Source organism: Mytilus edulis, chromosome 13 (assembly GCF_963676685.1).
Source record: "Mytilus edulis chromosome 13, xbMytEdul2.2, whole genome shotgun sequence".
NCBI lineage: Eukaryota > Metazoa > Mollusca > Bivalvia > Mytilida > Mytilidae > Mytilus > Mytilus edulis.
The window spans coordinates 31077306-31221484 of record NC_092356.1 but is presented as its reverse complement, the minus strand read 5'-3'; the positions used below and the strand labels follow the sequence as shown (position 1 = coordinate 31221484).

Here is a 144179-nt window from a genome sequence, read left to right as displayed (position 1 = left end):
TATAAGCCAAAATCTACATTTTACCCCTATGTTCTATTTTTAGTCATGGCAGCCATCTTGGTTAGTTGGCAGGGTCACCGCACACATTTTTTAAACTAGATACCCAAATGATAATTATGGCCAAGTATGGTTGAATTTGGACCAGTAGTTTTAGAGGAGATGATTTTTGTAAAAGATAAGAAAAAATTACGAAAAATTGGTAAAAAATGACTATAAAGGGCAACAACTCCTTAAGGGGTCAACTGACCATTTTTAGTCAAATTACCTTATTTGTAGATCTTACTTTGCTGAACATTATTGCTGTTTACAGTGTAAATCTATCTATAATAATATTCAAGATAATAGCCAAAAAACGGTATAATTTCCTTAAAATTGCCAATTCAGGGGCAGCAACCCAACAACCGGTTATTCGATTCGTCTGCAAATTTTAGGGCAAATAGTTTTTTACCTGATAAACAATTTCACCTCCTGTCAGATCTGCTCTAAATGCTTTGGTTTCAGAGTTATAAGCCAAAATCTACATTTTACCCCTATGTTCTATTTTTAGCCATGGCGGCCATCTTGGTTGGATTGCCGGATCACGCCACACATTTTTTAAACTAGATACCCAAATGATGATTTTGTCCAAGTTTGGTTGAATTTGTCCCAGTAGTTTCAGAGGAGAAGATTTTTGTAAAAGCTAACGACGGACGATGACGACGACGGACGCCGGACGCCGGGCGCCGGACGCCGGGCGCCGGACGCAAAGTAATGAGTACAGCTCACTTGGACCTTCGGGCCAGGTGAGCTAATAATGCATATAACAAAACGCAAAGTGCGTGGACGGGAATTTATACATCCCAACATCAAAAAGACACTAATAAGCCATATTTAGCTTTACACCAGGAGCTAAACATCACCAGACACAGAAGAAAGGTCAGTACGATAGATTGTAAATTACGATAAAGTATAATCAAAATAAAAAACATTTAATCAAAAAACCATACTTAAAATCCATTACTACAGAATATACAAACAAGGGCAATACTCGTTATTGTTGCTTACAGTCACCGCCAAGCTTAGATTCAGCAGACGTTTCTCTTGTAATTTCTAAAGTTCCGAATAAGTTTTGAATAGTCAAATTAATCCAATTTTCATCAGTGGTTTCCTCATAATATTTGATTCTTGAAATATTTGGTTTCTCTGGTATGTTACGACCGATGGCTTCGTGATCGTTTTGGAAAGTTTGTGAAAACATAAGCAAAGCTACACTGTCTTTCTCTTTCACAATCTGATCAAACTTTAGACATATGTCTTTCATCGAGTCATCCATACTTTTGATTTTATCAATATACATATTTCCTTTTATTTGTTCCTTACTGAACACGTTGCCAATTTCATTTATCATTGAATCTCTGACCTTGTCTATTTTGGAATGAAGCATACTACATCGGTTAATGATGCCGTCTGCAATTCTATCGCTTTCCGCTTTAAGACTTGTTAATTTTTCTTTAACAGTATCTCCGACCCTTTGTTGATTCTTAATATTCTCTAAATAAAAGGCGATTGTATCAGCAATTTCACGTTTCTTTTCAAGATAGGCTTCGGAAATTGTTGACATTTCGTGACCCTTATGCTTCTTAACAATGCATGTATTGCACGCTAATGTATTGCAATTCTCACAAAAGTAAATATATTCCAAATTATGTGAATCACACACGTTTTGTATGCCATGTCTTGGTCCTTTTTCGTTAAATGTATGGTCACGAGATTGTTTCATCCTTAGATGCATCGATTTACAGTTATGACAAAATGTTTGTTCACATTCAACACATATCCAGCTTCCCGGAGCTTGTGTACAAATCTCACAAATTGTAATTGCATTCTGTGCCATTTTGTACACAAACATAATTACGAATTGTCCATTAACAATAGGATGCGTTAAAAATAGATACACAAAATGATAAACAGAGTCATAATACTTGTTGATAGACATGATAATTATCTTTACATATAATTATCCGTCATAGCATATTACCAATCATTGAAACGCACAATGCATGCACTGAATGATTATTTGTATTAGTAAACTAATATATCATATTTTATTTGATCTATTGTTATGAAAAGAGCACTTACTTTTGATAACCCTGGTCTGATAAAATTTCTGCTCGAATTTCTGTAGAAATGCATCTTATTAAAAAGTTGGCGAAAAACAATTTGTTTTATAGGAAGCCAGACAACTACATAAACAAACCCAAAAGTGATGTTTGAAACTACAAACTAATGAAACATATGAATAAAACTCACTCATAACTTACTTTCAATACAAGTGTGGACACAGATCAATGTGGATAGTAATTGTTGGATTATAGTGTTTAACTAAGTGTTAACATAGCAGGCGTGTTATGATTGTAAATGAGACACCTATTCACAGGAAACCAAATGTCGTGAATGTAAACAATTTCAGTCGCCGTACACCTTAGAACATTAACAATGGGTATGCTTAAGTCATTATGAAACATTGTGCATAGAGATAGCATACTGCTTGCATAAAGTATCTATTATAAATTAATTTTGTAGACCAACATTTTTTAGCCGGTATATCTCCGATTATACGTAGAAAAATAGTCAGTTTATGCAATGTTCTATATATCTTCATATAGATATTGCTTTAATTACCGGGTCAAACGAACAAAGGGGGATGTTAGCAAAACGTCTCGAATTTCCTCATTTGGCTAATGGTCGCTTAACGTCCAGTGACAAATATTTACTGCATTTTCAGGACGGGAACAAATTAATCATTAATACAATAGGTACATGTAGGTCCTATCATAGAGGCCACCTGGGGTGGAACTAGGGGAACTGCTACCGGGTTTACTGTATAGGGACATACTTTTTTTTTTGCAACAGGACATCTACGGACCACTCAGAGAGTGGTAGCAAGGCATGTTTATGGGCTGTCAGTTTGGCGCTTTCTCAAAACGAGGCGTCGGACTTTAAGTCCCCATCCTGACCGAACTTGTCTTTGACGGTACTCTATAAAACACACAGCCAAATGAATGCTCAACTTTGGCAAGGGTGTTTATACCGATTGAAAAAAGAGCAAGTGAGATCATGTTTTTATTCCCCGGTCATCGTTAGGGTTATATCATAAAAGATCGATTGATTGTCAGTGTCTCTGTTAGAATAGTGTGTATGGATTGTGCTCTTTGCCCTGTTTACCTACATGTTATACAATCTAATAAAAACAAATCCAGTGGAATACACTCTAACTGTTAAACCACAATGAGTTGCATCGGATTTTCCTATTTCAGCGGTCCCAGGTTCCACATCGAAAAGATGTCTCTTTGAAAACCTCTTGACATGCAAAGGGGAAGAAGGGAATGTACATCTATTTGCTGTTCCTGTTTAATTGTGCGTAGTCTGCAGTATAAAGTTTTGTGCTGTAAACGTAGCCATATTTGTCAAATTGTTGATGCGGTTTTGATAAACCATGGTCGTGTTCAGTATCGTTGCAGCTACGTAGCTGCTATCAATATCTATGTAGAAACTATAGGCTAGCTACACGTTCAATAGTCACAAATCTTTGTAGCCCTGTGTAGCTGATACGATATTGAACGCAACCCTGAATGTCGTCTTGTAAGCAAAATATAAGTAAACACAAGAAAAAACATTGACGTTAGAATACAGGACTGTTTTTAAATTTTTATTTACTTGCTGAATTTATTTTTCTTTCATTTATGCGTCAAATATAAACCTGAAACCATTTTTTTTTTCATAGTATAGTATAGAGATATTTCTTTTTCTAATGCATACTAACATTTTGTGTACTAAGTAAGATAACTCAAAGTGTTTATTACAGTTTATGTATTGAAATACACTATATTTGGTACTATGTTCGTCGTGTTGCTCTTATAAAAAGTAAAATCACAAAAATACTGTACTCAGAGGAAAATCCAAACGGAAAGTCCATAATCACATGGCAAAATCAAATGACAAAACACATAAAAAACGAATGGACAAGAACTGTAATTTTTCTGACTTGGTACAGGCATTTTCAAAAGTATAAAATGGTGGATTAAACCTGGTTTTAAAGCGCTAAACCTCTAACTTTGATGACAGTCTCATCAAATTCCGTTATATTTACAATGATGCGTGAACTAAACAGACATAATGTAAGTACAAACTCTGTAATCAGTCACATTCGGTAAAAAAACAAATTGAGCATTATAGACTAGCCAAGTTATCGTTAATGCTTTCATTGTGTTCCCATTTATAAAATGTTTCGGTTTTTAAAATATGTATATTAATTGAGATGTACATATGCAAATCATTATAGATCTAGTACAACTAGATAGTAATGGAACTAACTTGTAGATTCTAATTAGTTCCTTAACTTATCAAGGCCAGCTGTTTGTATAGTAACTTTTATAAATAAGTCATATGGTTTGGTACTGACCCCAACGAATTTATAAATGTTTAGGAAAATGTATAAGGGTAGAGGCCGTATGGAGTTTACCGACCCTCTATATATTCGCAGGTGTCAAGAGCGAACCATTTAACGAATTTCTCACACATGACACTTTTCCTGCTTATTTTTGTATAGAATGTAAAATTAAACAATACAAAATAGCTTTGAAGTGACGACTCCATATAGGGTCATTACGCGAGAGTGATAAGCCAATCACATCATTATTTTTGTACACGAGTTGAGATAATTTCTTGTATTGTTATTTTCCATAGTTTATCATCTCTATTATGTGAAAATTCATAAACTTCCCGTTTGAATTGTATTACATTGTCTTATCGGGGCCTTTTATAGCTGACTATGCGATATGGGCTTTGCTCATTGTTGAAGGCCGTACGGTGACCTATAGTTGTTAATGTCTGAGTCATTTTGGTCTTTTGTGGATAGTTGTCTCATTGGCAATCATACCACATCTTCTTTTTTATATCTTTAAAAGTGCTTATAATAACAAGATTGTGTGAGTTAGACGAAATTGACATTTGAACGATCGTATTGCATTTTTATGTTCGAAAATAGGCAATAGAAAATAACTAATTGTAATTATATCATTATAATTGGACTGGAGAATGTATTATTTTAAGTTAACATAACCAATAAGTTAACCTGGCGTAGACGTGCGTAAAATGTAGTACACACTTTACTGATGTAATCTCATTGCAATTTATACCATAAATCTCACTATAATACATAATATTAATACAATAACCAAATATATATTTGCCGACTGCCCAACGTAATCTAGAGGACACCGAATTTATTACAAATAAATAAATAAACATGACATGTGAAATATAACAGCATGTGTGATATAACCATACAGCATAACATACTGAGTTGTAATTAATAATTATAAATCATCAAAATTTCTCCATCCTTAACGATCCCGCCGGCCAGGAAAAACCAACCATGTCGATAGACGGCGTTGGAAACCTGTGTCCAAACCCTAAATTAGTCGAAAGCTAATATGCTCGAAAGACCGTTTCCGGAGTCATACTTGGACAGTATACTTTAAGATATGACATATAACAAAAGCAAAAAAATGATATAAAGTGGAACATGAAACTTTAAAATAACCCTACGTGCATCAGTACATTCAGCAAAAAACGTAATAATACATTGCCCAAACATTATAAAAACCCAATTAAGATCTAGATATGAAATATTAATGAGAAACGATATATACAAATATCGTTAAGAAACTTAATTGACTGTATCAGTGTTGGGTAGAGAGTGATTACTCCACGGGATTATTTCCCGCTCATTTATTACATGTACATGTAAACATGTGATAATCACATGATTAATCAGACGGAACGTTAGTACAATAATTTTCCTCTATACTGCGAAACGCGGAAAATTATAAGTACACACTTTACTGATGTAATCTCATTGCAATTTATACCATAAATCTCACTATAATACATAATATTAATACAATAACCAAATATATATTTGCCGACTGCCCAACGTAATCTAGAGATCACAAAGAAAGGGATGAAAAGAGCCCAAATTATAAACCAAGTTTTCTAGATACTGATAATCTCATATCTAAGGAATCAGCAATGTAACCATCTTTGCTAATATCTGATTTCCATCTTCCATGACGTTTAATACATCTCTCATTTACTTCTGACCTGGCTGCTGCAGAAGCACCACCAGAACGTAAAGAATGCAAACCTAGGTTCAAGTCAGGAGCTACAGTCTTTAATCTACGTACAATATTCTCTTTTGTGGCTGTATAGCTTAACTTCTTATTCTTATATATCAACTTAGCTAACCCCTTAGACCTAAAAATCGGTCGAAATATAAAATAATCAGAATTAACATCCAAACTAGCAAGTGAAATGTATCGCTTATACATAACAACTGGACATGCCAAAGTGTTACCACTAGAAATAAGTATCTCGTTACCTTGTCTGTATTGATCGGTCTTGGACCGGGGCAGAAAAATAGAAATATGATCATCAAAAATCTTAACATCCCTACATGTAATAGAACTTAATTCGTCATAGCGCAAAAATCCAGCATAGCCTATCAAAATCATAGTCAATTCTCTAACAATAAGCAAGTCATTTTCAAATTCATTAATTTTACAGAGTTCAAGTATTATATCCGAGGTAACAGGGTCCTTCTTTACGACTGGTTTTCCATTTAATCTTTTACATGATTGAGCTAACGAATGAATGTAAGCGTTATTTGTAGGATCAACGTAACCATAAAGCTCATGTACCCACTTTAAAGCATAAATTATCGAATCTAAAGTACAAGGTGATGACTTCTTGTCAATCAATAAAGTTAAAAACAATGAAACATGAATCGGATCTGCTGGTAATTCGTTAAAACCATATCCTTGAGCAAAAGATCTCCAACGATTGTAACTAGCAAAGTACTTTTTTGTAGTATTGTCACTTTTAGACTGGATAAGATATACCGACATCTTTTCTGCTAATTTTCCAAGTTCACCCGAACATCCTACAGTACTCTTCTCTACAATCTCCACAACATGTTGCCTCAGTCCTAAGCCTGAAAATCGCAAATATGGATCATTAGAACATAATATTTAAAGCTATCAACCTAAATTTAAGTGGCCATTTCCCGAAAATGCCGTTTTTACCGGCACCCTTCACTATAACTTTGTCATTTGTAAGATAAATAGCGTCTGAAACAAAACTCTTAAAAATTTCTTGTGCACAAAGTAAAGGCCAAAATGCCGCCGATTTCCATTCTGGTATAACCAAAATACCATTAGCACGCTCATTGCACATTTTGTTTACTGTTTTTGCAATCAAAGAAGGTGGGGGTACCAACCAATTGTTGTCATTTCCCCAATATTGACTAAAACTGTCAACTGCTTCAGTTCCTGGGCACCATATAACTGAATTGAAACGCGAACAATGTGTATTGTAATGAGTGGCAAATCGGTCTATGCTACACGGACCCCAAATATTGTTTAAGAAACTGAATGTTTCATCGTTTAAAGACCAGTCATCGTGATCTGTATAACGACTAAGTTGATCTGCATACACATTCTGAGCCCGAGGGACCCAGCGAGTCTGAATATTAATGTTTTTCTGTTCACAAGATTCTAAAATATTAATCGCAGTTTTTTGTAGTGACAAATTTCTGCTCCCCACCGTCAAAATACGTGCGACATTTTGATTGTCACTGTTGACTCGAACTAATTTGTTCTCCAACAACGAATCTTGAGTATACAAAACTCTCTTGACGCATTCAAGTTCACGCCAAGTTGAACTCTCAAAAGGTTCATTACCTACCCAGTTACCGAATACTTCGGTACGATCATAAGTGGAACAAAAACCACCAAAGCCTACATCTGAGGCATCACAAAACAAATCGACGTCAAAATTGTCGTGAAAATTAACTGTGCTTATATTCACACCTTTACTATTCCTTGCTCTGCAAGAAACTCTCCAAAATTCTAACTCATCAATAGCTTCTGATGTAATTTTTACAGATGCCTCCCAGCTTGCTCTACCGTTAACACAAGCATATAAAAATCTTGTTCTCAATCTCACGAGATCACCAAATACTATTTGCATTGATATGAGTTGACCGACTATGCCCGCTAAAATTCGAGCCTTTAACAAAACTTTACCTCTCCCAATCTCGGAAAGTATATAGTTTACAGTTTGCTCTGCTTTATCTATTCTCTCAGGACTGACGAATATTCTACCAGTTTCAGTATTCCAAATGAAACCTAACCATTTCAATTTTTGGCGTGGATCCCAAACACATTTTTCATGTGCAATTAGAAAACCTAGCTTTTGAAGTTGAAATTTTACAAACTGACTACTTTTTTGACAAGATTCAAAATCTTTACCACCTCCCAAACCATCATCTAAAAACATAATAATTTGTGTGCCTTTAGATCTGAAATACTTTACAACTTCTCTGAGAACTTTGGTAAATATGTAACCAGCAGTAGCCAATCCAAATGGCAAGACATTAAAAACGAAATATCTGTTTGCACCATCTATCTCCCATGCAAAACCTAAATATTCTCTGTGCAATTCAACAATCTCAATATGGTGATAAGCACTTTTTAAATCATAGCCATATAGAAAATCATGTTGGTGAAAAATTTCCCTTGCTAACTTTGTGTCTTCATATTTAAATCTAAATTTAAATAAATGAGGATTGATGTGTCTACAATCCAATACCAACCTGGGTTTGCTCGATTTATTAAAAGCAACGGTCAAAGGATTAACTACACAAGGTACATGTATCTCATTCACTTCTGATATACAACCTTTTGACAGCAAAGTTTCAATTTCTGACTTAACAAAACTTGCGTTATCAAGAGATGATCTGTTATTTCTAATAATTTTATGATCTGGTTCTGTTTTGAAAGGTATCTTATACCCGTTTTGTATAACATCAATTATATGTGTATTACCTGCGATTAATCTCCATTCATCGATAGCATTTTTCAATCTACCTACTGGACTAACCGGTTTTTCCACATAAGTAACAAGATCAACTTTTTGTAAACAATCAATTGTTATTGAAACCTTCTCATTGGCGTTTCTTATTTTGGAATTATTGCAATAAAAATTATCATCTGAGCTATAAAATAAGCTTGAACTATCTAAGTTTGATAAATATAAAGAATTACTTCTCTTTTGTTTTCTATCAGGACAATTATCTGCCCAGTTCTTGGTTTTCTCTGCTTTACTCTTGCGCTCTGCTCTAGACTGAGCTCTTAACAGTTTTCTCTCATCTTCGGAGTCTTCTGCTATTGGGTTGGCAACATACTCATTAACCACTTTCCAAGCGAGTTGAGAAGAATCTGCAAGTTTAATTAACTTTTGTCTCTCTTGCACAATGGCAATACCTTCTGAAATCCTGGATTTAGCGTTCTGTACGGTCGCTCTGGTCAAATCATGAACTTCTAAGCTTGACTTCGCCTCTTTCAGCTTTGTTAGAACCTTCACACCATACTTGAATTGGTTTTCGTTGCCCTTCCTCTTAAAAGTATAGTTATCGGTCAGAGTTTCCTCCATCTTGGCCATTTGAGTCTGCGAAATTTCTTGTTGACTTTCTTGTAAGGTGGTCTGCAAATTTGTCAGTTTACTGTCCATTATACCGTTTATACTGTTCAATAAATCCTTTTGAGATGTTGATATGGCATTGGAAACTTCTCTCGAAATGGCATTTCTTAAAGAGCTGCTCAACATATCGGTGTCCATCTTGACTGTATCAGTGTTGGGTAGAGAGTGATTACTCCACGGGATTATTTCCCGCTCATTTATTACATGTACATGTAAACATGTGATAATCACATGATTAATCAGACGGAACGTTAGTACAATAATTTTCCTCTATACTGCGAAACGCGGAAAATTATAATTCATTTGTCTTCGAAAAATAACTTGTGTGATGGAATAACACGCCTAATTTGTAAACTTTCATTTTTTTCCGGAATAGCTATTGAAAAAAACTTATCTACTCTACATGTGGAAAATTTTGTAATATGTGAAAAAAAACAATACTAGCTCGTGAAACATTGGAATCATAAATGAAGGTCAACATTATTGTACCGGTGTTAAGTCATAAAACGATTGAGAAAAATTCGACCTGGGTTACAAATCAAAACCGAGTGAAACACATCAACTATAAGAGGAAAACAAAAGAACAATAAGAACACCAAAGTGCAACAAAAACAAACGTCAATGCAAATAAAAACCAGAATTAATGCATACAAAACCTCCCGTTTTATGACAAGGTTAAAAAAAAAACATCGATGAAACATAAGCAAAAACATCCATTTATTTCATTTTGGATTTATACAGTGGTAGTCAGAGTGGTGGTTGAAGTTGTACTAGCTGATGCTGATGGTGGTGGTTGAAGTTGTACTAGCTGATGTTGGTGATACAGTGCTAAGAGAAACAGTGCTTGGGATCAGTGCTTAGACGATCTGTGCAACAGTGGCAACAGTTGTAGTGGTTGTAAGCATTTCCCTCATCATCATTACATAAGATATCACCATAACCAATGCCATCACTACAGGTAAACCGATTGGAAATGCTAAAATCAATTAAAAATGCCTTTATTATTGAAATTGGAATTAGTACTGATATGACTTATACCTGTAAGATACCTGTAAGATCGTTGTGGGGCTCATATGGAAGGATCCTATCCTTTTTAGCCCACCCTATTTTGGTACACTTTCAAAACTGATACAATCATCAATCCTGCATGATTTGGTGCAATATTTCACACAATTAAAAAGTTATATAGAAAACTATTTGTGTCCTCATCAATTTCTTAACTGATACATGACTGACTCCCAATGACGGTCTATACTAATTTTAAAGGCTTCCACAGTTTTTGATGAAATAACTTCAACTGGTAGGTTATTCCAATCATTAATAATTCGTTGTGAGAAATGTCTTAATCGAAAAGAAGTGTTACATGTAGGTTTTGCTAATTTCCAATTATGCCCACGGGTATTTGTACTGATGACAGTAAAAAATCTTTCGTAAAGATATATCTTCGAATCCTTTTAATATTTTGAAAGCTTGTATCATATCACCTCTTCGCCTTCTGTGAGTTAGGGAAGGTAGTTTAAGTACTTTTAATCTGTCTTCATAGCTTAAATGTCGTATATCAGGAATTAATTTAGTTGCTCTCATCTGCACTTTTTCTACAGCATTAATATCTTTCTTTAAATGCGGATACCATATTGTATTTCCATATTCCACGTGTGGTCGTACCAACGCAACGTATAGTCTTAAAATGTATATTGATCTTTAAAGATAAAAGTTCGGTTAATTAGCCCAAGTATACTATTGGCTTTATTTATTTTACTTGATATATGTTGAGAAAATTTAAGATCATTTTGAAAAATAATTCCAAGATCCTTTTCTTGTTCATCTTTAATGATATCAATATTGTTCATGGTATAAACATTTTCAGGATTATTTCTTCCATAATGGATTTGTTTACATTTGTTCACATTAAATTTCATGTCCCATAACTTGGACCAATCGTAGAGGGCATCTAGATCATTCTGTAAGACATCAGATTTAGAAGTAGGTGCATAAATTTTAGTATCGTCTGCGAAAATTTTTACTATAGACTCCACAACATCTGGTAAATCATTTATGAATATAATGAAAAGAACAGGTCCAAGTACACTGCCTTGGGGCACTCCACTAATTACATTTTGCCATTCAGATTTTTCCCCTTTCACCGCAACTTGTTGTCGACGTCCAGTTAAAAAGTCAGTTATCCATTCTAATATAGATCCACGAATACCGTATGAATACAGTTTCTTTAGTAATCTTTTATGTGGCACTTTATCGAAAGCTTTGGCAAAATCGAGATATAATGTGTCCCAGGATATATTATTATCCATATATAATGACCAGTCTTCCATGACATCAAGTAATTGTAATATACATGATCTTCCAGAGCGAAAACCAAACTGTGAGTCTGATAACAAATTATTGGTTATTAAATGATCAATCATTTCCTTCCGTATAACCTTTTCCAAAGTTTTACAAACAATTGAAGTTAGACTGACCGGTCTGTAATTTCCCGCATCCAGTTTACTACCTTTATTCTTAAAAAGTGGGGTAACTCTAGCATCTTTCCATTCTTTTGGAATTTTTCCAGTGTCAATGGACTTTTGAAATATCAAAGTCAAAGGTTTTGAAAATGTATTTGCCATACTCTTTACTATTAACGGATGAATATTATCTGGACCCATAGACTTGCTTCCATTTAATAAAAGTAGATATTTTTCAACTGTATCTTGATTGATCACAAAGTGGTCTAAAGATGATTCAAAATTTCTCTCTTCAATATTAGGTATATTATTTGGATTTTCAGCAGTAAATACACTGGTAAAAAAGTCATTTAATACAGTCGCTTTTTCCTTGTCGGAAGTAGTTAAGTTCCCATTTGGTTTCATGAGGTTTGATACTGCTGATTTTGATTTCACTTTACTTTTGACATATGTCCAAAAATGTTTTGGCTCAGTTTTAGCTTTTGATGCCACTAACTTCTCATATTCCTTTTTTGCTTTTCTAACGTTCTCATTTGCCCTGTTTCTAGCAACTTTATAAAAATCAAAATCTACTGCTCGTCTAGTAGCCAAGTATCTTGACCAGGCCTTTTGTTTGCGTTTTATATTGCTCAGACAATCAAATGTTAGCCATAATGGTTTAGGTTGACAACCCGGTTGAGGATTAGTTTTCGGTATATACGTTTCGACACATTTTTTATATTTTTCATAAAATATTTTCCACATCTCGCTTATGTCTTTATCTTCAAAAGAACTATCCCAATCAAAATTGCTAAAGTCATAACCTACGTTAATAAATTAAAACATTGTTGAAACACTATGGTTTAATTCCTCCAGTAAATTTCGCCTTTTCAGAATCTAATGCATTCTGGGTAATATTTTCAAAAGCGTACACCAAAGCATCGTGATTGGTTAAACACGTCCTAAACAATGGAAATTCAACCAATGACGTGATTTTTATTTTTATTTTGGGGTACAAACAATTGAATTACCCATAGTCCTTTAGTTTCTGAAACGGCCAATTGGCATTCTATGGTTTTGGCTTTTCTTTTGAGATTGATTTCAATCGTCTAGTACTTCCCTTGTTTAAACACTTATGCACTATTGTCTTTCGATTACTTTAGTATGGACGTTTCTGATGAAATTCAATCCAGACAATCCACCAAAAGTTTTATGGTAGTAATTAAGTAAATGAATGTTAGTTCTTTTGATCTTCACATCATCTGAAAAATCTAAAACGAACACAGTTAAATATTGTTTAACTTTTTTCAGTTTTTGTGTTGTAAATTCAGAACATTTCAGATATTTCCCAGCTGTCAATTCAAAGACTTTCATATAATTTAGCATAATTACATCCCAACTACTTTGTTCTACCAGGGGTGATCTGAGCCGGATCACCCCTACCAGGTCATCCCAGTTTGAGTTTTTTTTTTTGTTTTGCATGCTTTCCTTCGTTCTGTAACATGTTGGCGGGAATGTCAAATCCACTATAAAACGAGTGACAATTTTCAAAAAGACGTCTAGTTTACTACTTTAATGCACCCACCTAACATAAGGCTACATTATATAAAATTCGAAAGCTTATTACCTGTACTTCATTTTTCCTCGGTCGTCAATAATTCGTACGATGCAATTTTCGTGAAATCAATGTCAAAGGTCAAAATTGAAAGTTCCAAAAATTTGCCAGAATTACAAAAAATGCCGTTTTCTGGTACTTTTATGGCATTTTTACCCGGCCTAAAAATGATCTAAACCTTATAAAACAAATTATCATGATTTAAAATCATGTGCGAACTGAAATGTTGATTGCGTTTTATTAACATAAAATTGCATTTCCTGAAAAAACTTCCAAAAATAATAAAATTGCAATAAAATCTAAATGTTTCCTGAAATTTGAATATGTGAATGTCAAAAATAGAATAGATTTATTGTTTATAGACCGAATTATTTTTTTCATCATTTTAAACACGATTAATATGATGTAGGTCCACATACATCCTACTAATGAAACTTTTGTAGTTGCCCAAAAAAACGCCATCTGTAAATGGGGATCATTCTGCTTTCTTTTTGGCAGATACTATTGCTAATATCGGCAGATAATGATCAACCATATCTAAAACAAAAACGGTTATGGAAAAACTTTAAGGAACAAAAGAAGTATTATATTTGGAAAACATTAGTTTTCCGATGTGGAAAGACATGTTACGAAGATTATTGTCGTTCAATATTCGAATGAAAACTGACTGTTCCTGTTCCATACGCTTTTCAATTTCTAATCCGGTGAATTCCTTTTAACGTACACAGTAGCCCATTAGTATATACTGTAAACCAACTTATTTTCACGAGCAATTTATTTTTCGCGACTTTTGCGAGGAGAAAAATAACGCGAACTAAAATCGTCGTTAAATATGTAATACTTGGATCCTTCCTTTTTTTTTTTTAACTATATCAAGTTAATTAGAAAATCGCGAAATTAAATTGCCGCGAAATGGACTCGGAAAGGGCTAAACGCGAAATAAAGTATCCGCGAAAATAAGTTGGTTTAGAGTACTTTGTTACTTGTTTTATTAGATATGACTATAAATTTATAATTCAGATTAATTGAGATTGAATAACCTTCATGAACAACTGTACTCACCATACTGGCATGGTTTATGTAGTGTTCTAACAATTCGGTAAAGTTTTTTAAGAAGATTGGTTTGTCTGTCCTATTTTTTTTTACCATGGTCATGCTGTCGTCTGTTTTTATTCGACTATGGTTTGAGACTGCTTCCTTATCATTTATCCCTTATTTTCAATCAAAGAAAGAAAAACAATAAATTACAAAGCTAAGCAAAAAAAGACAACAGAAATTAAAACTCAGATATTGATGCAAAAAATAAATTAGTAAAACAACATAAATTACCGAACTCAAAGTGAAAATTCAAAATGGTAAGTCTCTCTTCAAATGACAAAACCATCCACTGAAACACATCAAACGATTGGAAATCAGTTGTGATAGATCTCGTTGTTCTCTCTCCATCTCTATCTATCTTTATATGATATATCTGAATTGTAGGAATCATCTTGTTTCTTTGTCCTTTTTTCTTTTGTTCTGTCCATTCACATATTCATATGTTAGTGTAAAAAAATTGTAATGAGCAATATTCCTCAGACATTGCTTTGTAGAATTATTGAAAATCAAAGTACCCATATGGAGGTTATACGTGGAGAGATTTATGTCATCAAAGACACATTCAAATAGCGCTTAAAACAGTAATTGCTCTAAATTTACCAGAACATACCTGCTTTTAAGCTATCTCAGTCAGTAAACCCTCTTCTTATTAAAATGTAGTCCTCTGATTGCGTTGTGAGAATATGAGCAGACGTGATTGATCTGAATTTAAGTCACATTGTTTGAACCCATATTTTTAACACTTTATACACAACATTTTGTACAGTTTATTTGTTTTATGTCAACTTACATCACTTATTATTGTTAAGAGCTCTTCGAACCATTAGAAACTTGAACCGAAAAATATGAAAATAAAGAGATAAAATCGCCAAAAGTCGATGTTATATCAACAACAGAGGACTCAGTGCACAATAAATATCCACAAACATAATTTAAGATCAGATGACATATAACAAATTAAAAAACTGGATAAATTTAACCACATTTTTTTCATTTCTCACAAAAGTATAGATATTTTAGAATAAAATAACTTCATTTTAACCGTATGTATTCTTAATACAAATAACTATCTTTAAAATGCAAATGTTCAACCAATGCTGCTTTAGATAATGTACTAAAATAGTAGGTTTTTCTTTAAATGCCTAAAATGAAAAATATTATGTGGCACTTCTAAATTGAAATTTTAATGCAAAATCATAGCCAATTAAATCTAAAATCAAAGTGGTTAATGCATTTATATCTCTGTTTTCTATTAATCAACTTTACTTATGAATTAGCTGAAATAAACATAAACATTAAAACTGCTGTGTTTGGTTAGAGGTTGCCTACTTTTACAAAAGTTGATCAATGATTACTCTGTTTTAAAAATTGAAGCCAAATAGTATCATGACTAACTTTCAACGGAGATCGTTATGTTATCCATCCCCAACGTCATTTTTCACCAAATTTAGGAAGTTTTTGAAGTCTTTTCGAATAATTCTCTGGTAAATATTTCAATGATTGTCCGAATTTATGTTGTAAATATACACACTGCAGTTATTCATACATGTACAAAAAATATATATCAAACCCTTACAGCCAATCACAGCGCTCCTAAGTTGACTTACTTCACCTGCCTTGGGTACACAAAAGGCTAACTAATGCTTGGAAAATGTAATAGTACTGTTTTCCCTATAAACAGTTTACACAGTTTCAGTCTTGTTATTTGTAATATGCTTCAATAAGGCAAACGGAAGCGAATCTTTGCTTTCTTGATCTACGGTTATTAATGTACCTTGACAAGAACTATATTAATTAAGATATACATTCAAGTAGTCAGTGCTTCGGTACTGACATGATTAAACAAATTTTACTAAAATTGTCCGTTTATAAATTTTGAAATTATTATGAAACTAAGGTTTCAACTCCCTCAGGCAAAGTTGGCTTTAGATGAATTTGGCTATTTATTTTAGGTATTTTTAACATATAGCTCTTCAACGATTTTCGGTACTTATACATCTTCGGATTTCAAATGTTTGGCTTTGAGCGTTCCTGATGAAGGTAAATCCAGAAAAGCGCTTCGGACGCAATAAATTATTAAACGTGTTGTTTTATATTTCAACATTCCGGAATATCCTTCGGTGTCATGTATGGTCCTACATGTCACGAACTCTCCATAGTTAGAAATATACAAAAGTACAAAAGTTCTTTCTATAAACATATCATGAACTTTCCATAAATAACAGACAAAAGTACACAAGTTATATCGATCAAAGTCAACTCAATGCTATTGAGCTGTGTATAAACAAGCTGTATTATGTGCTGAGTGTATGACGAACAAGATTAGAATAATACTAGTATTATTGAGCATTCACTACCAGAAGAAACAAGATATAGTACTGTATACAAATAAAAAAAACAGCTGAATAATGCGGACTCTAACAGCTTTTACTCTTACTCTTCCATAGCATGGTTAGTTTATCTTCGACTAATAATAAATAAACTCATCATAGATACCAGGACTAAATTTAGTATATACGCCAGACGCGCGTTTCGTCTACAAAAGACTCATCAGTGACGCTCGAATCCAAAAAAGTTAAAAAGGCCAAAAAAAGTATGAAGTTGAAGAGCATTGAGGACTAAAATTCCTAAAAGTTTTGCCAAATTCAGCTAAGATAATCTATGCCTGAGGTAGAAAAGCCTTAGTATTTCAAAAATTCAATATTTTGTAAACAGTTAATTTTGACATCCTTTGCTTTTCTAAAATGTTCTTTTTCGAGGCATATTTACTTGTACCTTGCTTCTTTTTGCAATCTTTAACTTAGACCAATAGAAAAAGATGGAATATCTGTTTCACATATGACGACAGATATTTCAATTGTGTCGTAACAACAATCCTTTTCTTAAAACGTAAACTACCGAATATTAAAAAGACCTATCATCTGTTTCTTTTCTATCATGAGTAACACAGAGTGTGCCAGTTGTAGAGCTGAATTTGCTGACCTTTCTCATGAAGCACCCAGTATAATCCCTATTAATATTCAAAAGGAGTTCGCGTTACTTTTGCTTCATTTGTAAATGTTGTCTTTCTTTTTTAAATGCATGCATATGTACCAAGGAAACAGTCCTTTCTATCTTTTGTCATGGAATCTTGTTTCAATATAAACTTTTGAAATTCGGTCAAATTTCAAGAAAATTTGCATAACCGATGGCCTTTTGTATATGGTGACGTCATAGGGTTAGATATAATCATATACTAATCTCACAGTGCAAGACTTATCAACATATTTTATAGAGAGAACAGATGTCACATATGGATCAGGATCATCATCTGCTCACTCTTCTGTAATACCTGAGGTCACTCCTGGTTTTTATATGGTTCATATCGCTCTATGTTGTGTTTTCTGTACTCTTTAGAATAACTATTGAAATACAAAGTATATTCTAAATATAAGATACATTAAGTTTTATAGTCGATTAAAAAATGTTTCCTTCTCTATATGCCTCTTTACGTTTCTTTGTTACATTTGACGTGGCGCTGTACTTATACATCCTGACATTGTGTTCTATGATAATTTTTGTATGCTTGTCCTTTATTATTGCTTATATGCTTTGTTTATTTGCCCTTTTGTCTTTCTTTGTTACATATGAATTGGCTCTGTACTAATACATCCTGCCATTGTGTCATTGCTCTTTTATTATTTTCGTATTCTTATTTTTCATTTTTGTTCTCTATATACCTTTATAAAATATTTCCTTATCCATATGTCTTTTAACGTTTCTTTGTTACATTTGACGTGGTCTTGTACTTAAACATCCTGACATTGTGTTATTGTTCTATGATAATTTTTGTATGCTTGTTCTTCATTTTTGCTTACTAGTATACACTTAGTTTATATGCATTTTTTGTTTTTCTTTGTTACATATGAATTGGCTCTGTACTAATACATCCTGTTATTGTGTCATTGTTCTATTATGATTTTTGTATTCTTATCTTTCATTTTTGGTTTTCTAATATGCTTTGTCTATATGTCTTTAAAAGATATTTCCTTATCTATATGCCTTTTAACGTTTCTTTGTTACATGTCACGTAGCTTTGTTCTTATACATCCTGTCATTGTGTTATTGTTCTATGATAATTTTTGTATTCTCATCTTTCATTTTTTGTTTTCTCATTTGCTTTTTCTAAATCCTTTTTTATTTCCTTGTTAATATGACGTAGCAAGACTACGAAACACAATGACGGGATGTTTACGCACTTAACCACGTCAAAAAAAAGTAAGATCACAAAAATACTGAACTCCTAGGAAAATTCAATCGGAAAGTCCCTAATCACATGGCAAAATCAAATGACAAAACACATAAAAAATCAAATGGACAACAACTGCCATATTCCTGACTTAGCACAGGCATTTTCAAATGTAGAACATGGTGGATTTAACCTGATTTTATAGCGCTAAACCTCTCACTTGTACGACAGCAGCATCAAATTTAATAGTATTGATAATAGATACCACCAAATCGGACTTCAGAGTGAAAGTAATATTCATAAAGACAAAAAAAGAACACTACAAATCGTTATTTAGTACCCAGAATTCGTACTTCAAGACCATCGTATATTGTTTGTGTTACAACAATTCGGATATAATTATAAATATTAATTTTAACCTAGCCACATGTTGGTATATTGCGACTAAGGTAGGGGAAATTGATAATTTCAAAATTAAAATCGTCTCGTTTGTCATAGATTCTGGTACTGAGATGATGACAAATTCGAAACAAACGTCTAAAAATGAGGCGGAGGAGAAACTGATCTTGCTTTGTACAAAACACACTAAATACCATATTCATTGTTTTTAGTTTTCAACAAAAGATCCAGTATTCTATAACTGTATAAATTTCTGAATCGTTACGTTCATGCCTTTCAGACTTTTAGTGTTAGCCTTTTGAAACTGTCACTTGGACATAATTATAAACAAGAAAGTGTCCAAAGTACATGAATGCCTGACTCGCACTTTAATTTTATATGTTCAGTTGACCGTAAAATATGGGTAAAAACTCTAAATTGGCATTAAAATTTGAAAGATCATATCATTAGAAACATGTGTAGTAAATTTCAAGTTGATTGGACTTCAATTTCATCAAAAACTACCATGACCAAAAACTTTAACCTGAAGCGGAACAGACGGACGGAAGAACGAACGAACGGACAAATGGACACACAGACCAGAAATCATAATGATCCTCTATTAGGTGGGGCATAAAAATAGTTTGCCACATATTCCACGAGTTTGTGCCAACAATAACATCCTCAATGTTGTTAACGTAAGTAAGCCAATTTTATTTTTTATCTGAAACGGTAATTTTTGTCTAAAAGAACTCTTTAGGATGTGAAAGATTATTGGGGTTTTTTATGGCAACTAGACCCGTTTATGAAGCAGGAGATGTTTATCATCGTTTTTAACTGTATAGAATGTTTTTTCGTGGATCGAATCAGTCAATAAAATTATTAACCTTTGTTTCACTTTCAATGTTGACATTCTTTTCCTTCAAGGTTCATGTGGAACCATCGTCTAAAATAGTAAAAATGAATTCGTTTTATCCAGTGTCCACAATAACCATACCTTTACACGGACAATCCATGCGTTATTCGTGTCTAGCTAAGGAGTTAAATTGAAATTCACATTACAATTAATTAACACGTGATATTGGAATATTTAAATTAAATCTAAAATATATGCTGTACAAATTGTTATATCTATATTGATTTAAACATGTCACAAACAATAAATAATTTACTTACTTACTTACTTTCTATACAGTCCTATATACCCTATAATCATCATCACTAGGGAAACAGAACATTTTCAAATAAATCGGTCAAAACTGAAAATTGAACTCTTGAATTGAAATTAATTTTTACTTCGAAAATCCGATTAAAAATATGAAACATTCATCTAATTTAAAACGATATAAAGTCTAAAATTAACAATGTACAGGACATGGGATCAATAATATGTAGCTTCATTTCGTTAAAATGAAGATCACATGTACATGATGTATATGGATTCAATGAGGTCGACTTTTCATTTGCAATAGAAATATTTCATCATCATTGTCCTAGGCATAGTTTGACAAAATTAGACCATACTGGCTGCTAAAATCGAATTATGATTTTACTATTTCACTTAAATTAATGTTTGAACACTTTTATTTTATATATATATTTCATAGCTAGTGCCTCTTTTGTTGAATGACACATTAAAAAATGACAATAACACTTTATTTGAACAACTAGAAACCAGATGTCAATAGAAGCTATATATTGTTTTTAGAGGTTTTGATGGGTCAACTTTATAGACTAAGTATACCGCTGTTCGAAATTAATAAATCGATTGAGAAAAAAAACAATCCGGGTTACAAACTAAAACTGAGGGAAACGCATCAAATATAAGAGTTGAACACAACAGAAACAAATACAAAATTGAAATGTAACACTCACAGAAACGAACTTTGCGAGTGCGGGAATTTCTCGTTGCATTGAAGACCTGTTGGTGATCTTCTGCTGTTGTTCGTTCTATGGTTGGGTTGTTGTCTCTTTGGCACATTTCTCATTTCCATTCTTAATTTTATATAATATAAAAATGGCCAGGACTAAGTCTTTAATTATACTGTACAGTTTAAAAGTTAAAATAAAAAAGAAAACAGTTGTTGATCGATTTCCTTTCATATCCATCCATCATAGTTGTTGTTGGCATAGCGGTAGTGATAGCAGTGGTTGAGGTACCTGCTGGTTCTGAGATGCTTGTCACAGGAACTGACGTTATGGTGGTCGTTACTGTAGCTGTCATCATCATCGACATCATCATAGACGCGACTACAAGAGGCGCGATTACATCTGCCATCATTGCAGGTCCGTTGAATCCAAATGCTGGAATGTATGGAAATAAAATGCCACATTAGGATACTGATGAATTACGCTTTATCAATAAAAGATTGTTTATTGAATTATGCATCAATAATGTCTCGGAAAATGTATTGCATTAATTCATTTACATATAAACTTTGTTCCGGATGCCAATTTATTTTCAATTTTTTCATGAAGGTAACAAATGATAAAATGAACAAATACAACAAAACTAAAGGACAGCATAAGCTTATAATATGTGTCAACGAACACGTGATCCACGCCTGTTGGTTATTAGTCCTTAGTTTTCTATGTTGTGTTTTTGTGAACTATTGTTTGTCTGTTTGTCTTTTTATTTTTTACCCATGGCTTTTTCAGTTAATTTGTGATTTGTGAGTTTGAATGTCACTCTGATATCTTTAGTCCCTCTTTTATCAGCCTACTAACGGAACTTTTCTGATGTTGTCTGTTTGTCTAGTCTTTTTTAGCGATGACGTTTTCGGTTATTTTCGATTTGTGAGTTTGAATGTCCCTCTTAATATCTTTAGTTCTTTTTTTATCAGCCTATCAACGGAACTTTTCTGAAGTTGTCTGTTTGTCTTTTTCTTTTTTAGCTGTGATATTTTGGGTTTATTTTCGATTTGTTAGTTTAAATGTCCCTCTGATATCTTTAACCACTCTTTTATCGGCCTATTAACGGAACTTTTCTGAAGTTGTCTGTTTGTCTTTTTCTTTTTAGCTGTGACGTTTTCGGTTTATTATCGATTTGTTAGTTCGAATGTCCCTCTCAATATCTTTAGTCCCTTTTTTATCAGCCTATCAACGGAACTTTTCTGATGTTGTCTGTTTGTATTTTTCTTTTTTAGCTGTGACGTTTTCGGTTTATTTTCGATTTGTTAGTTCGAATGTCCCTCTGATATCTTCAGCCACTCTTTTATTAGCCTATCAACGGAACTTTTCTGAAGTTTTTGATATACATTATAACAATGGCAATCACGGACTACCTTGATTATGATACAATCGGGAAGCTACTGTTCACCTTCTGTGGTTTAAGCAGTGCTTAACACTTCGGTGTTGACATGAATATCAATCATGTGGTCATTTTTATGAATTTTCTGTATACAAAACTTAGAACTTTTTGAAAAACTAAGGATTTTCTTATCCCAGGTATAGATTACCTTAGCCGTATTTGGCACAACTCTTTGGAATTTTGGATCCTCAATGCTCTTCAACTTTGTACTTGTTTGGGTTTATAAATATTTTTGATTTGAGCGCAACTGATGAGTCTTATGTAGACGAAACGCGCGTCCTGACGTACTAAATTATAATCCTGGTACCTTTGATAACTATTTACACATACTTACACCGAAATTTGCATATTTAATTTGATCTAGACCGATTGTTATAAGACTCACCAGTGACGCTCATATCAAAATATTTATAAAGCCAAACAAGTACAAAGTTGAAGAGCATTGAGAATCCAAAATTCCAAAAAGTTATGCCATTGAGCACGATAGAGTTTTTCAAATATTTAAATTTACGATTTTTATAAAACATTATTGCTTATTTCTTTGCCAGTTCAGTCGCATTAGAAGACGAAAGTTATTTCAAATGTAAAATTAAATACATAATCATGAGATGAAATTGTTATGATAAAACGGAAATAATGAACACTTTATCATCTTTACGTGTTTGAGGCATCAAATATGCGCTCATTTGACAATTACAATATGCCTCGTATTTTAGTATTTAATTGATAAAAGGTTATTCATATATGAGGGGGAGGACAGGGGTAAGGGAGACAGGGAGAAAGGGGGTAGGAGAAAGGAGAAAGGGGTGGGAGAAAGGAGAAAGGGGGTAGGAGAAAGGAGAGGAAGGCTGGGAGAAAGGAGAAAAAATAAAATATCTCTCCTTTTAAAAAAAATTCTAATATTTCAAGAAAAAATATCTCAAAAGGAGATGTTTTATTCTAATGGGAGAAAGGAGAACGGGGTAGGAGAAAGGAGAAGAGGGTGGGAGAAGGGAGAAGGGTACCCCCTGTCCTCCCCCTCATATATATAGACGTTAGGTCTATATAGAATTGAGAATAGAACATGTCAATTATACAACAACTCAACAAATGGGTCTTCAGCACAGTGGGCTTGAGCTTGATCCCTGAAAAGGTATACAAGTTTAACAAAATGGACGTCACAATGAATACTGGAACAAATAAATTAACCAAATATTTAAAAAAAAAAAAAACAGTCAAGACCAACAAAGGCAGGATATTCCTGCCTTGAGACAGGCGCATATACTAGTTAATTAAATTTATGAAAATATATATGCAAACCTTGAATACAAATAAATATATTTAAGTACTTACCTTGGAGAAGAGGAAAAGAACTGTGGCCTGAGATATTTGACATAACACTCTCATTTTGCCGTAGAAACTTGCAGCCAATCACATCAATCAAATGTTTGTAAGCTGGAAGCTCCTTGCAAAAAATCATCGTTTACACATATGATGTCTGTGCATGACCTAGTACATTTAGTTGTTATTAATTTGCTTTTAGTGTACCGGAAAAGGTATATTTATGAGGTCATATAATTCTTAACTTACTGGTAACACAAAATTCATATCGTAATGCCTGGCAACAAAGCGTTCTAACTTATGATGCTTTATTTTCAACACTACAATTTTAGACACAACATGTCATTCTTATGGCTATATCACATTATGTTAATCATTTGATCTTGACCAAACAAATCTACATATATATCAATAACGAAAACAAAACCTAGAAGATTTCTCCTTTATGTATATTCATGTATACCAAAAGAAAACATCTGACATTACCCAAACGTTACAACCTCAAACGTATTTTTTAAAATGTTAATTTTGCATAACTATACTTATTCTCTAGTCATTATTGCCACCAATAATGCACTTGGATAATGATTCTTATACTGGTTTGGTTTTCATAAGTTTAATACTTATGCGTCTGTACGTCCTGTGCGTCTGCCAATGTATATCACTTATGCAAAGCAAACTTTAGGGAAGTATTTCAGACGGGATAGCAGATCCTCATTTTACGGAAATGTTGTTAACCGTGCCCGGAAATTTAGAAATAATCCATGTAAACTTGTCGCTCCTTTTAATAAACTTATTCTAAAAGGTTATCTATTCAACACTGTAATAAGATCATTGAATATTGTTTTTATTGGTATAAATATTGATTTTGTTATCAGTAAATTAAAAGCCAACTAAATATTACTAGTATGTTGTATACATATACATATTCATGGATCTACAATCTGTCGATACTTGTAACTTGGCATTGCACAAGGTCATGCTTTTCTCTGGCTGTTTATGACGTCTTTACACTAAATCCATTGGATGTTGGATGTGTACGGATTGATAGTTTAGTCTTAGATGCATGATTTATTTTTATTAGTTGTTACATGTTGTTAGTGGCTTTGAACTAGCTGTCAGATAACTACGAGTACTCTCAGATCTGTTCATTGTGTCTTTTTGTGTCGGGATGTATAAGTACCCGGCCACGTCCACTTGTTTTTTTTTTGTTTGTTTTTTTTGTCCATCTGATGAGTTAAGCCTTTTTTCAACTGATTTTTATAGTTCGTTCTTATGTTGTACTGTTATACCACTGTCCCAGGTTATGGGGAGGATTGGATCCCGCTAACATGTTTAACCCCGCCACATTATTTATGTATGTGCCTGTCCCAAGTCAGGAGCCTGTAATTCAGTGGTTGTCGTTTGTGTATGTGTTACATATTTGTTTTTCGTTCATTTTTTTTACATAAATAAGGCCGTTAGTTTTCTCGTTTGCATTGTTTCACATTGTCTTATCGTGGCCTTTTATAGCTGACTATGCGGTATGGGCTTTGCTCATTGTTGAAGGCCGTACGGTGACCTATAGCTATAGTTTTTAATGTCTGTGTCATTTTGGTCTTTTGTGGATAGTTATCTCATTGGCAATCATACCACATCTTCTTTTTTATACTTACTGAAAAGCTATACATATACATATAAAGTTACTCTGGGCGATTTTCCTAAATTACAGTATCGCAAAATGTAGTACCAAGACAATAACAATCAAAACCAAGGAGTGAACAAAGACATTTACATCAACAGTTACAAATAATAAATAAGAAACAACACGAACTCCACTAAAACCGGGAGTGAAATCAGGTTCTCCGGAAGGGTAAGCATTTCCTGCACCCAATGTTCCACCAACCTTCTTGATAATGTGTTAAATTCCTGCAGCTCTGCTGTCTGTCGTTAGGACGCAATTCTTTTCACAATCTTATTCCTGTCTCGTCTGATTGTTACTAAAGAGTAAGAAATTCAGAACTATTTATGGGAACGTAAACTTTAAGCAGAAATTGTGGAAGGTAATGTTGATTTGTTTTATTTTTTTCTCAACGAACATGATCTACATACAGTATAAATAAACAAAACCCTTTCGGGACTTGAGATTTTGTTCGGTTTTGGCAGGTATTCGGTTTTATCGTGTTCACAATGCATAAAATGTGATATGATTGGTCTTCAGAAAAAGTTTGGATTATACAGGTTTTCGGTTTATTCAGGGTTCGGTTTAATCAGGTTTCACTGTATATGCATGCTAACGTTGATTGGGAAAAAACGACTAGGAAGGTTTTAGGCGAATATTTGATATTTTCTTATTTCATGTAGAAATAGACATTAAGTATACTTTTGAATATATACTTGTAGTCAAATCCTTGTTAATCCTATTAACTATCAATGCTGAATAATAGAGTTTATTAGAAAACTTATACAAAGCCATGGCGAAAAACTTTTTACAATTTCATGTTTTCACAAAAAACAGAACCACACAAAATAATGAATTTAAAGGTAAATATAAAGTAACACTTTAAACAAACAATAACTCGCGATCGTATAAATGTTATCATAATGAAACAGTTTAAGACATTTTCTTCTGAACTTCTTTCACTCACATGGACACATATTCTAATACCATTAATAACTTTTACTGAGTATAATAAAAGGAAAATTAGCTACGAGATATAGAGAAATCTTAAGTATGTTTTTTTTTTCAATCATTAATGGAAGTGAAATAGTGAAATAATAAGTCCCTTTTAGCTGCCAGTATCAATTTTGTAAAATAAAGATAAGAAACATTGATGACGAATATTTTTCTTGCAAGTGAATAATTCGATCTCATTGATTTCGTATTTATATGAATTTCAATTTAACTCCTGACATAGAGATAGATAATGCATGCATTTTGCGTGTTCGGTTATTGAAAGGAAAAAAGGTCAACATTGAAAGTGAAACATAGGTAAATCATTTAATTGACTAATTCGATATACAAATTATCATTCTTATACAGGTTAAATCGATGATGAACATATATTTTTAATCTAAAATATGAAATTGAACAGAAAAAGAAAATTTCAATTGCACGAGTTTGCTTTCTATTTATATCTGTAGATATATTTATATCGGTTATATTACCATCGAAGGTCTTCTGAGGTCAACTCATTAGTTAATTAGATGGCGTCAAGACTATAATACAAACGAAATGACGCTACATATTATCGAGACCTTGCCCTGTAACTTGTTATATTTAGACTTTTTATTATTTGGATAAAAATTTTACACGGTCTTAAATCAAATGGTGAGAATTTCAGTAAAATCGATAAGCACGAATTTGACAGCTTAAAGTAAAATCATAAAAATATCGAACTTCGAGTAAAATTTCAAACGGAAAGTCCTTAATCAAATGTCAAAATCAAAAGCTCATACACATCAAACACATCAAACGAATGGACAACAACTGTCATATTCCTGACTTGGTACAGGCAGTTTCTTATGTTGAAAATGGTGGATTGAACCTGGTTTTATAGCTAGCTAAACCTCTCACTTGTATGACACTCGCATCAAATTCCATTATATTGTCAACGAGCAAGTGACACTTTAAGGCATTTTTTTGTGTTTATCTATCTTTAAAAATTAGCTGAATTTTTTGTCTTTTCATCATGTCATTTCTTTTCAGAGTGATTTCCGTTTTTTTATTTGCTGATGATATTTTATTTCCCAATTGAAAATCTTTTCCTTTATAACAGATATCCGAAAACCTAAAAAAACGATATTAAGAAAACTTTAAAACAAAATGTTGATTGAAATTAAATTACCTTTGAAAGATAAGTGCTACATACATATATTATTTTTCAATACCGTTTATTTATTTTTTTGAGTGTAGTTTTATTTCAGTTTATTTGGTGCCTCCAATAAAAGTGCCAAAATTAAACACACGAAAATGAGGTAAACAATAAAAATTGATAAGACAATATCGTAATGGTAATTGTTGGGGAAAATACTTGATGTAATTATAACTTCCGTATATTTCCTACAATTTTATACATAGCCACATCTGCAAATTAATACCTGGTATAATTTGACTACAACACTATGTCCTATTACTTAATTGTCAATTTCCAAAAATTGTTAAGAAAACACAGAATGAAATTTTATTTACAATTCAATTCAATTCAATATTTTATTTACGTCTCACCTTATGTATAAAATTACACAATACATTTATAACAGATACATTTTTTATACATAAGCCAATCTGTACAGATTTATGAGAGACGATAGTCACTTAAAAGAATATGTATATGTACATAATAAATATTAAACCTAAATGGTAAAATTATACAACAAAAGTATTTAATTGTTATTTACAATATAAAACTTCTCGGCGTCGTATAAGAATAAAATTACAGGTTTGCACATAATCTTATAATATTTTGATTCGAAAATAAAAATACATGTACCATTTTCTGACAATCTGTAAAACTATTAAAATTTTCATCAATTTTAAGAGACTCAGTAAAAAGAACTTGTCTAAGATCATTATAAACAGGACAATGTAAAATAACATGATATTTATCTTCGACAGTATTAAAACAATTAATACAACATCTCTCTTCCAGCGGTAAATTTTCATACCTCCCAGTTTCCAGTCTAATAGGAGCCACCCCACATCTAAATTTTGCAAAGGCGCTTCTTTCACAAAAAGGCATTAACAGTTTGCAGTAGTTTTCTACAACATACTCCTGCTTAAAAATATTATAGGTTCTCAATTTATTACGCCCATTTCCCCATCTGGAAGAGGATCAACTAACAATACTTTTCCATTCTTCAATATAAATATCAAACATTCTTGACATGACTGTATCAATAAACATATTTTTATTAATATTAGTGTTTGTACAAAAGTCAACCAATTCAAGTTCCGTGAAATGTTTTTTAACAATGAAATTCCAATTTTTCACAATTCTATGTTTCAGACTGACCTCATCTGCCCATATGAATATTTTCCTATTAATACGATCTGGCTCCATATTTACTAATCTGTGCCAGTGTCTTGCAATTACTTTCCATTGAGTATGGTAAATTGGAATCCACCCCATGTCTCCCATAACACATTACACATGTTATAAATATGCCATGCTACTGGTGATTAGACACCGTTATTCGTAATTAGAATATCAAAACTCCTTGTAATCTTTTATCTATAAATTATGAACATGTACTGCCCAGATGCAAAAGGATTAAAATTTAAATCCTTGATCGTCAATAGATTAACATGTTCTGCAATAGAGTAACCCGATTAATCAGTTGCAATTATTTATGCTGACAATGTCATTACAAACAGACTTTACCCCCAAGGTATTTCAACCAGGGTGAGTCAATAAATACAGGCAATTGTTATAATTTGTTTTGCTTTTAGAACTCAATAGTTTCATAGATAAAGGATATAGCAAACAACACTTATTAAATTTCGATTTCGTGCATAAGAAGCATTAATCTGAATTTACTATCATCATGAAAGATGAACCAAAAACACTCGAATCCCAAAATTCAGAAATACGTAAATAAAGGCAACAAAAGTATTACGCTGTTCAAAAGTCATAAATCGATTAAGAGAAAAAACAAATCTGGGTTACAATTTAAAACTGAGGTAAAAACATCAACTATAAGAGGAACACAACGAAACAACAGAAACACTGAAGTGCAACAAAAAACAAAAAGGATAATGCAACAAACACAGAGACTATAAGATAACAACTGCCATTTTCCTGACTTGGTACAGGACATTTTAATAAAACAAAGTTGTGTTTTGAACCTGGTTTTGCGGCTAGCCAAAACCTCCAGCTTTTATGGCACATTAGTAAACAATTATAAAAACACGTGACATAATTTCATGCGTCAGACGCACTTTTCTGGATTTTCCTTAAACCGGAACGCTCAAAGCTGGATAGAAAGATAATCAAAAATACACACCGATTACACTGAAATAACTATTGAAATGCAACGTGTATTCAAATAGATGATATGTTTAGTTTTAAAGTTAGTCAATATATCCTAGTTATCAAAGATGGCCAAAGTGTGTATATATTCAAATTATAAAAAAAACTATATATGCAAATCTTCAAAATGGGAATAATGACAGACTACCGAGAAGATAAAGAATATTGTCAAAAGTCATTGACATTTGGCATAACACTTTTGATCTTTACAACTGGTGGTAGCCAATCAATTCATCATAAGTTTGTAAGCTGGGTTGTGTTCAATATCGTAGCAGCTGCATAGGGCTATGTATATTTTTGTTTTACTGCTAAACAGGCAATTAGCCTAGTTTCTATCTATATTTTTTTAGCAGTAAAAAATATATGTAGCCCTATGTAGCTGCTACAATATTGAACGCACCCCTAGGAGATCCGTACAAAAACGTCATCTTTAACCAATATGATATCTGATCCAATCCATGTACATGTATTTGTCAATATTTTTTAGTATCTAAAGAACCATGTTGACTTACTTGACTTAATCCCCTTCGTCCCAAGGGGGACTTATGGCGACTAGAACCACGTTAACCGGTAGTTATTAACTTATTACTCTCTTAGGATGCATCAAGTTATGTCGTAAAACAAAACTTTTCGTCGTATAATCTTATTTGCTTCAAAACATTTTAGAAATAAATGCCTCATTCTTCAGGCTATACCCCATCCTGTATATCTGATCTAATGGTAAAGTTGAAATCATTCCTTCTTAAATGTCTTGGACGCTATCAAGAATTTGTTAACCAATGTGAAATATATGTTTTACAGATGACGTGTTTAACAGATAACGTCATAACAACAATACAGCCCCTTTTCCGCGAAATTGACCAATCAATAAACTCATCATACATCAAATTACTTTTATCACCGGTTTTGTACTTGAGTATCACGTTGGATACCACATGTGGAACAGGATCTGCTAGCCCTTCATGATAACATCAGGTCACCCTAAAGTTCTTGCACTACATCAAACTTCATGTCGTTACAAGATACTACGACGTCAAAATATTTCAGCACGGGTCAACAGACGGTTCGATACAATTTCCGAACCAAAACAATTTGACACAAACTTTGTTTCTAAAACCTATACAATAATGTTGCTTTTGATTTATCTCCACTATGATAATAAAAAAAAACGTTTGCAATAAAATATTCTTAACCAAACTTTATCATATTGGAAGGTAAACATATGTTATTAAAACTTGATAAATTATAAATTAAGTTATGCATATATGAATATGTTAAGTAGTACAAAATGAAATTATTAGTGTTTTCCGACGAAGATCTAAAGTGCACAGCTTGTGTTTATAGATAGTAATCATCTGATTTCCAAGATTTTAAATAGAAATCCTGTTACAATAAAATTGAGAATGGAAATGGGGAATGTGTCAAAGAGACAACAACCCGACCAAATAAAAAACAACAGCAGAGGGTCACCAACAGGTCTTCAATTTAGCGAGAAATTCCCGCACCCGGAGGCGTCCCTCAGCTGGTCCCTAAACAAATATATACTAGTCCAGTGATAATGAATGCCATACTAATTTCCAAATTGTACACAAGAAACTAAAATTAAAATAATACAAGACTAACAAAGGCCAGAGGCTCCTGACTTGGGACAGGCGCAAAAATGCGGCGGGGTTAAACATGTTTGTGAGATCTCAACCCTCCCCCTATACCTCTAACCAATGTAGAAAAGTAAACGCATAACAATACGCACATTAAAATTCAGTTCAAGAGAAGTCCGAGTCTGATGTCAGAAGATGTAACCAAAGAAAATAAACAAAATGACAATAATACATAAATAACAACAGACTACTAGCAGTTAACTGACATACCAGCTCCAGACTTCAATTAAACTGATCTAAATGACGATCTTAAATGTACAGGTTGTGTTTGTACATAGAAATCTTTTCATCTCTTATATTCGTCATACATCTATAAATTTGAACTTAAATGAAAAATGTCAGGCATGTCACATGCTCTTATTACCTTGAACATTATCTTATATCTACTATAGACAATGTTTACCTGATATTCCAGTTGTGTGGATCGTCATATATAAAATGAAAACTTTAAACTGGGCGGATATACTGATTATTTTGCTGTACTTGATTGCAGTGTTAGCAGTTGGAATATGGGTAAGAATTGTATTTGCTAATGAGTTATGTTTTTTTATATATTAATTAAAGGGACACTAGCTACGAGATATATAAAAAATCTAAAGTTTGACTTTTTTCTGTTCAATCAATAATGAAAGTGAAATAGTGAAATAACAATTCGCTTTTTGCAGCCAAAAAGGTTCAATTTTGTCAAATTACGCTAAGAAACATTGATAATTAGTAATTCACTTGCTAGTGAATGAGTCGACCTCTTTAAATCCGTATTCATGTGAACTTCAATTTAACCCCTAGCTAGAGATTGACAACGCATGCATTGTACGTGTGTTACACTCAGAAACGTGTCCTTCCCCCCAAACGTGTCCGACTCCCCCAAACGTGTCCGATTCCCCCAAAACGTGTCCACATCGACGTCACTGAACTGCAAAAACATGTCTAGTTGTCAAAGGGCGCCATGCAAAGCGTGTCATTTGTATAATTATGGCTCAAACGTGTCCATTTTTTTAATAAACCCCCAATTTCGTCCAATCCCCCAAACGTGTCCATACCAAGCTTTTTATTTTACTGGAACTATCATTCGTGTTCATATTATAAAAACGTAGGTTATTTGTGTGGTTTTTTTTTATATTATTATCTTGTATACTCATTTTACGATCTTTTACTATTTCATTAAAAGATCAAAATAAATTACTTAATTTCTTTTTCTATGCGCATTAAAAGGTTTGTACCATTTCACTCTTTATAATGTGCCATACGTTGTATTTTGGAAGGCAACATTTTTTTTTAATTTCTGCAACTTTTATTTGAAACGGCTTCTATATTACATAACAGACATTGAAGTAGTTCCTTACTGAAGTCATAAACAAATCGGTCTTTACTCGCATTTATTTTTCTTTAGATTAAAATCCAAACTAGTGGTCATCCCAAATAACCGTAAAAATGAATGCCCAATTTTAAATTCCCGGTTTGATAATATAACCTATCTACAGTATATATCGTTAATATGACATCGTTCAAATAACGAATGAAATATTTGGCACTGGACGTTATTTCTCTTGTTTGTATGTCTTTAGTGATGCTCGTTACCTAAAATTTATTAAAAATTAGAACTGTTAAAAAAAGATGGGAGGTCAATTCGACTGAAAGCCCACCGTGCAATATTCTGATTAATATAAAAGGCATCATTGGAGTTTATTAGTATAAAATAATTTACATAGTAAATGATTAATTCAACTGTACTAGAATTATTTGTATGTGCGCTTTAAATGAGCATGAAATACTTGCAACTGGACAATAAACAAATTAAGTCAAAAGTTAATGCATATGTTACATATTAAATTTTCAGTAATGATAAATAACCGTCATTGAACAAGTTAATGCTAATAAATTACCACTTCATCCATTTTTAATCTATAAAATAAAATCAAACATACCTATAAAATTCAAATTGCACGTGTTGGTTTAATCTATTCATATCTTTATTTATGTTTACATCGCTTATATGGTCGTCTAAGATCAAATCGATAGGTAATTAGATGGCGGCTGGACTAAAAAAAACACACGAAACGAACCTATATATTATCTACCCCATGCTCTGTAAACTGTTTATTTTAGACTTTTGATAGTTTGGATAAATGTTTTACATTGCTATAAATCAAATATAAGAGTCAAATCGGTGGCGATGAATTTGACAGCTAGTGCCCCTTTAACACTTTGGCTAATGGTTCCCAATTATTATAACGTTGACGTTATGTCAAAATAACGAACTATTAAAAAATCTTCCATGCAAGTTGGAGATTAAATTAGCTTTAAAACTAGGTTTAACCCTCCATTCACTGAGGTAAAATATCTCAAGCAGTCAGGAAAATGACATATTTTTTCACTTATTCCGTTGTTTGAATTTATCATGGAGATCGGAATTGTGTTATACTCTTTTTTGTGTAAAAATCTTTGATGTGGTTTTTATACAAGCTGAATGAATTACTGTGACTAGGTATCTCTAAGTATGCTGGTAGATTATTAAGATTATGGTTAAACAATGTTATACAAATAAAATTAGTCTGTTTGTCCTCATAATGTATCGGTCATATCAAGAATAAATATTTACAAAAATTAAGCGAAATGTCCCTCTTGCCGTCTTTAATAAAATGATCATTACTATAGATATGACCACCTGGTTTTATAGTAAGTAATCTCTCTCTTTTAAGACGGTTGCATAGAGCAGCAACTTATACAGTGATTTGATTAAATATGATAAATGATATACTTTACAGCGGATTCCATTGAGTGTGTAGTGAAAGGTAATATCTTTGGTTAGCTTGCTTGTTAGCTGAACCGTGAAGTCATGATTAGGTCAGGTATACTACCCTCCTTTCGAAGTAGAATAGTCCAACAGACAGATCAATTGGTTTTTTGTCGGACTAGTCTATTCTTAAAGTAGGGTAGTTTACATAACCTAACAATGACTTCACGGTCCAGCTAACAAGCAAGCTAACCAAAGATATTGCCCTTGGCTACACACTCAATGGAATCTGCTGTAAGGAAACAATTTGACATTTTATTACTTAAATCTATATCCTTGCAGACATTGTTTCGACCGAACAGAGGAAATATCAAGAGCTACTTTTTAGCTGGACGTTCTATGCCATGGTTTGCGGTAAATAATAGTATTGATAATAGCCTTCTATCCATGAAAATACTTTTATAACTACACATGTATAACTATACTCATATCTACCATGTATTGTGTTTTGTTGAATTAAAAGTCATTATGCCAGGGATTTCGACACACATTAGTCATGTTAGTCAAATTTTAATATTGAATTAAAAGTAAGTTTAATTTTATAGCGATCTTTAACGCGTCAACTGTTTTCTTTAATTGATACAGACGCATATCATATGGTCCAAGACCACAATTATTTCGTAGTGCATTTCTTTTGGAAGATAAATGAAAATTTTAAAAAAAAACCACCTGCGCTTTCTCAATGAAATTTTTACAGTGTGTTGTCCGACTTTTGGGACAAATTATATCAAAATTATAGAAAACTGCATCTGCTCAAACTCAAAATATGGACAATTTTATGTTTAGGGCGTCTTGAAATCTTTTGACAGCTTCTTTCAACCTTTTTCAGCTGGACCAAATCACTACTTTCCTATAAAATTCTGAACCAAAATGTTTTTACAGTATAATTTCACCCCCTTCTTGCAATTTGAGGCATTAAACATGGAGCGATAAATTTGGAAGAGGTATACAAATTAATGGCAAGTAACCCACTGTCAACACTAGGGACTATATTTGTGAACAACGAAAATAATCAAGGAACGACAATTGTGGTCTCGGACCATATAGTCTAATAAACACGACTTCAATTATTTACCGAAAATGTTACAGCTGCACTTAATGTGGTACCCAACACTTTCACTAAAATTAATTTGACTCGTTTAATTTTCATAAAGTTTTGACTAAGTATTTACTTTGACCCTTTGACGAAAATATAAAAATTTCAAAAAATTTGAACCAACCATTTTGTCAAAAATATTACACTGGTTATATAGCAATTTGACAAACACTAATTTTGATCATTGAGAAGCTTAATATTCCCTTAACAACACAACGTAATTAAAACGTTAAGCAGATTTTACAGAGTTATGTCCCTGTAGTGTTAGGTACCACCTTAATTTTGGTTTATTTGACTTCGAATATATATGATAATATAAAATTGGCTCTGGTTTTGTTTATATGGCATATAAGAAAATGTGGTTTGATTGCCAATGAAACAACCATCTATTAAGTTGTATATACAGCTGGATGATGAATAGATAAATATGAAATACACAAATAGTATATAAATTCTAATAAATTATACAAGCATATATTAACATTATTCCAAATAAATGACGTTTATTTCTAGGTTGGGGCGTCTTTGTTTGGGAGTAACATAGGAAGTGAACATTTCCTAGGTTTGGCTGGAGCTGGAGCAGCATCAGGAATAGCACTTGTACTTTTTGAATGGCTTGTAAGTAGCGCATAACTTTTTTTCAGTGAGATGTAGAATTGAAAATGAAAGTAAAACAAATGCAACACTACATTGGTTATGGTGGCTTTGGCGTCTTAACTAAAATGCATAGATTTTTTTTAATAATGTGTCAAAATGAAGTTTTCGTCATGTTTTTTTTCAAAAATGTAATAAAAAGTATGGGTCACCGGAATACTTTATACGCTACAGGATATGAACATTGTCAGATTTTGTATAGATTATGCCTGGAAAATCCAATTGTGTGTGATTAAAAGAAAACTACATTATAGAATTTTAAGATAAAATGTGAGAAGATACTTCTTATAATATGCTTGCTGAAAGAAAAAGAAAAATTGGGTCACCGAAATTGTTTTCTTGCTACATATTAAAATAGGTAAAATTAAAACACTTTCTATTAGAAAATAACTGTATCTGAGTTATCTCCCTACAATCAGAATTATTTCCCCTTATTTGACAAAGTTGAAAAAAACGATTAAACACAAATATGGTGTCTTTTAGAAATTACAGCCGTAAATATGATGCAACACATTATTTTCTAGATTCACATCAAACAAAAGTCTTATACACGAATTGCATACTGCTCTCAAAATTTCATTAAAGATCTTAACCAACTGTTTTCTGCTACTTAATAAATTTGGTGCGACCGAATAGCTTTTTTGAATTAAACTTTATCATGAAATCTAGATCTTAACCTGAAACATTTCATAGCAAATTATTTGAATAAATAAGTTTAATTCTTCTTAATGTCAACTATGTCTGTGTGAGTTGGAGCCTTACTTATCTTTAGCATTACATTTAAAAAAAAATTATAATAAAACACGCCCTATATAAAGTACCCAAGTAACGAAAACTGACCGGAAAACATCATCCGAGACATACAGTCCACCAACAGTAGTATCCACCAAGTGTTATCAAAATAAAAAAACACTTCAAAAATTGCGTACGTCCTAAGGACGGCCTTTTCTGGATTGAACTTTATCAGTAATGCTCAAACTTAAATTTGAAACCTTAGGATGTTCAAATATTCAAAAACCAGACACTGATGATTCTTTTGTACACGAAACGCGCGTCTGACGTGAATATAGAATTTTATCCTGATATCTATGATGAGTTTATTTGTTCCCTGAAAGCGTAAACTCGACGATAAGTGATATCTAGGGATTACGTATGCACAGACAAAGAAGGGAGAAGCACATACTGTGGACTCATTTATTTTCGTGGGTACCAATTTTCGTAGATTGAGGAAAAAATGTATATTCGTTGATATTTAATTTCGTGGTTTTGGGAAAGCCAGCATTGTTTCCTTTGAAAAATTTGTATTTCGTTGAACATTTAAATTCTAAATTCGCCTCTACCACGAAATTCACAAAAATTGATATCGAACGAATTTAAATGAATCCACGGTATTTACTTACGATAATCCAATTTATGCTGATTTTTTATGTTGTCCTTCGACAATAATTTAAAACCAATATCATAAAAGCTAGACATATTTTTCAGGTTACTTTCCAGATAGTAGCGTTAGGGTGGATATTTGTTCCAGTTTATATATCAGCTGGTGTAAGTATTAATATGTTTCTGTTGTTGCTTTGTCCCCGTTATGATTTATGAAATCGTTTTACTGTATTTATGCTCAAGCTCTTCTAGCTCTAAAGATACTGATATGATCATCTTACATGGATATTTTTCAAAATCTCGGTCCATGCAAAAGTTTGTAAACCGACTTTGTTTTCTCTCAATCGATATATAACTTTTGAACAGCGGTATACTACTGTTACCTTTATTCGTGACATTCTATTTGTTCTTAAACATTTTTCAATCAATGTTATTGCATTTGGTATACAGCATTGGATTCATAATAAGTTATCAAAGGTACCAGGATTATAATTTAGTACGCCAGACGCGCGTTTCGTCTACATAAGACTCATCAGTGACACTCATATCAAAATATATATAGCCAAAGCCAAACAAGTACAAAGTTGAAGAGCATTGAGGATCCAAAATTCTCAAAAAGTGTGCTAAATACGACTAAGGTAATCTATGCCTGGAATAAGAAAATCCTTAGTTTTTCGAAAAATTCAAAGTTTTGTAAACAGGAAATTTATAAAAATGACCACATTATTGATATTCATGTCAACACCCAAGTGTTTCGGCGTTGAATACTGGGCTGGTGATACCCTCGGGGACGAAACGTCCACCAGCAGGCATATGTTCCTTTCAAAAAAGTAATATTTGTTATCGACATATAGCGTCAAGAATCTTAAAAAAATCATCGTAAACGCCAAATAGTGACCGGAAAAAAAATTAATGTCAAAATATCTATAAAAAGTTAAAGCACAAAAATGAAGGCAGTTTCGCACAAATTATCTGCAATAATGCATCCATATTTCTAAATTTAATTGTATCATATTTTTTATGTCGATGCCATTTATAACAAACTATACAATTTTTACAAAATAAATATTATTGCACTCAATTGCTTTAATCTACTATATTTGAACTTTGGTTGATCGTACCACATCATCTTGTCTTTATATGATAGGACAGGCTTTCCATTTTAACACACTCGCACTTCATTAATTTTTATTCGAGATAACATTTTACAATTTCTTATGAGTTTATCTTTTTGCTATTTCAAGGTTTTTACTGTACCGCAGTTCATACAAAAACGCCACGGAGGGAAAAGACTGAATACTTATCTCAGTTGTATGTCCTTGGTTATGTATATTCTTACAAAATTGTCAGTAAGTTCAGATGTGACATTTACTAAAAAATTGTCAGTAAGTTCAGAAGTGCCGAAAACCAAAATATTGTGGTAAGTTCAGAGAAGATGATTACCAATTTTCATTAAGCAACTATAGGTAAGTTCAGATGTTATGTTAACCAAACAATGTCGTTCAGGGGTGCCGAAAACCAAAAGAAAATGTCGGTAAGTTCAGGGGTACCGAAAACCAAAAGAAAAGTTCAGGGGTTGAAATCATAAAACTTTGATCAGTGTTCGGAGCACAAAAATCATGCTAGAAACATGAATTCCAGTATTTTGATTGGTTTATTTTGGAGCATGAGTACAAACAACTGACTCGAAAGTTTTATGATTTCAAGGCCAGATGTGACGTCAGCAAATTTTCACCACAAAATTGTCGAAAATTCAGATGTGACGTTAACCAAACAACGTCGGAAAGTTCAGAGGTGACAAATACCAAAAAAATGCCGGTAAGTTCAGAGGTCAACAACACTCAGTCAATCAATCATAGCTGATTACTCACTAGTGTTTGTTTGCCATGTTACGTTACGTTATGTTATGTTATCTTTTATTTTATTTTATTTGTTAGTTCTCATTATGGCTTGAATGAAAAAAAAGGGAATTAAAAGGTGCAACCAGTATATCTTTCCTGTTGTTTTAACCATCGATATATGTATACGATTAATATTGTAATCAAAATCAAACAGGTGCTTTCGAAGGGCAAATTATTCACCGCTAAACCAGTTGCATTAATAAAAATCAACATTACTGTATAAATAAAGGCAATAGTAGTATACCGCTGTTCATAATTCATAAACCGATAGAGAAAAAAACAATCCCAGGTTACAAACTAAAACTGAGGGAATTGTATCAAATATAAGAGAACTACGACACAACAGAGACTCAACACCGAAATGTAACACACACACACATAAACGAACTATAATGTAACAATGGTCATTTTCCTGACTTGGTACAGGACATTTTATGAAAAAAATGGTAGGTTGAACCTGGTTTTGTGGCATGATAAACCTCCCGCTTAAATGGCAGTGGGAATTATAACATTAAAGTGACAACATTACACGACAGGGTTACAATAAATAAACAGATAAATGGCAGAAAATATAGGACAGATATTTAGTTTGGAACCATTTACAAAAAGTTGCTTGTCACATATACTGTAACAATATGTAATTTTACGCATGTGGCTATGAATATGTTAGGTTTTATTACAAAACTTTCGGCCTAATCAAAATAGTAAGATGATATATGTTTACCATTGAGACAATTCTTCAAATGACATAGAACGTTAGCAACTTAAATTCCCCATTCGGACTTCAACAATGAGAAAAATCTAACCCTAGTGGCAATCTTTAAAAAGGCTTTGAAATGAAAATATTGAACTAGCAAAAAGCAACTATTAGGTGTGAAATTTCAATAAAAGGTATAAAAAAATACAAAATTGATCTTTATAACCTAACTATAATATTTCAAGTTATTTTGATGCACTAGGTTGTGTAAAAGAATACAAATGACATCAAATATAGAACATGTAGTCTTTTTTTTCGTGAAATATTAATCAAATAAATTACTTTTCTAGGTCAGTATATTTGCCGGATCTGTTTTTATAGAACTTTCCTTAGGATGGAATACCTATGTATCAATCATTGCATTGTTAGTCATCACTGGATTTTATACAATTTTAGGTAACATCCTATAATCTTTACGTAATGAATAAAGCGGTATGCAATTAAATTAGGTAGGCGTGGTAAAGTTTAATAATTGGAAATAAAAAATATGTCATAGAGAAAACAACCCGGTCAAGGAGTAAATAACGGAGGCCACCAATTGGTCTTCAACGCAGCGAGAAAAAAACCCGCAAAAGGAGGTAGGCCCCAGCTGTAATGTATGTTAGTTCAGTGAAAAAGGACGTCATACAAAACTCCAAAACATATAACTGAACTAGGATTAAAAAAAAACATCCAAGACTTACAAAGGCCAGAGGCTCCTCACTTGGGACAGGCGCAAAATTGCAGCTCGGTTAAGCAAGTTTTGTGAGGTCTCACCTCTCTCCTTATACATCCAGCAAATGTAGAATAAAGAAACACACATCTTTAATACGCACAGTAACAGTTCAATTTAAAAGAAGGTCCGATGTCAAAATAGGTAACAAAAGAAACTATGCAAAATGACAATGAAACATAAATTAACAAAGGATTTTATTTTTTTTTTATTTTTTGTGTTTTAAAGCCTTTTTAAAGCACCGATTTTAGGCTATTTCCTGGGGACAGTTTTGTTGTTTTGGTTTTTTGTTTGGTGGGGGAAGCCGAAGTGCACGGGGAAAACCGTAGACCTTAAATAGGAAATCTTACAATTCTAGTCAATTAAGATTGGAGTCGAGTGCACCACCGCGAGCGGGTTTTGGACTCACAACCTCAGTGTTGACTGGCTAGTAGTAACTACTTCGACCATTCGTTAACTGAGGCCCCTTATTATCTAAGTCCTACTAGCAGTTACTGACACGCCAGCTCCTGACCACATACAAACTGATTGAAAGATTATGTCTTCATCATATGAAAATAAAACATATGTCGTTATTTCCGATGCAAAGACCCTATGAGTAAAATTGAGAATGGAAATGGGGAATGTGTCAAAGAGACAACAACCCGACCAAATAAAAAACAACAGCAGAGGGTCACCATCAGGTCTTCAATGTAGCGAGAAATTCCCGCACCCGGAGGCGTCCTTCAGCTGGCCCCTAAACAAATATATACTAGTCCAGTGATAATGAACGCCATACTAATTTCCAAATTGTACACAAGAAACTAAAATTAAAATAATACAAGACTAACAAAGGCCAGAGGCTCCTGACTTGGGACAGGCGCAAAAATGCGGCGGGGTTAAACATGTTTGTGAGATCTCAACCCTCCCCCTATACCTCTAACCAATGTAGTAAAGTAAAGGCATAACAATACGCACATTAAAATTCAGTTCAAGAGAAATCTGAGTCTGATGTCAGAAAATGTAACTAAAGAAAATAAACAAAATGACAATAATACATAAATAACAACAGACTACTAGCAGTTAACTGACATGCCAGCTCCAGACTTCAATTAAACTGACTGAGTGAATTAATATTAATACCAAAATATGCCATCCTACAGACCTGTAAACAGTATCGTAACTATGTCTCTTCTTCATAAGTCTGACAAAATGTATAACAATAAAGTATATATTTTAACTAGTTATGGTACGTTTTAGGTGGTTTGACAGCAGTGATGTTTACAGACACACTACAATCATTAATAATGAACATTGGAGCTTTTATAGTTACTGGAATCGGTAAATTATATACAAATAGTTGTTCCCTGGTTATCTATAATCAATCCTCCTAATTATAACCCGTGCAAACAATTTTATTTTTGTATGATTCAAAAGTTAGCTGGCATTTTTTCCGTATTCCTGAAAGTAGATTTTTAAGTCACCTGAATAATGATTTAATCGAATTTGACTGATTGAACCATTATCCTGTACGAAGTCGACTTCTTTAATAGTAAAAACCTTAACAGAAACGACACAAAAGAATCTTTTGTCATCTTTGGTCACTAATAACAATCAGTCTATATTGTTATCAAAATTGAAAATCAATTGAAAACATAAATTATATTTGGAACTTTCAATTCAATGAAAACTTTATAAGATTTATCTTATATATGTAGGACTCAAATCTATGGCGGGTTCCAAATCTATGGCAGATTCCTAATCTATGGTAAACGTGACGTTACAAACGCCAAACAGCTCAAATCTATGGCAGATTTTTGTTTTCTCCAAATCTATGGCAGAGCTGCAGAGAGTAACATATAACGTCACAATTGAATAACGCCATATTACATCTTCGCCGCCGCTAACGATGGTGGAACCCATAGACTTGAATACCATTCAAGATGAAGTTATTTTCCTGACAAAAATTTGCTGCTGGTTTAAAGGAAGATGTGACCTACTATTCCAAAGAGGGACAAGATGTGCTGTACCGGTCAATGCCCGTGATTAGGTCACCGCTATTTTCAGTATCGCATATTTTTGAAAAAGATTTTGCTAGTAGTCGTCTACGGTTTACGGCTGGAAAAGTTTATAAATTGAAAAATCAAATTACCGGATACAAATTTGATTTAAATCCACATCAAATAAAAAAGATGAATTAACGATATCGCTGAAAGAAATATTATTTCAAAATTCAAACTGTACTTTATTTTTATTTGTTACTTTTTTATTATTTTTTTTATACAAAAAGCGGTCTTCTTGTTTGTTAAACGACTTATTAGTTGGTTTAATGAATGGATTAAACAGATACCAAGCACAGATTAAAAAAAAATGTTTATTTTTTACAGAGCACATAATTCCATCTTGAAGTCTGTATTAAGGTTTATGAATTTATAATTTATGACTTTTTTTTTTTGGTTGACCATTATGGAATGTTTATTTCACAAATGTTTATAGACATGTTCCCGTTGTCGTATATTTCCTCTTTCTGAAGACAAGGCATTGGTCGAAAATGTACTGCATTAATTGTTTTCCATTTGCAAAAAATTGCCATAGATTTTGAAACAATAAAAATCTGCCATAAATTAGGAAACTTCAAAACTTGCCATAGATTAGAATTGTAAAAAATCTGCCATAGATTTGGGATGGCATGACGTCACATTTACCATAGATTAGGAATCTGCCATAGATTTGGAACCCACCATAGATTTGAGTCCTACATATATAGTAATAATTTTTTCAACTTCGAAATTTGTTGATCGAGCCAATATCCTGCAAAATATCTTAACAGGGAAATAGTGAGATCATAGCTTGCGTATAACTTTGATATATGGATATTTAAATGCATTGTCGACGTCTCAGATGAGTTGGGCAAACGCGTCCGTTGTCGTCCGAATCCACCGATTAACCCCGAAAAAAATGGTATCATGACAACATAGGAATGGTAATGATCCCTCAGTAAAATAGTCAGAAGTCTTTGTCAATCAATGATCAAAATAAAAAGCTGTACATGTCATAAAGAGAATAAAAGACATATTCGATACTGAAGACAGAAAACCATATAAAAATATATTACCTCAGTATGGAAAATTACGTCATTGGTTTCTTAATTGACACATATTATTGTGTATAATGTTGTAAGATGTATTAAATATTAGAGTTCATTGAATTATGGTCCTTTGGTTTTGTGTTTCTAAAACTCTTTAGCTTACAAAGTTGTTGTATTATTCTAACATTCTGGGTATATTTATGAAATATGAAACTTGCATAAAAACATTTTGTTCGTTGATTCTCAGAAATGAATCGTTCTAACAGGTTTTTACAAAGTTGGTGGATACAACGCAATGACGGAAAAATATATGATGGCTATTCCGAGTGAAAGAAATGATAATTCAACATGTGGTTTACCTCGTAGTGACGCCTTTCATTTGTTTCTTGATGCTGATGGGGCAATATTTCCATGGCCAGGACTTGTAATGCAAGCAACCATTGGATGCATATGGTATTGGTGCTTTGATCAGGTAAAGCTGGTATAAAGTCATGAACGTTCGGCCTGAATAAATACCGAGTGTTTTATAAATATATGTATCAATATGTTTTTACGTAAAGCGTATTCCATAGAATTATTGGAATATTAAAATAAATTTACTTTGCATGATCGTCGCTGGAGATCGTTCAAAATTGACTTTTTAGTAGAATGGAAATTAAAGTTCCAGAATATTATTTTAAGAAATGTTTGGCAGTTTTTGATTTCATAGTTGAAATATATCTGAAAGTTAGATAAGCAACCAGTAAGAGGTTATATCTCATTTTTAGCAAATCAATGCATCTTAAAGAAAGGTGAGTTGAAAGTTGATGTATTAAGTTTCAAAATATGCAGTTTTAATATTATATCAATTTAGGTTGAAATATTTAGTATTTGAATGTTAGTAAGAAAAGGACAACAGAACCAAACGGACAATTAAAATTTACGAGCCGTAAAGTAACCGACATAATTACGCAATAGACGAAAAACGATAAAAAAAAAATCAAAGACAATAGTCTACAAAACACTTCATCGAAAACTAAATCATTATTGTTCCAATGGTATGCCTCCAGTCTGGAGACAAGAAAAAAAATGTCCATGTTTCATAAAAAAAAAAAGATATAGTAGTTTGCAAATAAGACAAGTTTACAGTAATTTAATGTTAAATGATTTATTAAGTTATTTCTTTGTTTCAAAAGTTTTCTTTATTATTGAGTTAGCTTGAGATACATAATATTTCTGTAAAATCCGCTGTCTGGTTTTTTCGAACAGACGTTTAGAAACCATAAAACGAATATTTTTCACTCCAGCAAATACATATTTTGGCGACTGTTCTTGTTGTTGAACGGTCAATGTATTAACAAACCGTTCGCCAAGTCTCCAGAGATTGCTTTGTAAACCTTCTTTTGAACTGAGTATATGAGTAGGGTTGAGATCTTAAAACACACGTTGAACACCACCGCATTTGCGCCTGTCCCAAGTCAGGAGCCTCTGGCTTTTGTAAATCTTGTATCATTTTTAATTTTAGTCTCTTGTGTAGATTCCGGAGTTTAGTATGACGTCCATTTTCACTGAACTCGTATACATTTTTTTAGGGGCCATATGAAAAACTCCACCGGGTGCGGGAGTTTCTCGCTGCATTCAAGACCCATTGGTGGCATTCGGCTTTTGTCTGTTCTTTTGTCGGGTTGTTGTCTCTTTGACACATTCCCCATTTCCTTTCTCAATTTTATTTCATTGCAGGTGATGGTTCAAAGAACGATAGCAGCTAAGAATATATCTCATGCCAAAGGTGGTGTGCTGATGACTTGTTTCTTGAAGGTGTTGCCACTCTTTACCATGGTATTTCCTGGAATGATTAGTCGAATCCTATTTACAGGTATATTGTTTTGAACAACTATGGATTACATTTTTGTAGTTAAAATATAATAACGGAAACGTATTGTTGAACTAAACTTGACATTGAAAAGAAGTATGGAATGAAGCTGTACTTTATGAGAACATTGGTTTCCCTTCTCTAATATAAGACCCTACTAGAACGTATATGATTCTATGATATTCATGAGACGGATGTCGTCTAAATGACTATATGTAATTTTTGTCGGTTTTTTTTTCTTTCTCGTTAACATATACCATTATTATATTTCTGAATTCTTCTTTAATTGATTAAGTAAATTATATATTCTTTTATTAGATGAGGTTGGTTGTGCAGACACAGAAGTGTGTAAAAAGGTGTGTGATAATGAAGTTGGATGCTCAAACATCGCTTATGCTAAGCTTGTTATGGAAATTTTACCAAATGGTAAGTTTCTTATTATACATGTACATGCTTTTCGATAACAATGTGACAAGACATCAACATTTTGATAGATTTGCGTGTGCCCCTAGTTTTAGATACGATCAAATAAAATTATTTTCCAAATTAGGCCTCAAAATAGGGGAGCATATACATATAACAAATACAATTGTTAGAACATACAGTATTTTACATGAAATTCATATAATAAACCTAAACTATTTATATAAAGTCATACAGGCTATTATATGTTAGATATAAAAAGTATTTAAGAGTTTCAACTCCAGAGATGTAACAAACGTTGTTTCTAGCTTGACTTAATAATATTTGTAAAAATATAACTGATTGTTTACCTGCAACAGGTACCAAGGGATAATATGCTCTAGGATTTTAAAATGTGGTTCGGTCAGAAAAAGAACAACAAAAGATATCGGTACCATTAAGGAATAGAATTGTTAATTCATGGGGGGGGGAGATTTGGTGGTCATCAAAACCTTTATCTCACGTAGTCATCAAGACATCTTATTATTACTCAGTTATTAAGTGTTAGTTACTCTTAATCTAAAACGTATCAATATTATAAAACTAGTGCAAGCATGAAACTGGACTTTGACAATTATTATACTTACATTGGAAATATGGCTTCCAAAGGTGACTGATAACTAGATATATAATCACTTTTGGCATTCTTCCTATCGGCAGTTAAATCCCTTGCCGATGTAGGACGTCTGTTTGACTGTGCCGGATGTATACATACCCACCCTTGTCCGGTCAGATTTCAGACCCAATGGCTCATACATAGAGCGTTATTTGATACACATTATATATTGTCAACGAAAACTGCAGAGTTACCTGCTTAAACGATGGGGTTCATGTTGTTAGTCGGTTAAATCTGAATTTTATTTTAGAAATTGTGTTTTAAACATAACCATAATATTGCTTGTTTTGAGGGATGTAAGATAATAGCAGTTTATGACATGGGGGTAAATTGGAACAGCTAAAACAAATTATGAAGTTGTCGCTCAGCTGACATAAACTTTATTTGCATCTTACCTTTAACCATTGTGCGTCATGCAAGAACGTTTTTAAATGTAAATATAACAACAGATTAACCTGATATAACTTGAATGTTTCAGGTCTACGTGGCTTTATGATTGCTGTGATGCTATCAGCTATTATGAGTTCCCTTACTTCAATATTCAACAGCGCAAGCACAATCTTTACTATAGATGTATGGCAGAAAATACGAAAATCTGCAGGAGAAAAAGAGTTACTTATAGTAGGAAGGTATGATTTATTGAAAAACTAAGGATTTTCTACTCAGGAATAGCTTGCATAGCTGTATATAGCAAAACCTTTCGAAATTTGCTCTTCAATTTCGTTTTTTTTTTGGTCTTTTTACCTCATTTTGTATTGAGCATCAATTATGAGTCTTTTGTATACGAAACGATCATTTGGTAGGTTTGATGAGCTTATATACATAACTTGTTCTAAATTCAAATGCACCCGATATTGTAATTAATAAATTTGAATAATAATGTGGGTATTAAAACAAAATATAAAGTCAATTTCCCTTGTAGATGTTTCACTACCGACAGTTTAACATTTTAAATAATTTTTACTTATAAATAAAGGCAACAGCAAATTTAGAGCAAAACCAAGGAATCAATTTTTTTATTAAATTATACGGCTGATTAATTTTTTCTGTTAACTTGCTTCAACCAATAATTCTCAACTTTCGAAATAACACTATTCAGTGACAGTTGAATCAAGTTAGGTAAAAAAAAAAAGAGGCCAGATTAAGTACAAAATCAAAGAGCTTTAATGACCTAAAACTAAAAGCAGTTTTACCAAACACAGCTAAGATAATCTTTTCCTGGAGAAGATTATTCTTGTAACATGTAATTATTTTACAGGGGTGCGTTAACTGAATGATTTTTAATTATTTCACTCTCCAATCCCGCCGTTGAAGACTTCTCGTTTGAAATGCATAGAATGGGAGGAGCTTAAACCGGTACATTAACTTCCATCTCAAAAGTTGTTAATGCACAGTCTGGCTCCGCCTCCTTGGGGTAGTAATAAGGGAGCGACCATTTAACTCAAGGGGGGTATGTTGGGTTTTTTTTTTTTTGTGTGAGTCGGGAATTTTGCGCATAACGCGATCGCTTTTTTTTATGTTTTTCAACGCTATCAATCAAATTATTTTTTTCAATATTTAACACTATAAGGTAAGGAGGGGGAATCTGGATTTAAAATATTTTTTTGTCATCTGCTTGACCAGAATATTTTTTTTATCAAATTGGGGATCATTCCCTTAATGAAAGATTAAAACAAAATGAAACAGAAATGACTTTATATTTCCCGACAGTTTTTTTTTCTTGGATACCTGTTTTATCGTGTTGAAATTAATAATAATCTAAAAAAAATATATAGCACTTGATATTTAGTAATTTTCTTTATTTCATAAAGGTCTCTTTCCGTGTATTGATCATGCTTCAAACATTTGACCTTGAACCTTACACGCATTCAACACGCAACCATTGCAATCAATTAACCGGTCTTTTCTCAGATATTAGGAATGAAAGAAGATTATTTCAAATTACCTTCATCAGGAAATGTTTCCTTTTTATCACAACGTCCTTTAAAGCTACACGTCTTTTTTTCTGATTTGAGGGCAAATAAACATTGAATAAAATTTCAATTCCAATCAGAAGTATACATCAATGTCATAGTGCAGAAATATACATGGTCTTGAACAATGTCAAAAATGAAATTGTGTTTCTAAGTTCAATACAGATATAACTTAATAATCAAGCAAAAGTTGTTAATATTTCTTCAAAGAAAGTAATCATTGGATAATTTTGAGAGGGTACACGAGGTTTTATTTTTTCAGAAACAACGATCTTTTGTTAAAAAGGTTTTAAATAACAGTAGTATACTGCTGTTAAAAACTCGTAAATCTATGGACAAAAAACAAAAGCAGGGTAACAAACTAAAACTGAGGGAAACGCATTAAATATACGAGGAGAACAACGACACAACATTAAAATGTAACACATACAGAAACGGACTAAGCATTAGATAAAATCCGATGAGAATAACAAATATAACATCAAAACTAAATACATGAATTTGGGATAGAAAAGTACCGTGACACGGCTTATAGTAATGTGAATTCACACTCAAATATAAGAGAAAACAAACGACACAACGAAACACAACGTAAAAATGTTACACTCACAGAAACGAACTATTATATAACAATGGCCATTTTCCTGACTTGGTACAGGACATTTTAATGAAAACAGTGGTGGGTTGAACCTGGTTTTGTGGCATGCCAAACCTCGCACTTTAATGGCAATGTTAAATATAACATTAACATGAATATATAATATTACAGGACTGCAATACAAATAAATAGGAGAACGTATTAGGCAAAGAAACACATGAATTTTAGAATCAACATAGTAAAAGAGGAAATCAACAGACATGAATATGCTCGAGATTGGCCGGGTTTTTTTTATTTATAAACCATGCATATTTCTTTTATTTTGATCATAACAAATTCAATTATATATTTATCAGGCTGTTTGTTACACTTATGTGTGGTATCAGTATTTTATTTTTACCTCTTGTAAAAGCTGCTGAAGGCGGAATGATTTTTGCCTACATCAATGCAGTTGATAGTATTTTGGCATATCCTATTGGCATGATGTTTCTTTTATCTATATTTTGGAAAGGCGCAACTGAACAGGTATAGCTTAATATAACAGTGTTAATTTTAGGAATAAACGTACATTTTTTCCCTTATTGCATATATTTCATGCACATTGTATAGTTGTATACATTTGACAAAACATGTTAGAAATGGGATTATTTCATGTTATCAGACATTGTTTTGAACAATGTTAATCAGAGTAACTTTGCCTATATATATATACTTACCATCGAGACTCACCATAGACACAAGGATTAAAACTGCTTAGGCCAGTCGAGTGTTTCACACCTTCAAAATATTCATTAGTGACGCTCAAATAAACAAAAGTTAAAGAGACCAAATAAAGTCAGAATTGAAGAGCATGGATGACCCAAAATTTCGAAATGTTTTGCCAAATACAGCGAACGAAACCTTGTTCTGAGGTAAAAAAAAAACCAAAAAAAAGGCTCAGTATTCGAAATATTTAAAGTTTTGTTAACAGTTAATTTATAATTTTGAAGATATATAAATGATAATTCATATCAGCACAGAAGTGCTCTTCAACTATTGTGTATGTACAGTCAGTTTACTGACTGAGTGTAAAATATTTTAACGGAACAAGTACAATAGTTATCAAAGGTACCAGGCTTATAATTTAATACGCCAGACATGCAATTCGTCTACATCAGTGACGCTCAGATCAAAATAATAAGGTTGACCAATTAAAGAGAGTGAAAATGCAGCTATATCTCTAAATTGTGAATCAAAAATGAAAATCAGGTGCCACCTATCTTGAAATTATTTTTTCCGTTTGATCTTTTTTTTAAAAGATCATATAAAAGATAACAAAATACATAATATACCACAATCTCCAACAGCGAATCAGGCATTCAAATATTTTTTTAATGAACTGGCAATCAAACCTCATCTTTTTTTAAATATTTTTACAAACTTTTATCTCGATTAATATTCATATGGTTACGAACGATCACCAACAACAGTAAAAAGACGAATATGAACGTTACAAAAGAATTTTCACTATGACAAGCCAGAGACCAACTAACAATGCCAGTGCTAAAAATGAGAAGTAACAAATTAATACATAGTCTTACATAACACAACGTAGAACAAGCTAAGAAATGATTAAACATATAAAGATATTTGTTATATTGTAGGGTTGTTTCAATTGTATTCGTCTGTTGTATTATAGGGTTGTTTCTATGGTTTGCTTCTAGCAAATTGTGTTGGGCTTGCTCGTCTTATATTAATGTTTGTATATCCTGAGCCTGCTTGTGGAGAACCGGACACAAGACCAGCTCTGCTGTCCAAAGTGCATTTTTTGTACTTTGGTGTTATCATCAACAGTATCACTATTATATTAATTATCAGCATTAGTTTCATTACAAAAAGTAACAGACGGACAGACAAAGAGGTATGAAACAATAACCAGAAGAAACAACCTTTTAACTGTAGAAAAATATATACAAATGATTATTTCCTATGTTCATTTTTTTGTGTAGTAAATGTGGGTTGTTGTGATGATATTCGGTTATTCAATCGGTCTTATTCCCGTAAAATGTTTATTTTTTAACATTATCGTTCTATGAAGTCTCGTAGCTAATTCATAAAAAAGCATATGCCGGTGGAATGATCGAAACAGCTCAAACATACATTCATAATTAACCATATGTGTGTTCTCAAAGAACGTCTTATTCTATTGATGACTATTTTACATTTGATTGAATACGTGATTGCTAAATAGATCGAAATGTAAATTTGGATTTTCTTTCCAATTTACAAACAGCATATGGAAGAAATTACAATTGTTATTTTTTTTATTATATTTTTAATATATTTTCAAATCCTCATTTAGAGTTAAAAAGAGGCGAACGATACCAACAAGATATTCAAATTCATAAGACGAAAATACAAACAGCAATACTAAAAACACAAAATAGAAAACTAACGACTGAACAACACAAAGCCAATCAAAAACCGGTAGTTATCTCATATGTTTTGGCAGGGTTTGCAGATCATGCGCTACATGTGACATCCGTTATGTTACTCTTATAAACTGTGTTTATAAGTTATATAAAGGGATTAGTCATCATATATAAATAAGTAAATATGTTTTCCATTCAGCTGCATGGATGCACGTGGTGGACAAGAATACGACCAAACCAGTACGATGATAAGCGATCAGATCAAACAGTCACGACGGTTTTTTCTACTCAAATGGATATAGTTAATTCAGATATGTCAGATGGCGAGAACAAATCTGCAGATAATGCTTTAAGACCAAAAGGTTTGTACAATATAATGCCTTTCGTCCTCAAACTTTGATATTATTGCCAAAAGGAAAACATCTATATTAATAGTCGTCACCTTTTTCTAGATCAAAATTCAAAATTGCCTTTCTGAAAAATATACAAAACACGGTCAGTGACTTTTTGTGGTTAAATAGGAATCTATACCTCAGGAATAGATTACCTTAGCTGTATTTGGTCAAAGTATTGGAATTTTGGTCTCTAATGCTCTTCAACTTCGTACTTTATTTTGCCTTTTTAACTTATTGGATTCGAGCGTCACTTATGATACTGTTGTAGACGAAACGCGCATCTGGCGTATTAAGAAAAAAATAATCCTGGTATATATGATGAGTTTATTTACAAAATAATAATTAAAAATATCATTTATGTAATTTATTTTATCCTCAACAAACAAAAAACAGGATACTAAGAGATTTTTTAACGTTAAAGGTATTGTTTACAACTCGCGACAAATGCAGAAAGTTAACCGTTTCTTTCGTAAAAAAGGATAAAAGATACTAGACATTCAAACTCATGGCTAAAAAAGAAAAAGACAAACAGATAAATAATAGGACATAAATAGAAAACTAAAGACAAAGCCCAACCAAAAACAGGGGTCTCAGGTGGGTAAGCAGATCATGTTCCACATGTGGCAACTTTACTTGATGCCTTCACTTTATGTATTTATTGATCACGAGTAGAATGAAGATTTACCTATTACTTACAATTATCATTATTAGAATAATTATTATCATTAATAATATTTCTTATAATTTAGAAGTAAGCGAAGAGATCAGACTCCCAGTTCTTCGACGAATAACGAATTTCCTGTTTGGGAACATGTCTTCCAGTAAATCGTCAGAATTCGGTATGACCCAGAGAAAAGAATTTCTCACTGAAATCAATTTTACAAAAAATATATTAAATGTGCTAGTGGTACTACTATTTTGTATAATAGCGCTCTTAATTGGAATATATCGGTAACATTTCTATACTGAGTTTATTTATTCAAGACGTCAAATACTTAATTTTAAGGAAAACATTAGCGCAGAGACGTAAGAATTGTTACTGGCCTGCCTAACTATGACATCAGAGAAAGCTTTTATTTTTGGAACCTTTGTCTGTTATTATCAGTTTATCCCGCGTTTTTGGCGGAGTTTGTGTTCCTTAATCTTTAGTTTTTGTATGCTGTGTCTCTTGTTCTATTATTTGTGTATATGTCTTTTTTCTTTTTTTGGCCATGGAGGTGTCAGTTTATTTTCGATCTATGAGTTTGTGTGTCACTCTGGTAACTTTGGCCCTCTTTTATCATAGACACGCTCCTAATTATTTATGAACAATAATACCACTTCATGTAACAACTACTAGTATTTATGTATACAATCTAGGAAACTACACTGACTGCAGAGTACCATTATGATATTAAAAAGCACCCAACAAAATATATTTTCACTTCTATAGGATAATAGCATAAAATCGATAACACAATTAAACATCAGGTAAGGATTCAATCTCCAAATTTAAGTATTTCGCAGGAATGAAATGACAACAATTAAAATTTTATGGTAATATTAAGAACGTAAGGAATACACCATATTAACTAGAATTCGACATAAGTATTTAACTCTATGACAGCCTAAGGGTGAATTACAAAAGCTGTTGGTGCGGACGACCGACTAAGATACATTTTATATTTCTTTGAATGTCCATGTATGCAAAGAGTTCACCTTCTAGATGACAAATAGATTTTGTTCCGTCTTTAGATCTCGTTAATTTATTCGATTAAACGAAAAATTTATCAAAATTCGTCTTTTATTTAAAGAATAACTACTTGCATAAGTCAACGTTTATGAAGAATACATATAGTAAATTATGTCAATGAATAAGTATTTTGACGAAGCTCTGTTGTTTATCTTTTTGGAAAATTGTGAACTATTGTTACAGTACCAAAAAAAAATGTAAAATCACAAAAAATACTGAATTCCGAGAAAAATTCAAAAGTGAAAGTCCGTAATCAAATGGCAAAATCAAAAGCTCAAACACATCAAACGAATTGAAAACAACTGTCATATTTCTGACTTGGTAAAGGCATTTTCTCATTTAAAAAATGTCGGGTTGAATCTGGTTTTATAGCTTGCTAGACCTCTCACTCGTACTGCGAATTCGGTTTTAAAATGGCTTTACACTATATATAAATTATAACTCATTACATTTTTGAGAGGACTGTCTAAGTTGTGATATTTTTTATTGATTAAGCAAATATAATATGTCTGAATGAGAAAAAAACGTATGTTGTATTTTATACACTAATGTATTACATATTCTTAAATTTCTTATCTTTATAAATTCTCTGTAACATTGTTTATGAGAATAAAGAATCCTTTTCTTCTAATTGTTAAACTGTTTTCGCAAAATCACCGTATTGATAGTCTTTGAAAATAAGCTAGTCAAGAACTATTGAGACAAGCCCATATAACAATTCGTATACATAGGTTCTTTGTAAATTTTACTGCCAAAAGGCTTGAAAAATTGGAATAAAAATATCAAACAAATCAATAACAGCAAGTGCACATTTCTATATTCTGTGCAGTTACTGTTTGAAGATGAGTTTTTTGCCTTCTGGTGTTGTAGTTACCCCTTAATTTAATATTCGAGGTAGACGAAATTGACATTTTCGATTTAAAAACCCATAAACCTATTTTGAAAGCGGTTAACAAGAGAAAACCTCTAAAGAATCCAAACGGAGCAAGCCCAGGGGATTTCAGACGATAATCAGCATGTATTGCTATTCGTGTCTTAACACTCATGGTCCTACATTCTGTCGATATCAATATTTTTACATCCCATGATTACATGTTTATTGGTGTGTTTATAACGTCTTTTTTTAATTTTCAAAGGTGATCTTATGAATGTTTTCTGAAAATAAATTATTTATACATGTATGTAGAAATTGGGCTTTAAACTTACATAGGAATTTTGAGTATTTCGAGATCGATAAATTGTGTTAAGCATCAATTTATATGTCAAATTACTAGAAACTAGTATATTTTTAAGGGGTCACCTGAAGGACGCCTCCCGATGCGTGAGTTTCTCGCTACATTGAAGACCCATTGGTGGCCTTCGGCTGTTGTCTGCTCTATGGTCGGGTTGTTGTCGCTTTGACACATTCCCCATTTCCTTTCCCCAATTGTATTTCCTACTTTGTTTTTATGTCACGTTGTTACATCACTATCCGAGGTTTAGAGAGCCGGCACAAAAATGCATAATCCAGCATTTGATTTGTTTATATATCCTTATTTAGTTAGGAGTGGAAAATTTGCCGTTATCTTCAGTTGATGTCTGTCATCATTTTGTTTGGTTATTCTTTAGAATAACTTGAAATGATGGACGAGTAACTCTTTAAATTGTTTCCCATTTTTTGTCATTCCTGTCCTATTTTGTATGCCCCACCTACTATAGTAGAGAGGCATTATGTTTTCTAGTCTGTTCGTCCGTCCGTCCGTCCGTTTGTCTATTTGTTGTTTGTCCGTCCGTCTATCCTGCCTAATGTTAAAATTTTTGGTTAAGGTAGTTTTGGATGAAGTTGAAGTCCAATCAACTTGAAACTTAGTACACATGTTTCCTATGCTATGATCTTTCTAATTTAAATGCCAAATTAGAATAATGACCCAGATTTTACGGTCCACTAAACATAGAAAATGAAAGTGCGAGTTTCAGATTAAAGTTTTTGGTTAAGGTAGTTCTTAATGAAGTTGGAGTCCAATCATCTTGAAACTTAGAATACATGTTCCCTATGATATGATCTTTCTAATTTAAATGTCAAATAACACTTGAATTCGTAATATTGTTTAGAAAAAAGTTTGAACACATTTAAACATGTTTAACTCGCATTCCTCTTTGTATATATATATATATAAAGGTCCTAACCAAGGAACCTGTGTTGATGTAGTTGATGTAACTTCAACCCCGTTCTTTTTTTCCGAATGTGACCTACCGAATTAGACTATTTACCGGGTTTTTAATAACATGAGCAACACGATGGGTACCCAATGTTGAGCAGGATATGCTTATCCTTCCGGAGCAGATAAGATCAGCCCCAGTTTTTGACGGGGTTCGTGTTACTTAATCTTTAGTTTTCTTTGTTGTTTAGCCATGGTTTTGTCAGTTTATTTTCAATCTATGCGTCTGAATGTCCCTGGTAACTTTAATTTTGCTCCTTTTTTCTGTCTTCTATGCTAGCTTTTTAATTATTGGATTTTAAAATCAATCGTTTTTTTTTTCTTTTGATGCGTTTCATATTTGTCATCCTCCCATAGCCTTTTATATCTAACTATATGGTATACATTTTTATGAGAGAGGGGGTTGAATATTATTCATAATGTCTCAATTCTTTAAGAACAAAAAGAACAACGTTTAGGACTGCAATGCATGGTTAAAAACATTGTCAGTCGACAAAAGGTAACTGAATAGATTTGAAATATCCTGATATTGAGCTCTTGCAATACATTGCTAAACTCTTTCTGAATAATAATAAAACAATAATAAGTAAAATTTCTTTTAATTTCTTTAAAGCATTTAGGTGTGTGAAAATTTCAATTATCAGTCGGATTTACATCTTATAATAAATAGCAATATTTACATAAAATATTAACATAAAACAGAAATTATAATAAGACAAGCAATCATAATTCAGGTAAGCAATTTTTGTTCAGTTATTATATGAGAATTAAATTAAATATAAGGAGAAAGAACAGATGCGTAGCAAAATGTTAACTGAAGCGACCGCATTTAAAAAGGCTAAATACCTCGTTTACTATCTTTACATGAAATGTTGGTTGTTCAGGCCCAAACAAATAAAATGTAACAACAAATGATTCGTAAGCGTGTCTATCAAAAACAAGGAAATCAAACTCATTCAAGTATGTTGTTCTTGTAGCCTTAAAATGTTATTATTAAGGTGGTACCAAACAGGTTGATCAAAAATAATTTGGCTCTTTTAATTTTCATAATATTTTGACAACATATTTACCTTGACACTTTGACATAAATATAAAAATTTTGAAAAAAAACATTTAACCACACACTTTATCGATTATATTTCATTGGATATTTAGCGGTTTGGCACTATTCCTTATCATTGAGAAGCTTACTATTTCCTTAACAATGGAAGGTGATTAAAACGTTCAGATGATATTACAGAGTTATCTTGCTGTAGTGTTGCGTACCAACTTATTCAGAACACAAACAATCAACTTCCCTGTAAATATTATTCCATGCTAAACAATATCAGACCTGAACAAAAATATTTGAATATTTCATTGATAGCACAATTATTGAATGAAATGTTCGAGTTATAATATTTAATAGCAAAATATGAGAAAAATGCACACACTTCAATCATAATTCCATTGTATACTAAACAAAAATACCCTCAGTGTCTTGATTCAAACACAATTAACAAATAAACGTTTTCAAGTGATAAGTGTCTTACACAAATCCAGCAATCATGGAACATACAAAAATATCACATTCTTTTATGATAACATATTTATACATAATGATACAAGCACTCAAACATATATGTAAAAATATTAACATGAGTAAAAATGGAATGTAAAAATAAATAGATAACAAATAATGAAAGGTATTTTTATCTGCTGCTTTTACTTCTACCTCGACTTTTCCTGTGAGAACCTGAAAAAAAAATCATTTTAAGTTTCAATCACGTGGTTGACCTTTTATTATTTAAATAAACTCATCATAGATACCAGGACTAAATTTTGTATATACACCAGACCCGCGTTTCGTCTACAAAAGACTCATCAGTGACGCTCGAATCCAAAAAAGTGAAAAAGGGCCAAATAAAGTACGAAGTTGAAGAGGATTGAGGACAAAAATGTATTTAAAATGGAAAAAACACAAAGGAGGTGTTTTTCTAAACAAAATAAATTGGAGTGAGCTACGTTTTGAAAATCTGCAATTTAAACTTTGATGTCGATGAAAGAATGCGTTTACCCGATGACATATTTGACAGTGAGATCTGTCTATTTGCATAAAATTCAGAAAAAATCAATCTGGTGTATAGTAACATTCCTTATTAGTAATTCATTGGATCATGATCTGATGATCTAGTGGACAGGACCTGAAAATGGTCAACAAACTGAGATTTACATACAGTAACATGAGTAATGCTACTTTATGGAAAGTCTCGTAGTGTATTGTAAGTAGTTCCCATCAATATAACTTAAGCAGAAAAACGTAGCATTGAAACTTGCTAGTTTATTCCAAGTCACTAGACCATTTCTTAAGTGATAGGGCCTAAACATAGTCGTCATACTAGAATGTACAGATAGCAGGGCAACTTCGTACAAAATATCATTTGTTACCCCGGTTTTGTTTTTTGTCCATGGATTTATGAGTTTGAACATCGGTATACCACTGTTGCCTTTATGTATCTATCACAAGTAGTGTCTATCAGCATCACTTAAGCACAAAAACTAACATTAAAAGTTGCTTATTAATTCAAAGTCACAGGACCAGCTCCTAGGGGCAGGTACATATGTGATATGTAATGTGTGATAATCTATTCGCATCTTGTACTATTTCAATTACAGAGATGCAACGAAATTCCTTTCACTGGAGTAGATGTCATTTTATTTCATAAATGATGTGTTATACATTCACTAATTATATCGCTTTTCTTTTTTTTCACCTTGAGAAAATAATTTATCTGCAATCAGTAAAACAATAGTTAAATAACTTTACCTACCTGGACATTGGCAACATTTCTCCACATTTTTGTTTTTCGTTCTTCTACAATCATCAGGTGTACACTTCTTCCGTCTGCATTTTACTTTCCCATTCTGTAAATCAACAAAACAAAAAAAAATAAAACATGTATCCTTTTATTCTTAAAAAATTTTTGTAAAGTGTTTGACTCGTTTAATAAATCTCTTTTGATCTAATGCATTGGAAAAGGTCATAGCACACTGCTGGCAGATAATAAAAGTTTCATTCTATTTAAATACGAAACTGCATAATGAATATTTTTTAACAAAAGTCTCAATTGTACTAACCTTACATCTGCATTTTACACAGGCTACTTCTTCATTATCAGACAGTTTAGGGTGCCATTTTGCTCTATGCGGGAAAACTTCGTCTCCAAATTTACAAGCTATAATACAATATAGATATGATTAAAGAAATCGTCTAAACAAAAACTTGTATTAAGCAATTCTTTTTAATATTTTACATAATTTAGAACTTTGTATGTTCGTTTGAATTATTTAATTAAGTTGCATGTCTGCGATGTAAGTTTTCACAATAATGGCTGATCGATTCCAATTATTGTCATGTTAAGCCGTCAGTCATGTCAGTTAAAAAAGGTTATACAAATTTAGAATTGAAAATTATTACTTTTTGTCCTTTATTTACGTTAAAATGTCTTCATCTATGGATTTTACAAACGTACATTTTTCTTTTGATGCAACAGCGTGGTCAGCTTGGCTTTCACTATTTGCTATCACAAGTGTTTGTTTATCTGAAATAGAAAGATGACGGTATTTTATAGTCATGAAAAACTTAACGTTTTTGTAAAGGACCTACAATGTATAGAAATACTAAAAAAAATCTTATCACATTGATATCGCCTACTAAGTATTAACATAAGGTTTAGTAGATTTTACGCTTTAGTTTAACTGCTTGTATGTTTAAAAAATGAAAAACTCATCTCATTTAATTTTACTTATTTTTTACGCTTTTGTATTTCAAATGAAAAACCCTAATCTCAATCTATTAAATAAACTCATCATAGATACCACGACTAAATTTTGTATATACGCCAGACACGCGTTATTAAACTATTCAACAATCGAAACGACATTTAAATACACGGTTTCATATAAGAATATAAATATTATAGGAATAGTGAAAGTTACATTTATCACATGCTCTAGCCAAATAAGTAACAAAAAAATAAAGATTTTTGAAAAACCTTCAGAAAGACCATTCATGATGCTATATATTTATTTACCTGGACAAACCTGACAACAATCATTTGCTTTGATACGAACTGCCTCAGATTTAGAACAATTCAATGCCGGACATGGAGATCTTTTACAATCATAACTACCATCTGTCTAAGTAAAAAAAAATAGTTTTCAATCAACTTATTTATTGTGACACAAAGGACTGTTTAATGTTGGTGGTTTTGTACATGTTTCTCAAACTTTTTGTATTTTATGTTGTGTTCTGCATATTGATTTTGTGTTTAGGTCTTTTTCGACTTGTTAATTGTCATAGCTTTGTCGATTTATGAGTTTACATGTCCTTTTGATATCATTCGTCTCTCTCTATCTCTAAAATTCAGTGTCTCATGTATGCACACGTTTTTGATAATAAAAGGTTTGTTTGGTTAGTTCGTTCGTTTGTTCGTTCGTTTGTTAGTCCGTTCGTTCGTTCGTTCGTTCAGTCATTCATTCATTCGTTCAGTCATTCATTCAAGTCAGTCATTTATGTAGTAATTAATGTATAACTACTTTTGAAAAAAAAAGCAATGGCTGTCTTCAACATTATGTTAAATTTTCAGACGAAATAACAGCAAGTAACCAGATCTTTAGTTACTAAGAACTACTGTATTATTTGAAGCGTAACTTGGATACTCATGCTTTCGTTTTAAAAAAACAACAAGATTGAAAATCTCTTATATCTATCGATTTCGAATATATCAGGTCAGCATCGGAGACCACCTAGGGGCGTGCGCATATTTCTTTTTTAAACTTATAAATGTCTTACCATACAGCTACAAACAGCACATGTGACATAGCCAAATGGTGGCACATAGGGATGCCACTTGGTTCCAGCGGCATGCCATCGTTTATCACCATCGTAATAACAGGATCCTTCAGTGTGTGTATTGTTTTGTGAAGTAAATGGTAAACGTGATTTGTCTGGTTTTTCTGTAATTATAATGTCATGTAATTCATGTATTATCAGTTTCCCATATAATGTTTGCTGAATGCCAGCCGTGATAAATCATATATCAATTTTCACCGAAGTTAATATCAAGTGATCGTATTCAAAACAGTGTGAACTCTTCTTAAAACGGACGTTACAATAATTATTAATATTACGGTAATAACATTCATAACCTTCTAAAAGATTTTTTTCATATAAAGATCTGCCACATACAAACTACAAATGATTTATTAGATACCTTGAATGACTTTCTAAAATTCCTAAATAGATGCCATGTCGATTCGTGAGTTAATTTTTTTTATACAATTGTTTAAAAAAAACATTTTTAGACTAATTGCAAGATAAGCAACTTGGCATTGCAATAGTTTTGATTCGATTTCACTGTCAGTGATTCTTTAAATTGTAGACGAAACGAGCGTACCAAATTTTAACCTGGTATCTTTGAAGAGTTTCCATCCAATTTTAGTAATATTTTAACAATGCAAGATAGTTTTTACACTATTTTGTTTTCATGCAAGTTATTTAAGTTGAAAGGTTCAAGAATGAATACGGTATATTGATTACACCCTTATTTTAATGTTTGCCTAAAAAAACAATTCTATTGATTATCTCTTATTTCACAACAAGTCAATCAATAATAGAAATAAAAACAAACCTGCACATTTTGGACAACAAAGTCCTGGAACTTTGACTTTATATTCACATTTGAGTCCAGGACACACAACAACATCACACAGTATTTTCTGTTGCTATAGAAGACAGATTTTTTTAGACGTCAATATAAATAAGAACTTAAATAGTGTTATGGTATATTTTATAAGTAAAGGCAATGCAAAAGGAAAAACGTGCAGTCAATTCGTTTATAATGTAAATGCATTAATATTCTTTGGATACCAATTTTCGTGGATGACGAGGGTATATGAGAACCACGAATTCAAATGTTAATCTAATATCATTTTTTCTTAACAACGAAATTATACGTCAACAAATATGCAACTTTTTCTCAATCCACGAAAATTGGTACGCACGAAAATAAATGACTCCACAGTATATCGCAAAACAAACATATAGATATGATATGAAGGCGACAATAGTTTAACCAATGTTCAAGTCTCGTAAATCGATCGGAGAAAAACAAAGCTTTAAAGATAAAATATTCATGTTAATAAAACAATACAGAAACTATTTGCGTTCAAAAGAAAGTTGTTATATAGTATTTAAAAAAACGATAGTCAAAACATATGAAGACGAAACATCAAAAGGTAAATTATCGTGATCTGTTAGAAAACGAAGTATTTTCACAGAATTCAAAGTCAGAAATATGAGATGCAGTACATTTTGGCATCTTAAGAGATGTGCACATAAAAGGATGGTAACATCGCACAGAAGCTGATAGAACAAGGGACACAACTACTTCATAATTTAATCGAAGGCTCATACTGAAACATATGTAAAAGGGCAATAAAAAATGATAGTTGAGCCATTAATTATAAGTCATACTTAAACACATGTAAACCGAAAAAACAAATCCAGTATTGCATTTAAGTAAGGAATGCATTTTTCAACATTTCCTTTAGATACTGATTAAAGAGCTATTGATTTGAATATGTGCAGATAATAAACAATTAATATTGACTTTATGTTATGCCTCTTTCAATAGAAAACTGATGGCTATAGATCTTCAATTCATAAAACAAAATTAGTTCACGTTTCTAACAAACCAAAAGCAAAGCCATAGGCCTTTTATTGCTTTGAAGATGTTTTTATATATTGACCTACAAACCGAAAGACAAATGAACACACAAAAGTAACGTAATGAAAGTATCTGATTGGCAATTGACCCAATCTTATTTTTGCTTTGTTTAAGTAGATACATAATTTTTTACACATGATGAAACCAACCTAAAAAAACACCTCGATAAAGATATGCGTTAAATGTACCTTTATTGTTTAATAGGTTTATGTTTTTAATTTTCATCACAATCTATATAAAAACAATTAATAAGAAGTGCTTTAATGGTAAAGTTTTGATTGAATAACTTTAAGTCATGAATATGACAGTTGTTATCCATTCGTTTGATGCGTTTGAGGTTTTGAATTTGCCATTAGGTTAGGGACTTTTCGTTTTGAATTCGGAGTTCGGTATTTTTTTTATTTTACTTTTCATTTGAAATGTCTATTGAACATTAACTTAGCATTATCAGTGCAATCATCTATAAATTTCTCTGTTCTGAAATAATTAGATTTAATGTATATTTTAACTCTCATGTCTGGTTTTATAAATAATACAATACAGAATAAATCAAGAGTGTATTGATATAATCGACGATTGATGTTAAATTTGAAGTTTCAATCTTATAATTGTACTTCGTGTTCTTCAATAAAACATTTTTTAAAACACATCGCTTAAGTCAGGCAGATATCGTTTGTATTTCTAATATATTCATTCAATCACACTTAAAATAACTATGCTTAATTGATTCTTCTTTGATATAAAACAAACAAACAAAGAGTCATTACCCTGAAATGTAGTGGTTGTCATTTGCTGCTGTATATCATATTTGTTTTTCGTTTGTTTCTTCTTAACATAAATCAGATAGTCAGTTATTTCTTTTGAATTGTATTACATTTGTCATTTCATGGCCTTTAATAACTTGCTATCCGGTATTGGTTTTGCATTATGGACGGCCTTTCGTTGACCTTTGACACATATAGTTGCTAACCTTCTACACAGTGTAATCTCTGGTGGAAAGTTGTCTGAATGACAATCATACCACAAATTCCTATTTGCACAAAAGGACAATGTCAGAATAACAATATTCTAGACAGGAACACTCACCTGGCACGTGCATGTGTAACACGAATCATTTCCCACAGGAATCCATGTTGATCCGTCATTGTAAATTCGACCTTCATAATTACAGGACGTGATAGGATTTCCCACCGGAACTTTGTAGCCCTCATCTAATAACATGTTATAATTATTTCCACTCGTCTTCTGCCAGCAATCATTCACAATGCTTAACTTAAAAACGAAAATATATAAACATCTTCATCGATTGCCAATACAAAAAACAATAACAAACAATTGTGAAAATGTATAATACACAATTTGTCTGCAAAGTGACGTAACAAATTACACATTAATCTATACAATTGAAATTTCTGTCACAATTGTTGAAATTAAACTCAACAACTGTCATATCAATAAGGACATTTGACTCTTACAAACGTTCATTAGTTGAACGCTTAGAATAATATAACGTAAGAAAATATAAGAATCTTACTAAATTATCAAGAGACATCTACCTTCATTGTTTGAAGTATGATAGTATATCAATAGATTAAAACAGTTAATGGGTTTTAATTCGATGGGACAATAAAGATGACATTTCATACTTGTATCAATTGAGTTTATGCCCTAATGTAATTAACATGATCAAAGTGGCATGAAAAACTGAAGATCTTATATTTGCAACCAATTCAAATTCGGTTACACCAAATACAGTTTGTGCTGATAGGAATACTACATAAAACATATCTTAATGAATAAAATAAATTACAGTCGAAGTTTCTAACAAATGAGTAGACGTGATATTATCGACATAGAGACTAAAATCCACTCTAAGGAAAAGAATTTAAAAAACAAAAGGTCGTGTTACGGCCACAGACAAAAAAGATACAATATAGTAAACTACCAAAGGCCCATCATTCGAAATGTAAATCAATTCCAAAGATATCCAATGACCAGATTAAAGATAATGTCACTAAACATAGAAAAAAATATATTAGACAGCGATCACAGATAATCATTGAAATACAGGCTTCGTAATGAACGGTATTATACATAATTAATTATGTATGATTTCCAATGATCAAATATCAAATAGATAACAACTATAGGTCATCGTACGACCTTATGCAATAAGTTAAAGCTATAACGTATAGAAAGCTATTATAGGTCTAGGCAAGAAAGTGTGAAACAATTCAAAAGAGAAAACAATCTGACTGATTTAATTGAGAAAATAAAATTACTCAACTTGACCAAGAACGTGGCAGGCTGTACACTAATTAAAAAAAAGTGCCGTTTCAACTTCATTTTTGGGACCTTTTATAGCTTACTACTCGGTGTGCGCCAAGACTCCGTGTTAAAGACCGTACTTTGACCTATAATGGATTTCTTTTCCAAATTGTGACTTGGATGGAGAGTTGAATCATTGGCACTCATACCACATCATCTAACATATATTTACAAATGTACTGAGAGAGACATTTTACTATTTTTTGGAATTTTTAGAATATAACTCAAGTTACCACAAACATTGTTATTGTACAAATCAGTGATTCTTATTATTCTTAATTTGCACTTACATTTGAATATATACTCCCTTTTGTCACACCCACAACGTCTATTTGCATGAAGGAAGTCCCTCTGTCAAGACTGTGGAATACTTCTCTAGAGATGTCAGAAATTCGCCCGCTAGCCTAAATTAAAATTCATATAACTATTAATCTAAAAAAGCAAATGAAAAGGTATGTACTGCATCTATGAATTCTAAAAATTGGCTCAAGGAACTATTCGTCAACAAATAATATACTTATCGTTCACATATATCAGTTGATGAAGCAGGAGCTGATAAATTATAAAGACTATATCACAAGATCTTGAAATATATTTTGAAAGCTAATAATAAGTACAAAAAAGTGAACAACAAAAATATAGAGATCGGAGGAAAATTCAAAACGAAAATTCCGTATTCAAATAGAAAAATCATAAGCTTAAACACATTAAACGAATACATAACAAGTGTGATATTCCTGACTTAGTACAGGCAATTTCTTATGGAGAAAATGGTGGGATAAACCTGGTTTTATAGCTTGCTTAACCTCTCACTTGAATGATAGTCACATCAAATTATATTATGTTGACAACGATTTGTAAACAAAACAAACAGACATAATAGGTAAAAAAATCAAAAATAGAGGTACAGCAGTCAACATTGTATTATAATCTTAATCACTATTAAAAAAACTAATATGTTACAAAGAAACACAAAAAGGCATAAAGATAAAGCATTTTTTTCTTTTGGTTGATAACCTTTTATCTTTTCATACCTAATTTTATTCAGCAAAATAATGAACACCTTAAAAAACGGTCACAACGTGCATAGTATAGTTTTCGTACAGAATATAATTCTATAATGATCATAGTTCCTAATTTCTAAAGGTAAATTAAATTAAATTTGAACGTCTCTAAAATTCGTTACCTCTACTGTTTCATAACTGTTTCTTTGTTTTTCATGAATAAAAAGAAAAATCACAAATATACTGAACTCCGAGAAAATTCCAAAGGGAAAGACCCTAAAATTCGTTACCTCTTCTGTTTCTTAACCGTTTCTTTGTATTTCGTGAATAAAAAGTAGAATCACAAAAGTTCTGAACTCCGAAAAATTAAAAACGGAAAGTCCCTAATCAAATGGCAAAATCAAAAGCTCATACACATCAAAGGAATGAATAATAACTGTCATATTCCTGAATTGGTACAGGAAAATAAACAAATACTCACTATTCCATTTTTAAAATCCGTAATGATTATTGTGTAGATTGCGTTTCCACTGTATGATGGAGCTGAATCATATTTTCCTGTGATGAGAGCTGTAATTGTAGTATGGTCTCTTAATCCCGACAGTAAAATCTGATAATGCAATACACATTTATCAGTAACAGCTAACCATGCATGACCAGCAACGCCTGTTGATTGAGTCTGTGGTTGTGCCATTAGAATAAAAGGCGCATCTAAAAAAGGAACAATCATTTATATAAGTATAAATCATTAAATCGGGTCAAGGTGTATTAAGGAACTTGTTGGATCTACATTCTTACAAAAATTTGAACTTTTGTTCGAAGATTCCAAGATATGGTATAGTATTCGACCAAAGACGACACAAAATGTGCAACTGTGATGTTGTGGTAATGTTCAAGTTTAATTCAATATGTTCACGAAATTTAGTTTTAAGTAATTCAAAGTAATTTATGTACGGTATCACTATTAAATCTACATTGATGTTGTTAGTTGCATTTGAGTTCTTTCATTATTGACAAAGATTTTCCGTTTGACAACCGAAATTCGGTGGTTCTCTCGTGCTTCCACAAACAAGAAAAATATATGTCCTTATGTTTTCACATTTATTTGACATGAATGAAATGTATTTTTTCTTTTTCATATCAAGTAATCATACAATAACATACTTCTTAATATATCAATTGTACTGTCATGCTCAGTTCGTTCTATCTTTCCACGAAGAGCACTTATTTGTCTGTAAGAGGTTCCCACGTTAATGTACAACTTTCCGGTCAAAAACATTGTTAGGTCTTTTGCTGTTGGTTTCTTGAAAATTCCAACGGCCTTTGAAACAAAAAAATATAAATTGCATGTAATGTTAAAAAGATTAAACGTATATGAGTATTTGAGGGACCATACAAAATTCTATGTAATTTTTATTGTTTCATATGCAATTAAATGATATAATTATCATCATAACTTATTTCATGCTGGTGTTATCATTTGCAACTTAAAGAATTTGCATTTTTTGCTTGGTATAAAACAGTTTTAACAATTTATGGTAAGTAATGTTTGATATTATTTGCAGAGGTAAACAAGTTTTTTTTATTTTATCCGTCATCTTTTGATTTCATTTTGTAATGATAAAGATTATGTCATCTAACATTAGCTTGGTACCTTCGATGATTTTTTTTTTTGTGAAATGAAGTAAATTAAATATGACATTATGACATTCGTTAAAAATAACCTACAAAACCATTATCCGAGGATGTATTATATCTGAACGTCTTTGTCAGATCTTGTATAACCCTTCTCCTTCGCCGGCGTGTTGGTGTTGATTCTAATGTTAACGATACCAAATTCTGTTTCATACTATACAGCCGTATCTTTAAAAAAAAATACATAGTTATAAAAAGTAACTTCGTAAATACATTTGTTCTATTGTAAACATTGAACAAACAGATCATTTATCTTGAGTGGAAAACAAGTCACTTTTTCCAGTTCATGAGGGAATAGTGGTGAACCCATAACAACCTGTTCAGTTACTCATGCAGGACATATCAGACATATACACTATAGTATACGAGTTCAACGATTTGTCTGCAGTTCTCAGTTACATAATTTCTATGTAAAAGCTTCGAAGAACAATTTACTAAGTTTTTTCTACCTCAGGCATAGATTACCTTAGCTGTGTTTGGCAACACTTTTAGGAGTTTTGGATCTCACTGCTCTTCAACTCGTACTTTATTTAGCTTTTTATAACTTTTTTGGATTCGAGCGTCACTGATGAGTCTTTTGTAGACGAAACGCGCGTCTGGCGTGTATATAAAATTTAGTCCTGGTATCTATGATCAGTTTATTTACGATATTAAATTCGAAACTTATTATATAAATACCATCATATTCCTTCCTTATTATCGATATCTCGTTGTTTCCACTTCGGAGAAAAGCGCGAATTTGTGACATTTTGACTACGTATGTTTTCAAGTCAGGAATATGACAGTTGTTATCCATTCGTTTGGTGTGTTGAGGCTTTTGATTTGCAATTTGGTTATAGACTTTCCGTTTTGAATTTTCCTGTGAGTACTTTTGTGATTTTACTTTTTTTGCACGGTGGGTGATGCAGGCACATATCAGAAACTCTAATGACGTCGTCGTATCTAGACTGACAAATTTTGCGATTCGCACTATCCATCGATGTTTTGTGGTTTACATTGAACTTCTTCCTATTAGAATTATGAGATTTGATCATCGTTTAACAACTGTTGTATTAAGTTAAAATGACTACTTTGTTGTATGCGATTTTCAAAGGTCTGTCTTAAATAACAAAAATGATGCCCTCGTATTGTATTTACGTGAAATCTGGGCAACTGATCAGAGAGAACTGTCGTACATACCATGTATGCTATTTGCCCATTATCATGAAGCTGGAATACAGCTGATCCAACACTGGTCAAAGGGTGGACTGAGTCTGTCAATGCTTCACTGCTAGACAACACTGCCTGAAAAACTATTTTAATTAAAATTAATGACAATTAATGTGACTAAAATATATTCGACGAACTATTCGACAAGTATAATTCTTAAACGTATTTTTTTTTTATATATATAATTTGGGGATTTTTTTGTTATTTTGCTTTGGTCTGTTTTGTTTTGATAAATTTTAATAACTCTTTTTCATAAACTAATAACAACTACATTTTTGCACAATCTTTGATTTTTATACAATTCCCTACGCATGTGTATTACATGATAAATTCTAGTTTAATCACTCCACAAATTTATATGAAAGGTATGTGTGGGGTTTACAGAACATAATTACTAACATAAAAAGAATGGAGAATAAGAGCAAAAAAAGAAAGTAATAGAGAAAATAAATAATGAAGGACAACCTCTTTAATCACGACACGAATATATATATAAATCCGAAACAAGCACCTACTTTGACATGTGAGTACTGGTGTTATGTCCCCAATCATTGTTGTCCCTCCTTTAGAAGTTAACCTTAGACGAAGTTTTCGTCTCGTCATCAATCGCCTTTCTCTTTTATTTGGTCGCTTCCAAGATCCATTTAAATTGGCTTTCTAAAACGAAAAGGTAACATAAGGTAAAAACGTTATTTTCAAACGAACTCAAATACGTTTCTGTAATCTCCAGTTAGTAAATTAAATATGTAATTTCTATTAACACATAAATTTATGATTTTTTTCATAGTGCCTATTTCTATGTCAAATAATTAGGAGTCATGGTATTGTGTCTCAAGAACTTGCAACAATCGTTTTACCTTGTTTGATTTGTACCGTATTCGTCGTGTATCTTGGTGGATAATTTTCGTATTTTTCTCGATGGTCACAAAATATTCAAGTTTTCTTCCTATAAAAATAAAAATAATAACGACATAGGTTTGTTTATATTCGTTTAACAAAACTCAGACATGCAGTAACACTGAGTCTAGTATAATTTTAGAAAAAAGCAAAATATTCGGACATTATACTTTAAGATTAATATTTCAAAAGAAAGCAAAATATCAATGTACATATCCCTTTGAAGAACTGCATCTTCTAATCATTACTACTATCAAAGATTGTGGAATGTTCGTGCATATAATCATTCAAGTCTTTTAAGATAGAGAAATATGTCAATACTGCCTGTGACACATTTGTGCATCTAAATTATATGTGTTTAATGTTCTACAACTCTATATTGAGTTTTGCCCTCAACGTATTATGAACTGAGCGCCACCCTTTTTTTGCCCTCAACGTATTATGAACTGAGCGCCACTTTTTGCATTAGTTGAAACGCTCGTCTAGCGTACTTTTCATAAGCAATGGCGTGTATCTTTGACAATAATGACGTAGCTCCTTCCTTAAGTTTGCTTACGGGACAAATGTAACATAATGTAATTATCAAACTTACTTTTATTATCCAGAAATCCATCCTGATAGATGAGATAGTCAATAACCTTTCGTCTGCTGGAATAGGAATATCTAAACTCAACATAAGCTCCTATACCACGTGGTATTGGTGATATAAGTAATGCTCCAAATGTTCCTAAAACCATTGAAAATAATATTAAAATATGAAAGCTTAAATATTGAGTGATCAAATGTATTAATTATTGAAATAAATGCTGTATAAGTCGTTAACTCTACATAAGATTCTTAACCACGTGGTATTGTGGAAATAAGTAATGTTCCAAATGTCCCTAAAGACATTGAAAATAATATTAAAATATGAAAGTATATATATATTGAGTGATCAAATTTATGAATTATTGAAAAAATGCTGATGAACTCGTACATTGTAAGTGCATGATCAAAAACATAACCTTTCTATCAATTTACTACAAAAAATAATAGAAAAAAATCTGTCAACATTGCAGGACATGCAAAAGGCAAGAAGAATACTTGTATAGTTTTAAATGATTTTCTCAATAGTTCAAACCAAAGGAAATTATAATTCCATCAATGTGTATTAATCTTTAATAAGTATTGCATGAATATCGGTAAATATGACCCCGGTTGGATGCATTGCAAGACGCAGTTATATATAAAATAAATCGCAAGACTTAGTTATATATAAAATAAATCGCAAGACTTAGTTGTATATGAAATAATTTGCAAGACTTAGTTATATATGAAATAAAATGCAAGACGCAGTTATATATAAAATAAATCGCAAGACTCAGTTATATATGAAATAATTTGCAAGACTTAGTTATATATGAAATAATTTGCAAGACTTAGTTATATATGAAATAATTTGCAAGACGCAGTTGTATATAAAATAAATCGCAAGACTCAGTTATATATGAAATAATTTGCAAGACTTAGTTATATATGAAATAAAATGCAATACGCAGTTATATATGAAATAAATTGCAAGACGCAGTTATATATGAAATAAATTGCAAGACGCAGTTATATATGAAATAAATTGCAAGACGCAGTTATATGTGAAATTAATTACAAGACGCAGTTATATATGAAATAGATACCATGATCAAATGACGTGTCATGTTCCGGAATACCAGCTACCTCTCCACGAGGGTATCTTTTGGTAGTTATCGTCAGGTGAAGTTGCTTTTTAGCTATATAGTTTAGGTAATAAGATGGGACATTATACCATTCTCCACAGAACTTTCTGTCTCGTGATTGTTTGAAGTCATGTGACAGCAGTATGTTTCCGTTGCTATCGACAACATTTATTTGTTTCGGATTCTGTAATCTGTTTCAAAACAATATGAGTAAATTGAGAATGGAAATGGGAAATGTGTCAAACAAAGAGACAACAACCCGATCAAAGAACAAAAAATAGATGTCTAATGAAAATCGCTTATCAAAACAGCTGTACTTAAATCAAACACAGTTTGTAATACTATCATTTTCACTGTGCTTTTAACATACAAAAAGTAAGACTTGTTTGAGCACATTTAAAAGTATAGCATTGTCTCAAATAGTTCTCAATCACAGTTTTTCATGTATAAATTTTGTTGTTTTTGAAACAAATGTTAGAACAAGAATGCAGATGATTTGCGTATGTGTTTTAAACCAAATATCACATCGAGACCACCATTAATATCAACAAACGGTTCTTCAACAACAGACATGAAAACTACAAAAAATCAGGCTTCAGAACAAATTCCTAATTGACAAAAAAACAAACATTAGCTAATATTGAATTTTTCATTCAAGGATGTTTTGTTTCTGTTTGCGTTTCTTTTCAAAATAGTTCATATTTTATCAATATTTTAAATTTTCTTACTCTGCATATCTTACGGAGAACTGAAGTGTAGCATCTTTCTTAACCAATACATATACCATTGCAACTGCTTTTGTCATAAGTGGTGGGGAACCAACTACATTCTTACCGACCAACAGAGCTGTGTATCCTGAAGAAAGAAAAATAGTTTATACGAATCATACAACGGGAAGGTTTATATTGGAGAATAGCCAATAACAGTTTGATTCAAATTCCAGCATTGTTTTTTTTTTCATCGATTGTCAGATGTTTAACGTCCAGTGGAAAATATTTCAGGCATGTTCAGAACTTAAACAATATAACAATACATACAATAGTAAGGTAATGTAATAGAGTCCGTCCGAGCTAGGTGAATGACAGGAATGCCAACGGAATATTGGACAGGGACCTACGAACCCCTCAAATTGATGATTTAAGGGTTCTTAACGTACAGAGAGCGTGGAACTCTCTTTACACAAGGGATTGGATTAACGTCCTCATTCTAACCAGATGGAGCTATGTACTTTTACATCCAGAACATTTAAACGGAAGCCTATCGTTGACAAAGGTATTACGGAAGATGTAATACATGAAATTCATTTAATCCGACAGGTATAAAAGAGGGCAATCTTAATTGTCCCATGTAATATTTTCAGGTAGAAGATATTGCGTTAACATTATTTTCATAAACTGTTGAAGCTAAAATTATTGCTCCCGGTTTGTTGGAAAGGTTTGGAATCTAATTTGAATTAATCAATTTATTTGATGTATTTGGTAAAACTTTTAGAAATCTTTTCAACTTCGTACTTTATTTGGCCATCTTAACCTTTTTTTATTCGAGCGTCACTGATGAGTCTTTTGTAGACAAAACGCGCGTTCGGCGCAAATATAAAATTTCAATCCTGGTATCTCTGATGAGTGAACTTGCAAGGGTGAATCATTCCTAAAAAGTGCTGCAATTAGTTTCCAAGAATTGAAATCCACAGTGTAGTTTTTACTAATGATTATAAATAAGTTAATTAATGACTACATACTTTGCTCTTTGTATTCCTCTCTTGCTTCTTTATCGGAATTCACAGAGCTCTCATAATGGTCATTAATGTCTTGTGGCAGCAAAACATACTGGTTCTCAAATGGTACTGAAAACATTAAATAAGATAGTACACGCGATGTCGTGCAAAGAAAACCTCAACTCGGTTATTAGATACCGACAACAGATTCCATGCTTAGTGTGTTCTGTGTAAATAATTAAACTTCAAAGTGTCGTCAAACAATTAGTGATAGCTCTTGAGATCATAAATTCGCTAACATGGTAAATGGTACTACGAAATATTATAAAGCTGCAAAATATTTATATAAGCGTTCCTTAATACAGAATCTGAATAATATGTTTAGTAATGTCTCATGTTCATTGAAAACAAATCAAACATCGCCAAATAGGAGGTCTCTTTTACACATTTCTCATTTCCATTTTCAATTTCAGCAGATGTGTTAATTGCTAATATTTTTCCATAAGATCTGGCACGGATCGACAGTAATTGGTGAACTACAGTTGTACCAATACTTATCTACCCAGCCCATTTGCACTTTTTTAATCAATAAAAAGAAAAGAGATTGTTTTACCATAATTTTATATTAATAACGTGTGTATGCAATTAATCTCATAAATAAGTATATTGAATCAATAAAGCAGAATAATCAGTGGCGTAGCTTCCATGTATGCTCAGATGCTCCAGCATCCACATCATTTTGACAAAAAAAAATGTTTTTAAAATAATTATATATAAATTACATGTGACAGTGTTTGTAGCAGATACACATGGTGGTATCTAAAAGTAACATGGGCAGGGATATGAGAAAAGTGTCCAATCATTTCCGAAACAGTATGCGTAGTCTTTCCTGTAGAATTATTTAGTTTATGTAAACATGATGGATAAATCGCAGAAAATCATTAAAAGTCTATGTCGTAGCGTCGTCAGCTACAGCAAGCGCAGACGATAATGATACGTAGACCTGCGGACATGTTTGATCTGAAATGGAGCCCAGCAGAGCGATGACATATCAATGTTAACAAATTCACCATCATACCCTGATGTTGTTTCCCGTGATCATGGAGTTCGGGAAAGGAGGGTCAATTCGGTTCTATATTCTGAAGTATCATATACACATGTTACGCTGTAATTGGTCTGATTTTGAGTTGTCGAATATATAGGATTGGGTGTTGGAAATAAAATATCTATTGGTTGGTATTTTGAAATTTAACAAAAAATTAGTCAGTGTCAGATTCTAGGGGAGGACACCTGCATACGGGAAAAATGTCAGAAAAAAAATATGCAAAAATGGTCCCAAAATTTTTTAGCATCCACATCATTTTAACCCTGCCTACGCCACTGGAATTCCAAGGATATCAACTTTTATGTCTAATTCGTATCATAAACTAATTGTGGGTATTTTGATTGACAATGAAATAGATGTTTTTTTTTATTAAGTACACGTACTTCCTTTTGTTAAGCACTAGTCATTATAATGTAACCGTGTATGTTATGCAACGTTATATAATCAAATAAATAAGTTATAAATATTTTAAATGAAATATGTCTAAAGTTTCAAAACATTTTCTAAATATTTTCGCTTCCGAATATTTTTAAATTACTTTTCATGCAATGCTTTATTAAGATCAACTACCCTTTCCTTTATTCTTTGTATCTTCTTTTTTTATTTACAAATATTTATGAATAACCATTGAACTATGTTATTAATGTAGACTATTTAATTATAACTACTCTCATCCAAAATTGTATATTTACTTTTTGACAAAAATTTAAAGAATATCACGTATCGTTTTAATAAATAAATATTTGATCAATATAGAACTATTTGCCCCTAGTCTGGACTATTATATTCTAAGTCCACCCAGTATACGTTGACAATGATGTTATATCACCATCTAAGTATCTAAGTACCGTATTTACCTAGTCACTAGCCGCAGTGGTAAGAATTGCTACTTTTAACAACTTTAATATCCATCGAAGGGGTGAAGTATTACTTTGACACGGTATTTAAAAACAAACACTTAAGTATGTGATTTATTCATCTAATATTTACAAATTTGTAACAAAATATACTGTTAAAATAATACCATTAGGGTTTTTGTTTTGTTTTCAGTACTTCTAGAATTGTTAGTATTTGCTATCGTCACATTTAACAATGTCAAAAATGTAGAAATAATTAGTCATAAATGTAATTTAGAAAAAAATTCTAAAAGCTAGAAAGTTTCTCACGTTCTTTGTTTGTTTTGTGAGTGCCTTTTGGAAATATTAAAACTGAAGAAACATAATTATGGTGTCTGAGTGTGCTTCAGTACGAAAAATAGTTCCATATTATAAAGGTTCTATTTTTATCATAGTACATTATTTGTCTGGCCAATTATTTACTTTTTTAGTTCTATTTCAAATTATAGCCAGGTTCTTCAACCCACCATTTTTTTCTTAAAATGTCCTGTACCAAGTCAGTCAAATGGCAGTTGTTATCTTATAGTGCGTTTCTGTGTGTGTTACATTGTCGTTGGATTTTTTGTTGCACCTTGGTGTTTCTGTTGTTTCGTTGTTTTCCTCTAAAAGTTGATGCGTTTCTTTCGGTTTCAGTTTGAAACCCGGATTGGCTTTCTCTCAATCGATTTATGACTTTAGAACTTTAGAACAGCGGCATACTACTGTTGCCTTTATATATAGTCCCACAGCTTACAGAAATGAGAAAAGTTTGCTTTACAATGTATGAATTAAAAAATATGCATGAAACGTGTTTATATCTGGAAAAAATATGCGGCCTACGTAATTCCGTTAAAACCATAATGCCGAGATACACCAAGACCGTTTTGTCACGTCGTGGAAAGTCGTTAATGTGCTTAACTCTTGGCAACAATGAATCACTCAATGTTTGAATACGTTTGTATCTGAATCGAATATGCGGTCTATGTAATCTTTCAAATTATAATTGCGTTGATACACCAACACCTGCAATTTGATCGTATAGACGGTCGTTAATATGCTTAACTTAAAGCAAAAAAAGAAAAGCCAATTACAATACGGCAAAACATGGATATCATCAAAAAACAGCTCTAACGATTCAATTTAAACTAACGGAATACTAACCTTGACCTTGGCAAGATTTGCAGCATTTTCCGGGAAGCAGTATTGGATTGTGACAGTTCGGTAAAGGACATTTATCCTTGATATTGACACATTTTGCTTTTCCATAATGTTGAATGATTCCTTTCCTCGTCACCTATAAATAAAATATTACAATATAGCTCAATTACTTGCTTGCTTATACATGTACTTACTTACTACCCTTGTAAGCCATTGGCATGTAGGGCAGTAACGACGATGGTGTTTACGGAATAGATCTAATAATGAGCAAACGTAAAGAACAAAGGACAGAATTTGTGTCAATTTTTTTTAAATTCTAAACTCTCCTGCCTTACAAAAACTATTAAAAAGCCTTTCAGAAATACCTAATAGTTATAAGTCATGTACATTAAGTATATGGTACAACCAATTTCAATTTCAATTCTTTTATTTTTAAACTCGGACACAAAATATGAGCATATACCTCAGAAACCTCGGTAAATTGCGCATTTGTTTTTCTCAAAATACACATTTAAACACTGTCTTTTTGTCTAATGGATTGTTCTTACCTTATTAACTATATAAATTTACGAGTGTATTGTAATTTATTCTTGGACGGTAAACATGATGCACGTAAAAAAACACTTTTAGAAAAGACCAAATGGATGTTAAAAGATTATTCAAATTTCAAATCAACGTACATGTAAGTATTTTGATCGTGTCAATTGTGTGCACTACGTCAATTTATTGCTATTATAAATCAGGTGTATACCCAGACGGCTAGTTTAATATAGGTATTGTTTGTATAGCTGAACTTTTTAAAGCAAAGCCAAACTGAAATTGTTTTGCATAATGTTATGTAGTATAATTGCGAATAAAGAGGATTATTTGAAATGAGATATTCTAATAAGCAAGGAAATATCAGAGAAAAAGAACAGTGCTAGTATTGCCGTTCTTCATATTGAAAATCAGCATTAAAATCTAAGATTACGGTTTAGAGACACTTTAACGTCAAATCAAGCTAATTGATACTAAGTTGTATATAAGAAAAGAGCACAAATATGTGTTAATGAAGGGTTTTCATTTTCTTCTTTTAAAAAATGCACAAAAAAGATTAACTGGAAACAGGAAAACAGTGAACTGCAAATCTAAAATGGCCAAATTAATCTATTATAGATTGTCTTTTTTCCCCCTCTGTTTTATGCTCTTTTTTAAAAGTCTCGCCAGTGTTTATCAATTGATTCTTTTATTTATAGGAATTCAGTAGGTTATAGTCAGTACAGCAGCAATTAACGCCGCATTTGATGTTTCTGTCCCATAAACTGTTCGTCCCTTTGAAGTTCGTTAAAAGTAAACAGAACGTTTCGAAATCTATAACAACAGATGATGTAAAAACAATTTATTGTAATGGTTGAAACTGATACTTTTCAAGTAATAAATTAAAATCTAACGACCTAAACGTGCTTAATCAGATGCATAGAACATCCTTATAAACGTTTAATCTACGACTCAGCAATGACAACTTGATTTCAATCAGAGTGATATAGTCAAATCATATACTCGCACCAATAAAAGAAAGAATCTATACCACTATTCTCAAAAGGTAATCATTCTTTTATCCATAACCTTTTAACCTGAATCTTACGGGAGTTTTAAATTCTTCGATGTTTATTTATTCATTTTAACACCTCCCGTCTAATTTTCTATTTTCAATTGCTCTTGAACAATGGTAAGTGTTAAGCCCCGACGATCGATTTAATCCGGTCGTCTTAAAGCGAAGTCATACACATGGTCGTTTATGCGGTATCCAATTGAATAAAAAGGTACAAACTATTGCTTGCAGGAAATCCGTTTCTTTAGTATACCTATGTACAAATTTAATCCTGCATTATAAATTATTTAAATTGCTAACTTTATTTGGACAGACGACAAGCCGTAGGAAACGAATTTTAACCATTTTCTAGTACACGTTGCTTTGAAAATTTCAAGTGGTATAATTAAAAACTATTTTACAATCGTGTTTCGCTTTAAAATTGGAATAATTTGTCATTGTAATAAATCACCGACTTATTTTTGTCTGGTATGAGTACCAGTCTAGAAACTTTTTAAATTCCCCTTTTTGCAAAAAATAATGTACGTGACAGAAAAATAAATCATACAATATTATATCAATATAAGTAATACATCAAGGCACCAAAATAAGAATCTGTTTTGCACTAGGAAGCAAATGTTGCATGTATACAAATCAATCGACAGGATAAAAAATGCAGGGTTAACGTTATGTAGAATGCAACAAAACGACAAAAAATCTATGCCAAAAGGCGGCCTTAAACAATAAGAACATATTTAAACAAACACTGACCAAAAAAAGATTGCTGTAAACTGAAAATAATTGTTTAGCAATTGTATGCGTCCGAAACGCTTTTCTGCTTTCACTTTCATCAGTAACGCTCATAGTCAAATATTTGAAAGCAAAAGATTTACATATGTACCGAAACACACGAGAGCTATATGACCGAAACGGACATTAAATGATAACCAGATGTATCTTCAAACTCTCTCTTGAGTAACCTATAAATTTATAAACGGACAATGTAATCTATCTATGGTCGACTTTGCCCCGGGGGTTTGGAACCTTAGGTCCTTTATCATTTCTCATTTTAAAAACGGACAATGCACATTGTTAAAAGGTATTTTCAAAATCATGAATGTTTGACATGCATAAGTATATTTTTTTTGTGCACTAAGTGCAAGAAAGATAAATCAATGTGGTTTTCTAGTAGAGACTCAGTGATCAAAATCCATATATAAAATCAAGTTTGTATTTAGGTTTTTACAGCAGACGGCGTATACAAGTACATTGGTCCATATTCATTTGTCTTAAATTATACCCAAAAGACAAATTTACCTTAATTTTTATATTTTTTTTAAATCATCACCTGTGAATTAATAAATAAAATAAAATATGTATAATTCAATAATAATTTACATGACGATGTAGTGTGTCCAGGTGTTGATGAAATGCTTGGCCTATTGTGAACTAAAATCAAACTGTGATATAATGTAAGATTCGGGTATTGACATTTTTTTTATAAAAGTTTCAAAACGTTTTGTCCCATTGATAACATGACTTTAAATCAGTTTTCGTCAATGTGAAGCTTCCTGTAGAGTACTGTGGTTTTTATTTCTTTCCATCTTGATTTAAATCTTTAGGAGTTTTTTTTCTGCATTCCTTTAATCCAAGATTTGGAAGCATCAGATTATAAAATAAAAAATTGAGAATTGAAATGGGGAATGTGTCAAAGAGACAACAACCCGACCAAAGAGCAGAAAACAGCCGAATGCCACAATGGGTCTTCAATACAGCATGAAAATCCATTATGCATTGCAAGTGAATAATCAATGATAATTGATAACTGAGCGGATTTAAGACTTTGAGACATACTATAATTGAGAATGAAAACTACCCGTTTGTAGATTAATCAAAGAAAAACATGAGAGGAATGAACACAAAAAAATGCGGAGAAAAATACGCAAATTTTTCATACAGCGATACCTTTTTTTTTTTTGCAAAACAGGTCTTTTACATGTAGAAGGAAAGTTTGCTCATTGTTAAAGCCCGCATACGATGATGATCATTTGGTCTCTGCTGGAGAGAGAGGGATTTCATTGGCAATCATACAGCATATTTTTATTTTATATTATGAGAAATTTGAATGATGTTAATTATGATTGAAAGTGGCTTTCGTTTATATGTTATAATATAGTTATCTCCGATATTTTGAAGTTATAACTTTTATTTTATCTATCAAACATTTAATGCATTGATGTGTATCAAAGACTATTTGCATGTAATTTGTAGAAGAAAAGACGTAACTATTGTATAGCAAAAAATGTGAAGGTAAGTAAGCATGGTAAGCGAATCAATAAAGCACAGACTAAACAAATTAGCGGGAAGAATAAAATTGTTGATTACAAACCAGCAGGCGATAAGTTAACGCGCGTGCCATGCTATCGGATGAGAGATGTGTATTGCCCTCGTTAGCAGGAACTTTGACAGGTTTTATCATTATGACAGGTATAATTAGCTGTAAACAGCAGATATGATTTCATTTTGTAATGGTTACTCCCAATGAAAACAAGGATCTACAAAGATGAATTTGAATTCCTTACGAGAAAAAATGGTAAAGCCATTCTGATCGAAATGAATACCTTTACATGTGTAATGACTTTCATTGAAACAGGTGTCGGAATACTTTTTGATTATGTGAGTGGGCGAATTGGCGATAAAATTCTTCTAGAAAATGTGTATTATGAAAAAATGTAATGTTGATGTTTTTACACCCAAAAACCCTAGCTACAGATACTTTTCATAGGGACAGCTGCAAATTCGGCATATTTTACAGACTATGTATCTTTAAAAAAAATAGTATTCACAATAATTCACAATTTCCCTTGATTTTTTAGTATTAAAATGTGTTGATGAATGGTCAACGTCCAGCGTGGTGTGATGTATAATATTTGAACAACGTCCACGAAGATATTGGACAATAAGTCATCCAAGATTAAGACAAAATATCTTGATGTGAATCAATTTTAATACTAAAGAGAACTTTAATAACGTCCTACTCAGAAACTACTGTTTTTAAAATAGACTTTCGTGCAAACCATGCAATATAGGTTTTATCATGCATTAAAGTATATAAATCTGGTACCTTATATTTTAAACCTTCTATTTACACTAACGAAAAATAATCTCTATATGGTGACCTATAGTATGTAGCTACTTTTCAAGTATGGACTTAAACTTCACCATTGTTATTTATAATGAAATGTAGATCGAATTCACACAAAATACCTCTTAATTGTTCTATTCTGACCCCGTTTTCTCCTCTCTTTTATTTGGTGTTTGATTTCTTACAAAGCCGTATGACTTTATGTGAAGGTGCCAATTTGTTCAGCTTTTTGGTATAAGTTAAAAGAAGAAGTCGTTTTCTATTTCAATTTCGATTTCGGTTTCGAATTTTTTAAATAAAATTCGTTTTATTTCAGAACTGCATGACACAATATATATTTCAGAAATTCAAAATAGTAGTGTATTCACAATTAAACATTTGCAAATATTTCGGTTTAAACAGCGATATTAGTACTCGTCTCTGTTATATCAAATGCTGGGACTTTAAGTTCAAAACTTATATAAAGTACTTATTTTCCTCAATCTATGAGATGTGATAGAAGAAAAGGTTTGTATAAAGTAAATTGTTTTCTACAATCCACCAAAGTTAAAGCATTGATTGATTGTTACTTGTTAAACGTCCGGTAGCAAATATTTCATGCACAATGAAACAGACATTGAATGTTTTTAATGATAAGTTATGCACTTCTTTTACTATACTTAATAAGTTAATGAAACTCTGGTGTTGATGGTTTCATATACACATTTAATAAAATCTCATGAGTTCTATAAAAAGCAGGGACACAAAACTTGTTACAATTGGTATTGTCATGGCGAATTCCGGAAAGTTCAAGTCCCCCCTTATTTTCCCCTTCAGGATCGAATTGTTTAGAACATTTCTCAGATTTTTGACTGGAGAGCATCCTTTAAGGTAAAATTTCTGGTCTCGCCCATCCCCCTCTTTCAGTTTATAAATCCTTGCTCTCAGGACGTCTTCTGATGAATTTTTTATTAGTGGATTATATTCATATCTGATATATTTTTAAGGAAGGTAACAGAGTATCTACACATAAATCTAAACAACCTCAGTACATTTTAAAAGTAATGCAATATCTATAAGTAGTTATATTTACCGGAATACACTGACAGAGTATACAAACAAGTCTTCCATTAGGTTCTAATGCAGGTGAAAACTTCTCCATAAGTTTGTAATGATGCTTCCCAAGCCAACATCCTAAAATAAAACCACATTTTGGTACTTTTTATTTTGTATAAAATATATCTTTATAATTATTATATAAATAAACATAATAAAATACATGTAAACTATTTAATACAAGCAAAATAACTACGAGATCCCTGACCTCAACCGCAAAGACTATAATTGACTCTATTTATATTTGAAAGATTTCGTAGGACCACTAGTTTTTCAATATCTGAAAAATTTGTAAATATAGGGTTATCTATAGAAATGTCATTCAAATATGTATAGCCATTTTTAATATGAATTAAATTTTTTTGACAGTATTGAAGAAAGCGATTTTCATCTGTTATGGTTTAATAAGTTAGACACGTTCTTTAATTTCGAAGTAAATTGATATATCATTTCTATTCTATAAGTAAATTATCATCAATTTTTTTTTTGTAATTGTACGTCTACCAAAGATGATCCCTGGCAGTTCTTCGTGAAATATTGTTCCATATCTAACAGAGATGAATATATTTGACTACTTAGAATGAGTAGCGAAACTATATTTTAACTTTATTATGCTCAGTTAAGATATTAGATAAGAAATGGTTGTCAATGAGACAGTCACCCACAAGAGACAAAAGGACGAAGATTAAAACATTTTTGGGACACAGTACGCCCCTAAAAATACGTAAGATCATCTATGGCTGTTTGATGTTCAGTTAACACCCTAGATAGTTATAGTAAAGGAAATATAATATAAAGTTGAATTTTAACCGTATGAACATGCTACGTACTTGATTATCAAATGTACGGATGATATTACTAGCATACAATAGAATTTCACGTCTTCGTCCGAGTCCAGAACAAAATAAAGTTTAATTTTTTCGTATTTGATATGGTGTCTTCCATGATGCGAGACCTTTGAACAAAGATGTCAACATTTTAAACACATCTTATTACATTTCTTCAGTTGTTATTTTGTTAAATATTTTATCTTTTCTTTGTTTCCTTTAAAAGTGATTCGAATTCAGCACGATAAATAGCTATTATTTTTCTGTTAAACTTTGTATTTTAATGAACTGAAATATCTATTTCTATAAAGTATTTCACCTCAAACATGCGTACAATTTTTATACTCTTCAAAGAATTTAACTACACATTTTATTTCATTTAATGTTGTACTTTTATAAAAGAGGCATCAGCAATTTAAAAATATTTAAAAGCAAGATTTTTTTATATAGAAAAATTAAACTGAGAAATATTCCATGGTTCTCTTGGTCGTGAGTCGGTGGTATCGCCTTTAAGAGTTGTGAGACATCAGCAAGACTAACATTACAGGTACTAAATTTAACGTTGTGTTTCTGTTGTGTGGTTTTTTTCCTCTTATATTTGATGCGTTCCCTCAGTTTTAGTTCGTAACCCGGATTTGGTTTTTTTTCTCAATCGATTGATGAGTTTCGAACAACGGTATACTACTATTGCCTTTATTTACTGCATGCATTAGATGCGCATTTCAAAACATTTCAGTGAGGCTCCATTTCAAAAGTTTGAAATTATTAAATCTGTTTTAAGAGCTGATCATTTAAAAGGGACCAAAACAAAAGCCTTAACTCTTTCAGAGAATATTAAATATGAACAAATACGGGACTATTTGGCGAAAACTAAGTAAACATTCAGTATAAGATAAGGTATACGGTACTGACATGAAAATATGGATTTTTTGTGTTATTAAATTTGCTGTAACAAAATATTAAAAATTATTATAAATTAAGGAATGTATCTCCCTCATGCAAAGCTCTGATTCCTTTCACGGATTTGGCTATACTTTTTGGAACTTTTGGATTATAGCTCTTCATCTTTTATATAAGCTTTGGATTTTACATATTTTGGCCACGAGCATCACTGAAGAGACATGTATTGTCGAAATGCGTATCTGGTGCAGAAAAATTGGTACCGTTAATGTTATAACGGAGTCAAAATTGTGTTTTTTTTTCTCAAGCGAAGGGAATATTGACCCAAAAATCTTATTTTGAAGGTCAAATGATTTTTTGACAATTTAATGTCCGTTCTTTAATTTTAACTATTTTTTTTTAAAGTAGTTGAACGATATGATTTGCTGCTTCCTTGTTTAACTGTAAACAATTGATCTTTTTGGTTACTGAATGGGAACTAAGTTATATTTTCTATTATATTTTAATCCAAACCGAGAAACATGGTTCCAATTGCTGCTTTTCATTATTTGCAAATGCGGTTTCTATTAACGTATCTCATTGCTTCTTATGAAATATCTAAGCCAATTGTGTTGTCAATTTTAGACCGATTTAGTATCAATATATCATGCTGACGTCTGGAATTGAATATCTTTGTCAGTCTTCTGTCAACTGGAAGTTGCTTTTTAAAATAATCTTACTAATTTAAACTTCAATAAGATTAAGAAACCAAATAACAGCTAAAATCACTGATATAATGTTATCACTCAATGTTTCGAAACGACTTTTGAAATTACGGTCAGCGTCTTGGATATGTTTCTTTAAACACAGGTCCTTCCCCTGAAATAATATTTGGGTTGATTCGTGGGCATGTAGGTACGTTGTATTTTGTACCTATTTCCCCCTTGAATGGAACAAGAATGTTATTTGTTGATTAAAGTCAGCCAATGACGTTGGCTTTGACAGAATTCGAAGGCTCACTTATGAATTGTGTTTCGGAATCCATTGTTGAAACAATTTTACAAGCATTCAAAAGATATCCACAAAAGCATACGGTGAATTCTATAAATAAAGATGTACCGATTGTGCAAGGAGAGAGAAAACACTATAAACAACAACAAAAAGCTTGTAAGTAGGAACTGATCGATTTTTAAACAAATAAAAAACGACCTCGTTTAAATCTATTAATTATTCTGTCTTTGTAGTAGAGAATAAAATTGGACAATACAAAACACCTACACAATCAATGTACTGCACTATATATCACTAGCAAACTGGTGGTTTTACTTGTTATAAAATCTGTCAAAGCAGGCTTAACATGCTATTCAGAAGACATAAACTGGAATTTTATGGTAAGAACTGACACTTATTCTGAATGAAACATGCTGGCTTTGTCCTGAGGTCGGGAAGTTAACCGGTTTGTAACCACACCTATCATTCCTCGAAGACATTCTTACTTTAAAAACACAATTTATGAATGGAAATGTATAATTCTATAACCTGCTAGGAGACAATTGTGATATTTTATGAAGAAATAAATCATGCCATTGTTATTATATCCATTTATAGTCTGCTTTAATGCCACGAGGTATATTCAACTAGCAGATACTGCAGTGCTAAATTACTTGTTCGTTTTGTAAAGTCATACTGATCCGTCGTACTTTTATTATGCAAGTCAGATAATGACAATTCATATTGTTTTCCAATTCAAAATATCGTCTTGTATAAGACCCGGTCCTTCTATACTGACAGCAATAAAAGCGCTGTTACTTTGCTTTTTGTGTGTGTTTTGTTGTGCATGTACTGGGTTTTGTCTTCGAAAGATACCCCATATTCTTGCGTGGTTTTCTATTCTATGAACTATTTTTCAACGAATCACTTTGTAGCTATTCATATATAAACTTTTTTAAGTGTTTGCTTCGTCATAAAGATATTTTACTTGCGATTAGCTCAGATTTGTTTACCCACAATCCAGTGTTAAACATTTGGCACAGATAAATACCAACTAATGGATATAGGTTTAACAGATCTGAATTGACTGCAATAAGGTGTCTTAACATTCTTGACTTTACCGAAACGAAAATGTCTGAAAATTGACGGACAGATTGAATATGACTAAAAAGGTATTGTTCAGTCTTGAAAGTTTTATTAAATTATGGTTATGTTGTTTTCCCAAAAAAATATTTGTATACCCTATTAGATGAGAAAAAAATATTGTGGGTAAGAAAATGACCAAAAAAATGTACATTGAATCCAGATTTTCTCCATACCTTATAATGTAAAATTTTAGAGAGAAAAAATACCTCTTTTTACAGCAAAAGTGTCAGACATTTCAGATAAATGGGGAATGAAATGTGTAAAATAAAGTTAATATATTCTGTAAACGAACTATTGAACAACAGTATAGTATATATCTCGCCTAGACACGAAAATGCTGATACAAAATAGTATATACAACAACTTAGTACCTAATAAGATATGTCACATAAAATACGGATGGTAGTATATATTAACATAAATATGCTTTAAATAGCGCAGTCAGTGCACCCTTGTATCAATGGTAATTATTTCAAACGATGGCTTGAAATAAAATGTTTCAATAGTCGCAGGTGCGCCCCTGAATTGTATATAATGAAGTTGCATCATTCGAAAATAAATTAAAAAATAACAAACAAAATCAGACAGCGGTTACAAGCATATTTCATTTTCAACAGCATATGATGCATTAATTTTAGATCTATGGTGTAAAACTTCAAATTCAACAGATGTTCTCAGTTCATAATATAAATTTATCTTTAGAAAAGTTGCGAACTAAAATTTTGAAGTCTTACATACACTACATGTACTAGCTAAACAAAGGGTTTACAGCTAGTATTGGCCATTTAAAAAAAAGTAGAGGTTTCTGTCTTTCAATCCCGACAAAACAAAACTTTTTTTTTTAACTGGTAATGAGATTTGTCTTACAAAATGACTAAAGGTATGGAAAGGGCTATTATTTGGCCCCTATGACTAAAAATGTAGTTAATTTATGACAGATTTTTAAAATTGTGTTGATTCAATGGGTAAATGAAGGGAATGATTTAATCTAGACACTGTTACCAAAAAAACTCGTGCAAAACATTTGATGCAACTATTGCGAAATAGACATTTTGAACTGATACCACTTATTATCATTTTGCACTTAGGTTTCAGACAAACTAGATATGAGAACAGAAATTTTACACACATTAACAACTTTGTAAACATATTTTGTTACAACTATCTTTGAAGATATAGATGTTGCTCATGAATATCAATACCATTACCTCAAAATGAGGCGATTTTCGAAGTTTTTTTAAAATAATTTTAGATTTTCACATTCCATCGGCCAAACATGTAGCCTTATCACACCTTATCCGTATTGTTACAAAAAGCTACACACATCAGGTGTATTTTATCAATAATTAGGCAATAAGCTAACGCCTAGGCATTAAGTTATTAAGTTATTTCCTGAAATTTTCAGGCATTAAGCTTATTTCCTGAAATATGATGATGATTATTCATCCTATTGCCGAACATTATTTTAGGCAATAAGCAAACTCTGGAATTTAAGTATATTTGGTGATTTATTCTTGATATAAAGTTGTTTCTATATTATATTTCTAATAATAAATGTATAAATATACATTCATTTGACAGATTTTCAAATTAAGTAAGTTTATTTAGTAATTGTAGCCAGTTAAAAAACAGAATTAAATTCTCCCTCGCCCTGCTCGTCCGAATTTAAAGTATTTCTACTCTAAATTCAATTAGGCTTTAAACAAAACAAACACATAAATAGAGTTAGTTGCTCGCAGTAACATTATTATCTTCTCTTGCGATACAAATTTTATTTCACTCTATAATACAAGTTTCTTCGATACAAACAACATAATATAAATACATGTAATAAACATAGCAGCCATTAATGTGACTAACTTCGTACTATACGACCTAACTGCGAGCACCTTCGATACTAATACATTTAAATGCCAAACTTTATATAGTACCCCACCCGTAGAAACCGCCAAAACTTTTCTCGTGCTTTGTACACGTAACATCAGACTTTATAAATAGTACATACTCCTGCAGAACTAGTTCTAAAACTAGTTACACTAATTCCCATCTATATATAATAACTACAAATACCTAAAGGGAAAACCCCAATTTCAAACGAAATGAAATATATTTAACTCATACGTATTTCATGTTTTTGTGATATTACAAAATATTGAAAAGATTTTAAAATGGTGATTTATCCAATTAAACTAGAGGCTATAAAGAGCCTGTGTCGCTCACCTTGATCTATGGACATATCATAAACGAAGGACACAGATGGATTCATGACAAAATAGTGTTTTGGTGATGGTGATGTGTTTGTAGATCTTCCTTTACTGAGCAATCTTGCTGCTTACAATAATCTCTATCTATAATGAACTTGGCACAGTAGTTAAAATATTTTGTTTTTACAAAATTAACAAAATTGTCAAAAATTGTCAAAAATTTACTATAAAGGGCAATATCTCCTTATGGGGTCAATTGACCTTTTTGATTATGCTTACTTATTTGTAGGTCTTACTTTGCTGTACCTTTGCTGCTTACAGTTTATATGTATCTATAATAATATTAAAGATAATAACCCAAAGTTGCAAAATTTTCTTAAAATTACCATTCAGGGGCAGCAACCCAACAACTGGTTGCCTGATTGGTCTACAAATTTCAGGGTAGATAGACCATGATCTAATGAACAAATTTATCCCCGTGAGTTTTGCCCTAAAGGAAATGCTTTCTGATATATGAGCCAAAAACTGCATTTTACCTTATGTACTATTCTTAGTCATGTCGGCCATCTCGGTTTGCATGCGGGATCATCGGACACATTTTTTAACTTAGATACCCTAATGATGATTGTGGACAAATTTAGTTAAAATTGTTTTCGTAGTTTCAGAGAAGATTTTTGTAAAAGATAACAAAAATTGACTAAAAATTGACTATAAAGGGCAATAACTCCTTAAGGGGTGAACTGACCATCTGGTCCTGTGACTTTTTTTGTAGATCTTACTTTGCTGAACATTATTGCTGTTTACAGTTTATCCTTATCTATAATAGTATTCAAGATAATAACCAAAAACAGCAAAGTTTCCTTAAAATTATCAATACAGGGGCAGCAACCCAACAAGGGCGTTCTCCGATTCATCTGAAAATTTCAGAGCAGGAAGATCTTGACCTGATAAACAATTTCACCCCGTCAGATTTGCTCTAAATGATTTGGTTTCAGAGATATAAGCAAAAATCTTCATGTTACCCCTATGTTCTTTTTTTAGCCATGGCGGCCATCTTGGTTGGTTGGCCAAGTCATCGGACAAATTTTGTAAACAAGATACCCCTATGATGATTGTGGCCAAGTTTGGTAAAATTTGGCCCAGTAGTTTGAGAGGAGAAGATTTTTGTAAAAGTTTACGGTCGACGGACGCCAAGTGATGAGAAAAGCTCACTTGGACCTTCAGGCCATTTGAGCTAAAAAGGGGGGAGATTCTATAGAATAATTATAATATCTATTTGAAAATTTGTACACTTCTCTAGTCGAGCTGGTTTGAACTGGTCAAAAGTTGACAAAATTAAGATATGATTTTTTGCTCGCACCATTTTTATTTTTTTTTATTGGATGTTTAAAGTAACTTTTTATTGTTAACAGTTCCACAACCTGTGACAACATTATGATTTTAACACAATTTCTATCAAGTTTTCATATTTTTTAAATATTATTTGATGCGTTTTAATATAAATAATATATTGCAATCATACCACATCTTCTTTTTTATATTTAGGATGAAAATGGGCCCTGTAGTTTTGCATCGGTAAAATTACATATTTTTCTTTTGTTCATATTCAAACGTATGTTAATTGCAGTAATAAAATAAAATAGTTAAGGTACCCAGTATTTATATGAAAGATGCACGATGTTTGCCTTTGAACTTTTAAGTATGAAACTGTGAAACTTCGAATTCAGCTCCCTCAAAGCATATAATGAATTTACCGATTATTATATATATCTAATTTTAACTATTTCCAATTAATTTGTTCAATTCTAATATTAACCTTATATTTGTATTCTGTTTACTTATGTTTTGTTTCAGAGTTTAAATGTACAGTTATAATATCAAAATTATTAATTACCCTTTGATTTAAATCTAATAATTGTTTTCTAATAATTAATCGGTTTTTAAATCAAAGTTGTTGGTTAAATTTAGTACAATATTTAATTATTTGGTTTTTTTTTTTTTGCGCTATTTTATTTTTACTTTAAGACTTAGGACAGCGGTTAGGACATCCTAGCTAAGATATTTCTCAGATAGCTTCGATGTGCATCCTGAGACATGTTGTAAGTCGGTCCTCACTTTATCATAATTTCTGACCTAAGAATATCTTGCAGGACCGATCTTAGAACAATTTCGATAAACAGGCTCCAGTTCTCATAATGTTATTATGTAACAAATATATACTTACTGCCTAGGCGTTAGCTTATTGCCTAGGATTTAAGCTTAATGCCTAATTTCACTTATTGCCGCTATCATATATAAATATATGAAGAAAACTTGGATAAAACAAAAATTATACGAAAATTTTTAATATGTACGACCAAAACTTTGGTCTACTGGAACTGTCAAATTTTTGTAATAACTGAGAGAATACAATGTATATATAATGAAGTTTAATGGAAACCTTGTTTGAAGACAGAAGACTGGTGAAAGGAAGGTTTGTAAAAATTGACACTTTTTGTAAAAATTATAGAAAGAAAAAACTGTTGATTAAAAAATTGACCATTTATTTTTAATAGATACAAAAATATAGCTCTTATTAAATGCGTCTGGATAATTTAAAGAAAAAAAATGTGGTCTTTTTTTCCTGTTGTATAATTATTTATTTTTTTAAGTAATTAAACAAATGAGTTGTCTCCCCTAATGGGATTATAATTTAAAAACTGAATCCTGTGTTTGTAAAACAATCCTTGTGATAAGATCAAATTCAACCATTTTATTAGCTTTAATGAAAATTCTAACAGATGAATTACGTTTCTGTCCAAAATCCTTTTCTTATTAAACATTTAGACTAGTCGATTTCTACCATTGTACAATCCAAGATGGCGGAAGACTTAGATGGTACCTTAAAAGGGATAAACATGTACAATCGGTCAACACAGACAAGAAATACAATGTGAAGACATATAACCATGCAGATAAGTATGATCTTAAGCTTGGACAAAGGATAAATCGGAAGGTAAATCATCAAAGGCACAGGGTAAACTAAAAGGGAAAAATTTCAAAAGAGACAACCATTGTAAACTAAAAGGGAAAAATTTCAAAAGAGACAACCATTGTACATATCTGTTATCGATGCAAGGAGATTTAAGTCAAATATTAATCATTAAACAAATATAACTCAAAGGCAACGTCAATCAACTGTAACAGGTTCCTGGCTAAGAACAGGCTTCTTCTTCCTTTGGTCTCCGGTGGATTATGTTGTCTCGTTGGTAATCATATATACATATATACCTACTTATTTTGATATTTCATATTATACCAAAAGTGAACAGACATCTTTCTAACCTATCTTTGTAATATTTATGAATACATATAAGTAACCAAACGTAAGAAAATGATGTCAAACTTATTATGAAGGGGGCGGCGAAGAGCTTGTTTAACAAGAGTGCGTTTTATATAGATATAAGATTTGATATCTTTCGGAGTGCTAATGAGAAAACTCTCCATTAAAGTCACAATTTGTAAAATTAAACCATTATATAGGTCAAAGTAGTTGTCTACAACACAGAGCCTTGGCGCACACCGAACAGCAAGCTATAAAGGGCCCAAAAGTTTACTAGTGTAAAACCATTCAAACGGGGGAAAACAACGGTCTATAGATATACATTTTGTAAGACGATGTGGTATGAGTGTCAAACAGACCATCTATATAAAATATGAGAAACATTTATGAACCAATTCAACAAACGACAACCACTGAACATCAGGTTCCTGATTAAGGACAAGTGCAAACAATATGGTATATTTGAGTACAATTTTAGATCGATGATGAGGTTAAGCTGAATAATAGCTTTATCTTATAATTTATCCTGTAATTGATTACAAAACGATTACCTTGAGACAATTTACTTTAAACAAATCAAATATTTAAGGCATCGTCACAGATTTTCACAGATTCTTTATTTCTTCAGACGGCCATTTATCATTCTGAAAAATGCTTGAGATATATGCAACTGGAGGCTAAGCAAACATGCAGCAATTAATTAATTAATTTTTCGGGTGGTCATTGGCATTTTGAGAAGTATATAAAAACAACATAAACGAAGCAGATTTAAATGAAAAGGACGAATCTATGCCTATTAATTACGACTTTTATACAATTTGTAATAATGTAATTTTTTTCAGAGTGCAAGAATCTTTGAAAGATTAAGAAAAATACGAAACACGTCAGACCCTATCGATCTAAAGATATACAATCGCAAGTCCGCTTGTAAATGTTAAATCATAAAACAGTCGCAGATTCAGAGTGCACGTGTACACTCTCCCCTTTTTTCATCCTTTTTTTCTCAAATAAAAAAATGAAAAGTTACAGCAGTATTTGTGTCAAAATAACTTCTCTAATGTCTCAATCACGTGTAATCTCTATATCATCCATTCCAATCGTACCCTGGATTCGGGCCTGTAAAGCTCTTTAAATTGCACTGCAAATACTTCGTGATAACCTTCTAGCGAAAGTATTTCTTACTGTAACTAATTATTCTGTAGAAATGAGGTTTTATTCAAGGCCAAGTCTTTATAGAATTAGTCTATAGTAAACAATTATTCGTTGTAGGTCAGAAGTTTTTCTTAATTAAAGAAAGAACAAAGAGAAAATATCCATGTAAAAATGCTTTTCCTGTTATCAGATGTACACTTTTAATAAAACTTCCTTTGCGTTTTAAGATCAAAACGAGAAAAAAAGAGAACATATGGCCAGTTCCACAGCCAATTATGTCAAATCATACATCTGTAAATGCATAAAACAAGATTGATTGATAGTTGGTGTTTAACGCCACTTTCAGCCCTATTGGCTTTATCATCGCGATTGAATTTAACTGGAAGGGGGGGGGGGGGGGCGAAGTGTTAAGAGAGAAATACCGACCGTCGGCAGGAGAACTTGCTATCTTAGTCAATTATAAGATTGGAGTAGAACGCATCAATGAACACATTCCCAATTCCATAGCTTATTATGTCAAATCATACACCTTTAATTATATACAGCTAGATTGATTGATTGATATATGCTTAACGCCACTTTCAGCCCAATTGGCAAGTTTTTTCGTGTCAATCAGATTTTACTGGTGGATCGGGAAGCCGATGTGCCAAGAGAGAAACACCCACTTTCGGAAGGGGAAACTGGCAATCTTAGTCAATTAAAATTTGAGTAGAACCTTTTGGGGCGGGTCGAACTCACAATCTCAGTGCCGACAAGCTTGTGATACAGTAGTTAACTATTTAGACCTCTCGGCCACACCAAATGTATACTGTACAAAAACAAAGTTATGATATTCTCATAATGTTTAATATGGAGATCCGGTCAATCAACACGCTCTTGCAATACTTCGATGGATGGTCATTTGTTATTGTTTCATTCAGATAATTTCATCACTCATCTCATTTTCAAAACTTTCTAATTTTTAGGGGGGGGGGGGAAACAAACAATAAAATTGTTATCTGCAAGAAATCTTAAAGATCAGAGACCCGGTTTGAAAATTGTTTCATTGTCTACACAATGAATAAATAAAAATCACAGGGACTGACCAAAATTGGATGTCAACACTGAAATCCTTATAAGGACCAAACAACACTTACTAGTTGAAAAGAAAAAATTTGGTGATATTCATATCTTGGGAGATACACGTGTGAAGGGCCGGGTTATTATTGTTTTTTCTTTAATTAAAAATCACTACTAATACAACTCTAGCTCCCAGTAAAAAAAACTAAACGTTTTTTATTGTACGGCAACCTTGGCTGTTCGCTACTCAGTTTCAAAATTACAAACTTTTCAAAACTTTTTTTTAAAAATTGATAGTATGAAAATAAAGTTACAAAAAAGCAGAAAAAAAATGAAAGATTCGTGAGCATGCTTTCGAGATATAAGCCATTAAAAATTTGGCGGGTAATGTTTTTCTCTGAATTTTTCATACATTTATCATTGTCACTTTTTCCCTGTCAAAAACTATGAAAAAGTAAAAAGGATTTTATAAGATTTTCAATTTGTCTTTTAAAACTATTTGCAATGGAAAAAAAGTAGGGGTTTGAAGGCAAAGTTTTTCAACGGAATTACATGGATAAAACCAGAGGGTTCCGAATATCTGGCAAAAATTTAAAAAAAAAAAGGAGCGAACATCCTTAATGAAGTTCAGAAAGGAAATTTTACCACAATTGTCTCTAAGATTTTCCCCGTTTCGATCCCACTGCTCGATAAGATTACAGTGACGAGATTTATCGTATTGAATTGATCCCTTATACTTTTTAATGGAACCAAATTGATCATCATTAACAAAAAGAAAATGCTTCCGCGTATTCTTTTTCTAGAGTATGTAATAAATTGAACCAAATGTCTGTGGGTGATCAGATGATGAAATTAGTTCTGTCAGATTGTGACTTCTGGGTAATCCTTTCAACTGTTGTGTTCAATATGGGTATTTTTCTTCAGCTAAGCAATTTAATATGATATATATACACATCTCTCTTCGTAACAAAAGGATGGTACCTAAAATTTACAATTATGATTCCATTCCAATATTATTTTTTTAACTTGGTTTATAGTAATCCCGATTTTAAATTATTAACAACATTCTCAATGATATTACTGGTACTAATACATTACTTTGACTTTTAAGCGATAATTAGAAAAGGGTCCAACTTATGGGACGATCATGTGATTTCTAGGGTCGAGGAGGATTTTGAAAATGAATGGTCTGGACCGATAAAGGCTGTAAATAAATAACTTTTCATAACAAAGAATAAAAATGAATATTATGCAATAAAAAATACAAAAAACAGTAGCTATCGTGTGCAAAAGTCAATCCGCAAAAAAACCGCCTCCTCCCTTCTCCTCCCCCCACTGGAGATATGGTTATGTCCTTTGTATTAAATTCTAATTGTTATTATCAATATAAGATTGAATTACACCTAGAGAGAATTATTTCCCTCCAAATTTTCAACGGCTTATATCTCGAAATCAAGCACACAGACCCTCAATTTTTTTCTGCTTTTTTTGTTTCTTTATTTAATATATACTTTCAATTTATATCAGTCTTTTAAAAAGCTTGTTATTTTTAACAGAGTAGCGAACATCCTTAATAGCGACTTGGAGAAATGGTTATGAATAAAGTATAAAAATGATTACTCCCTTGCATTACTTTTCTTGTCATATTTATCTTGTTTACCCTAAAACAATCTAGATTATCTTTAACAGAAAGATTAAAAATAGATATAGGAGAATTATAAACATCAACGAGACAGTTAAAACATAATTAAACGGTAAACAAATGATTTAGTTATCAAAATCTTAGTACAATAGAGGAAATACATTTTATAGAAATATGAATTTAAGAAAAGAGATATATGGGGATATACGTCATGCTGAGTCTAGACAACAAACTTACAATATAACAAAACAAAACCCATCTAGTTGTCTATATTAATAAGACCGTATTCATTAGTGAATGTACAAAAGATTGAAAGATGAAGAAAATGTCTTATGTGAAGGTCGTCTTTTGACCTATAAAGATTTACTTTTACAAATTGTGACTTGGATGAACAGTTGTTTCATTGGCTCCCATACCATATCTTTTAATGTCTATATAATTTTTATTCCAAAATTATATTCTATTTGAAAAAATGTAGTGGAAGATTTTGATTTTTTGGGGAGGGGAGGAGGGGCGACAAATGACTTATAACATCCGTGTAAAAATTGAACATACCTCACCTGGATGAAAATGAATAATTTGTCCAACAAATTCAGAAACTAATATGCTCACAGCAGTTGAGTCTTAAAAGAAGAATATAAGCATTCTGTCACAGCCCCCATCCCAAGATATCATCAAATCGTCCCCTAAATTTTAAGTCTGTTGAAAAAAAAACCTAACAAATTATATAACATATGTATATAAAAATCTAAGACGATTTCGGTAACGCCAAGAAAAATTGAACTGAAATTATAAATCAACCGTGCTGTACCATCAGATTTATAGTTCATAATTTGAAATGAAAAGAAATTTTATTCCGAAAAAAAAATCTACTTTATATTTGAGAAATGAAAGTTGAGCAGTTTTAACATTTACTAGGCCCAAACCAAAGTAACCCATTGAAGAGAGAGTCTGTACACACATTTTAATTTACTTGAGAACATTCTGTTAATGCAGTAATAATGTTGAGAACATATTTAAATTGTCAATCAATATACTAAATAATTATATCAACTAAACGAAATTACGAGGCTTTTGATATATGATCAGGGGTCGTAAGTGCATTTTTTGCAATCAAATAATTTAGAATCGCATTTGTTCAACACAAAACGTAATGTAATGGCTTAAAATTTATATCAAACTGGTAGAAAAAAGCGGAAACGATATAGACGTTAATTTTTTTTATATGATTATAATTTTTTTGAAAAAGTCTTACATTAAAATGTATTATCGCAATTGAATTATTTAAGATAACTGTAGAAATTTTCTATTAGAAATTTTTGGTTAAAAAAATGAATTTCAGTGTCATAATCTAGCTTCGACTGGTATCTTATGTATTGTGGTTCCATGTATAAAGAAAAACAATAATACTACAAGAAAGATATTATAATTAAAACTTACATATGGAACCCATCAAGATTATTAAAACTGATCATATAGGTTAATAACCCTTAGCAATTACCCCGATTTTTTTCTCTTCAATAAGTTGAAAAAACTTCTTCAAAATAACTGCATAAGAAAACAAATTCATAGAAACATGTATATTTTTTTCTTTAAAATATAAAATAGCGTCTTACCTGGTTGATAATTTTCCTTCTCCTTGATTTCTGGTTCGGGACGTAGTGCCGAAAATCTTATTTCAGCAGCTACGACCAGGTGTGCAAACCCAGCTAGTAATAAAATCTCTCTAAATAAATCAAACATGTGTTCAAATCTACTTCAATCTTATAATAAATAGAGAAAATATCCAATTTCTATTGAAATCTACACGAACTTATTCACCACTTGACGATTTTTATTCATCAAATCGATCTTTTTCTTTGTAATTTTACGTGACAAACAAGAATATTTCTTAATTCTTCGTAACTAATTTTTATTTCTATTTAGTTTTCACAAATTGAATGTTTTTTAAGATTTGATGAAGCGCTCTATCATATATATTTATCAGAGTTTGTATTGATAAACCATGATACCCACGTTGATTGGTTAAGAATAAAAAGGTCGCAAGTTTGAATGAATAGAAAACGCAAAAATGGGAGGATTTTTATATCAAACATTGCATAGAGAAGTGTAACTTCCAAACACCTACAGTTAAGTTTTTCGGTAAACACTCTCGCGTAGTGACTAAACCCTACGCTCATTCAATTCTTCTCTAGGTGCTAAAATTGGTAAACATTCACTATTATATCCTATGTGGAATGAAGTCATGATATTAAGTAGTTAACGATAAAAGATAAATAAATTTTGATTTTAGGTGTTAAAGGTTAATCCACTTCAAACAATACAGACGTATCGAGTCTGTGGGCTATTTGTTAATAAAATGATTACTTTTCGCAATTGGAAAGATTAAATGTTTCTAACTACATATCATTATCAAGATAAGAATGGCGGTGTTTTAATTGATTTCCTGCTGAGGAATGTGGCATGATGGTTTATTAAAATAAAGTTAATGGCTTGATGGGTTGTTCGACTACTAGAGGACTTAATTTTGAAAGCTACTGTTTTTTCTTTGTAACTATTACATGTATGACATGTAGTTTTATACGCTTCAAAATTAAATCAAAAATATTTAAGTCGACTAAATATTATGGCATAGTGGTTATACAAAAGAATTGATGGTTTTGTTACATGTTTTACTTCTATATAGATATAGGAAGATGTGGTATGAGTGCCCATGAGACAACTCTGCATTCATGTAACAATTTAAAAAAGTATAAATTAAATAACTTAGTATTGTACTGCTACTACTTTTTCTTTGTAACTATTACATGTAGTTAATTCGCTTCAAAATTCGGAAATATTAAAGTCCACTAAATATTTTGGCATAATGGTTATACAAAAAGATTTGATGGTTTGGGAGATGTTTTACTACTATATAACTTAACATTGTACTGCTACTGTTTTTTCTTTGTAACTATGACATGTAGTAGTTTTATAAGAATAAAATTAGCATATTCTCTGATTCTTGAACGTGAAGCTTAATGAAAAGGGTGTCTACATGTATACTATAAATGCTAAAATAATGTGGCATGATGGTTTATTAAAATAAAGTTAATGGCTTAATGGGTTGTTCGACTTCGATATGACTTAAGGTGGTACCTAACACTACAGGGAGATAACTCTGTGATATCAGCTAAACGTTTTAATTACGTTGTGTTGTTAAGGGAATATTAAGCTTTTCAATGATCAAAATAAGTATTTGTCAAACTGCTATATAACCAGTGTAATTTTTCTGATTAAACGGTTGGTTCAAATTTTTTGAAATTTTTATATTTTTGTTAAAGGGTCAAAGTAAATACTTTGTCAAATTTTTATGGAAATTAAACGAGCCAAATTAATTTTAGTGAAAGTGTTGGGTACCACCTTAATCTTGTACTGCTACTGGTTTTTTTTCTTTGTAACTATTACATGTTATTTTATATTCATTCACTGGTTCATGAATGTGTAGCTAAAACAAAATATGTTATCTGGCATTTTCTAAAAATTCTCTTCAAATAGATTATATTTAAGTCGACTAAATATTTTGGCAAAATGGTTATTCAAAAAGATTTAATTGCTAGATGACTTTTTTCCCCTACTATAAGATTTACATACACAGCTACTTTTGCATAGGTACTATTTCTGTACTAAAAGTCTGTTGTACTGGAAATTTACTTTTAATATTCAGTACTATTTTGTTACTTTAAAATTATTGTAATATTTAGGTACCTCTATTTAACAGTACTTTATTTATACTGGAAATTTAGGTACTACAGATTTGTGGTTACCACCGTTACATTTTCAGCATTTTGAAAGTTTTTCTATTTAAAATCTCTTAAAATCATGATTTTCAAACATGGAATATTGTATTATTTCTGTACCAAAATATTTAGTACAAATCAAGTTCTGTAAAATACAAGTACCTAAATATTTAGTACAAATCAAGTTCTGTAAAATACAAGTGCCTAAATATCACAATAATTTTAAAGTAAAGAAATAGTACTAAATACTAAAAGTAAATTTCCAGTACTACATATTTTTAGTACAGAATTAGTACCTATGCAAAAGTAGCTGTGTATGTAACTTTGTACTGCTATTCCTCATTCTGTGTGACAATGACAAGTATTTTTATAGAATAAAGGTCATTTATTCACTGATTCTAAGGCTTTTCTACCTCAAGCATATATTACCTAAGCTGTATTTCGCATAACTTTTAGGAATATTGGTCCTTAATGCTCTTCACCTTCGTACTTTATTTGGCCTTTTTAACTTTTTTGGATTCGAGCGTCACTGATGAGTCTTTTGTAGACGAAACCGTGCGTCTCGCGTTTATACAAAATTTAGTCCTGGTATCTATGATTAGTTTATCCATGAACATGTAGCTTAAAGATATGTATAAGTATATTTTGTTCAACCTAACAGATGTTCCACTAGAAACTTTGTTATAAACAATGTCATGATATACATTCCTGTTAAAACAACATTTCTATACAATGTATTCTGTTAGGAACATATACTCTAATATTTATTCAAGAGGAGATAATATTCCAGAATACTTTTTCATTTGGAACTTACATGTATGTTATGATGAAACTTCTATTTCGCATGCTATCTATCATTTACTATAAGTGCGCTTTAAAATCGAAAATACTAAAGTCCACAGTGACCACTAAATATTTGGCTTAATGGATATTTAAAAAGAGTTAATTGATGGGTTGTTCAACCACTATGTATCTTAATCTTGAACTGCTACTGTTATTTTCTCTGTAACTATGACATGTAGTTTTATAAAAATAAAAATTATCCATTCACTGATTCATGACTGATGTGTAGCTTTAAGGAAAAGGAAATAGATATAAAAAGTTGTGGTATGAGAGCCAAGTCACAATTTGTAAAAGTAAACCATGATAGGTCAAAGTATGTGAATTAACTTCAACACAGAGCCTTCATCTTTGCAAACATTTACTTTAAATTTTGAAAAAATAAAAACTAACATTTATAAAACATAGAATAGATCTGTTTTCTGGTTGATGGGTTGATTGGCTACTATTTGACTTAAAATTCTTGCAGTGCTACTGAAGTTCATGAACGTATAGCTTAAAAGGGGGAGCCTATAGCTACATGTATGCATGGAAGTGTAATATTGAAGTTCCATGATGTATGCAAACATGTTTTGAAATAGAAATTTGTTTCTTCATTTAAGTTCCAATTGGGCGAAATATCCTGTAACATTTTTTTCCACTGAAACAAATATTCAGTATTCGTCCCTGCTAACGGAATACATTGACATTACTGTAAAGCGGAACAAATGTACAACGTTGACAAGCAATAAGTTGAACTATTTAAAAACAACTTCAAAATTTTTTATTATGAAGCAACGTTTTTAATGTGTAACATGGGGTAAAAAGATATATAGGAAGATGTGATGTGAGTGCCAATGAGACAACTCTCCATCCAAATAACAATTTATAAAAGTAAACCATTATAACCATTATGTAAATGTACATTTATACAATAACAAATACTATAAACATGAATTTTAATAAATAAGTTTCAAATTGGAAATCTTTACGTTAACTTAACACTTTGCTACCAAAACATTGCGCTATTTTGAAAGATTTCTTTGTTATCATAAAAAAATATATGTGTCAAAGTTGACACATTTTTATTTATGGGCCTACTAAAGCCCACCTCCGGGTGCGGAATTTTTGCTGTGTTGAAGACCCTTTGATGACCTTCATGCGCGTAGCTACGTTTACGTCAAAACGCCCGGGCGTACACTTGAATTTTGAAAATAAAACAAATAATCGACATAGAATAAGATAAACTGGTCAAAAGCACATCAGCCTTGTGCTTCTTCTTTTTTTGGATTGCAATTTTGAATAAAAAGGGACTAAATTTATTCAAATAGATCATTTAATCAATTTGTTCGAATCTTTTGTAAAAGTCTGAATCTACTATGAATTCTACGTCTTTTTCTTATATTTAAAGCAATTCACTATCTGATCAGATTCGATATGCTGTTTGTATTTTTGTCGAGCCTGTGATTTATGTCCCAAAAGCGAGACAAAGCGACGTCAATATTTAGGTTCCGAATGTGGATAAATTCTTTTAAATGACTCTCCGTGAAATTTTACGAAAGTTGGACAGAAACTGTTTATGATCAAAAGAGTATTCAGAGCAATATAATAATGCAATTATATCTTTAATTTTCTCGCATTTTAAGGACAAAATGTATTTCTTTCTGCAATTAATAAATGGTCGCAGTTTGGGCTTACATTTTGTAATTTCTCAATTACCATAACTACTTGTCGAACCTTCATCGAATTTTATGAAAATGCCGAAGAAGCTTTTTCTATGACTAATGTCTAAAACTAAAATTTTGAAAGCATTTGTTTTCGTTCATTTTTCTGTTCTTTTCTGATAGACAGATAGCCGGACTCTTCTTTACGCTATTAATTGTTTTACATGCTCAATTTATAAACCTTCATAGATTGTCGTGAAATATTCCAGATCAAGAAAAAATTATCAAAAGAAAATTTAAGATTTTTTTTAAATCCCTTTAAAGAACTGATAAATTGATTCACTTTTTTGGGGAAGAAATCCTAGATGTTCCAGAATTTTTTATATTGAACCTCTTAGAAGTATTTTTTTTCGTGTTCATTAAAAGGTGCTTTTGTCGATTGTATGCTCACTCACGGCACCCTTTAAACTTATTTAAAAGTTATATTGGTTTAGACGTGTTCTCTAAAACAAATGACCATTAGGCTAGCTTCCAGTTTAACACGATGAATAAGTTAACATATTACAAAATTTAACCAAAACAAATAAACCATTTAGATTCAAAAGTACAGTCATGTATGTTGCTATCAATGAATTTTTACTGACAGGAATCATTACGGTATCTTATTCTCGATAGCTTTCGGGGGCTTCGTCCCATTCGAACCAACTACCAGCATGTGCTTCAACATTGAGCGGTTGGCACCCCTCATATCCCTCGCTAAGGTTCGGGCGTACACGTAAAAATGACCCAGCTACGCCACTGACCTTCTGCTGATTTCTGCTCTACAATGTATGGTCGGATTGTTGTCCACTTTTTGAAATATTTTCTATTTCCATCTTCAATTTTGATTAAAGTTTACATTCAATTTTTTATGTAAATTTCTTGAAATGTAGTGAATGAAATGAATTTAATGTTGACTTTTTCGACGTTTTTGGTTTGGGTTCGTATATCTAAAGTTTAGTTTTCTGTTCTGTGTTTTATTTGTTTTTTTTATAACTTTTGGTCATTATATAATAAGAACATTTAAATGAACCCGCATATAATGAGAAAATTAAAATTCAAATAAGGTCGAAAGTCATAATATTGAATAACAGCCATGGAATATATAAAAAATATATATATATAAATCAGTAAAATCTTGTCATATATTATAAAATAGTTAAATATTACAGCTGTTATCCATTCGTTTGATGTGTTTGAGCTTTTGATTTTTCCATTTGAATGGGGACTTTCCGTTTTGAATTTTCCTCGGAGGTCAGTATATTTGTGATTTTACTTTTTTTCTATATACGAAAATGGAAGCATATCAGCCATAATGGGGTTGTATAGAACACAGGGAAAAAAATAATATGTATATTCCTAAGATTTGATTTCTGCTTCGTTCGCCTGATACCATTAATGCGGTTATAATAATAACAACTTTATTGTTTAGAATTAAACTTAGTTTATTTCATGTATACTACTGTAACTAAAGAAATGTTAATTTCAACTGAATCTAGTTACTTATTCAGACAATTTGTTGATAATAGATTTATTTGCTGGCATGTCAGTTAACTGCTAGTAGTCTGTTGTTATTTATGTATTATTGTCATATTTTGTTTATTTTCTTTGGTTACATCTTCTGACATCAGACTCGGACTTCTCTTGAACTGAATTTTAATGTGCGTATTGTTATGCGTTTACTTTTCTACATTGGTTAGAGGTATAGGGGGAGGGTTGAGATCTCACAAACATGTTTAACCCCGCCGCATTTTTGTGCCTGTCCCAAGTCAGGAGCCTCTGGCCTTTGTTAGTCTTGTATTATTTTAATTTTAGTTTCTTGTGTACAATTTGGAAATTAGTATGGCGTTCATTATCACTGGACTAGTATATATTTGTTTAGGGGCCAGCTGAAGGACGCCTTCTAGTGCGGGAATTTCTCGCTACATTGAAGACCTGTTGGTGACCCTCTGCTGTTGTTTTTTATTTGGTCGGGTTGTTGTCTCTTTGACCCATTCCCCATTTCCATTCTCAATTTTATTTATCTATTTTAAGGATTCAGCAATATCCAGGAGATTTATTCAAATTAAAGAAAATTATGAAAAGAAAAGCTGACAGCTTTATTCATATTGAAAAAAGGGGGAAATTATGATAGGGATGAATGTTGACATTTAGAGAAACAGAAATTGTTTAGAAAGTTATTTGCAAGTGTATATTCTTGGAACTAACAAACAGTTACCAACACATTGAGGTATAATAGTAAGAAGGTAATAATCTCACTGTGTTTATCAACATTATAACACCGATGACAATGGGCAGATGGAATTGTATTAAAATAATAAATAAAATTTGTCGCTGGACGTCAAGTAGCAATTGATGAATCAAATCAATGTATTGGGGTTTTTTCTCTCTCCACTTTAACAGTCCACGTCTGCTTAAATGTTTGGAGTTTACAAAAGTATACATTAATTTGAGATCTTTGAACAAAACTATGTTTTGAAAAGAATAACTATTCACATCTATTGTATACACAATCTATGAAAATACATTTAAAATTTCTATTTTTAAATCTTATTCCCCTTTGCAGTATTTCTTTGTTTATTTGTATAGACTTTGAAATTGTTAGGAGTTTTGAAGATTTATAATTGTTTAATTATAACTGAATCAATAATCATCAAGTTAAAAATTGTAAAAAGATTCCCGTTATGAATATGCATGTATATATGTTTGTAAATTCACTACACGGCTTTTTTATTTTACGTTAGTTTTCATTTAAGTAGCTGAGGAAATAAATGAAACTAGAAATGGACACTCACACGTGTAAATTCAAAAAGTATATATACTGTACAAACACATAAGTAAATGTATATAATAACTTTGTATTGCGGAATGTTTATTTGCTCCTGCTGCTGATGTCCAAATAATTTGATATATCAAATTTTATAATTTAGAGATTATAAGAGGGACATTGGTTTTGCATATACATGGCAATCAAAACAGAAATTGTGTACATGTACATTCTCAATGCCAAAGAATAGTCGTTTGTATATACTCTAAACAAGTCAATGAACAAGTAAGGCGAATTCTGTCTTAACAGAGGTATAACAATGTAAAGATCCCTAGGTCATTCGGAATAGTATAAACACAGGAAACAACGTTATGCAATGTATTTTTTTAATTAACTGAAATTTAAATGAATATAAATAAAATTAGATGTGGAGCAAACGTCAAACAGAAAGCAACCCAACGATGCGAATAATCAAAAACCATCTACAGGGCAAATACAGTCTTCAACAATAGGTAGGTCTCTATATAATATGCTAAGTTAGTCAAACTCTTAATCGTCCTCCTGGCCTAGAAAGTTAAGGATACTTTAAACTGTAATTACTAAATATAGTTATGAAAATATGATACTGTATATGGTATTGACAGTATAAAAAAGTTGGATGAACAACGTTGAAAGCAAATTATGTGGACCTACGAAGGCTTATATTATAAGATAACACACATAATATGTTATAAGAATTTTTCATCTAGAAGATTTATGGAGAAACCTACTTGCACTAAGGTTCCAGCATTGTTTTAGCTTTCCAATCTATAGCGATTGGTTACGATGCAAGACCATCGGCTCATGGGTAGGCAAGGTCGTTAATAAAAACCTCGTCGACTATATTTAAACGATGATCCATTACAAATATGCGCTTTGATCCTAGTGAATATTATGTTATATCCTAGGGTTGTTCATCAATATAAGTACTGTATACAGAAACGAACTGCATTTGTTTATATCAATGACAACACAAGTCTAAAAAGGTCAGATTTCATACTTTACAGATTTAATCTTCACATTTCTCAAATAATAAAGATCAAGTTATCTGCCAAAAATGAAATGCAAGTATATTACCATAATTTAACTAGTACCATACAATGTAGAGATAAGACGAAGCGACAATGTTGTAGTCTATCAATTTATTTTTCTTTAAGACCCATTTTATTCATGCTTTATTACGCCTACGCAGTTTTGTAGAATTGAAAATTAGAAATTCAGGATATTATTCTATAGAATTCCTTATTGGTACGATATAATGAAATCATGAGATAGAAAAATTACTTCCGCGTGCTGATTCATACCTCTTTTAATATACAGTCGTATTACAAAAACATTTTTCACTACTAACTCTTCAGTATGTCACCATACATGCAGCCTTCAACGACTATAGTTATTTTAATTTATAATTTATACTTCTTAGTTATTTTAGATTATCACGCAATCAAAGGCTTTTAGGATGGTATGGGAGTATAAATAAAAAATGATAGGATTGTTTCCTACTTTGCCAAAACGTAGTATATATTGCGATATGTTCAAAAATATAGTAAGAAAGATAGGTTAAAATCGTTCAAATATTTATATTCATAAGTCAAAATCTTACAAATTTGTTTTTTAAAAGAAGATTCACATTTTTTATTAGTTATCTGCATTTCTCATAGAATTTTGCTATGTTGATTAAAGATGAGGTTCTCTTTTATTTACAATCCAAGATAGCGAAAGACACCAATGGCACCTTAATTAATACGAACATTTTTAAACCGAAAACATAAGACGGTGGATCGTTAGTTGTTTCCTCTATAATACATTTTTTTTAAGGAAGAAAATATTTTGAATTCTACGGAACGCGATTAAAAACTCTTGCTAATTGTATGGAAGAACCACCGTTCTTCAAATCGTTTAATTTATTCACATACATGTACATGTATAAAAAAGTGTTATCAATTTTCACCATAACTTGAAGGTATGACATCATACACAAGACATGTTTAATGAGCTCTGATTCTATCATATAATTAACAGGGGGAAAGTATCTGTTGTGATGACAATGAGATTTAACCAATGAAGATTTATTTTTTAGATAGATGATAAAAACATAATGAAAGTAAGTGTTATTGTGTCTGTTATTTTCTGTTTCAATCATTTTATGAGCTTTATAAAGATTATGTTTTACTTGTGTGTTCCAATTCGCCTTGTCAAAAAATAAAAGACTTTGTATTATCTCATTGTTCGTACTCAAAAATGAAAATAACGTCACGTCATTGGTTGAATTTCCATTGTTTAGAACGTTAAACTAATCATAACGTTTTGGTGTTGGCTTTAGAAATTATTACCTAGAATGCATTAGATTTTGAAATGGCGTAACACATTTCCATCCTCGTCGATTGTGAGATCACAAACAGTTACTTATCACCTGTCCAGGTTTGATAACAAGAGTAAAAAGAGGGGGCGAAAGATACCAGAGGCACAGTCAGACTCATAGATCGAAAATAAACTGACAATGCCATGGCTAAAATAAAAAGACAAACAGACAAATAATAGTACAGAAGACACAACATAGAAACCTAAAACCTAAGCAACACGAACCCTACCAAAATCTGGGGGTCATCTCAGTACATTTACATGATGGGTGCCACTCATTGAAGCAAGATATGATTACCCTCAAAGTTCACACGCTGAGACTATCCCCATATATTGGCAGATTTTGTGTTACTCAGTCTTTAGTTTTCTGTGTAGTGTTTTGTTGCTTTGTTCTTCTTTTCGTCGTCTTTTGTTTATTGCAAGGCGTTGTACGTATCTTTTAGACTTGTGGACTTTGAATGTCTTAGTATATTTCGCCTCATTTTCCTTAAAATTTTATAAACTATTAATACGTACATTACTTATTAGGTATCTAGCCGAACTATGGTCATTGACTCATCTGGATTGATAAAGGAAACAAAAGTCATTAATTGTCATTATTTGTTGGATTATTATAGGAAGTGGCATCTTATATACTGATCAATTATAAACTTAGTAGTAAATATGAATATGTATGTGCAGTACAGCAAAGTACAATCGTGCTGCATAAGCCAACCGTGCACGTGATAATTATAATATCGATACTAGTCACGGTTACAAAGGCCTTATAAAAACCCTAAAAAAGGGACGAAAGATACCCAAGGGACAGTAAAACTCGTAAATCTAAAACAAACTGACAACGCCATGGCTAAAAATGAAAAAGACAAAAAAAAAACCAGCACACATGACACAACATAGAAAACTAAAGAATAAACAACACGAACCCCAAAAAAACTAGGGGTGATCTCAGGTGCTCCGATATGGTAATCAGATCCTGCTCCACATGTGGCACCCGTCGTGTTGCTTATGTGATAACAAATCCGGTAAATAGTCTAATTCGGTAGGTCACATTCATGAAAGGGAAGGAGATTGTAGTTACGACGTAAGGAACATATCCGATATCATTTGTGAAACGGTTATTCCATAACGGTCAACCAACTCGTGATGGCGTCCGTAAAATTTACGACGGGATGATTTCAACTTCACCATTTGGAACTCTTGGTTTAATAGCGTCCTTGTGAGCAGCAACCCTCTATCAAGAAAATCATGATAGGAAATGCAAGCACGGGAATATCGTATCAATTGGGAGATATATACCCCGTATGCAGGTGCTGCTGGAATATTGCTACTTAGAAATGGAAAGTTCACAATTGGAAAGCTGAAATCATCTCTTTTGTCGTGAAGTTTTGTTTACAACTGACCCTTATTGTCAATTTCTAGATGTAAGTCAAGATATGAAGCCGACTTTACAGTATCTGTGGTATCCTTTATCTCTAGCTCGATGGGATAGATGCGTTCCACTTAGTCACCAAATTTTGAATTATTTAGTAAAAGAACATCATCTATATAGCGGAAAGTAGAGTTAAAGGATATTGCTAATTCTTATCTTTCTTTTCCTAAGTTCTAAGTTCCTGCATGAAGTCAGCCTCATAATAATAAAGAAACAAGTCGGCAAGTAGATAGGCACAGTTTGTTCCCATTGCAATGCCGACAGTCTGTTGAAAAATGTAATAAATATGTTGTCAATCAAGAAATCAAACATCTTGATAATATCAGTTTCAGAGAATTTGTTGTGTGAATTAGAGTGGTCCTTTACAAAGTAGGATTTATCCCTCCCTAAGACAAGATACTTGTATCTGCGTTGGCCATTTTTTTTTATAAAGCAAAGCAATACCAACTCTTTCAATTTGTCTCTTGGTTTGGAATGTGGAATAATAGTGTAAAGAGTAGAAAAATCAAATGTTTTAATACTGTTACAAGATGAAAGAGAGTTAGATTGTATGTACTCTAAAAGATCTTTGGAATTTTTAAGTATCCACATCTGATTCACGCCACCTCTAGAATAGGCAGTTTTACAATAACTTTGAAGCCCGTCTTTGATTGCTGATAAAATGGATGTTAATAATTTAGAAAGAGGTTTCGTGGAGCACTTGGAAGACCCAGCAATATAGCGTTGTTTGTAAGGACACTTATGTAGTTTAGGTATCCAATACAGTGATGGAAGATCCAGTTCTTAATCTTTGGTTGAAATTCCAATGGAACACAGAACAGACCTATGAATATCCAGGATTTCCTCTTTGGTAAGTGTCGTGAGGGTATAAGTTGACTCTCCAAGTAAATTGTAAATACCTAATTCGTTTATCAAGCAGTTAATGTAATGAGTTTTACACACAAAAACGATGTTCTTTGGGGCTTTATCTGCGGGGACAACAACATATTTGTCATGGAGGTAGGATAGGTGTTTTGCATTATTTTGGTCCTTAAAGATTGACGTAGCATGGGCATTGATAGACCCATTCAGGTTCTTAATTCTGATTTGTATCAACGACCTCACTGTCTTAATCTATTCGGAAAGAGTGTCTACGTCTTCCTTCTCGCGCTTAGCCCATTGCCCGGCATAATCCTCAACTGAATCCATCAAAACTTTAAAGTTGGATTTCCAATTGATGGATTTAGGCTCACTATATTTCGGACCTTTCGATAACACATTTCGTAGAGTTCTGAGAAGTGTTATTAACAATGTTGAGGTCACCGGTAATAACATGGCCAGCAGGATTATATGTGAATTTGGAACTAGCACAAGTGCAATTAGGAGGTTTAGACTTGAAGTCGTCAATATCGAGATCCTGCAAAACGTGTTTGTAATTGAAAATTTTAGTTTATAGGTATAAGAAATGATTGGTACAGACTGGTTTTTGAAATAAGGAGGTATTTTCGATTGAAATAATTTATGATGAAGGATATTGCCTAAACTGTATGGACATCATGTACAATTGAAAGTGATGTTAGTTCTGGTTGCAAAGGCATCATCAAACCTCTCTTGACTGTATTACATTATATGTCATGGAACGTGAAACCAACATATATCTGATATAGATACGATGTGTCGGTTTCTAAAATCTTTGGCGACATGTTTTTATTCGTCTTAGATACCAGAACAGTAATCTAATGTGCAATGGTGCCGGTTGTGTCCTATGCCCAATTGCGACATTTTGATTGAGGGTGGTGAGTGAAGATTACAACTTTCCAAATGTCAACTTCATATTTCTTAGCAGTAACAAAACCTCTGCTCCTTTCGCAAATTCCCTCCAAATCAGTTATAAGACAGAACGCATACTATCGATATAACATAAGTTTTACCATGACGTAGAGGTTAATCAATATGGTGTGTCGGTTTCTAAAATCTTTGGCCACATGCTTTCGACGTCTTAGATTGGAAGATATCAGAAAAGTTATCTAATATATAACGTTACCGAATGTGTGACTGTCCTATCCAGAATTGGGACATTTTGACTGAGGGTGGCAAATGCATATCAGGATAATGCGTCTACCCTGTTTGCACAACCAATTTTGCTCATTTTTGACTTCATACGATTCCCTTATGTCTGTTACCTTGTTTGTACCTTCTAAATAGATCCAATAGCTTACTATTAGCTTTCTACATGCCATAATATCTGTCATTAGGGGAGCAGATTCACTTACCCATTTGAAAATGTGAATTTTACTTCCGATTTATTGGTTTTCGCTTTGCTCAATCTTTTTACTTTGAATTGTATTGTCTCTGACTTGTATGACAGTCGCATGAAATTCCATTATATCTACAACAATGTGTGAATGAAATAAAAACCATAATAGGTAAAAATGTCGAAAATCAGGGGTAGTCGTCAGCATTGTATTATTATCTTAATCACTATAAAAACAAACAGATATATCAACAAAGAAAACAAAATTGCACATAGACGAAGCACATAAGCAACAATGAAAAGACATATATACAAACAAAAGTAATGACCACAGCACAAATTGCATTGGCAGGATGCATAATTATCGAGCGACGGCAAAAGAATAATACCCAAAAAATGGACAAAGATGGCAATAACGTGACCTATAGTTGTAAATTTCTGTGTCATTTGGTCTCTTATGAATATTTGCCTCATTGCAATTGGCAATCATACTACATCTTCTCTTGTAATCACTGTAAAGGTTAATACTTTTCAAAGACAAATAAAAGAATACTATAACACTATAAATAAGATGATAAATAACGTCAGTACCTAGAATCGATACTTCAAGACCAAAATGTATGATTTGTGAAGTTGAAACGGAATATTTATCAACAAGGTCTTGGTATCTTCCACTGAACGTCTTTAGAAAACGAACGAAACGTTCTTTGCCATCACCCAGGTTCAGCAACTTGCTGTTAGACTCTGGTTGATGTTTGATTAGCAGCTGTAAAATGAGTTTGGAAATGCATATCAAATATCTAGGCGAAGTTGATGTATTGCCACTAAGTTGGATGAAATTGATCATTTCCAAATCAAAATCGTCTTGTTTTTTCTGGTACTGTGATGCACAAAATAAGTCAAGTTCTAAGTATAAGTCATTCAAAAAGAGACGGATAAAGCCGTGTATGTTGTTTATTTCAATTTCTAGTTAGGGAGAATATAATATTAATGGAACCCAATCAGAAAAGTTTGAATTTTTGATTGAAATATCATTATCTACATATCTGAATTTATAATTAAGAAAAGTGATGTTTGACAAATTACTGAATGAACTCCAACTCATACGAAAAAAAGGAGAGGTCGACAAGGCGTACAGTTTGTTTCCATAGAAATGCCGATAATTGTTGGAAAAATTCTACCTTTTTGTGAAGCTTACATATCCAATACAAACAATGTAAGTCCTCAGATTTGCTGTTCAATGTAACGTTCATTGAATCCACAATAAAACGTATGATTCGCCAAATCTCATCCTTGTCAAATGATGTTTTATGTATGTAGGATTACCTGAGTGCTAATTTTTACTTACTTTTTTTACAAGACACTCGGAGTAGTACGATTTGAATATATATAGACAATATTATTTGCAGCTTTGTCCGCAGGAATAACTAAATATTTTCCTTTTGTATCATGTTCGTTCTGTAGCCATAGTTACATCTTTTTTTCTCAGAAACTTTTAAAGAAATTAGTATTATGTCTATACGACATGGCAATGTAGTTGACAAACCATGACATTTTGATTATATTCTAGTATAGTATAAATATAAAAACCCTAATGTCAAATCCAAGTATAAATGTCCTTCAAAAGTACATAGTACGAGTCCTATTTAAATGCTATTTTAAGTTAACAACATTTTCCCAACCCTTGCTGACGTTCTATTCACGTGTGCCCTTTACGACAAAAGAATCCCTGTCAGCTATATATTTACATCAGAAGATATTCCAGTACAAGTAAAATACTATAAATATGATCAATCACATTTTATGTTTACAAAACAAATTTAAACCAAAGATCAGACAATAACAGATTATTCCATGAATAGCTCTGACAACATATTTCCTAAAATCGAATGATAATCGCTACAAAATATCAATTAGAATTGATTAATCAGACTGTTTATATATTAATAAGACTGATCATTTATTCCAAACGACAAATACACGATGTTAAGAAACAACACCTTTGCTCAAGGTGACAATTACAGTCAGTCCTCATTGATTCTCAATTGTTTTCCGCAGTTTAATATACGACAATCGTGCGTTTTTGTTTCTAATTCAACACTACTTAGCTATTGAGGTTATCATCATCTCGCGCAGAGGGAAGAGGGAAAAGTGGTGAGGCGTGATAGGACCTTTATCGGGACATCGGGATCGGGTGTTTTTAAGCTCGGGATCTCGGGATTGACCCTTTCGGGATCCGGGAATTCTTTTTTGGAATTTCGGCATGTCGGGATTTAAATTTATTTAAATTCGGGACCTCGGGATTTCGTGTTTTTAAGCCTGGGATTTCGGGATCAGAACCCCTTCTACCCTCCCCTCCCCCAGTAGTAGAGGGCGTCGGTAATGGCATGATTATAAAATAAGAAATTATTAGGAAACTAATGTTCCAACTCCCCAAGGCAAAGTTGGAAACTGGATGATTTTGTGTCCTTACAAGAAGTATATATCCTAAAGTTAGCAGATATTTTATAAATCAATCATTAGTACTACGTAGTCAAATAGGTTATCATCAGCTCAGTAAGTAAAAGTAAAATATCAAAAATACTGAACTCCGAGGAAAATTCAAACGGAAAGTCCGAATCAAATGGCAAAATCTAGCTCAAACACTTCAAACGAATGGATAACAACTGTCATATTCGTGACTTGGTACAGGTATTTTCTTATGTAGAAAATTTGTGGATAAAATCTGGAGATGTTTAGCTAGCTTTAAAACAAGGTGAGTCGGTTTTGGCATGATTTATTAAATTCTACGTCGATAAGGCTCCGTCTATTTTAATACAAAAAAAACCAATAGTACATGTTTTCATTATGATGTAAATATCTTTCAACAAATGCCAAGTGAGGGGTGTTAACCTAGTTGTGAAATTCATTTTACACTGAAATGGAAATGTAACAGTGTCTAGTGGGCATATATATACTTGTTTTTAAATGTTGTTTACCAACAATCACCATCTTTAAAATACATTCAAGTAATTTAATTAATTTAATTGCCATCACAACTGATTTTTGATGTGTTTTCCTGAGCATTAATTTGAAGCCAGGATTTTTTTCTCTCAGACGATTAATGACTTGAACAGCGGTATACTACTGTTGCCTTTATTTATCCCTAGGGTGTACGGCTGTACCAAGTGAGGAATATGACTGTTGCTATCCTTTCGTTTTTTGTGTTTGAGCTTTTGAGTTTGCCATTTGATTAAAATTTTCCGTTTTGAATTTTCCTCAGAGATTAGTGTTTTTTGTGATTTAACTTTTTTATATAGTAGCAAAGACATATTGGAATCAACACTCGCTGAGAACTTAGTTGGTAATTCTTAAAATATTATTTAGACGTGTCGTAGAATTCTATGTACTGTTAAAGCCACACTGGATATTTATTATTCTGTATCCGTCTGTCAAGAAGAATTAATTGTCTGTTTAAATCGTTAGTTACCTTTGAGATAGTAACAATGTGTTAAATCAGGCTCAGCTATCTGAGTTATGGTGTTTACCATTCCTTTGTAATTGTTAGGAATGATTTAATGATTAAATGTCAACAATTAAGATCTTATCAGAACAAACGAAGGCCTCTGATCTTCAGAGACAGTTCCATATGTATTTTAATAAGATGCTTCAAAAAGAACATATGCAAATAACGGGGTAAAAATAATTGGTGCAAAGTATGATTCAGTGAGTAAAAGAGGGGCGAAAGATACACAGGGACATTCGAAATCATTGTTAAAAAAGAATAAGACAAACAAAAAAGCAATAGTACACAAAACACATAAAAAATATAGACTAGGTAACAGGAACAACACCAAAAACTAGGGCTGATCTCAAGTGCTTCGGAACAGCAAGCAGATATTGCTGCACATGTGGCACCCGTATGATTTGTGATAAAGTGTAAGTTGCATTTAAATTCTTTCAGTTTCATTTATTTTGGAATTTTAATTCAGTCTGAAGAACTGGATCTTCCTTCACTTTACTGAAAACCCTAATAAAATTACAAAATTGTCCATATAGAAAATCGATATTGCTGCCAGAGGGTAAAATATCTCTTTCCAAGTTAATAACATCAATTCAAACAATAAACAAAAACAGGCTTCATAGTGACAATGGAATTACCAACTCCTGTGTCATATAATTAAATACAATGTGGTTTCTAAGTAATAATATAAACAGTACCAATTTAAATGCATCAATGTCCATTTCGACAATTGATGTCTCTTCAGTGATGCTCAAGATTGAAATATTTGAATTTCCAAAGCCTAATACAAATGTTGCAGGATCGAGCAAACCCAAAAGAATCTCAAGTATAACAGACTCCAGAAAAGGAATTGTTGTTTTGAATGAATGAGAATGAAATAGACATCATTAAAGTTATTGATATTTACAGTTTGCGTTCCTCTTCTTTTTGTCGAATTTACTTTCATTCTTATGATGTAAACTTTATATAGGAGCTTCTCAATAAGAATGAAAAAAAGGCTGACATTCACGTTTCGCTATATATTTAAATTATGAGTGATGTCGATCTTAACTTAACGTCGAATAGATTAATATTTCAATTTTCAGAATGTGATTTTCCATTTCTATGTAACAACGTTCTATGAGAGTCCCAAATGGAGTACATTTCTCCTTGCTAATTCTATATTCATATTGCGATTTCCTTGAAAAGAAATAAATTGTACTAATGTTGGTGTATTTTTGTTTTATTAATTTTCGAGTGAAACCAAGTATTATGTTCATTCCATTTCTGACACCAAAATTATTCTTTTATCAAAAAATTTAAAATCAAAACAATAAAAGAAAAACTCTACACACAAAGATTGATTGCGTTATATATTTTTTCAGAATAGAGATATTTAAACACAAAGACTGCTTCTATGAAATATTTTCTCATTCAGTTTATAATACTCTTCTCTCATCGAAAAATGATGAGTGTCTTTTATTTGCATGCCAGTACAAGAAGTGTATAATTAAATGAAAGTGAGCTTTAATCAGTGTATCCAAAGTTCTTTCTTTTCAGCTATGTTTTCTGTAGAAGTTGTAGGTGATTAAATGATCGCAGTTCACGTTTCTCTATAAACTAACAGTTTAATTGAGCGTTTATCGTGTAGTATATTGAACAATTTTATTTCATCATTTTCATTATTATCATTGATATATTTATATCAAATGATGGCCACAATAATTGATGGTTTCAATTTTATACTGAGTGTAATCTCTTAACTCGTTGACTTCTTTATCAATGAAGTATTCAAAAATTTGTACATTTATTCATTATGAAAAGGGATTCTATTTCCTTGAGTATTTAAACTATGCTAATAATGTTAAACTAAATACTTCGTCGATTCTATTATTGAATGCAATTCTCTATACTTTGTATATATCTATGAAAAGGGGGAACTATGCAAATATGTTATCACTTTTTAATCTTCAAACGTTTGCATGAAAAGAGATCTACCTATATATATTTGTGACGAAAAACTGGATAATTCACAAATATGGTAAAAGTGATTTTATGCATTTGCAGTGTTGACACAACTGGTTTTTTTTTTTCGTTTAATTTTAATTTTTAACGTTTTCAGATTTGATTAGGCCTTTCCGCTTGATTTTTTTTTTCGTTCACCGCTCATTTGTCCATTGAATTAGAAATATAGCACTGTTCGAACGTTTGTTTTGAAACTGAAATATAGGACTGTTCGAACTTTAGTTTTGTTCGAACTTTAGTTTTGAATCTGAAATATAGCACTGTTCGAACTTTAGTTTTGAAGATTATTTGGTGTTGAAATTTACGCATTTAAACCGCAGGTTCGAGTATACCCCTCTTGAACCTGGTTCTGAATACATTTGATTGTATTGTGCAAATGGTTCCAGGCAAATAAACTTATCATAAATACCAGGGTTAAAATTTGAATTTGAAATTTTTGAAATAAGTTAAAATAAGGGGATAGATGCACCGATCCGATTCTAAATCCAGGTTTGGTTTGCATATGGTGTAGCAAAATCTCCTCTGTAAATTTTACGAAAATGTAAACACCATGTGAATCATTCCTTTAATACTACAAACTGACTGAAGAAAAAAAACCACATTTATCGCACATTTTTGTGCTAGCACAAATTTTGTCCACAGGTAAATAGTTATGAACGGATTCAATCAGATTTGGTTGTGTCAATGGTATTTCAACCTTTAGTTGCAATACAAAAATATATAAATTATACCAAAATGACATGCAAACTCTTGATTCGAAAATAAGCTGACAACGCCATGAAAAAAAAGGAAAAGATCGAACGACAAACATATATCAGTACACAAAATACAACATATACAGCTTAAGAAAGCACACGAATTCAAACAGAACACTGGAGGATATCTTAGGTGCTCCGTAAGCGTAAGCACATTTCAACTAACTAGTAGACATAATGGATAAGGGGCAATTTCTAGCTAAGTTGACAACCATTTGGTAACCTTGGGCTGTTCTTTGTTATAGTTGTTGTTTCATTGACACATTCTCCGTTTTAATTCTCAATTCCAAATGCTCACGAGATACAAAAAAGATTGGCTTACGTCTAAATTGATGCTTATTCAAAACAGTAAAACATTTAATTGAACTTGCCACTAGAAATGAACCACTCAACAGGCAATTTATCATTTATTTCACTGATGAAATTGACATTCGTGCATTGACCCAACTCTTTCAATATCATGTGACAGATTTTGTAATTATAAACTAAGATGCCACACAGTTGGTACATTTGCAATTACAGTTTTCTCTTTGCATACCATTCCACTGTATTCTAAAGACAAATTGTTAGAATACCGATACTAACAGCTTCAGAATACTTTGAATCCAAGTACTAGTAGTTTTCTTGTAACAGAAAAAAACCGCTGTGTTAATAACCTGCGTCCAATACACTTTTCTGGAATAAATGTCATCGCCATTGTCAGTTTTCTCAAACAAACAAAAAGTCACGTTTGACATGTGATTTTCAAGTTTAACCGCCTTCGATAGTAATTCTGATATAAATAGCTTATATATGCAAAAAGATTTCGAAGTGAACTTAAAACACGTCTAATTAATCAATATCTTTATTAACTATAAACTATAATATATAGGTTACCTTAAATTATGTTCTTATCTGGTCTCTCTTCTTAATAGATTTACGAATTTTGAATATCGGTACGTACTGTACTGTTGCCGTTACTGCCCAACACGCCAATGGCACACATAGTACTGAGTAAGTAAGTAAACTGTTGTCACCATAATCTACTGATTTGACTCCACTACATTATATGCCTATATAGAGTCACTCTACCTGGGTCATATGTTAAAATTAAGAATGGAAATGGGGAATGTGTCATAGAGACAATAATACCGATGGCCACCAATTATAAAATCCCGCACCTAGAGGCGTGATTTAGCTGGTCCATAAACAAATATGTATACTAGTTCAGTGATAATAGAAGTCATACTAAACTCAGAAATATTTGTTGTTTGGGTTTGTTGGGGTTTGTCTTTTATTGCACCCATGTATTTTTCATTTGTTTTAAGTAGAATTGTGTAAATGGTTCGTATGTTCTATTGAACTGTCCGAAAATGTTGGCGATTCTGTGATTTTTTTCATTGATCATAAGTTAATTTTTCTATGCCAACTTGTAAAATGCTGTTGGCTACAAATATAGGCAAATGATTGGCTGGTTGTACCAAGGACCTCTCCCGCTAGAGGCGTGTAAAATACCACGAAAACAATGAGGTTGTAGTAAAAAAAAATGCATCCCTTTATCAAAATAAGGCGATGTGGTATGATTGTCCAAAGTTCAAATAAAGTGGAAGTACTTTGCCAGTTACGAAAAAAAAAATTTTTAAGGTGTGAGAAAGCAATGCCATGAAAGTTCATTAGTATGGTTTTATTGCATGCAAAAATTATCTACCTGAAGGAATATAACGCCTTCTCAAGAATAACAATCCCTTCTAAAACATGTCAACATGAATATTGATGGCTTTTTACCATGTCTTACATGCCACCATTTACCGTTCTGGATGCAGAAGTATAGACAGATTCGTACATTGACGACATTAACCTTAATGTATTGATGTAATGTTGGTTTAAAACGCTCTGACCTAAATAGTAATGTTTGAATTGCATTTTGCCAAAAGAAAAAGTCTGTGATGAAACAATTCAAATGAAAATTGATACATTTACGTAAGACATAAAATTGGTTTTAGTGAATATTTAGCCTAAGACAATTATGTTTTACTCAAAGCATTGATTTGATAAATGTATTAAAGGTGGTAGAAAGTTTGCTGTGTATTATCTAAGATTGAAAAAGAAAATAAGTGCAGAAGGTTCGAAAATACCCTATGAAGTTTATTTCAGAAATAAAATGTTGCCCACACAAAACAGATATTTACCATTGTAAAAGAATATTCAACAACGTTTGATGAGGGACTTTCCGTTTTATAAATTTTCCATGGAATTCGGTATTCTTGTTATTTCACCTCTTCTAATAACAGACATAATGACATATGTTTATGAGACAATAAATCCTACTACCATAAGTATATGATATTGTCAAATGAGAACAAAACACACCATCGGTTTGATAACGTTTGATTTTGCAAGTTTTTATTGACTTCGTTTATGTGAATTTGCCTTGGAATTCTGTATTTTTTTATAGGTTTTTCGCTTTAAAGCAATTTTTATCAGATCAAAAATTCTGTGGATTCATTTATTTTAGTTGGTACTCTTTTTCGTGGATTGAGGTAAATTGTATTTTCGTAGTTGTGTGATTTCATGGTTTTTCAAAAGTCTACATACGAATCTTTCGAAAAATTTTACCTCGCTAAACATTATTAAAACTTTACTAAAAAAAACTTCTAAATATTTCGCATTTTCTAATAAGATTTTGGATGAATAAAAAATTCTAAATTCTCTGAATATAAACTGTCTTTGGAAAGAAGAGAATATACTGCCCAAATGGTACCCTAGATACCACTAGTCTTACATTACAACTTGGTGCTTGTCAACACATTGAGTGAAACAAAATAGTCCATTTTTGTCTGAATTTTTTCTTGACAATTTGTTTTACTGTTTGGTTAAATTTTTACGCGTATTTGAAACATCAAATTAGATGTAAAAAACCAGGAAAGTTGAAGTATATTAACTATCAAACAATTTAACAGTAGGTAGAAACAAGTAGTGTTTACCTCAGGAGATTTCATAACTTTTTACTTATTGTGGCTTGAGGCGCCTTTACCCCCATTAAATCACGATTTCAGATTTCTAGATACATGATATATGTATACCAAAAATTTATATTTAGCAAATTATTTTCAAAAGTCTTTCAAAGATCAGCTGTTTTGCATGGAAGCCTTTGGATCATTTAGTTACAATACTGCAACCTACATAGGTGTACAAAGACTTTTATGACCCACCGTATACATACTTGTTATGCTTGTCGCAATTAGCATAACTGATATCGATGGAACTAATAATTAGATGTCTTTTTCTGGTGCTCAAATTAAAGACTAGCATATAATTTTCTAAACTGTCGAATCACTTCTTCTTATAGGAAAAACAACATGATTGGCTCTTTCATATTTATGATGGTCTGAAATCTGAAAAATTTAGATTAAAACGGTATTTCTATTTAAAAACGAATAAACCAAAAAATCATATAAAAAATAATGTATTGATTCAAAATTGTCCACAAAAGCAACGAAAAGCAGTGCATAACATTTTTATTCTCCGGATACAAGTATATAGCTGTTGGAAAAAATCTTTAATGTTTATAATCTTCATTCCTGTAAAAGTTCCAGCTCCATATGGTTTCACTAACTTTCGCATTTGTATTCAGTTGGTGAATCAAATTCAGTGCAAACTGACAATACTGATATGTTAGTGAATTTTCAAAAGTAGATTCTTTAATCCTCCCTCTCAGTGTTTCCAACATAGAGAGTCATAACGCCTAGTTTAAATGTTTAATTTTAATTCTCTCAAAAGATAGAAAAGGAAGAACTGCTAAAGACTTGAGCAGTTCAAGTGATTTTGCATTAAGTTCATTTAAAAGGTAAATGTTTGGGGAATAACACTTTGGAAGTGTTAAACAAGCCCTTTAAAAATAGTTGAGATGTTTATCTCTTATTTATGGATAGTAAAATTGTGTGCAAGTATTATTGGAATAAAATAGATAAAACATGTTTTAACAAGGTATCATCTCTTATGTGCTCAGTTACTTTATTTAAAGTAGGGCGATACTTTGTACCGGAAACTACGACTTAAAAACTCAACACACATTTTATAAGTAGATAACATGAATGACATTTCATCTTTCATTCAATGTACAAAAAAAAAGATAAAAAATTATGTACTTTGAAAAAAAATCATATTGTGAAATATCATTTTAATTTCAGTAAATCAGACAAAAGTATTTTTGATGAAATGAAATGATAAGACTTCAATGGATAAAAAACGTTTACGATCATTTTATGACTTCTAGCTATGGAATTTCAGGTCAATTCGAATAAAGAAAATGACTTATGTAACGATTAATTGTATGTTAGAAAAAGACATTTGATAGTAATTTGTGCTATTTAAAGTAATCCGTGTTTCAAATCTGCACTTTAATCGTTATTGATGAGTTTTAAGCGTGTAATAGGTGTCTGTGTCCATGTTATATATACATGTTTAATGTATATATAGTTCCTAGAGTGTTGATTTCGAATATTCTGTTAATGTTTCCTTCAGACGTTTATACTTTTAAAAAATGCTATGTCTTGGATCATGAAACCTCGAAAGAATAATATTTTAATGTTGTCCTCATTTTAAATACTTGCAACAGAAGTATATCGGTGTTAAAAATTCATAAATCGATTGAGAGAAAAATTTGGGTTACAAACTCAAACCGAGAGACAAACACATCAACTATAAGAGGAAAACAAAGGAACATCAGGAACACTGAATTGCAACAAAAACAATCGCCAACACACATAGTAACAAACTATTTGATAACAACTGCCATATTCCTGACTTGGTACAAGACATTTTAAGAAAAATGTGGGTTGAACCTGGTTTTATTGATAAACCAAACCTTCCGCTTATATGGCAATGTTAACAGTATCGTTTCAAAGAAATCTTCGTTTTTCCTGTTTCGTTTGTGTTTTATTGATGTTTTTTTATTATTATCACTATTTTTCTTTATTATTTGATACTGATGTATTAATACAATGCTATTTCATAGAAAGGATATATAGAAAGGGGAAAAAAACATTGTTTTTTTAAAAAGAAATCAATTCTTCAAATGCAATTAGAAAATTGAAAATGAAATAAATGCGTTTTATTGTAAAAAGAAAAGACAGTCATGTGAGGCATTTAACATTTCCTTTGTCCACATCAGTTTGTTGTAAATGTACAGAGGGGAGGCAACAGCATAATTTCACATATGATTAGTTCACTTGGACATAATCTCTAAAAACAAATAAATCAACTGTATTCTTGTGGGTTTTTTTTTTTCATTTCCATGCAATAGGGGAAAATGATATCAGCTATATTTTCATATGAGAAAATCCGACTCTTACAATTGAAAAAAAAGAATATAATAGCATTTAGTGGGACTTTGTGCATGCCTAGATATTATGTCATTTATGTCATTCGGTGACCTATAGTTTCTAACTTGTACGTCATTTGTTCTTTGCAGGAGCATTGCTTGATTGGCAACCATGCCACTTATTTATTTATTTTTTTTTTGTTCAGCGCGTTAAACTCCACTTATTTTTACGCAATAAAGTAGTTCTAAATGTGCTTTGGAACTAAGTCCACATTTTGTTGGTGCGCAAAATTTATAGTAACTAGTACATGAATTATCTTGCAGATTTTCTACTTGATACTGGATACTGATGCCAGTATATACAAAGTATTACTTTTTGGTCAGGAATTAAACTACATGTAATGAGCAACACAATTATTTATCGTTCGATTATTGTTCGATACTACTTTTTAAAAAGCAAAATATATATATTCTGATTCCAGATTTCCCAAATACCTTATAGTGTTAAATATTAAAAATATTATGATTGATAGCGTTGAAAAATTAAATTAAATTGTGGCAAATATTTCTTGAAGAAATTATCCAGGATGAGGCGTTGTTTTATGTTTGTTTGTAACTCGATAGAGCATTTGACTAAATCATGGTGGCTAGTTGTATAGATGAAAGAAACCAGAGTTTTTCGGAGAGAACCAACGACCTTCGACAGGAAAACATGCAATCTTTGTCAACTCAGACCGTGATACAAAACCTCCATCCACAAGCGGGGTAAGAACTCACAACCTCAGAGTTGATATTGTAGTGACGACTGATAAAGAGCTACTGAGACCATTCGGCCACCGGTACCCCATAAATTATATCAGTTATCAGACGAAACACCAAATATATCAGTGAATACAATCGAAAAAGTGTTCAAATATATAATATATATATATAAGAACAAAAGGTCAAAAAGATACAAAGCATGCAGTGAATTTAATCTAAGGATACTTAAACATGTACTTCTGTTTCTAAGCTTTTTGCCAGTCAGTAAGTTTAAAGAAAAGAAAGAATCATGTCATTGCAAAATGATCAGTAATACAAGTACGTACCATCTGATTTGATACCATTACTGACGTTGAGTAATGACAAAATAAAACATTTTATCACTGGATAATTTAGATGAAGATATCATTTCCGAATCAATCTTGTTATTTGTTACAAAAGTGATAATACATAGATAAAAGATGGTACCATACACGTGCCATTCATGTTCTAATGTTGAAAACATGGTTAAAGAGTGCAACTGTGTTAAAATTTGTATAAAAACAATGCAATTTATCAGTAGTTTAATGGACGGACGAAGATGCTTCTATAAATTCCACAATACAGGCTCTTGATTGATAACGGGTGTCTTGTAATGAAATACGATATATGGTTGTCCCACATGCGTTTATTTTTAAGCTGTATCTTTTGATTTATTTATATTTTATCAGAATGAGTTTCCGGCGAAAAATACACGGTCACTTATTTTTCTTAATCTGGTTTATATATAGAAGAGTAAGTTTTTGTTTAACGTTTTTTCATAGAGAGTCAGTGTCCTAGCACATAGAATTATCGGGACTAATTATACTGCAACACATGTATAGTTCGATAATTAACGTATCTTCAGTGTAGCTTGGGTGCAAAATGTTTGAAAATAAAAAAAAACTAATAAAAACGTTGATCAGACCAAAAGGACCATGAGTATAGTCAAATGCGGACAGAGTAGGAATCAGAGCTTTGCACGAGATAGTTATATTATTTAATCAAAGATGATTTCGAAATGTTATCAAATAAACAAAGGGGACAATCAAGTTAAATATTACAGTTTTTCAGTTGATGTGTAAAAACATTTTATATAATTTATGAACGTAGGCATGATTTTGTTTCATAATAAGTGAGTAACACCAATAGCATTAAATTCAGGAAAACACATATGTTTTTTTCTTCTGAGTCAGTTTTTTTCGCGCACAATTGGAAATATTTTATGATCTATACGTCAGTCGCGCAGGTTTTATTTGACCTTGATCTCATTTTCACGGTTCATTGTTCAGTGTTAAGTTTTTGTGTTTTGGTCTGTTTTTCTTATACTATAAGCAAAAGGTCAACTATATTTGTTGTATGGAAGAATTTGTAGCTGTACATGCCTGTCTGGTATGGTTCATCAGACCTTGACCTCATTTTCATGGTTCATTGATCAATGTTAAGCTTTCTTGGTAAATGTTAAGTTTATGCGACGGTTGTAATAAAGCTTTTTATTTAGGACTATTAACATAATATTAATGATTAGTAAAGAAAGCGAGACATTTCAGCGTGCGCACTCTTGTTTACACTAAATCCATTAGAAGCTGAATGTGTACTGATTGATATTTAAGTCTTAAGATGCATGAATTTTTTTAATTTATTTTCATAGGCTTTAGACTAGCTGTCAGCAACTGCAAGTACTCTCAGATCTATATGTTTCTGTTGTTGTTACAGTTGATGGATTGATATATACCTTGTCACTTTCGGTCTGTGTTTTTGTTTGATGTTTTTGTTTGTATCGACCTAATGATTTAATAATAATAAAAAAGAAGATTTGGTATGATTTCCAATGAGACAACTCTCCTCAAGAGACCAAAATGACACAGAAATTAACAACTATAGGTCACCGTACGGCTTTCAACAATGAGCAAAGCCCATACCGCATAGTCAGCTATTAAAGGCCCCGAAATGACAATGTAAAACAATTCAAAGGAGAAAACTAACGGCCTTATTTATGTACGAAAAATGAACGTAAAACAAATATGTAACACACAAACAAACGACAACCACTGAATTACAGGCTCCTAACTTTGGACAGACACATACATACATAATGTGGCAGGGTTAAACATGTTAACGGGATCCCAACCCTCCCCCTAACCTGGGAGAGTGGTATAACAGTACAACATAAGAACGAACAATAAAAATCAGTTGAAAAAGGCTATTAACTCATCAGATGGACAAAGATACAAGTGGACGTGGCCGGGTACTTGTACATCCCAACAACAAAAAGACACTAGGTATAGATCTGAGAGTACTTGCAGATAATTGACAGCTAGTTCAAATCCACTAACAACTAATAAAAAAAATCATACATCTAAGACTAAATTATCAATCCGTACACATCCAACATGCAATGGATTTAGTGTAAAGACGTCATAAACAGTCAGAGAAAAACATGACCTTGTGCAATGCCAAGATACAGGTATCAACAGATTGTAAGTCCATGAATGTGTATATATGTATATAACATACTAGTAATATTTAGTTTGCTTTTAATTTTCTGATTACAAAATCAATATTTAAACCAATTAAAAAACAATATTCAATGATCTTATTTCAGTGTTGAATTGGTAACTTTTTAGAATAAGTTTATTTAAAGGAGCGACAAGTTTACCAGGATCATTTCTAAATTTCTGGGCACGGTTAACAACATTTCCGTAAAAGTGAGGCTGTGCTATCCCGTTTGAAATAAGTTTTCCACAGGTACAACCAAACTTCACAACTAAATCTTTATATTGATAGAAAAAATGTGTAAAGGCTAAAAGTAATTTATGGTAACGAAATCCCTGATATAATCATTTACCAGTAATACATAGATTACGTTCGTTAAAAGCAATAACGTCACAACAGACATGGGCATAGCAAACGAGCTGTGAAATATAAACACCGTAAGATGGTGCCAAAGGAACATCACCATCTAAAAATGGAAAATTAACAAGTGGGAACGAAAAATCGTCCCTTTTGTCGTAAATTTTAGAGTGGAGTTTCCCGAATAAAACCGAAATATCTAAATCTAAGAAAGAACAGTTATTATCGTTTAAATTTGATTTATTTAAAGTAAGTTACACAAGTATGGCAAGAATGGGGAGTGTTGAGTGATTACAAATATGTTCAACCTCGCTAAATTCTTTGTGTGTCTGACCCAAGTCAGGAGCCTGTAAGTCAGTGGTTGTACATGTACGTCATATTTGGTTTTTTTTTCGTATTGTTTGTTATAATTATTGTACCAATTATAAAGTCTTTGGTTTGACCCTGTCGGTGCCTGAACCCGAGACCTCTCGCACTCTTGGTAAGTATGCTTCTATGAGACCAGCGGATGACTTTGGTTTGACCCGGTCGGTGCCTGAACTGGAGACCTCTCGCACTCTTGGTAAGTATGCTTCTATGAGACCAGCGGATGACTTTGGTTTGACCCGGTCGGTGCCTGAACCCGAGACCTCTCGCACTCTTGGTAAGTATGCTTCTATGAGACCACCGGATGACTTTGGTTTGACCCGGTCGGTGCCTGAACTGGAGACCTCTCGCACTCTTGGTAAGTATGCTTCTATGAGACCACCGGATGACTTTGGTTTGACCCGGTCGGTGCCTGAACTGGAGACCTCTCGCACTCTTGGTAAGTATGCTTCTATGAGACCACCGGATGACTTTGGTTTGAACCGGTCGGTGCCTGAACTGGAGACCTCTCGCACTCTTGGTAAGTATGCTTCTATGAGACCACCGGATGACTTTGGTTTGAACCGGTCGGTGCCTGAACTGGAGACCTCTCGCACTCTTGGTAAGTATGCTTCTATGAGACCAGCGGATGACTTTGGTTTGACCCGGTCGGTGCCTGAACTGGAGACCTCTCGCACTCTTGGTAAGTATGCTTTTATGAGACCACCGGATGACTTTGGTTTGACCCGGTCGGTGCCTGAACTGGAGACCTCTCGCACTCTTGGTAAGTATGCTTCTATGAGACCAGCGGATGACTTTGGTTTGACCCGGTCGGTGCCTGAACCCGAGACCTCTCGCACTCTTGGTAAGTATGCTTCTATGAGACCAGCGAATGACTTTGGTTTGACCCGGTCGGTGCCTGAACTGGAGACCTCTCGCACTCTTGGTAAGTATGCTTCTATGAGACCACCGGATGACTTTGGTTTGACCCGGTCGGTGCCTGAACTGGAGACCTCTCGCACTCTTGGTAAGTATGCTTCTATGAGACCAGCGGATGACTTTGGTTTGACCCGGTCGGTGCCTGAACTGGAGACCTCTCGCACTCTTGGTAAGTATGCTTCTATGAGACCAGCGGATGACTTTGGTTTGACCCGGTCGGTGCCTGAACTGGAGACCTCTCGCACTCTTGGTAAGTATGCTTCTATGAGACCAGCGGATGACTTTGGTTTGACCCGGTCGGTGCCTGAACTGGAGACCTCTCGCACTCTTGGTAAGTATGCTTCTATGAGACCAGCGGATGACTTTGGTTTGACCCGGTCGGTGCCTGAACCCGAGACCTCTCGCACTCTTGGTAAGTATGCTTCTATGAGACCAGCGGATGACTTTGGTTTGACCCGGTCGGTGCCTGAACTGGAGACCTCTCGCACTCTTGGTAAGTATGCTTCTATGAGACCAGCGGATGACTTTGGTTTGACCCGGTCGGTGCCTGAACTGGAGACCTCTCGCACTCTTGGTAAGTATGCTTCTATGAGACCAGCGGATGACTTTGGTTTGACCCGGTCGGTGCCTGAACTGGAGACCTCTCGCACTCTTGGTAAGTATGCTTCTATGAGACCACCGGATGACTTTGGTTTGACCCGGTCGGTGCCTGAACCCGAGACCTCTCGCACTCTTGGTAAGTATGCTTCTATGAGACCACCGGATGACTTTGGTTTGACCCGGTCGGTGCCTGAACTGGAGACCTCTCGCACTCTTGGTAAGTATGCTTCTATGAGACCAGCGGATGACTTTGGTTTGACCCGGTCGGTGCCTGAACTGGAGACCTCTCGCACTCTTGGTAAGTATGCTTCTATGAGACCAGCGGATGACTTTGGTTTGACCCGGTCGGTGCCTGAACTGGAGACCTCTCGCACTCTTGGTAAGTATGCTTCTATGAGACCACCGGATGATTTAAAATAAAAAAGGAGTGAAAGGCAAGATATGAAGAGGACTTTATAATGAACATTATTTTTTTTTTATGTCAAACATGTTTTAATTTCTTTCATGATAAAAATTTACAGTCGTTTTATTATGATGAGAAGCTTTAACTGGTTTCAAGCAAATAATCATTTGGCTACATATCTTATTTCTACTTCAGGTTTTGGAACTGCGACACAGAAAACGTCTTCACAACATTGTTTATGCGAATACTTACTATTATATTAAACGTTTTAACAAGTGGTGTTCATTTAGCAAATTTACTGGTTACTTTAGTTGATACGTATTTTATACAAAATCAACTAAATCAGAGGGTATACAGTCATATGCTTTACAGTGACGAAAACAAATTGGTAAATAAATAATACGAATATGTCAGAAATGTACCTTTGAGGTTAGGGTATTACAGTTAGAACACGTGATACAAATTGAATTTTTATTTGAAATCGTAACATCTGATGAAAAATTAATAAGTTGCTTAATTAAGATAAGCGAAATCATATAACGTTCATTCTTTCATGATAATACGAATCACACGTGCTTTATGAAGAACACACTCTCACAAGTGATGAAATAGTTGATGGCATTTTTAAGATACATTATGTTTGATGGAAAAATACAGAGTATTGACGAATTTTTGTTTGTTTGTTTGTGTGCTTCTATTTTTCTCTCTCTATCACGATAGTAAAAGCCAAAGGATTGGTGCCTATCGAAACAATTGTAAACTTACTTGCAGCTATAACTGTTAAAAATAAATAAGTTATTTGCATATTTCTACATTCAAATATATGCAAACTTCTTTTAAGGTAACGGCATTCCCTTGAACTTGTATGCATCAAAATGTGGAAACGACGCGTCAGACATAAAAAGTAAAAAATGTGCAAATACTGTAGCGATAATAAAAGTCAAACACATAAATGAAAATATTAAATAGGTTGAACAACTTTTGATTAATATAGGAAAATTTCTCTTCACAGCACTTCTTCTGAAAAAAATCCAATAAAACAAATACAGATTTTGTAAATAGGTCAAACTTATCGTAAAAAAAACAAAAAATGTGAAATCGTTTAAATCATTCGATATTTTTCCTCTTGCAATAATGGAAATATTATATGATTTCAAGAGAAAACGTGATTGCATCAAGCTGGTCAAATCCCTCCCGCCTAGGAAAATTTTTACTTTTTATCAGAGTAGACAATTGAAAGCTGCCGATCTTTTATCCAAAGGATGTAAGATAGCCAGGTACTTTTACAGATTTGAAAAGTCTATGAATATTCTCAAGCGATTCAATTACAATTCTTATATTCCAGTTGGTATAATTATCAAAACAATTCATTTGACAAAGTGGTAAATTTATTTACTATTTCCTTCATGTATTTTTTTCATAAAATACCTATTATATGTTGAACAAGCAATTTAGTTTCTATTATTTATTCAAATGCAATTTGTTGCAAATGAGGTTTCAGCGTTTCTATATCTTTTTATGTCATACTCCGTAAATAATTAAGTTCAAGTATTTTCTGTCTTTAAAAAGAGATAAAGCTATTGTTTCAATTAGATATATAAGAAGATGCGGTATGAGTGACCTTCAAAGTCACAATTTGTAAAAGTAAAACATTATAGGTCAAAGTACGGCCTTTAACACGGAGCATTGGCTAAAATCGAACGGCAAACTATAATAAAGGGCTCAAAAAATTACTAGTGTGAAACCATACCACAGTGATTCCCTAAATAATCAACTAGTAGACATTCTTAACACTAAAGGGGTCTTGACCCCTGCACACCCCCCCCCCCCCCCCACCCCCCCCCCCCCCACCCCCGCCCTAAATCCGCATCTTGTCTCGAGTCTAGATTCTCGTCAGTTGTTGTCTTACGTCATATTTAGAATAATAAATTGGTAAATATAAAAATAAGAAGACGGTTCATTCAACCTATGCCAACATTTTAAAATTTAGGTATAAACTTTTATGAAAAAATGTTGGCATAGTTTGAATAATTTGTTAGAGATTAAGTGTTATAAAAACATAAAATGATTAGGGGCTAATCAATTTACAACCAGTTTAAACTTAGTGTTATGGTGTACTCCATATACCTCTTTTTTAATACATACTATTGAAAATGTAGGTAATTGTATGTGTTGAGGAGCTCTATATCATATAAAATTAATATAATAAAATAATGGAAAATAAGGATTTTATAATTTTATTAAAGGAACAATCATTTATTCACATTAAATATCTATCAGTGTCATTCTCATAAATAATAGAAAAATATATGACCTTAATATTTAATTGTGTATAAAATAGATTCCATCAAATACAATGACATACAGCACTATTGAAACACATATTTCATAAATACTGACTCGTGTAAAATATTGACACATACAGAGAATAAAATAAATTTCACTAATTTGATTTTCTCAAAAGTTATACACTAAGATATGATGCTGCATCTGCACACTCAACTGTTGTCATATGTTGTCATCCTGGAGTCCCTGGTTTAGGTCAGCTAGCCTGTTTTCATTTTCAATGTACTTTCTTTGATGATGTTTACCACCTGCTGAGTACTGGATTATTCTAAGCTCAGTAGCTGCTTGCTGTTTCTTCAGTAGTTTTACCAAGTTGATGGCTCAGTTGACACAAGCACGGAAGGTATATAGTCTTACAACCTTAGTGTTGACATGCTAGTGATACAGTAGACTAGTTCGACTACTTGGACCACTCGGCCACCAATGCCCTATTGGTATTCGTTGTGGATTAGACTCTAATCTATTGGTGACAAACTAAATATCTAACTGTGCATTTGCCATACTGACTTTCGAATGATGGATTTCCAAAATACTAATAAGCGACACAAAACGTAACCATAAATCTCACAACTCTATATAATAAATAAAAACAAGCACAGAGTACTTTTTCTAAACTAAAACAAAGTAAATAAAGGGTTCACTGTCCCACTGGAAAGCCGCCGTTTAATAAATGAAGAAGAAAAAATCATTTTATTTGATATTTATTTTAAATTTCCTATTACAAAATTAATTTGTTTCAAAATTTGTTTTTTTTGCAGTATGGTATTTTTGTTTATTCTATTACTTGTTGAAGTATGTTTCATATTAAATACAACAAAATAATGGAAAAAAAAGATATCATAAGATTCACAAATGTAAACACTTTTTATCTATTTTTTTCTCAAGTATTATATATATATAAGTGTTCAATTTTATAATGTTTGCCTATTTCTTTTATCAATTAAGTATTTAATTCAACACAATTTTGCTAGTATCAAGTGTTCTATTTTATAATTTTTGTCTTTTTAGTTTTTTTTTTTTTTATTAAATTCATTTTTTCTACATCACAATTTTGCAAATACCTTATTTTTGTTGCTAAATTTTAAACGAGTAATATTTAATGCTAAAATATACTGACTGTAGTTTACCTGTTATTAATTGAAAATTGTTATAACAACACCTATTGTATTCTGTTTGTAGGCATAGGTTGAATATATATTTATCAAATGTTGGCATAGGTTGAAGACACCAAGAAGACGTGGTATGATAACCATTGAGACAACTCTCCAATAGAGACCCTTGTTTTAGCTTCTTGTTGTCTTTTACGTATATTCACCGTTTGGTACTGTCTACATGTTGTTACATTTACATCGCATATCCGAGGTTTATTTTTTTTACATTTTACCTAAGAGTGTAGATATCAAAGCTACTTATCTCTCTAATATTAAATATATGTTTTTATGCATTTTATCTAATCAACTTTAAAGAAATACATCTACATCAATGCAAAAAATTTCGTAATTTAGTTCATAATTTTTCAGGAACCGTAGAATTTCATTTATATTTCATTCAAGGTTTATATAGAATCAACATCACAGTTAGTAATTATTTAGCTTATTTTTCACTTGAAATTGTATGTTAAATATTATAAGTTGCAAAGATAAACATTCTATCGTGACTTTTTCTACGATATCTGTGTTAAAAATTATACTTTTTTTTATAAAAAGGAAAAACCTGATTTTTTTTAATGTAATCAGCATATTAACATTTAATATTCACATTAGTAAACAAAAAATCTAATTCAATCTGAAATATATGTTAGCTAGAATATAATTGAAAAACCACGACAATCAATTATCATAATTCAACCGTTTTGTTTTGTTTTCGTCTGATTAATGTTTTATATTTATCATGTTAGGGCCATCATTTTGTTGAACGTGTTTTATTGACATATAGCTGCAAACTTTTACTTACATGACTGTTAATAGGAATTACCAAAAATATATCAGCTATATCATATCAAAACATATCATAACAATCACAAATTAACGACTCATCTGACACAAGGACAAACAAACACAGATATAAAAAGAAAACAACAATAACAAAGAACAACCCATGATCACGATACCCTCCCTTTAATAATACAGTAACAAGTTTTACGTGAACATTACGTCATAAAAATGTGGTGGACAACCCCTCTCCTCAAATAATTAATTTTGTTCTAGAACCTATGTCGTAAAAGGAAACAACATAATTCACAATCCTGCTACCAATCTTGTTACCAATATATCTAGTAACTACCAACATTGGAAGACAAATTTTACAAATAAGGGGGGATGATTTAGAAAGAAGGGTATACATAAGCTCACCAGATGATGTTCGAATAGACTGGTTCCCGATCGCAATATTCAGTATGTTACACATATACCAATACCTCGTGAGAGAGTATGGCTAATAGCTAATACCTGGAACCTAGTACCGGGAACCAGGATAATGTTCGATCTATTCTGAGTTTTTATGTACAGGTGTATATTTTTTGCAATGTTTTTAAAGTTCTATTTACGACACGATATAGAAGATTCTTTACAAATAAGATACTAATAACAACCGTCGCAAATTATACAACAAAAGGATGTGATGCCTGGATACACCTTTAATGCCATTACTGGATATCACACAGGTTCCCATAAAATTTTGACGTCATATTAATAAAAAATATCTGACGCCAAAATGGAAAAGTGATTGTTCACTTGTATGCTGTCGACAGATTCCCGGGTCAGCCGGGAATAGCGATAAGGTGTATACCTGTATTAGTAAATTTTTGTACAAAACGCAGGGCCGTAACTACCTATGAGGCAGGGGAGGCAACTGCCCTGAATTTTCTACACCAAATTTTTTTTTTTGAAGATATAATGTGCAATATTGACAATATGTACACCAAGAACTTGAATCTATTTTATAAACAACACAAGTTTACAGTTTTAAAAGTGTTATCATGATACGTGATATGCGTCATTTTCCGGATTTTTGATCGAAAGTGAACCGGTTCATAACACATATTTTTAAATAAACTTAACTATTCACATTTATTTAGGGGCTCAATTGAGCAGAGGGAGTTCCCTTTAAATTGTGAATCTTTTATGATATCGGGAATTCGTTACCGGCTGAATCAGCTGTTTTAAACCGCTTCTCCCGATCGTACGAGAACATTATGGTCCATGCCTTAGTAGCTAAACACCCCCATTCGTTGTAGCAGGGAATTTCTATACTAAGTATATACTAGACTGTATTTAAAGTCCCTGTGTTTAGTTATATACATGTCTGTTGAGCTTTCAACAATATTGAAATTCATGGTCCTCGATAAAAAATTATCTTGCCAGTGGCGGACCCAGAACTTTTCCTAAGGGGGGCCCGCTCCAGTCATGCTTCAATGATTCCCTATATAATCAACCAAATTCCCCCCCCCCCCCCCCCCCCCCCCCCCCGGGTCCGCCTATGCTTGCGTTCCCTGATCTTAGTTGCTTTATATGGATTTTTTAACTTACCAGTTTGATTTCTAAAACAAAATATCTTGAAATAGTTATACAGGTAATAATTGTTTGCATAAAAATTGCTTCCATTTTACACTAGTGTGGATCTAGCCGTCGATAGCAGCCGGCGTTAATATTCATGAGGCCAGCCTTCAATAATATTCATGAGCCGTCAATAATATTCATGAGATGACTTGCGTTCGAAGAAGTGTTGTTAGAAACTATGAACGATAATTATAATTAAATAACGTTCCTATTTATATTTGATATTACTTCAAATAGGCATGTCAATGGGTGTCTTCTTCGAGGTCCGCGTTTATTGAATCAACTTTGGGTCTTCTTCAAGGTCTGCGTCTTTAAACAACATTGTAAATGTTATTAAAAAAATGTAAATGCCTCTATAAATATAAAACAAAGAAATGGTCTTTTAACATTCTGTGATTAGAGAAATAATGTAAACTAAAGCAATAACAAGTTTTAAAAAAATATAATTAAATATAGAAATTAAACGGGACATTACAACAAACAAATAAAGTAAAGAACAGTTCTTATTAAAATTTTGTGATAATTAAATCAATGTAAGCTACAATAAATTTAAAAAAATGATTAAATATAGAAATTTAGGAATGACAGAGAATTGATGGTCATTTGTTCGTTGTCTACAAATATAGTCCAATTTTGAAACTTAAACATACAATATTACGACAGTATTTTCTATTTAAACACATCAGAAAAATAGAAACATAGTTAATTGCAGAAATAAAAATAACAGAAAAATAACAACTGTCAATTACTATTTTAATGACATATGATTCTTCAAAATTATGGGGACCAATCTGAGTCATTATTAACAATTCATATTATTGCCTCTAAAATGGCCCATAGCACTTATGCCCTAGACCCGTACGAGTTAGTCAGGAGAGAATAAGGGGGTACCCTGGTATATCACAAATTCGAAAATGAACTATTGCCGGCTGGCCAAACGAAGAGATTCTCCACGTGGGCAATGGTATCAGACGAAGAGGTACTTATTGCCTTTAAAATGGCCCATAGCACTTATACCCTAGACCCGTACGAGTTTGTCAGTAGAGGGTTCAAAGGGGGGATATGGTATTCGGTTTACAACGAATTCTTACTGAACTATTGCCGGCTGGCCAAACTAAGAGATTCTCCACATTGACCATCATACCAGAGGTAGAGGTTGGTATTGCCTCTAACATGGCCCATAGCACTTATGCCCTAGACCCGTACGAGTTAGTCAGGAGAGGATAAGGGGTACCCTGGTATATCACAAATTCTAAAATGAACTATTGCCGGCTGGCCAAACGAAGAGATTCTCCACACGGGCAATGGTACCAGACGAAGAGGTACTTATTGCCTTTAAAATGGCCTATAGCACTTGTACCCTAGACCCGTACGAGTTTGTCATTAGAGGGTTCAAAGGGGGGATATGGTATCCGGTTTACAACGAATTCTTACTGAACTATTGCCGGCTGGCAAAACTAAGAGATTCTCCACATTGACCATCATACCAGAGGTAGAGGTTGGTATTGCCTCTAACATGGCCCATAGCACTTATGCCCTAGACCCGTACGAGTTAGTCAGGAGAGGATAAGGGGTACCCTGGTATATCACAAATTCTAAAATGAACTATTGCCGGCTGGCCAAACGAAGAGATTCTCCACGTGGGCAATGGTACCAGACGAAGAGGTACTTATTGCCTTTAAAATGGCCTATAGCACTTGTACCCTAGACCCGTACGAGTTTGTCAGTAGAGGGTTAAAAGGGGGGATATGGTATCCGGTTTACAACGAATTCTTACTGAACTATTGCCGGCAGGCCAAACTAAGAGATTCTCCACATCGACCATCATACCAGAGGTAGAGGTTGGTATTGCCTCTAAAATGGCCCATAGCACTTATGCCCTAGACCCGTACGAGATAGTATGAAAAGGATAAGGGGGTACCCTGGTATATCACTAATTCGAAAATGAACTATTGCTGGCTGGCCAAACGAAGAGATTCTCCACGTGGGCAATGATACCAGAGGAAGAGGTATTTATTGCCTTTAAAATGGCCCATAGCACTTATACCCTAGACCCGTACGAGTTTGTCAGTAGAGGGTTCAAAGGGGGGATATGGAATCCAAGATACAACGAATTCGAACTGAACTATTGCCGGCTGGTCAAACTAAGAGATTCTCCACACCGACCATTATACCAGAGGTAGAGGTTGGTATTGCCTCTAAAATGGTCCATAGCACTTATGCCCTAGACCCGTACGAGTTAGTCAGAAAAGGATAAGGGGGTGGGTGGGTACCCTGGTATATCACAAATTCGAAAATGAACTATTGCCGGCTGGCCAAACGAAGAGATTCTCCACGTGGGCAATGATACCAAAGGAAGAGGTACTTATTGCCTTTAAAATGGCCCATAGCACTTATACCCTAGACCCGTACGAGTTTGTCATTAGAGGGTTCAAAAGGGGGATATGGAATCCAAGATACAACGAATTCGAACTGAACTATAATTGCCGGCTGGCCAAACTAAGAGATTCTCCACACCGACCATTATACCAGAGGTAGAGGTTGGTATTGCCTCTAAAATGGCCCATAGCACTTCTGCCCTAGACCCGTACGAGTTAGTCAGAAAAGGATAAGGGGGGGGGCGTACCCTTGTATATCACAAATTCGAAAATGAACTATTGCCGGCTGGCCAAACGAAGAGATTCTCCACGTGGGCAATGACCCCAGCGGAAGAGGTACTTATTGCCTTTAAAATGGCCCATAGCACTTATACCCTAGACCCGTACGATTTTGTCAGTAGAGGGTTCAAAGGGGGGATATGGAATCCAAGATACAACGAATTCGAACTGAACTATTGCCGGCTGGCCGAACTAAGAGATTCTCCACACCGACCATTATACCAGAGGTAGAGGTTAATACTGTCTCTAAAATGGCCCATAGCACTTATGCCCTAGACCCGTACGAGTTAGTCAGAAAAGGATAAGGGGGGGTACCCTGGTATATCACAAATTCGAAAATGAACTATTGCCGGCTGGCCAAACGAAGAGATTCTCCACGTGGGCAATGATACCAGAGGAAGAGGTACTTATTGCCTTTAAAATGGCCCATAGCACTTATACCCTAGACCCGTACGAGTTTGTCAGTAGAGGGTTCAAAGGGGGGATATGGAATCCAAGATACAACGAATTCGAACTGAACTATTGCCGGCTGGCCAAACTAAGAGATTCTCCACACCGACCATTATACCAGAGGTAGAAGTTGGTATTGCCTCTAAAATGGCCCATAGCACTTATGCCCTAGACCCGTACGAGTTAGTCAGAAAAGGATAAGGGGGTACCCTGGTATATCACAAATTCGAAAATGAACTATTGCCGGCTGGCCAAACGAAGAGATTCTCCACGTGGGCAATGATACCAGAGGAAGAGGTACTTATTGCCTTTAAAATGGCCCATAGCACTTATACCCTAGACCCGTACGATTTTGTCAGTAGAGGGTTCAAAGGGGGGATATGGAATCCAAGATACAACGAATTCGAACTGAACTATTGCCGGCTGGCCAAACTAAGAGATTCTCCACACCGACCATTATACCAGAGGTAGAGGTTGGTATTGCCTCTATAATGGCCCATAGCACTTATGCCCTAGACCCGTACGAGTTAGTCAGAAAAGGATAAGGGGGGTACCCTGGTATATCACAAATTCGAAAATGAACTATTGCCGGCTGGCCAAACGAAGAGATTCTCCACGTGGGCAATGATACCAGAGGAAGAGGAACTTATTGCCTTTAAAATGGCCCATAGCACTTATACCCTAGACCCGTACGAGTTTGTCAGTAGAGGATTCAAAGGGGGGATATGGAATCAAAGATACAACGAATTCGAACTGAACTATTGCCGGCTGGCCAAACTTAGAGATTCTCCACACCGACCATTATACCAGAGGTAGAGGTTGGTATTGCCTCTAAAATGGCCCATAGCACTTATGCCCTAGACCCGTACGAGTTAGTCAGAAAAGGATAAGGGAGGGGGGTACCCTGGTATATCACAAATTCGAAAATGAACTATTGCCGGCTGGCCAAACGAAGAGATTCTCCACGTGGGCAATGATACCAGCGGAAGAGGTACTTATTGCCTTTAAAATGGCCTATAGCACTTATACCCTAGACCCGTACGAGTTTGTCATTAGAGGGTTCAAAGGGGGGATATGGAATCCAAGATACAACGAATTAGAACTGAACTATTGCCGGCTGGCCAAACTAAGAGATTCTCCACACCGACCATTATACCAGAGGTAGAGGTTGGTATTGCCTCTAAAATGGCCCATAGCACTTATGCCCTAGACCCGTACGAGTTAGTCAGAAAAGGATAAGGGCGGGTACCCTGGTATATCACAAATTCGAAAATGAATTATTGCCGGCTGGCCAAACAAAGAGATTCTCCACGTGGGCAATGATACCAGAGGAAGAGGTACTTATTGCCTTTAAAATGGCCTAAAACACTTATACCCTAGACCCGTACGAGTTTGTCATTAGAGGGTTCAAAGGGGGGATATGGAATCCAAGATACAACGAATTCGAACTGAACTATTGCCGGCTGGCCAAACTAAGAAATTCTCCACACCGACCATTATACCAGAGGTAGAGGTTGGTATTGCCTCTAAAATGGCCCATAGCACTTATGCCCTAGACTCGTACGAGTTAGTCAGAAAAGGATAAGGGGGGGTACCCTGGTATATCACAAATTCGAAAATGAACTATTGCCGGCTGGCCAAACGAAGAGATTCTCCACGTGGGCAATGATACCAGAGGAAGAGGTACTTATTGCCTTTAAAATGGTCCATAGCACTTATACTCTAGACCCGTACGAGTTTGTCAGTAGAGGGTTCAAAGAGGGGATATGGAATCCAAGATACAACGAATTCGAACTGAACTATTGTCGGCAGGCCAAACTAAGAGATTCTCCACATCGACCATCATACCAGAGGTAGAGGTTGGTATTGCCTCTAAAATGGCCCATAGCACTTATGCCCTAGACACGTACGAGATAGTATGAAAAGGATAAGGGGGGTACCCTGGTATATCACAAATTCGAAAATGAACTATTGCCGGCTGGCCAAACGAAGAGATTCTCCACGTGGGCAATGATACCAGAGGAAGAGGAACTTATTGCCTTTAAAATGGCCCATAGCACTTATACCCTAGACCCGTACGAGTTTGTCAGTAAAGGGTTCAAAGGGGGGATATGGAATCCAAGATACAACGAATTCGAACTGAACTATTGCCGGCTGGTCAAACTAAGAGATTCTCCACACCGACCATTATACCAGAGGTAGAGGTTGGTATTGCCTCTAAAATGGTCCATAGCACTTATGCCCTAGACCCGTACGAGTTAGTCAGAAAAAGATAAGGGGGGGGGGGGGGGGCTGGGTACCCTGGTATATCACAAATTCGAAAATGAACTATTGCCGGCTGGCCAAACAAAGAGATTCTCCACGTGGGCAATAATACCAGAGGAAGAAGTACTTATTGCCTTTAAAATGGCTCATAGCACTTATACCCTAGACCCGTACGAGTTTGTCATTAGAGGGTTCAAAAGGGGGATATGGAATCCAAGATACAACGAATTCGAACTGAACGATTGCCGGCTGGCCAAACTAAGAGATTCTCCACACCGACCATTATACCAGAGGTAGAGGTTGGTATTGCCTCTAAAATGGCCCATAGCACTTATGCCCTAGACCCGTACGAGTTAGTCAGAAAAGGATAAGGGGGGGGCGTACCCTTGTATATCACAAATTCGAAAATGAACTATTGCCGGCTGGCCAAACGAAGAGATTCTCCACGTGGGCAATGATACCAGAGGAAGAGGTACTTATTGCCTTTAAAATGGCCCATAGCACTTATACCCTAGACCCGTACGATTTTGTCAGTAGAGGGTTCAAAGGGGGGATATGGAATCCAAGATACAACGAATTCGAACTGAACTATTGCCGGCTGGCCAAACTAAGAGATTCTCCACACCGACCATTATACCAGAGGTAGAGGTTGGTATTGCCTCTATAATCGCCCATAGCACTTATGCCCTAGACCCGTACGAGTTAGTCAGAAAAGGATAAGGGGGGGGGGGGTACCCTGGTATATCACAAATTCGAAAATGAACTATTACCGGCTGGCCAAACGAAGAGATTCTCCACGTGGACAATGATACCAGAGGAAGAGGAACTTATTGCCTTTAAAATGGCTCATAGCACTTATACCCTAGACCCGTACGATTTTGTCAGTAGAGGGTTCAAAGGGGGGATATGGAATCCAAGATACAACGAATTCGAATTGAACTATTGCCGGCTGGCCAAACTAAGAGATTCTCCACACCGACCATTATACCAGAGGTAGAGGTTGGTATTGCCTCTATAATGGCCCATAGCACTTATGCCCTAGACCCGTACGAGTTAGTCAGAAAAGGATAAGGGGGGTACCCTGGTATATCACAAATTCGAAAATGAACTATTGACGGCTGGCCAAACGAAGAGATTCTCCACGTGGGCAATGCTACCAGAGGAAGAGGAACTTATTGCCTTTAAAATGGCCCATAGCACTTATACCCTAGACCCGTACGAGTTTGTCAGTAGAGGGTTCAAAGGGGGGATATGGAATCCAAGATACAACGAATTCTTACTGAACTATTGCCGGCTGGCCAAACTAAGAGATTTTCCACACCGACCATTATACCAGAGGTAGAGGTTGGTATTGCCTCTATAATGGCCCATAGCACTTATGCCCTAGACCCGTACGAGTTAGTCAGAAAAGGATAAGGGGGGTACCCTGGTATATCACAAATTCGAAAATGAACTATTGCCGGCTGGCCAAACGAAGAGATTCTCCACGTGGGCAATGATACCAGAGGAAGAGGAACTTATTGCCTTTAAAATGGTCTATAGCACTTATACCCTAGACCCGTACGAGTTTGTCAGTAGAGGGTTCAAAGGGGGGATATGGAATCCAAGATACAACGAATTCGAACTGAACTATTGCCGACTGGCCAAACTAAGAGATTCTCCACACCGACCATTATACCAGAGGTAGAGGTTGGTATTGCCTCTAAAATGGCTCATAGCACTTATGCCCTAGAACCGTACGAGTTAGTCAGAAAAGGATAAGGGAGGGGGTACCCTGGTATATCACAAATTCGAAAATGAACTATTGCCGGCTGGCCAAACAAAGAGATTCTCCACGTGGGCAATGATACCAGAGGAAGAGGTACTTATTGCCTTTAAAATGGCCTATAGCACTTATACCCTAGACCCGTACGAGTTTGTCATTAGAGGGTTCAAAGGGGGATATGGAATCCAAGATACAACGAATTCGAACTGAACTATTGCCGGCTGGCCAAACTAAGAAATTCTCCACCCCGACCATTATACCAGAGGTAGAGGTTGGTATTGCCTCTGAAATGGCCCATAGCACTTATGCCCTAGACCCGTACGAGTTTGTCAGAAAAGGATAAGGGGGGGGGGGGTACCCTGGTATATCACAAATTCGAAAATGAACTATTGCCGGCTGGCCAAACGAAGAGATTCTCCACGTGGGCAATGATACCAGCGGAAGAAGTACTTATTGCCTTTAAAATGGCCCATAGCACTTATACTCTAGACCCGTACGAGTTTGTCAGTAGAGGGTTCAAAGGGGGGATATGGAATCCAAGATACAACGAATTCGAACTGAACTATTGCCGGCTGGCCAAACTAAGAGATTCTCCACATCGACCATTATACCAGAGGTAGAGGTTGGTATTGCCTCTAAAATGGCCCATAGAACTTATGCCCTAGACCCGTACGAGTAAGTCAGAAAAGGATAAGGGGGGTACCCTGGTATATCACAAATTCGAAAATGAACTATTGCCGGCTGACCAAACGAAGAGATTCTCCACGTGGGCAATGATACCAGAGGAAGAGGTACTTATTGCCTTTAAAATGGCCCATAGCACTTATACCCTAGACCCGTACGAGTTTGTCATTAGAGGGTTCAAAGGGGGGATATGGAATCCAAGAAACAACGAATTCGAACTGAACTATTGCCGGCTGGCCAAACTAAGAGATTCTCCACACCGACCATTATACCAGAGGTAGAGGTTGGTATTGCCTCTAAAATGCCATAGCACTTATGCCCTAGACCCGTACGAGTTTGTCAGAAAAGGATAAGGGGGGGTACCCTGGTATATCACAAATTCGAAAATGAACTATTGCCGGCTGACCAAACGAAGAGATTCTCCACGTGGGCAATGATACGAGCGGAAGAGGTACTTATTGCCTTTAAAATGGCCCATAGCACTTATACCCTAGACCCGTACGAGTTTGTCAGTAGAGGGTTCAAAGGGGGATATGAAATCCAAGATACAACGAATTCGAACTGAACTATTGCCGGCTGGCCAAACTAAGAGATTTTCGACACCGACCATTATACCAGAGGTAGAGGATGGTATTGCCTCTAAAATGGCCCATAGCACTTATGCCCTAGACCCGTACGAGTTAGTCAGAAAAGGATAAGGGGGGGTACCCTGGTATATCACAAATTCGAAAATGAATTATTGCCGGCTGGCCAAACGAAGAGATTCTCCACGTGGGCAATGATACCAGAGGAAGAGGTACTTATTGCCTTTAAAATGGCCCATAGCACTTATACCCTAGACCCGTACGAGTTTGTCAGTAGAGGGTTCAAAGGGGGGATATGAAATCCAAGATACAACGAATTCGAACTGAACTATTGCCGGCTGGCCAAACTAAGAGATTTTCGACACCGACCATTATACCAGAGGTAGAGGATGGTATTGCCTCTAAAATGGCCCATAGCACTTATGCCCTAGACCCGTACGAGTTAGTCAGAAAAGGATAAGGGGGGGTACCCTGGTATATCACAAATTCGAAAATGAATTATTGCCGGCTGGCCAAACGAAGAGATTCTCCACGTGGGCAATGATACCAGAGGAAGAGGTACTTATTGCCTTTAAAATGGCCTATAGCACTTATACCCTAGACCCGTACGAGTTTGTCATTAGAGGGTTCAAAGGGGGGATATGGAATCCAAGATACAACGAATTCGAACTGAACTATTGCCGGCTGGCCAAACTAAGAAATTCTCCACCCCGACCATTATACCAGAGGTAGAGGTTGGTATTGCCTCTTAAATGCCATAGCACTTATGCCCTAGAACCGTACGAGTTAGTCAGAAAAGGATAAGGGAGGGGGTACCCTGGTATATCACAAATTCGAAAATGAACTATTGCCGGCTGGCCAAACAAAGAGATTCTCCACGTGGGCAATGATACCAGAGGAAGAGGTACTTATTGCCTTTAAAATGGCCTATAGCACTTATACCCTAGACCCGTACGAGTTTGTCATTAGAGGGTTCAAAGGGGGATATGGAATCCAAGATACAACGAATTCGAACTGAACTATTGCCGGCTGGCCAAACTAAGAAATTCTCCACCCCGACCATTATACCAGAGGTAGAGGTTGGTATTGCCTCTTAAATACCATAGCACTTATGCCCTAGACCCGTACGAGTTTGTCAGAAAAGGATAAGGGGGGAGGGGGGTACCCGGGTATATCACAAATTCGAAAATGAACTATTGCCGGCTGGCCAAACGAAGAGATTCTCCACGTGGGCAATGATACCAGCGGAAGAAGTACTTATTGCCTTTAAAATGGCCCAGAGCACTTATACCCTAGACCCGTACGAGTTTGTCAGTAGAGGGTTCAAAGGGGGGATATGGAATCCAAGATACAACGAATTCGAACTGAACTATTGCCGGCTGGCCAAACTAAGAGATTCTCCACATCGACCATTATACCAGAGGTAGAGGTTGGTATTGCCTCTAAAATGGCCCATAGAACTTATGCCCTAGACCCGTACGAGTAAGTCAGAAAAGGATAAGGGGGGTGCCCTGGTATATC

At 33.0% G+C, this 144179-nt stretch overlaps 2 protein-coding genes across 2 annotated transcripts; one reads left to right on the top strand and one right to left on the bottom strand.

Annotated features, from left to right (window-relative positions):
• Window positions 1–32051: 32051 nt before the first annotated feature.
• LOC139500976 (sodium/mannose cotransporter SLC5A10-like) lies at window positions 32052–53272 on the top strand. Its single transcript, XM_071289913.1, has 15 exons — window positions 32052–32154; window positions 34718–34789; window positions 36045–36149; window positions 37671–37730; window positions 38810–38914; window positions 40514–40619; window positions 42175–42255; window positions 44269–44474; window positions 45722–45857; window positions 46173–46280; window positions 47411–47561; window positions 49860–50028; window positions 51182–51403; window positions 52114–52276; window positions 53059–53272. Exons 1-15 carry the CDS (start codon window positions 32080–32082, stop codon window positions 53262–53264), a joined length of 1965 nt encoding a protein of 654 aa, XP_071146014.1. The 5' UTR covers window positions 32052–32079; the 3' UTR covers window positions 53265–53272.
• A 3550-nt stretch (window positions 53273–56822) lies between these two features.
• LOC139500847 (chordin-like) lies at window positions 56823–97990 on the bottom strand. Its single transcript, XM_071289725.1, has 22 exons — window positions 97354–97990; window positions 82494–82594; window positions 76710–76842; window positions 73593–73697; window positions 72583–72709; window positions 71816–72045; window positions 70735–70869; window positions 70103–70191; window positions 69761–69902; window positions 69216–69328; window positions 68070–68204; window positions 67506–67662; window positions 66823–67052; window positions 65628–65741; window positions 64096–64281; window positions 61912–62005; window positions 61074–61237; window positions 60313–60418; window positions 59752–59820; window positions 59357–59454; window positions 59050–59143; window positions 56823–57974 (listed from the first exon to the last, which is right to left on the bottom strand). The coding sequence occupies exons 1-22, from the start codon at window positions 97478–97480 to the stop codon at window positions 57931–57933; spliced, it is 2793 nt and encodes a 930-aa protein (XP_071145826.1). The 5' UTR covers window positions 97481–97990; the 3' UTR covers window positions 56823–57930.
• Window positions 97991–144179: the final 46189 nt, after the last annotated feature.

What these genes read in the sequence shown, in the direction of transcription:
- LOC139500847 (XM_071289725.1), bottom strand. Translation starts at nt 97,480, where the DNA reads ATGTTTGATTTATTTAGAGAGATTTTATTACTAGCTGGGTTTGCACAC. An exon ending in GTTACACATGCACGTGCCAG is followed by an intron (nt 62,006 to 64,095) that starts GTGAGTGTTCCT and finishes TGTCTTCTATAG; the next exon opens with CAACAGAAAATACTGTGTGA. An exon ending in TTGTTGTCCAAAATGTGCAG is followed by an intron (nt 61,238 to 61,911) that starts GTTTGTTTTTAT and finishes TTATAATTACAG; the next exon opens with AAAAACCAGACAAATCACGT.
- LOC139500976 (XM_071289913.1), top strand. Translation starts at nt 32,080, where the DNA reads ATGAAAACTTTAAACTGGGCGGATATACTGATTATTTTGCTGTACTTG. An exon ending in TTGTACTTTTTGAATGGCTT is followed by an intron (nt 36,150 to 37,670) that starts GTAAGTAGCGCA and finishes CATATTTTTCAG; the next exon opens with GTTACTTTCCAGATAGTAGC. An exon ending in CAGTTTATATATCAGCTGGT is followed by an intron (nt 37,731 to 38,809) that starts GTAAGTATTAAT and finishes TGCTATTTCAAG; the next exon opens with GTTTTTACTGTACCGCAGTT.